We start from the raw sequence: 136,631 nt of genomic DNA on the forward strand, positions 1-136,631 counted from the left end.
CTGTATTATACCTTGGGTCCTGAGGTTCCTGGCCCATCAGCTTTTTCTTCATCTTCCAGCATAGCCTTGTATTTATTTCTGAGGCACAAGGAAGAAGTGCATCTACTCCATCTTGTTCCTCATACTTTGTTTTGAACAGTGAATTTTCTAGAAATGAAATCCTATAAAGAGGCTTAGTTTGTACTTAGTTTGCAAAATATACTTTTGGAGACATACCTTATATATATACTTTATAAATACTGTTTTTGAGTTCAAACCACAAAGGATGTGTTCTGCAGTCACTGGTTTGTGTCTCTCTCCAATTAAAATTCAAGTCCTATATCTAAGCTGTCTTAGGTTAGAATAATTTCATTTTTGAAACTGCTTGAAAACAACTGCTTTAAAAAAGTAAATTTCAATTTTAAACTGGGAAATATATCAGCTTTTCTTTTTGGTTTAGATGAGAAGTATTTACCTGCTGGCTATTGGAGATTCCTTATTAATATACCAGGTTTCTTGATAAGATCAGAGTTTTTCCATGTCAGACCCCCACTCCAAACTGTCTGCTGCTGGTATGCCTTTACCAAGCCTTTTAGCACACTTCCAGAGCAAGAATTGTGTTGAGTTGCTTCCCAGAAGGAAATGAGTCATGCCTAGAAGGAGACCGCTTGGAAAGGGCTAGCAAACTTTACAATAGTGAGAAGTATCTGGGAGGCAGATGTACAGATTGGGAGGATAATTATTCACCAGTAAGAAGAAAAGATGGTATTTTGGTGAAGATAGTACACATTCTACATTTTTTTAGGTTTTTATTTTTATTTATTCAATTAGTGTGGCATTAGGGATCAAACTCAGGGCCTAGCACATGCTAGACAAGGGCTCATTTTTATATGAGACCCCGTCTCTAAGTTGCCCAAACTGGCCTTAAATTTGTGATCCTCCTGTTTTAGCCTCCCAAATAGCCGGGATTACAGGCATCCACATCCCGCTAGTTAAGGGTCATTCTTAACTATCTGTTTAAAATGTAGTTTGTCTCATTTTCTTTTATTTTTAAAAGTATCCTTCCTGATTATGCTCTTGTTTCTTATTCTCATTTTAATCATTCATCTGAAATTGTGGGGGTGGGAGAAGACCTGTCCTACCTAATCCACCCCTAGCTTGATAAGGGGTTAGTGGGTAAAACTGTAATAAGTAGTTTATTATTAATTATATATTTAAAATGCTAATACTTGAGTTGTTAATTATTATTAGGAGTAACTCTCACTACTTTCTCAAGCATATTTTCTTTCTATTTTCTTTCTTAACCTTTATTTATTTATTTTTATGTGGTGCTGAGGACCAAACCCAGTGCCTTACATGAGCCAGGCAAGCACTCTACCACCTAGCCATAACCCCAGACTCTTATCTTCTTTTCTTGTGTGTGTGTGATGCTGGGGATCAAACCCAGGGCTTTGTACATGCTAGGCAAATGCTCTACCACTGAGCTATATCGTATCACAATATCCCTCCTTGATTTAAAAAAAATCACTTGGTTTATAAGAAAAGTCTGGGGATGAGGGAGATGTTTGGATATTGGGAAAACAGAAGATGTTTTGCCTGAGATGTCCTGTACTTGTTCACTAAAACACAAGGTCTATGATGAGAATTCCTGGAGGATCCTAAAGAGTCTTAGTGACCTAATTATTTGAGACTACCCCTAAACTAACACTGAAAAATTAACATTTTTTTAAAAGACTTTTTATGCAAAGCTTCAAAAATTCATAAAAGTGAGAAGAGTAAAATAAACTCCGTGTACCAAATTGGCCAGCTTCAAACTTAAAATTTTGCCTTCTAGATTCACTGATGTGTGGAATATTTTAAAGCAAATTCCAAGCACTGAAAAGGAATCTACAGTGAAAAAAAAATTAATATATGGTTCCCTCTGGAGGTGGAACAGAAGCAGGGAATTGACTGGGAAGAAGCCTGAGGGAATTATCTGGGGCAAGGGAAATGATCAGTATCTTAAGAGTATGGGTTACAAGGGTGCAAGCATTTGTAAAAACACAAGGAATTGTTTATACTCAAATTTGTGCATCTTGCTATATATAAATTTTACCTTTAAAAACATTTGAAATTTTGATCTACAGTTAGGAATTCTGAAACTCCCTTTTGTATATGTGACACTTGAATAGACTCTTACATATACCTGGGATAATGAGAGCCAGGTTTCTCACTGTTGGAAGAGTTGTGGGATGTGGGAAGGAGGAGGTCTCAAATTGTGTATGTGTGGACATATTAAGTATATTTGCTAACACAGGACAAGTAAATGTAGAAATTGAACGTTTCTTGGAGTTTCTTTTTGCTTATAGAATATATCCTACCAAGCATGTTGCGTCAATTGTTCCACTGTCACTTGAAATGCTTCCTCAATATATGTTTCATTTGTTTCAATTTTTTTTTTTTTACATTTTAGAGATTTTATTTCAGTCTTATGTAAACAACATGGTCCCAAAGTCAAGTAAACATAAAACATAGTACATCTTCAGGAAGGTTTAGTTCAACATCCCTATGATTCCCTGTTTGCTTCCCTAAAAGTGGCTTTTTGCTTTTATTCTCGTTTCTTTTTGAAAATAGAAACAAAAAAAAAAATCCCCTCTTTAAAAAAAGAGAGACAGTTTGCCTAATCATATTGCCCTTACTTAAAAATATGGATAGTCTCCAGATACATCCATTTACTAGCAAACTAAAAAGAACCAATTAAGGTGTGTGTGTGTGTGTGTGTGTGATCCCTAAGCCAAAAATCAAAAACTTTTGTTGGAGTGTGGACATGAAGTTCAAAAAGTTGCATTTTGTAGCATTTTGGATTTCCAGATTAGAGATGGTCAGAGGTTAAATTCTAAGCATATATTCCAAAATCTGAAACATTTCTGTCCCACACAACTTGGATAAGGGATCTATAACTTGAATGTCCTTAGCAGTATCAATGTATTTCTAACCCCTTTTCAGAAGTACAGATTCCCCTTAATTATATGGACATATCAAAGTTTATTTGACAACTTCTCCACCACTGGATATTATAGAGATGATGATGGCTTTTTCCCCCAGTTTTTTGCTATTACAAATAATACTGCATTGAACTATCATACATAAATGGCATTTTACATTTCTACCTGCATACCTCTAGGATGGAATCCTACATGTGAGATTGCTAGGTAGGTCAAATGGTAAGTGCACTTGAAGTATTTCTAGATACTGTCAAATTCCCCTCCATAGGAAATTTATCATTTTCTGTTACCACCAGCAATTTTAGGATATCTGTTTCACCAGTCTGCCAAGAAAACAGGTTGTCAAAATTTAGATATTGCTGCCAAGTTTCCAGAAGAAAATTGGTATCTCCCTTACACAAAATTGAGTATCTTCTTAATATGCTTGAGTCGCTTTCATTTTTCTGTAACTTTGTTCATGTCTTTTGCCCATTTTTCTTTTGGGTTACAGTTTTTCTCAGTTTCCCACAATTTATCATTTGTCTTTTTGCTTTTGTTATCATACTTGCAGATATTTTTTATTTAATCAAATGCATCAGTTTTCCTCATTCTAAACACTGAATCATGGTCTGGAGTGTTTTTCATTTCCAGATCACAAAAGAATTCATCCATACTTTTCTGCTAGGACTTATATAGTTTCATTTTTAAATTTATATCTTTAATTCATTTGAAATTCTTTTAGAATTTACATAAACAATGAATCCAATTTTGCCCTCTGGCATACAGCTTTTTTTTTTTTTTTTTTTTTCCCCCTTCATGGTACTGGGGACTGAACCCAGGGACACTTAACCACTCAGCTATATCCACAGCCCTTTTTATTTGAGACAGGGTCTCCCTGAGTTGCCCAGGCTGGCCTCAAACTTGTGATCCTCCTGCTTTAGTCTTCTTAAGTAGCTGGGATTATAGATATCCCTCACAGTGCCCAGCTAAGTATTTCATTATTTGTTTTAATTTTTGGTAAGATTAACCCTTTTCTTTGCAGGTATTTTGCCTTTGCTTAATAATATTTATAAAGTAAATTCATAATTAGTTTGTCTAGACTTGAAAAAAAACTCATTTTTATTGACACCACATTAAATTTAACTTGGGGAGAACTGACATATATTTAAGATGACAAATCTTACTGAGAACATGATATGTCTTTCCATTTGCCAGTTCTACTTTTGTGTTTTTCAAGAGTATGTTTTTGCATTTCTTATGCAAGTTTTTTGTTGTTGTTGTTGTTGAGACAATTTCTAACTATGCTACCCAGACTGCTTTCAAACTCCTGGGCTCAAAGAATCCTCCCACCTCCACCTCCAGAGTAACTAGGAACACAGGTTTGTACCCCTGCCACTCCAAGCAGTTTTGCAGATTGATTAGGATTAGATGAGGTCATTTACAGGACCCTTATAACTGAATACTTGTGGCTTTACAAGAGACCAGACACACTGCCCTTCACACATACTCATGAGAAATTATCCATTCTGATTATTTTATCATAATTTTTATCAAATACCTTTAGTATTTTAAAGAACTACCATAATTTTCCTTCTTAGCTCTATTACTATATGAAATATATTAATAGATCTACTAACATTGAACTACCCTTGCATTCCTGGAATAAACTGCTCTTAGTCCCTGTTAATACCCAGGCCAGACTAGATTAAGCAGTGGTAACAACAACCTTAGGAGTTTACAAGGGTTTATTTCTTGTTCGTGTTACATGTCATACAGCAGGTCAGCTGTTCCCGAACCCAAAGCCTTTGAGTAGCTGACATCTGAAACATTACCTATTTAAGGAAGAAGGAAAAGATAACATTATGAACCAAGGGCTGGGCCTTAAAACTTTTGCTTAGAAATCATGTCAGTTCTACTCACAAAACAAATTACATGTCACGCCTATAAGTTCAATAATGCAGGGATATATAATCCATAGGGATGAGCAATGCGAAGGAGAGGAACCAGAATATTCTGCGAAAAACAATACAGTATACCACAAATATGTCATGGGGCTTTAATATTTTATTTAGAATTCTTACATCAGTTTTCATAGGGGAGATCAGTCTATCTGTATAATTTCTCACTTCATAAAAATAACCTGGGTCCTAGGATTGTAGCTCAGTGGTAAGAGGGCTTGCCTAGCACATGTGAGGCATGGGTTTGATCCTCAGCACCACATAAAAATAAGAGAATAAAATAAAGGTGCCCATCTACAACTAAAAATATTTTTAAAAATAAAAATAATCTGGACATAAAAGAAAGACTGCAAGGTAATTGACACATGGTAGCTAATGTTAAAAGATAAGTATTTTATTTATATAGTGAAGGAGGCTAGTTTCTACCTTGATGCTTATTGTTTAATAATAAAAGGCTTTTGACATTATACTGCATGTGATCTGATATCTCAGTTAAAATATTTTCCTTTTAAAAAGAAAAAAGAAAAATTCTTTTGTAAAATTTCTCCTGGAAAGCGGGGGGAGGATGAAGGTAACTTAGGAATGAAAAGTACTTTTTCCTAAAAAAAAAAACTTCACTGACCTGCACCCAACCTATGTCTTAAAAGTGTGTTTTTAATATTTGTCACTTACCACTTTCCTACCCTGGGTGGTACAATGTCAGTTTTTCTGCACATTCCAGACAGTACTTTCTACTGAGCAACTGCGCTAAAGTTGGCCAAAGGACATGCCTGAACTGCGCGAGCAGCTTACTAAGGAGGCAAGAATCTTCCTGTGGGAGTAGCCTGGAGGTTCTCCTATCAGCCTCTGCCTCCCTGACATCCCCCACCTGCAACAAGTCTTTGAGCCTCCTGTGTAAACAGCATCTTTTGCCTGGGCATCCAACAAGCACAAACATTGCCTCACCTGTACGGCAGGCGATTTGTTAATGTTTGTTCATATTTCTCATACAGACAAACCAAACTGAAAATGGCCAATAGTCCAATGGCCTAAGGCCACTTCCAAAGCTGTTTGCTTCCTCAAGTCCTCTGAAGCATGCTGTTTGAGCATATTCCTTACCTTTTCCATGGCAAAGGACACCATGTGTCAAGTTCCATTTCCCATAATTTAGTTCAGCTTCATCTTTGGCACATAACTACCAAAACTGGGCATAATAAAATCCCGTCTTAAGGTTTTATCAAGTCCCTGGATTAGTGAATAGACAATGTTTGGAAGTGAGAGCCAGCTAATTCTAGAAAATGGAAACAAATGACAATGAAAGTTGTGATTTATCTGAGTCCTACAGGTCTTGTCAGTGCACATTCAGCAGTCTCTGAAATCTTCATTAACAGTTAATAGTGTACTTACTCCCAAATCTCTGATGGTCACAAACTACATTCAAATGTTAATACTCGCATTCACACTACGGCCAACCTACCTTTCCAGCCCTTTCTTTTACTTATCTACAGCTAACCGAAATACTGGCCAAACTGGAAGTCTTTCTTCTGAGACATAGCTCCTGCCTGCCTCCTTGGGCGTTTTGTTCAAGCTGTTTTCTCCAACTGCAAGGCACTCTCCATCATGTCTGCTTACCAAAACCTCTAAGAGCTCAAGGCCCACTGGGACACTGCTCCACAAATCTATAATTCTGACAGTTCTCGTAAAGCTCTTTCTCCAATCTGGGCTCTTTTTACAGGATGTGCTAGGGACATTTGTTCCAACTGGGCTAATGGCAAAAAGGTACCTTCTCCTCTAATGACAATATGCATTATCCAACACATCATCGAGGTAGTTAATGGGAGTCAATGACTGAGTCTCGGTGATGACAGGATATACAGGAAGTGTAACACACGTCATTGCTATCCTTAAGGAACAGGAAAAACAATGTGTACTGCAGTGACCAGGTTCCAGCTTGTTCAGAATTACCCACAAAGATGCTATATACATAGATGGAAGTGAAACTTGAAAAAATACCTGGTGGGGCGTGGTAGTGCACACAAGTAATCCCAGTTACTTCAGAGACTCAGGCAGGAGGATCAAGAGTTTGAGGCCAGCCTGGGCAACTCAGTGAGCCCCTGTCTCAAAATTCAAAATATCAAAAGGTCCGGGGTATAGCTCAAGAGACAGAGTATTTGCCTAGCATGTGCAAGTCCCTGAGTTCAATTCCCAGCACCAAAAAATTACCAAAAACAAAAACTGAAGATTCAAACAGAAATCAAGGAGTTTTTCACTATTCCCACCAGTTGGATTAGAAAACCTCTTCACTGATTCAAACTGTATACCAATGAAAGGCCCACCTGTTTTTACTATGCTTCAGCCATAGCAAAGAAACAAAGAACCCTAACAACATGGAAGGGAAATAAAAGCTGTCAAAGAAGTGTCAGATCTGAAGCAATACATAAATTGACATATACATAATAGTATGTAATGGTTAAAGAATAAAGTGGCACAAAATCTGTACAGTGAGCTATTATTTTAAAAGACTTTGGAGGGTGTAATATTTACCAGTAAACACACTTGCAAAATGCTCTCAGGGAAACAGAATGATTTTTCACTATATAATCAAAGAACATTAAGTATATTTTTAAGGCACAACCTCCAGAATCAAATGATTAAACGTCTCATACTCTTATAAGCATGTTTATTTTTTTCCTGACAAGTTTTTCTCCAAAAAATAATAAGAATGCAAGAAAGAACTCATAAATATCCCCCAGTGTAGACAATTATAATCGCATTATGTCTCATAATATTAAGAAGATAGAATTGGTCTTTTCAAAGCAAAGATACCATGACTTCTGTTTTTGTAGATTCTGGTTCTCAGAAGGAGAATCTCAAGCTTCACAATATTGTTTCTTTTACAACTAATAAAAGCTAAGGATACTAAGCTCTAATATGTGGTTAAGTGACTTGGAGAGCAGAAGGTTAAGGACCTATTAGCTTTAAACTACCTTTTCCACGTTAGTTTTATACATATTTATGTACAAATATAAGTTTTTAAACTTTTAGGATGTTTGGAATAAAAGCAATTTTGTGATCTTTAATCAGACACACAGTTGGTAACTAAAATAAAAATAAGAAAAATAAAAACAACAAAGCAAATAAAATTTCCCAAAATGATTTGAGAATGCCCACAAGCTACTTAACATGAAGTCAGGGTACAATGACCAAAATAAAAGTGCCTGGTCTTTCTCAGCTTTCTAATGTCAAAAATTTAAAAGCCTAATCTTCAATGCTAACAAGCCTCAACCTTTTTATTGATGGAACTAAAAATTATGGGGAAGGGGTGGGGAGAGGAAAAGAAAGAAAATGAGAACCAGCAGAGATCAACATTTTATTATTAATACTGATTTCTTTTATCTTGGCTTTGCTTTTATATACATACATCCACTTAAATAAATTACCTTATAAACTTATAATAAAAGTTTTTCTGATTCAGTTTAAAAACCACAATAGCATTTGTTTGTGGTCAAATTAGAATTATACCCAAATTACCATATGCCTACACATAGAGCCAAGAGAACTGGCTCACAGGAGTGTCTGCACGCAGATGGCTGTCATTTCTGGTGAGCACATGGTGGAGATGAGAGAGGCCAAACTTGAAGAATGCTGATTGTCTAATCTCTTTTACTCCTTTTTTACTATATCACCATTCTTCTCACTGACCATGAACAAGGGAATCTTCTGCCCATCCTTGAGCTCCAAGACAACTTCCTGAAGTTGCCACCTGAAAAACCAAAAGTATTGTCTCTCTAATCAGCAAACTAGAGGCAAAATACATGATCCAAAAGTAACAGAGAGGAGGGCAGTGTTAAGGATAACGTCTTACTTTTTAAAACATAATTTTACATCAGTGATGTATTAACATAATGTTTTAAAATTCTGTACTGGGCTTTCATTTACAAGGCAGGTTTATGGATGGCTGACTGATAGGTGAATGGAAGGGGCATAAGGAAGGAGAGGGAGCAGCTTACTTCCCATTTCCTAATTCACATCAACCTTCAATTCCTGGCCTGGAATCCAGCCAGCTCCTCTACTAATCCCAGGCTCAGAGGTCAATGAGCCCAGGGTGAGGTAGGTGGGGGCTGCCTCAGGGCTGCCTGTTCCTTTTGTCCTCAGGAATTAAAACACATCCTGGCTAAACAGCAAACATCTCTGAGAGAGGCTTCCCGTGGGGGAAGTGAGTGGATGTAGCTATTGGCAACCAGACAAGAAAAGCCAATTAACTGGGTGGAGGGCTTATGCTGAGAATGTGATGAATAATTTTGGATTAGGACTCCATGCCTTTATTCGTTTGTAATGACTGAGGCAGCAGAGTTAGAAGCTGGAACACAGCATCAAATTATTGTAGACTAGACCACTACAACTATCAAGTGTTTCAAATTCAGAAGCAGGAAGAGAGGACAATTCAGTATATTGTATTGGATAAATTGTCTGGACTGAGCTAAAAGCCAAGGCACTGGCTTGCTGCCCAGCCATGAAGCTTTCAGCTTCAAGCTTTGAAAACTAATTCTTATTACTGCAATCATTTAGCGACAAATGAAAATGAGAATCAGGGTTTTTTCCATCAGGAGGTTCTCCACTCCCCCACATCCTACCACTTTCCCATAATACCTCTGAAAGGGGGCAACGCTGGTTGATCTGGTGTAGACATGGCCCTCTGACTTGGATCCAGAAACAGGAATTTTCAACTGTGGGTGTAATATGACAGAAGAAATGTAATTGGAGACATTGTTGTCATCACAAAACTATCAAAACAGCTTTCTAGAGCCAGGTCTATAAAATCCAGTGAGTATCTGCAGAATCAAGTTTTTTTCCTAACAGCTCATCTGGAGATCCAACTGTTTTTCTAAATGTTCTGCCCTCTATATGTTTTGGTGAGATCAATGGCAGTCCTTTCATTTGGCAAGGAGAATTTATGTGCCAAACTCCCCAAGAGCCTTCTACATGTCTGCATGTCTGTATGTTTGCATTTCCTGTGTAAGTTAAAATCATTCCTCCAACCGGAGTATGAACTCAAAATGTATTTGTTAAACAGAAGAACAAATGTATTTTATCTTCAGGTGAGCTTTTACCAAGCTGAACTATACAAAAAAAAAAAAAAAAGTTTAAAGGTTAAAGAGCTGCTTACATCTGAATGAGGGCTACATTTTACATTTTAAATTCAAAGCCAATTTTGTGGCAAACCACTACTGATCGTTTTTTTTTCCTACTGATGGCAACATTAGCAAACCAACTACATTCCTGCTATATCACTTCTCCCAGAAAGGAAGCAAAATATATGAAAATAAATTAATGCATAATAATGCAAAAATATATTTTATATAAGTATAATGTTTAAAATCCATAATAAAAAATAAAAACTTTTTTTTAAGGTGCTAAGCCTAGTGACAGTCTTACTTAGTGAACTTTACCATGCCAGACCCTTTATGCCAACTTCTTTTATAAGCCTCTTTCCCGATGACAAGACCCCCTCCTCTCCCTCTTCCTAACCTGGCCTATAGTTCACAGGAAGAACATATTACCCAGGCAACGGTAATGTCCACAAAGTTGTGTTTGCTGGGGAGCTGGAGATAGTGAACATGGAGGGGAGTGCCCAGGGCTTCCAGTGCCTCCGGGTGACTATGCAGCTGTTCCAACGCCATTTGATAAAATGAAGTCCTGGCAAAACCTTCTAGATAGGAAAGACAGATGTTATTTTTTCTTTCTTGAACTTGGTCAGACAAATCTCTATAGAAAGTTAAATACAACGGATAGAATGGAAACAGAAACAGAAATGTGAAATTTAAAGATGGAAGAAGAATTAGGAACCATCTACTCCAAACTGTCTGTTTTACATACTCAAAAGGCAGTATTTACAGGGATGTGCAAGGTCATCCTGACCTTTCTGTGCCTTGACTACTTCTCTCCCTCACCTCACTCACTACCTCATTTCCCTTTAACTAAGGGGTTTGATCAGCTCTTCTTTAAGTTCTCTCAGTTCTCAAGTCCTATGATTCTGTAACTTGCTCAAAGTGACACAGTTCTGGAAAGCAGGGGCCAGCTGATTTCCAAACATTGCTGCTTCCACTAAAACGAGGTATATAAAATAGACCACAATATTAACAAGAAAACCTTTGGGCCAAAATATGACATGGAAATGCTCATTTGTCAATTTACAGGCTTGAGCCAACATTTCAAGCAGAACTGCTCTAACACTCAGGAACCCCAAGGCTACTTGAGAGCCCTGGGAAGCATCTCCCTAAAGGGATAAAGAACGACAACCCGCTCAAGGAGGAGAGCAATGGTAGGCTTCCTAAGTAGGATGTTTGGCAACCAGAAAGGACTTTCTTCCTACAAGTCCAAACACAGTAATGAAGGAGGCCTGAGCATGGAGAGGCCAAGGATATACCCCTGCTGTTTCTTCCCAGAAATGGAGCTTCAGGCATGACCAAGGTGCCAGCCATAATAGGAAAAGGAGCAGCAGAGGCTTCATCCAGACAGCAGGTCTTGACTGAGTGTGATTTCTGTGGTGACAAACTGTTCTCAACATTTTCACACGTTCATAATCCTCAAAATCTCTACTCACAAGTTGTGCAACTCAATTAGTTCTCACAACAATTTCATACATACTGATATTACTCTTCATTACACGGGAAGTTTCCCCTGTAAGACTGCACAGCTAATCAAAAACTGGATCTGGGATTCCACCAGTGCAGCTACCGAGCCCAGGTCTCACTACCCAGCTTGTCTCTGTTAGCCAACTCCAGCTTCCTAAGGGGGAAAGACTGTCAGACCAGAAGGCTGAAACCTGACAGAAAATGCACCCATTCCTGTTGAGTCCTGCCCCCATTCTTTAGGCAGACGGGAGAGGAGGCTGAGTTATGTTCTACTCTGAATCATTCTTGGGAATGCTCATCTTGGGCCACCTCCAGATTCAGGGACTTGACCAACTTTGCAGGAAGGTGAAAATGGGTGGAGAGGCCCCTGTGCTCTGTTTGCTTGTCTGCTGGTGACACACATCCTAGAAAGAAGTGAAAATGCTGCAGAGTCAGATTGAGAAGCCAAGCTGGGAGGGATAAAGCAGCATCAAAAACAGTCAGTCCAGGACAAAAATGTTGCTGCTTTGCCACCAGTAGCATTGAAATGACCTTAAATGTCTTGGCTGCTGACGATAATTGTGGCCTGTCTTTACAAATTCAAATTTGGGTGCAGTGAGGCTGGAAGCTGCATCTGTCAGGATTTTGCCTCTGTTGGGATTTTGCCATCCTGGACTCTGCTTTTATTTTCTGCTCCTGCCAGCATATCTTACTCAAGTTCCCCTCCTCCACTCAGTCAATAACAGAGGATGGCAGGGCAAGCAGCCTGGCCACACTTGAGAAGTAGCCACAGTTTTCCCCACCTGTGAACCATCTGGTCTTCCCCTTCTCTCTGTTCTTTCTTTATGTAATCTCAGAAATCTTGATGGACGCCCTGTGTGTGCACTGGAGTGAAAGCCTATCTTACTTTGCAAGGCTTCTTATGCAAATAGATCCTAGTCCTTTTATTTGTACTTGTGGCTCCTGGAAAAAAGGAGGATTATAGGATAAGAAGGAAGCTTTAGCCAATGTGATAGTGGACTGGCTTCTGAAATAGTCCTCTCCTCCTTTCTCTAATTTGCCGAAAGCATCTCAAGCATTTCCTTTGAGAGAGGAGCAGGACCACCAGAACTAGGAAGTCATGCCTCAGGCAGCTCCCTGGATACTTACTTTGTACAAGGTAATAAAAAAGAGGACAGGTCCCTGCCATCAACACACTGGTATAAAGGAACATTTTCCCCAGAGGCTCTGGCATCCTGCTTCCTGGAGACTTAAAAACCAAAGACACAAATTTATTATAAGATTCTGTTCTGCACCAAAAGCTTTTGCCTGGATTGGACCCCAGAGGAAAAGGAAATCTAAAGGGGGGAGCCAGAAAGGAGGCAAGGCCGCTCCCCTCTTTTGCTTCCTTTCTGAATGCTAAGGCCAGTTCTGGAGCCAAAGTTAAGTGCCCTCCCGAGGGTGGCCCTCATCCAGAACCCAGGCTATGGGGGCCCTGCCACCCTCACCCAGCCAAGTACAGAGTGGGCATTCAGCCTCACCATTCTGACAGACAGAACCTGGCCTGTGTGCCAAGCTCAGCACAGTCAGGAAGTACAACCACTGTGTCTCAGGCCCACTGGTAAACAGGAAACTTATCCTTTGGTGGCAATAGCTGGTCATAAAAGACTTCAAATGGGCCAGCGCTGTCACTGGCTTCTTTCTTTCAGATTCTTAAAAATGCCCCACCCCCTGGATGAGGAAACTTTGGTTTTGACTTTTGGGCTGAGTGAACAGATGGAGTGGTGCCAGCTCAGCAAATACAGATACCAGATCCGCCCTGGCATTAACTCCTATCCCTGGAAGGACTGGGTGGGCCTAGGAGCAGCACGTGGGCCCCGATGAAGCCAATTCTCTTCCTTCTGGTAGCGATTTAATCAGTGCTCACCCCAGCCTGAGCCTTTCTGGAAAGCTATAAGTGCCTGACATTAAAACAGAATGAGACACTGGCTATAGGGGACAGAACAGGACAATTTAAATGCCCATAGGGTCAGACAGATCACATTCATGAGATCAGATACTGCAAAAGTGAGGCACCACAACCCAGCCAAGAGGGCAGCTTTCACCTGGCTCTACCTAATTGTGGCTATATGGACCAAGTCTCGATGAATCTTTACATCTTCAAAAAGGTGCCAGGAATCAGATCTTTGATGTGAAACTGCCTGAATTCTAAATGTTGACAACCACCACCACCACCACCACCAACAACAACAACAACAACAAAGACTTAACAAAATACATTTGTGGGTCAAATCTTTCTATGGGCTTTTGGTTTCCTTTGGCTGCCAGGGCATCCTTATCCTAGGTGAGATTTAGGACTTTGTCTTTGATGACATTTCTTCAAAAAGGAAGGTGATTTTAGCTAGAGATGGAAATGCCAGCTTTAGATAAAGAAAAAAACTCCATAAGTATATGTGTCTCCATTTGAAGATTTAATCTTAATTGTTCTTCTTTAGAAAACAAAGTCTTTGATATGACCTAAAGGGGTTAGAGGGCATTGTGGCATAGGACTGGGTATAATGCTAGTTTCCCCCTGGGCTAGATCTGTGTCCCTGCCCTCCAACCCATCCTACTGGGGATTGAACCCAGGGGTACTCTAACATTGATCTATATCCTCAGACCTTTTTATTTTTTACTTTGAGAAAGAATCTTACTAAAATGCCCAGGGTGGCCTCAAACTTATGGCCCTTCTGGCTCAGCCTCCAGAGTTACTGGGGTTATAGGCATGGACCACTGCACCTGGCTCTGGCTAGATCTGTAAGGCAGACGAAACATTTTCACAATTTATTCTACCTTCCAGAACATGGAGAGAAACAACTGTCTACTTATCACTTCTTAAACCCTGAAGGTAAATGAATCCATAGAAATCCTATTGGAAAAAGTTCCTCATGTGGATATTCTGAAAACTGATAATTAAACATATCCTTGGATGGGGCTAGAATTGACTGGTTCTATAAAGAATCATAAATTTAACAAATTAGGATAAAATTTTAGATCATCTTTGTATTATTTACTTAGTACTGTTGTGTTCAACTAAGAAAAGGCTGTTTAAGCTCCAGATGAATGTACAGTAAATGCTGAGTTTTGGACAAGTGTTATATAGTAGGTAAGAATATTTACTGAAGTTGAGTGTAAAGTCAATTAGAGTAATGTCACCTGGGAAAGGCCATTTAGTTCTCATAATGAAAGCAGTCAGAACATCTCCAAAGAATGTATTAGTCAGACCTTGCTTAATCGGAAGAGAACTCAACAGGGCAGGGCAGCTGGACTGAGGTCCACCAAGCTTCCCACAGTGCCACAGCTTCCAAAAGCCAGCCAAGGCACCAGGGAAAAATACATCTAAAACAAGGCAGAAAACATCCACTCAACCCTCATGTGAAGTTACAGCCACAAGTGAACACTAAAGATGAGAAGAAATCCATAGCTACTCCATGACTTTCATTTACTGTCTAACTGACAATGCCCTTGGTGGGTTCTGATGGGAGTTTTGCCCCCTCCCAACACTCCATTACCTTTTGCCACTTTGTAGTACAACTCACTTGAAAATCATCAAAGGAAAATTGCCCTGCAATGAGAAAAGATTGTACATTAAAATCATGTTTTCAAACCAAATTCTCTCTGGGTTCTAGTTTCATACAGTGAAGATTTTTGGGCAAGGGTGTAGCTCAGTAGTGTTTGCCCAACATAAGCAAGGTCCTGAGTTCAATCCCTAGCACCACCATGGAGAAAGAGAAAGAGAGAGAGAGAGAGATTGATTTATTATCAGCCCAGACTTTAGAACATGAACAAGAAGTTAAATTTAAACTCTAAAACAAATCTTGTCTGTAAAGGGCCCTGGTTTGTCCCCTTACTCTTCTGCCAAATTAGGGGAAAAAAACAAAGTCTGCTGGTTTCCTGTCTGTGTACTATGCACCTTTTGTTACAACAACCAGAAAATCAGTGTGGGCGGTAGAGGGGTACACAGTGGCAGGTGCTTTGACCGCAGCATAAATGTGGGGCCAAGCAGCAGGTGGTTAGTGGGACTGAAGAAACTAGATGTTAGCATTCTCAGCTGCACTCATAGATTAAAACTATCTTTTTTAAAGAACTGGGGGTGGAGGGCGCTCAGTGGTAAAGCACTTGCCTAGCATGTGTGATGCCTTGGGTTTGCTCCCCAGCACTACCAAAAAAAAAAAAAAAATCAGCTTTTCAGGGTTAAGAAGAAAAATGGTATAGTAAGCCTACTCATGGACTTTAACAATATTGATAGTAATAAAAAACACATCTCATACTATGACATGCCTAAGCATTTTACATAAAATAATTTATTTAATTCACACAACCACCCCATAAAGTGTGAATCATTATCACCTCTATCTTACATGAGTAAACTGAGGCACAGAAGTTAAATAATAAATCTAAACACAAATAACTGAGACTCAAACTTAGGTGGTCTGACTCCAGGGTCTCTGCTCTGAAAAACAAGGTAAGATGTCTGATTGCAGAAATATTAAAATATGGGAGAACAAGTATCTATAACTTCTTTATGACAGATACATACATAGTATGTGCGCGCGCGCGCGCGTGTGTGTGTGTGTGTGTGTGTGTGTGTGTGAGAAATGGAGGGGAGAGAGAGGTGTAGGTAGATATTTGCTGGGAATCAAACCCAGGCCCTCATGCATGTTAAACAAGAACTCTACCACTGAGCTATACCCTAAATCCCTCGAAATATTTATAGGGAATATGCTTATTATTGCTCATTTCAATTCAAAAATACTCCTTTCTCAGGGCTGGTCAATTTTGCTATCTCTTATGAGCCATTTTAACAGTAGCACTGAAACTTCTGAATAGTGATACAGGAATTTCCAACAATGAAACAATGCTTCAGAACTTGCCAGCAAAACACAGAAAGCATGTCCAGCAATAAAGGGTAGGAACTCAGATAAAAATGGGCAGGAAACTATATAACCTACCCTTACTGAATATGTAAGGATGCAAGGATGGCCTGTGGATAGGGACTCAGAGATATAACTGCTTTGTCTGGAGAATGTGTCCTTTGGGAATGGGACACATGGTACCTAACTGCCCCAAAGTCAACTGGGGTTTTTCTTTCATATTTTTTATTAGTGCATTATAGTTGTACATAATGGTGGGATTTGTTGTTACATACTCAAACGTGCAAACAATATTATTTGGCTAATATCATTTCCCAAAGTCAGCTGTTTTGCAACTTCTTGCCAATATAATGATATCCAGAGGTACCAAGGAGCAGACAGGCAACCAGACAAGTTAAACATTTAGCACTGCTGCCAGGCATGGTGGTACACACCTGTAATGCCAGTAGCTGGGGAGGCTGAGACAAGAGGATTACAAGTTCAAATCCAGCCTCAGCAACTTAGGAAGGCCTTAAGCAATTTAGTGAGACGCTGTTTCAAAACTTAAAGAAAAATTTTAAATGGGATTGGGAAGTGGCTCAGTGGCTAAGTGCCCCTGGATTCAATCCCTGGGACCAAGTAAATAAATAAATATTTAGCTCTGACTTTGAGCAGATGTAACACCAGCTCTTCATCCTCCATTAAAGACAGGCCTGTATCCCAAGGTTTCCCACTTGGCCTTCTATGATTTGTTGGTCTCACATCTTCTATTTTGCTGTTGTTCCTTCTCTTCATTCCCTGCTTTTTCTTAATATCACTAATCTTGTTTTCCACTCTGATTCTTCAGAACATCTGTATTTATTTGGATTCGGAGTGTACTTCAATAAAATCCACCATCATCGTCATCATTCCCATCCAGAAAGGCTTCTTCTTCATCTTTGGTGTTTGTCTTTTTCTGGCTTTTCTTCTAACTTCCCTCTTATTTCAATATTTTGCCTTCATTTTCTTCCTATAGTCTTGTCAAATCTGTCCTCTTCCCGAAGCCTTTCTTTTGCTTCAACTAAGCTGATATCACCAGTGTCATCTTCTACATCTTTCTGCATCTGTGGCCACTGCTGAACCAACTCACCTTCATCAGTAAACATCATATTCTTATTCATATTAAAATTTCTCTTCATTACTTTTTTCTGCGTCTATGACTTTAATTACATTTTTCTTTTAAAAAAATTTTTAGTTGTAGATGGACACAATATTTTTGTTTTGTTTATTTGTTATTATGTGGTGCTGAGGATCGAACCCAGTGCCTCACAAGTGCTAGACAAGTGCTCTACCACTGAGCTACAGTCCAATTACTTTTTTCTTGATACTGGATTTAGAAGATTCTCTTTTGTTTTCAGAGTTTGCAGTCCAAGTTCACTTTGGTGAAGCAAAACATCGTGGCAGGGAGGGTATGGAAGAGTAAAGCTGCTCAATTCTTGGTGGTTAGGAAGTAGAGTTCAAGATATATTCTTATCCCCCTCCCCCAGAACTGGGTGGGGGCATTGAACCCAACCCTGGTGCTCTACCATGGAGCTCCTTTCTCAGTCTTTTTTACTTTGAGACAGGGTCTCCTTAAATTGCCCAGCCTGGCCTTGAACTTGCAGTCCTCCTGTCTTGGGCTACTAAATTGCTGGGATTACAAGCATGCGCCACCATGCCCAACCTCAAAATATATTCTTAGTGGTCAGTGTAAAAGGCCCTGGCAGGCATGCCTTTCCTATTATTTTTCCAGACAAGAGTGTAGTGTAGGTACAGAGTTAGGGATATGGCTCAGTTGGTAGAGTGCCTGCCTCACAAGCACAAGGCCCTGGGTTCAATCCCCAGCACCGCAAAAGAAAAAAAAAAAACAAGAGAGTAGGTACATGTCTGTACTCTTATTCCTCTTTTACTTAGCAAATGGTTACTGAAGGCCTGGTCTGATCAGGCAGTAAGAATATAAACTAATATACAGAAATAAACATTCTCCTTGATCCTAAAGGGCATAGAGTCAAATACTTACAATACTGATAGGGTCATCAGATATAGCTAACAGGGTGCCATCCACACTGTAAACACCATAGATTTATCTTTACTAAGATGGTGGGTGCCTTTTTCTAATTCATATAAAGGAGCTAACAGCAGTCAGGTTCATATGCAAGCAGACATGTGCACCACAAGAGGAAGTAACACCCAGGAAGCGGTTGATTTACTGGAGAGGATCAGCAAAGTTTTCACAGAAGTTTGTCCTGAGCAGAGAAAGGCAAAGGGAGGGACAGAAGGGTTTCAAATCAGTGGAAATGACAAAGGCAGAGCAGGAAGAAACAAGGGCCAAAGAAGTATGAAGGAACAGGAGGGGAGCCACAGGATGGATCTGGAAATGGTAGGTAACAGGAATGGTTACTACTAAGAAAAACACTCTACTCTGAGCTGCTGCACTTGACTCTGCAAGTGAGAAGCTATAGAAAACTCTCTCTGGGTCAGAAACATGCACAGACTGGGGAATGAGGCAAGGCAGCAGGACCAGCCAGGAGGCCTCTGTGACAGACAAATCCAAGAGCTAGGACCAGAATCAAAACCATGGATCAAAAGGATGGTTTCTTAAAATATTTAGGATAATTCTTATTTAATAACTTGTACAGTAGGTTGTTCCAAAAAGGATGATAGGACTAACGAAGATGTATACTTTAGAAAAGAAGGAAATATGTACATGAGGAAATGAAAATAAATAGAAAATAATTTTAAGAAAAGCTAGGGCAAATTTAATGCACAAACCTATATACTATCAGGCATGAGATATTTCCTGAAGAGAGCGACATATGTGACACTGAGTGTCTTACCTGCTAAGCAGAATGGGGAGCCTAAGTAATTACAAAGAGTGTCACAGGGTAAGACAAACTGATGACTGAGGAGAAAGAGAACAGTTCCTAACAATATATGAAGACTCATAAAAACCTCTCCCTCAAATATTCAGAAAAAGCAATTCTCTAAAGCAGCTGGTATTGCAAGCTATATCCTGAGAATTAAAAACAAAAAAGTTCCCAACTTTCAAAGGACTATATTTTTTTTAACAACATCCAAAAGTGAAAGACACAATCATAGTCCCAGAAAAAAACAAACCAATTTTTGCAAGTGGCCCAAAGAGCAAGGAGCCAGTGTGACGTTCTCAGGACGACCTCTGGATGGAGAGCTCCAGCAGCAACAATTGACTGGGCCCACAAGGAGTGTTGGTGGGGTGTGCAAGTAGGGGCAGGAAGGGAGGCTCAGCCCTTGCTCCTTTTTAACCAGCTTCTGTTTATCAGCCCCATTAGCTGGCTCCTGAAGAGTAAACAGTCCCCTACTCACACATATGCATATATACACATAAAAATTAAGGCACTGTGAAGAAACAAGAGAGTGACTTTAGGAAACCTCTGCCAATGTTCCATCTTAGAACTAAGTTTCTGATTAAGAAATGAAACCTAAAAAACTTGATATGAAATTTTCTGCAATAAACTCATTCAACTAGTTTATTAACTATTCAAGTAATGAAGGATTTATCTGTTTCATAGTTAAACAAGAGGAAAAGGCTCCATCCATGTTGAAAAACAAGGAACTTCCTACCCTCAGGAAGGCAGAACAAAGTACAGACCAAGATCTCCCAAAAAGTAGTCCCAGCAGGGCTGGGTGGCCCACAGCTGTAATCCCAGTTACTCAGGAGGCAACGGTCTCAAAATAAAAAAATTTTTAAAGGCTGGGAATGTAGTTCAGAGGTAGAATGTCCCTGAGTTCAATCCCCAGTTGAACCCCCAAACTTCAAAAAGAGAAAAAGGGCAACCCCAGCTCTTTCCTGATATATCTTAGCCTACAGAGACAGTGGTTATAATCATTTTCCAAGAATTTTGCACCTTTTCCAAAGTCCAAGGACAGTGTGTTAAACATGCCAACAGCTACTCAAGCTGGCACAAGGCTGGGGGCTCTTCCTGCCAGCCTCCTCTTGAGCCCTGACTAGACAGAGCAGGTTTACAGGAAGCATCACTAGGGGGATGAACAGGCAGAATCCAACAAAAAAAGGTGGAACCGACAGGTGATGCAACTTCAGCCTGGCATCAGAATTCCCTAAAGAAAGATTCGATTCATCACCACCACTACCATTAAAACAAACAAAAAAGCAAACCAGAAGTCCAGACTAATCCAAAACCAATTACTGTAGAATTCACAGGGCTAAAATCAGGACATTAGTTTTTTTTTTTTTTTTTTTTTTTTTAAACTCCTCAAGTGATCTTAAACTGTAGCCAACCTTGGAAACCAGTGGTGTAACAGAAACAAAGCACATACACAAAGTTTAGAAAGCTGGTCAGGTAATGCCAAAGGGGCTCCTGGAAAGTTAGAGAACAGAAGTGGCTTATTCCCCTATCCATGCCACACACATACATACCATCCCCAACATATTTTGAGGGATATGGAGCCTATGGCAATAAATGGAACAGATTCCTCTTTCTGAGGATTCTTTTTTTTTTTTTTTTTTTTTTTTGGTGGGGGGTGGACCAGGGTAACCAAGGATTGAACTCAGGGGCACTCGATCACTCAGTCACATTCCCAGCCCTATTTTGTATTTTTTATTTAGGGACAGGGTCTCACTGAGCTGCTTAGCACCTCACCATTGCTGAAGCTGGCTTTGAATTCTCAATCCTCCTGCTTCAGTCTCCCGAGCCACTGGGATTACAGGCATGTGCCACCACTCCTGGCCCATAGATTCTTGCATTGGATAAGAAACAGGCTATTCTAAGGAGCCTGATGACAGGAGATTTACCAGCCTCCAAGATAAAATTCCTGAATTTAATAAGAGGAAAGCTTAAGAGACCCTCCCAACAAGGCTATGATCCCAAACACCTGCTGAAAATGAAGATGCACCAAACTATGGATAGAAATCCTTGAATCTTTAAATGATGAATAAAATTGTATACATTTGTGGCATACAATGTGATGGTTTGATATATTATACATTGTGGGATGATTAAATCAAGTAATTAGCATACTTCTCACTTCACATACTTACAACTTTTTGTGGTGGAAACATCTGAAATTTACTTTCAGCAATTCTGAAATATACGTCATTATTAACTACAGTCAAAATGCTGTACAATGGATCCCAGAAACCTATTCTTCCTGTGTCACTGAAACTGAAACTTTGTACCCTCATCCTTACCCCTGCAAATCATTACTTAGCAGGCATTTTCTTAATTTTTTTTTTTTTTTTTTTTTTTTTGTGTGTGTGTGGTGCTGGGGATTGAACCCAGGGCCTTGTGCTTACAAGGCAAGCACTCTACCAACTGAGCTATACCCCAGCCTGGCATTTTCTTACATTGCAATATTTCTGAATTTACCTTTATTAACTAAACAAAAACCAACTAAATTAATTAAACCAACTAAATTAATTAAACCTAAATAATTACTGCTTATAAAATAAATAAAAATATCTAGAACTTGAGTGAGGCAAAGGGTACTGCAGAATGAACCCAGTGGTGCTCTACCATGGAGTTTCATCCCCAGCTCTATTTATTTTTATTTTAAGACAAGGTCTCCCTAAGTTGCCCAGGCTGACCTCAAGCTTACAATGCTCCTGCCTCAGCCTTCCAAAATGCTGGGATTACAGGTGTGTACCACCACACTCAGCTCTAGTAAACTAACAAAGAAAAAAAAAAAAAAAGAAGATATACAATAAATTTACAATAGTCTAAAATTCATGATATTAGCACAATGTAAAATGTAAGTAAAAAAAGGAAATAAAATCATGTTGAAGATACCATTTATTATAATTGAGGTAAAGATACCATTGTTTCCATTTTTTTGTCTTAATGTCAGTACAGAAATTCACAGAATTAAAAGCCTGATGCAAAGTCACTAAAGGAAATAAATGCAAACAAGTCTAAGTCACAGAACAGTATCATATCAACTGAAAAAATAAATGCAAAGGTTTAAACACTCATATCATGCTAGGCAAGCTCCGAAGGGCACCAGTGAGCCACACTTCCTGGTATTATACACTCACAATGAATCTGGGCTGTCCATGACTCACTTCAACCAACAACATGAGGCAGAACTAACCTTGTGACAATTCCATGCCTCAGTCTAAAGGATGGCTGCCTTTCTACTTTAGCAATCATGGGAACCCTAAGCTGCCATGTAAGAAGCATGGTTGGTTATTCTGCTAAAGAGACTGCATTAATAGACCATGCAAGAGGCATGGTGAGCAATGGCCTTCCAGTTGAGCCCAGCCACCCCTACCAAGGCACTACCTATGTGAATGAGTCATCATGGACATTCTAGTTTAGGTGAGCTACCAGAGGCCTGCAATGCCAGCAAAATATCCATGGAGCAGAAGAACCATCCAGATGAGCCAAGGCAACCTATAGAATCTTTTTTTTTTTTTTTTTCCTGTACTAGAGATTGAACCCAGGGTTGCCTTACCACTGAACTATATCCCCAGTCCTTTCTAATTTTTAGTTTGAGACAGGATCTCACTAAGTTCCTTAGGGCCTCACTGAACTGCTGAGGTTGGCCTCAAACTTGCAATCCTCCTGCCTCAGTCTCCCAAATCAGTAAGATTATAGGCATGTACCATGTAATCACTCTAAAGAAATCTATCATATCTAGAATCTTGAGATATGATAAAATGATTCTGATTTTAGGCCACTAAATTTTGAGATGATTGCTATGCAGCAACAGAAAACAAAAACACCTTTTAAAAGATCTTTGAGTTAGGCATGGTGGCAAAAGTCTGTAATTCTAGCTACTTGGGAGGGCTAAGGATATAGCTCAGTGATAGAGCACATACCTAGCATGCTTAAGGCCCTGGTTTCAGTCTCCAGTACCATTTAAAAAATTTTTTTTATTTTAAAAGAGCTTCTGAAAGAATAATGTTTTAAAGCCTATTTCAAATTATGTAGGGATTTTTTCGTTTTGTTTTTTTGAGACAAGATCTTGCTAAATTGCCCAAGCTAGTCTCAAACTTTTAATCCTCCTATCTCAGCCTCCTGAGTCACTGGGATTATAGGTGCACTCCGCTGCACTCAGCAACCTGATATTATTTTTCACTATCTTATGATAGAATAACTTTCTGGTTACATATTAATTTGAATATTCATCCATTCATTTTTTTTCCAAACACTATTTGTTACTTGGGAAAAGAAATAAAGATGCATTTAACAAATAAATTACTTGTTACCACATGACAATCATAAAGACTACAGAACCCATGGCAGTTAGCTTTGCCTGAAGCAATCTGAAAAGATTTCACTAATGACATCTAAATTGGGTCTTGAAGTATGAGTAGGATTATATGTTACTTTTAAGAGGATTAATTAAAATACAAAGAAAGGCTAAAAAATAGAAGCCTTGGCATAGTCAAACAAATACCAAGTAGAGTGAAAATATTCAAAGGGTAGAACTGAAGGTAAAAGCATTTAACTGGGACAAAGAAAAGTATATCACAGTTATGAACAATAATAGCATTACACAAAAGTAGATACATAGTCAAAAACCATTAAAGATTAAAAAAAAAAAAATGGAGCTGGGGTGTAGCTCAGTGGTAGAGTGCATGCTTAGCGTGAGCAAAGCCCTGGGTTCAATCCCTGCACTAAAAAAAGAGAAAGAAAGAACAACTATAAAGGGAAACTAACACATCACTTCCTTCTTTAACAAATCCGGTTAATAAAGTAACTGAGAAAAGAACATGAATAATTTTTTTACCTTAAAAAGTCTGTGTGTGTTATATATATATATGTATGGACATATTTGTAGGTACTGAGAACTTCCAGTGTCTACCAGGCTGTTTTCATCCCTAAACCCTCGTGAGATTGACATGAACTTTCTCCTTTACCACTGCCCTTTCCTGTGACTATTTTCTCTAAAATAAATCTGTGCTACTCCTTGAGAGAGCAGACCAAGTATAGAACAGCAATTATATATCATAAACCAACTTCATCTAAACCACAATGGAAATTCCTCTTACACTATTGCAAGTGGCCGTTCTCCTTAATTTTGAGAATTAATATGGCAAAAAAAACTGAAATTGAGCTTATAAATTAGATGGAAGAACTCAAATCAGTTTAACATCATTTTTAATAAGAATAAAGCAAACTAAAAATGTTAAGTCAGTGATCCAATCAAACAATATTTGTCACAATATCCAAAAAGATAGGTACCATGCTAGACCCTAAAAATACAGCAGTGAACAAAATAGGTTGTTTATACACTATAATGTGAGGTGACAAGTAATAAACTAATAAAGTCATTTTAGTTAGTGATAAATACTGTGGGAAAAATAGGATGTTAAGAGAATGATACAACAACCCCAAAACAACTGGAAAAAAATATTTGCAAAAGACCTATTTGATAAAGGACTATTATCCAAAACTACAAAGAACTCAAAAAACTTAATAGTAAGAGCTGGGTACGGTAGAACAACACCTGTAATCCCAGTAACTCGGGAGGCTTAGATAGGAGGATCCCAAGTTCAAGGCCAGCCACAGCAACTTGGTGAGGCTCTAACCAACTTTAGCAAGCCTTCTTAAAAAAGATTTTTTTATAAATAAATTTTTTAAAGGGGGAGGGAAACAGACATTCAGTGGTTAAGTGTCCTGGTTCAAACCCCAGTACCTCCCCACTAAATAAAACCTAACAAGAAGAAAATTAAAAACTTGATTTAAAATGAACAAAATAACTGAATAAGCATCTCACCAAGGAAGATATACATATGGCAAATATGTATATGAAAAGATACTCAATGTCATATTACATTAGAAAATTGCAAATTTTAAAAAGATGCCTTTTCAAACAACTACACACCTTTCAGAACAGCTAAAATAAAGCCTTCACAACATAGACACTTATTTACTGCTAGTGGAAATACAAAATGGTACACTCGCTTTAGAAAAGAGTCTCAAGGATTCTTATAAAATGTCTTATCATATGATCTATTAGTTGCACTACTTGGTATTTACCAAAATGAATTGAAAATTTATAATCACATGAAAATATGCACAAGGATGTTTACAGCAGCTTTATTCATAATTAGCAAAACTTGGAAGCAACTAAAATGTCTTTGATAGGGGAACAGATAAGTTGTGGTACATCTAGACAATAGAAAATTATTCAGTTTTAAAAGAAATGAGTATCATTTCTTATGGTGGATGCCTATAATCCCAGCAACTCTGGAGGTTGAGGAAGGAGGACTGTAAATTCAAGGCCAATATCAGCAATTTAGCAAGGCCCTCAGCAACTTAGCAAGACTCTACCTCAAAATGGAAAAAAAAAAAAAAGACTGGGGATATATCTTGGATTTAAAGCACCTCTGGGTTCAATCCCTAGTACCAAAGGAAGAAGAAAAAGAAAAAAGAAAAGAAACGAGCTATCAAGCCAGCAAAAAAGACGTGGAGGAACACTAAATGCACATTACCATATGAAAGAAGCCAACCTGAAAAGGCTACATAATGTGCAATTCCAACTATATTACATTTTGGAAAAGGTAAAGCTATAGACGGTAAAAAGATCAGCTACATGTTTGGGGAGGATGGATAAACAGGAAAACAGGATTTTAGCACATTGAAACTATTCTTTTACGACACAACAGGTAGAAACATGTATTTACACTTTTGTCAAAACCCATAGAAGTACAACTCAGACAGTGAACCTTAATGTGAATTAATTAATGATATGTCAATGTAGGTTCAATGCCTATAACAAACGTACCATTGTGGAACCTGATGTTGACAGTGGGGTAGTCTGGGTTAACTGGGGGAGACAATGTATGTGAATTCTCTCTGTAAACTTAAAACTGCTTTAAAAAATAAAGTGTGTTATATTTACATTTTTTAAAAGGGTGTTACCACTGAAAAAAGAACTCGAAGACAAATTGTCATCTTAAAATAAATCAAGCCTTAAAATTAATGATAGGGCCTCTGTGCAGAGGCCACTGCGGCTGCCGGGAGGGGGAAGGCAGGGTGCAGATGCCCCTGAGGCCCCTACCGCAGACGCCAGAAGGTCTTTTCCCTGTGATGGGCACTGCTGCCATTGCCAAGAGGTTTTCTCTTGGGACACAGCTGCCCCTGACGCCACTACCATAAGTACCTAGAGGTCTTTTTTTTTTTTTTTTTTTTTTTTTTAAGTTGTACACGGATACAATATCTCTATTTTATTCATTTATTTTTATGTGGCACTGAGGATTGAACTCACACATGCCAGGCAAGCACTCTACCACTGAGCCACGACCCCAGCCCCACCTAGAGGTCTTTTCTCTGGGCACTGCTGCTGCTGTTGATGGGTCGCAGTCGCTGTTGCCCGGAGGTCTCCTGCCCTTGACACTGCCTTAGATGCCTGGCTGCCATCTATACTGCTGCTACCACTGCTGCTGCTCCCTGGAGGCCACCTAGGGGTCTCCTCTCTGGGTGCTGCTGCAGCTGGAGCCACAGCCACTGCTGCCATCACTGCCACCAAGTTCCCCCCCGCTGCCAATGCGACTGACATCTGCAGCTGCTACTGATCCCTGCCTGCTGCCACCGACTCCTGCTACTACCATTTCCAACACTGCAGCCAGGGAGACTCCAGATTTGGTTGCACACAGCCACATCCATTTTGAGATGCCTGCCAGAGTCTGGTGTTTGTTTGGGGTGCCAGTGGATTTGCTGCCACTGCCATCTGGGGCATAGTCGCCCGTCTGGGGACACCAGCCAGGACCTGGAGGTTCAGTGTTGGGGTGCCTACCGGTTTGGCTGCAACTGGGGTCTTCCTTCTGGGAGTGTAGGTTGCCACCATCTAGTTACTGTCTCTCAGGATTGTTCATCTCTGGTGGTCTCTTTCCAAATTCTAGTGGCACTGAGATCTTGGGATGGCAACATGACCAAACCCAGGACATCTGAGAGCCAGTATGGTGAGATAGTGACTGAGTCTGCCACAGCCTGTCTGGGCCAGGCAGTCTTGTGGGAAGTCAGACAGGGCTGAGAAGCTTTCAGACACTGGCAGAGACAGTTGTTCAAGTTTCCCCCAAGATTTATTTTTACTTTTTTCTTCTCTGGCATCTCTTTCCACCACATTTGGAACAGGGTGTTTTTGTGTATCAGTTTGATGACGACAGAGATATATGCATGGTGTTTTGTAATTCTGCTGTATATTCTGTATATTCTTATATTTTTAACTTTTTTCCTTCTCTCTATATATCTCTTGCTTGTCTGTCTTCCTAGATTCCCCTTCTACCTTTTCTCTACCTAACAACCAATCTCAGTTGGTTCCTCTTCCACTCTTCCTACAGAGTTTTGCTTCTGGCTTCTCTCTTTCTCCCTCATGAACACCATGTCCTGCACTGTTTCTGTTCTTTCTTTGTCCACTATTTGAGATTATAAATCCGTTTGGCAAATTTTCTGTTTTTATTGGGGACAGTGATTGAAATGGACAGTGAGTTCTCATCATTGCTATTTATAGTGAGAGGGCAGTGGACACCTTGCTGGGAGCTCTTAGATTTGAGGCTGTATATTGTGCACACTGGGAGGTGTTGATATTGGTCTCACTCTTAAAGGTGGGATACTGGAAAACTTTAGTGACAACATAGGTCTACAGGGTAGAATCTGTATTGCCTCAGATCCATACAACTAGATGGGAAAACACAATCAACATGAAAAAACAAGGGAACAAAATGCCACAAACAAACCAAGATGCCCCAATAAGAGAAGTCACTAACAACACAATAGAAGAAATGTCTAAGAAAGTTTAGAATGTACATAGTTAATCTGATCTGTGAAGTAAAGGACGGTATAAAGAGTGAAATCAAAGAGAAAATACAGGAAGCAAAAGATCAATACAGAGAGATTGTGGAGAAAAGAAAACAAATAGAAATTTCAAAATGAAGGAATCAATCAAATTATAAATTCAATGGAAAGCATCACCAATAGACTAAACCATCTGGAAAACAACCTCACAAAATGAAGACAAAATATTTAATATTGAAAATAAAGTTGGCCATCCACAGAAGATGGTAAGAATCTATGAGCAGAAGTTCCAAGAATTATGGGATAACATGAAAAGACCAGGGCTGGGGAGATAGCTCAGTTAGTAGAGTGTTTGCCTCGCAAGCACAAGGCCATGGGTTCAATCTCAAAAAAGAAAAAAACAACCAAATTTAAGAGTTATCAGGATAGAAGGAGGGGCAGAGATACAAACCAAAGGAATGCACAATCTTGTCAATGACATAATATCAGAAAATTTCCCAACCTAAAGAATGAAATGGAAAATCAAATACGGAAGCTTACAGGACCCCAAATATACAAGACTACAACAGACCTACACCAAGACACATTATAATGAAAATGACTAAAATACAGAAAAAAAGCAAATTATGTATAAGGGAAAACCAATTTGCATCTCAACTAATTCCTCAACCCAGACCCTAAAAGCTAGAAGGTCAGGGAACAACATATTTCAAACTCTGAAAGAAAATGGATGCCAACCAAGAATTTTGTATCCGGTAAAACTAAATTGCAGATTTGAAGATGCAATAAAAACCTTCCATGATAAACAAAAGTTAAAAGAATTCACAATTAGGAAGACTATACTACAGAACATTCTCAATAAAATATTCCATGAGGATGAAGTGAAAAGAAAAAAAAAGTGAAAACCAGCAAAGGGTGGAACTACACTAAAGGAACAGTCAAAAGAGAAATTAAATCAAATTAAAAGTCAGAAATAAACAAAATGACAAGTCATTGAATACAAGTCATATCTCAGTAATAACCTTGAATATTAATGGATTAAACTCATCAAAAGACACAGATTTGCAGATTGGATTAAAAAACAAGACCCAACAATATGTCTCCAAGAGACTCACCTCATAGGCAGATATCCACAGACTGAAGGTGAAAGGATGGGAAAAACACATCACTCATATGGATTGTGTAAACAAGCAGGGGCTTCCATCCTCATATCAGATAAAGTGGACTTCAAGTCAAAGTTAATCAGAAGGGACAAAGAATGTAATTTCATACTACTGAAGAGAATTATACAGCAGCAAGACATAAGGATTATAAATATTTATGCACCAAACAATGGAGCATCTATGTACATCAAATAAAACCTGCTCAATTTCAAGATTCAAACAGACCACAACACAATAATACACCTCTCTCAATACTGGACAGATCTTCTAAACAAAAACTAAATAAAGAAACTATAGAACTAAATAATACAACCAATCATTTAAACTTAATAGACATATCTAGAATATTGCACCCATCAACACGAGAATACACTTTTTTCTCAGCAGCATGGAGCCTTCTCTAAAACAGACCATATTTAATGCCACAAAGCAACTCTTAGTAACACAAAACAAATTGAGATAATACCCTACATTCTATCAGATCATAATGGACTAAAATTAAAAATCAACAATAAAATTAAAAATAGAAACTACTCTAACACATGGAGACTAAATAATATACTACTGAATAATGAATGGATAGAAGATATGAAGGATGAAATGAAAAAATGCTTAAAGGTAAATGAGAATACCAATACAACATACCAAAATATCTGGGACACTATGAAGGCAGTACTAAGAGGAAAGTTCATTGCATTAAGCTCATTTATTAAAATAATAAAAAGTTAACAAATACATGACATAACATTACATCTCAAAGCCCTAGAAAAAGAACAAATCAACACCCAAAACAGTAGAAGACAGAAAATAATTAAAATCAGAGCTGAAATCAATGAAATTGAAACAAAAGAAACAATTCAAAAATTAACAAAAAGTTGTTTCTTTGAAAAAAACTCAATAAAATTGATAAACCCTAGTCTTACTAACAAAGAGAAAAAGAAAACCCAAATTACTAAAATACATGATGAGAAAGGAAATATCACAATGGACACAACTGAAATACAGAAGACAATTAGAAACTATTTTGAAAATTTATACTCCAATAAAATAGAAAATATTGAAGACACTGACAAATTTCTAGAGACATATGACTTACCTAAACTGAATCAGGAGGACATACACAATTTAAACAGAACAATTTCAAGTAATGAAATAGAAAACACCATTAAAAGTCTACCAATTAAGAAAAGCCCAGGACCAGATGGATTCTCAGCTGAGTTCTACAAGACCTTCAAAAGAATTAACACCAGTACTCCTCAAATTATTCCATTAAATAGAAAATGAGGAAACCCTTCCAAACTCATTCTATGAGGCTAATATCACCCTGATACCAAAACCAGACAAAGATGCATCAAGGAAAGAAACCTTTGGACCAATATCCCTGATGAACATAGATATAAAAATTCTCAATAAAATTCTGGCAACTCGCATACAAAAACATATTAAAAAGATAGTATACCACAATCAAGTGGGGTTCATCTCAGGCATGCAGAGTTGGTTCAACATACGGAAATCAATAAATGTAATTCATCATATCAATAGACTTAAAAACAAAAATCACATGATCATCTCATAGATGCAGAAAAAACATTTGAAAAAATACAGCACCCCTTCATGTTCAAAACACTAGAAAAACTAGGAATCATGAAATTCATTTGGAAAAATAAGAGACCCAGAATAGCCAAAGTATTCCTTAGCAAGAAAAGTGAAGCAGAAGCATCACAATACCAGAACTCAACATCATAAAAGCCATGTATGCTAAACCCAAGGCCAACATAATTATAAATGGAGAAAAAATTGAAAGCATTCCCTCCAAAAACTGGAATAAGACAAGGATTGCCCTCTTTCACCACTTTATTCAACATTGTCCTTGAAACTCTAGCTAGAGCAATTAAGATAGAAGAAATAAATCAAAGGTACACAAATAGGAAAAGAAATCAAACTATCACTATTTGCCAATGATATGTTTCTATATTTGGAAAATCCAAAAAATTTCACCAAAAAACTTCTAGAACCAATAAATGAATTCAGCAAAGTATCAGGATATAAAATCAATACCCATAAATCAAATGCATTCCTATACATTAGTAATGAATTCACTGAAAGAGAAATAACACTACCCATTCACAATCTCCTCAAAATAAATAAAATACTTGGGAATCAATCTAACAAAAGAGGTGAAAGACCTATACAATGAGAACTACAGAACATTAAAAAAAGAAGTTGAAGAAGATCTTAGAAGATGGAAAGCTCTCCCATATTCCTGGATAGGCAGAATTAATATTGCCAAAATGGCCATACTACCAAAAGTGTTATACAAATTTAATGCAATTCCTATTAAAATCCCAATGATGTTCTTCATAGAACTAGAAAAGGCAATCATGAAATTCATTTGGAAAAATAAGAGACCCAGCATAGCCAAAGTATTCCTTAGAAAGAAAAGTGAAGCAGGAAGCATCACAATACCAGACCTCAAACTATACTACAGAGCTATAGTAATAAAAACAGCATGGTACTAGCACCAAAACAGACATGTAGACCAATGGTACAGAATAGAAGACACGGAGACAAACCCACGTAAATACAGGTATCACATACTAGACAAAGGTTCCAAAGACATTCACTGGAGAAAAAAATAGCATATACAATAAATAATGCTGGGAAAAACAGAAAGCCACATGTAACAAAATGAAGTTAAACCCGTATCTCTCACCCTGCATGAAACTCAACTCACTGTGGATCAAAGACTAGAACATAAGAACAGAGAACACTAGAACAGAGACCCTGAGATTACTAGAAGAAAAAGCAGGCACAAATCTTCACCATGTCGGCATAGGACCTGACTTCCTTAACAAGACACCTAAAGCACAAGAAGTTAGATCAAGAATCAATAAAAAGCTTCTTTTCAGCAAAAGAAACAATAATGTGAAGAGAAGAGCCTGCAGATTGGGAGAAAATCTTTACCACATGCACCTCAAATAAAGCATTAATCTCTAGGATATATAAAGAACTCAAAAAACTTAACACCAAATAAATAACCCAATCAATAAATGGGCTAAGGAACTAAAACACTTCGAAGAAGATATACAATCAACAAATATATGAAAAAATGTTCAACATCTCTAGCAATTAGAGAAATGCAAATCAAAACTAAGATTTCACCTCCCTCCAATCAGAATGGAAATTATCAAGAATCCAAACAACAATAAATGTTGGCGAAGATGTGGGAAAAAAGGCACAGTCATGCATTGCTGGTGGGAACGTAAATTGGTGCAACCGTTATGGAAAGGCAGTCTGGAGATTCCTCAGAAAACTTGGAACGGAACCACCATTTGACCCAGTTATCCCATTCCTCGGTTTACATTCAAAGAACTGAAAATCAACACACTACAGTGACACAGCCAAATCAATGTTTATAGCAGCTCAATTCACATTAGCTAAACTATGAAAACAACCTAGATGCCCTTCAACAAATGAATGGATAAAGAAAATTGTGTGTGTGTGTGTGTGTGTGTGTGTATGTATATAGATATACATACACACATACACACATATACACGAGAGAATATTACTCAGCTTTAAAGAAGAATGAAATTCTGGCATTTGCTGGTAAATGGGATGAACTCAAACTAAAAAGTTTCTTTTCAGCAAAAGAAACAATCATTGGAAAATATGCTAAGTGAAATAGGCCAAGCCCAAAAAACCAAAGGCAGAATGTTTTCTCTGATAAGTGCATGACAATATATAATGAGGGGGGTGATAGAGGGGAAGAGAAGAATGAAGAAAGAATGAATGAGGAAAATGGGGTGGGAGGGGAGGGGGAAAGAAAGATAGTAGACTGACACAGACAGTATTACCCTATGTATATGTATGATTGTATGAATGGTGTGAATCTACATTGTGTACAACCATAGAAATGAAAAGTTATACCCCATTTGTGTACAATGAATCAAAATGCAGGCTGTAAAAATAAAAAATATTTTAATTAAAAAAAATAAGGCAGCACTGGGGTTTAAATCAGTGGAAGAATGCTGGCCTAACATGCACAAGGCCCTGGGTTTGATCCCCAGCACCAAAAAACTAAAAAAACAAAAACAAAAAAACCACCTTGACACCTTGAGCACTCAAAACTACTACACAGGTCAGATTTTAAGTAATAATAAAGAATCTTGGCAGAAAGTTTTAAATAGTGTATTATAATTTCCAAATCCGACTAGTCATGATGTTTCCTCTGTTTGAACAAAACACATTTCAAGTTCATTCTCTTGAAGCTTTTAAACTACAGCAAAGAGCTATTCAGTACTTTCAGGCATCAAAAACTTCATATAATAGACTCTGATTCACAATCATTTTGCAAGTGAATATGAATAAGGTAAACCCTATTAAACATTTAGTTCTGGATTTTTATTTAAAGCTTCCACTATAGAAAAATAATTATTAAAACAAAAAAAATTGGCATCAGAGTTTGGAAATGGAATTTGGGAATTTTGTGGTTGATCCCATCATTTCTTAACCCTACCTTTTATTTTCACTAACTCACATCTGTCTTTTACCTCTCTGGACAGACCTCTTCAGTCACTTATTGCAATCTCTCTTCCTCTTTTCCATATTCTCCCTCACTCTGTGTTTATGTTATGAGCTGAATTGTAGCCTTCCCAAATTCATACATGTTTTAATTTCTAACCTCAGTTCCTTAGAATGCAACAATATTTGGAGAAAAGGTCTTTAAAAAGATAAGTTAAAATGAGACTTTTTTTAAGGGTGGACCCTAATTCAATATGACTGATGTCCTTACAAGAAGAAAGGTGAATGCATGCACAGGCAAAAGATCATTTTTAGATAAAGGGAGACAGTATCATCTACAAGCCAAGTAGCCTGGCCTCAGAAGAAACCAAACATCCAGAACTGTGAGAAAATAAACTTACGTTGTTAAATCTACCCAGGTTATGGTATCTATCAAATTGAAAAACTCTACATACCCCTTTTTACTTTCTTACCCCAGTCTCCACTCCAATATGATCCTATTCAAAGGCCTGAATGAGTCTATTGGGATGATTCCCAAATCTCTATTTCCATACTAGGGGTCCCTTCGGCATTTAAACTAAATTTCTATTAAACATTTCTAAAGTCCCCAGGTAGGCTCCTTCTCCCTCACTCCTCCGACCTCCACCAGCTTACCCATTTCTGCATTCCCCACTGCAATAAATGAAACCAACCCAGGTGCCTAAGTCAGACACCTGGGAGTCATTATCGTAAAAAATAAAATTAGCTACCATATATTTACTAAACACATAAGAGCTTTGCATACATCTCATCAAATCTTAAAAAGTCCCCAAAAGCAGGAATTAATAGCCCTATTTTAAAGCTGAAGAAGTCAAAATGTAGATTAAGTAATTGCCTGGAATCATTCCTTTAAGAAGTTAAAGAGCCAGAATTTGAGTCTCAGTCAGTCAGACTCCAGAGCTTACAGTTCCTAACCTCAGTTATCCTTCAACTTAATCAACCCCTCTCAAACCCATTCAATCTACTTCCTAAATATCTTCTGACTTCTTCCTCCTCATCATCCCCCAAATGCCATTAATTTGGCTTCTCAGTGAGTTGGGAGTTTTGGCGGGAGGGGAGTTTGTTTGTTTTGTTTTGTTTTGGTACTGGGAACTAAACCCAGGGACACTTTTACCACTAAGTTACACCACCAGCCCTTTCACTTTTTATTTTGAAACAAGGTCTCAATAAGTTAAGGCCTCACTAAGTTGCTGAGGCTGACCTGGAACTTGTGATCATCCTACCTCAGACTCCTGAGGAGTACTTCAACAACTCTTAAAGGTGGTCCTTGTACCTCTGGAGGTTCCTGAGACCCTTTCAGGGAGTATGCAAAGTCAAACCTATTTTCACCAAAATAACCACTGTATTATTTGTATTTTATTGCCTGAATTACATGGTGTCTGCACTGCATTGACATTTGCACTGAAGTGCAAAAGCAATGGTGCCTTTGTACTAACAAGTAGTACCACCAAGTTGTACTATTAGTAAATGTATTGTGCACCAACAAAGTAAAGAAAGTGCCAGTTACACTTCTGAATGTGCTTGAAGAAGCAGCAAATATTATTGATTTTATCAAATCTCAACTCTGAGTACATATCTTTTGAATAAACAGTGTAATGAAATGGGAAGTATGCATAAAGTTCTTGCATCTGAAGTGCAGTGGGTGGCTAAGGAAAAGAACTTGTAGCACTATTTGAGTTGTAAGTTTATCAATCCACTTTTTTCACAGATCACCACTTTTTTCTTGAAAAAATGACCAACGGATACTAGGGTTATTCATATTTAGGTATTGGAAGATATTATCGAAAACATGACAAACTTGTTGCTTCAAGGAAAACAACTAACAGTACTTGCTGTCAATGTTAAAAAGTAAGTTTGGGGCTGGGGTTGTGACTCAGTGGTAGAGCGCTCACCTAGCATGTGTGAGGCCCTGGGTTCAATCCTCAGCACCACATAAAAATAAAATAAAGGTATTGTGTCCAACTACAACCAAAAAATATATATATTAAAAAAATAAAATGTAAGGGGTTTTTTTTGGTACCAGAGATTGAACTCAGGGGCACTCCACTACTGAGCCACATCCCCAGTCCTATTTTGTATTTTATTTAGAGACAGGGTCTCAGTGAGTTGCATAGCACCTCACTTTTGCTGAGGCTGGTTTTGAACTCTCGATCTTCCTGCCTCAGCCTCCCAAGTCAGAGATTATAGGTGTGTGCCACCGCGCCCAGCTAAAATTTAAGTTTTCAAATCAAGTAAAAACTTGCATCTACCACTCAATAAATAAGACCTTCTTAATGAGATTAACAGTGACAGTAACAAATACAAACTTTTGACATTATATAACAAAAATGTTTTAATATTTGTTGAACATCTATCTTCATAAGTCGATAAAAATCAGTATTTTTCAAATGATCATGGCATGGTATTTCAAAATCATGAATATTATGGTAGATAAATGGCAAAAGAATGCACAAAGTTCACTGATCAAGCTTCAGACTCCACACTATAACCTTTAAGAAATTATCACTTGTGAGTTTTGGTTTGGTATCAAAGAACATCTACAATCATCTGAAAAGGTCTATTAACATGTCTCCCTTTTCCATCTACGTATCTATTTTAGGAAAGATTTTCTTCATATATATCAACCAAAACTACCTAATGCAACAAAATAAATGCAGCAATGAATGTCTAGTTGTCTGCTATCAACTCAGATATTAAAGAATGCTCCCAATGATGTAAAATAATATTCTCACTAAATCTTCAAATTTTTCATAAAAATATTTTATGTTAATATTAAAAGGGTTTATTTTCCTAGATGAACTAAGATTTTTTAAAAATTCTCAGGTTTCATTTCTAACATAGTAATATCAATAGATATAACTCTATAAATAACAGAATACAACAGGATCCAGGGAACAAAAAGTTTTGAGAATTACCTTTTTCTTTCTTTTCTGATGGAGGAATAAACCCAGGGACACATTACCACTGGGTTACATTTCCAGAACTACTTTTTAAATTCTATTTTGAGATAGGCTCTCACTAAATTGCCCAGGATGACTTTGAATTTGCAATCCTCCTGCTTCAGCTCCTGAGTGACTGGGATTATGGGTGTGTGCCACCACTCCCAGCCTGAGAATTGCCTCTTTAAAGAACTAAAAGGCCCAAATTCTCAAAAGTCAGACATATCTTAAGACTGCTCTGCTATCTTTGTCGTAAAGCGTGGTCATAGGGTATTGATCTGTTCCTAGAGTCTATTCTGTACCACTGACCTCTTTATCCTTGAAATACTACTACTCTGACATAATTACTTATATCTTTGGTAATTCCTTTTTTTTTTCCCCTGTGAATTGAACCCTGGGCCTCACACATGCTAAGCACATGCTCTACCACTGAACTACATCCCTAGTCCTTTTTTAAACTTTTATTTTGAGACAAGTCTCCCTAAATTACCCAGGCTGCCCTTAAACTTGCAATCCTCCTACCTCAGCCTCAAGAGTAGCATCAGTACAAGTATGCACCACCACCCAGCAGGATGTCTAGTAATTCTTGATATCTGTGATAATTCTTTATATTTCATTAGAGATTTCCTATGCCCAAAATTAAGAAAAAACAGGGCTGGGGATGTAGTTCAATAGTAGAGAGCTTACCTAGCATGCACAAGACCCTGGGTTTGATATTTAGTACCAGCAAAATCAAGAAGAAAAAGGGGATTCCAGAACATCAGCCATGGCCCCCTTTTCTCTCCCAGGAGAAGACTGCGTTATTACTAATTTTAAATAAAACCTGCTTAATATGAAAAAAAAAAGTAGAAGAAGAAACAAAAAAAACACTGGGATTTTTGTTAGGATTACATTGAATCTTGAATCTAGAGATCAATTTGTTATACAAGTGCTAGGATGGGTGTGTGTGTATATTTCTATAATGTCTGTGTGTATGTGTGTACTCAAGCATACAAACATACCATGAACATGGTATATGCCTTATTAAATGGCCTTTAATTTTTCATAGTGTTTTGTGATTGTCTTGTTCTTGGGCCTTGCAGAACTATTGTTAGATTTATTCCTAATTTATACATTCATTGTAAAATGATAGTTTTTATATTTCACTTTTGTTTATAAGTTGGTATGTAAAAGAGAATTGATTTTTATATGGACCTTCTATTCAGCTGCCTTGCTAAATCTACATGTTAATTCTAAGAGTTTATCTACAGAGTTCTTTGTAATTTTCTCTATACACAATCATGCCATCTGCAAATGAGTTTTATTTCTTCCTTTCCCATCCTGGTATATTTTTAATTCTTTGTCTTATTATCACACTGGCAAGGATCACAAATACAATGTTGATAAGAAGTGATAACAGAAAACATCCTTGTCTCAATTGTGATCTCAAAGGGAAAGCTTTCACTAGTTCACCGTTAAGTATGATGCTTGCTATATGTTTTCTATGGCTACTCTTTATCAGATGAAGGAAGTTTTCTCCTATTTCTAATTGGCTAAAAGTTTTTTTTTTTTTAAATATTGTTTTTTAGTTGTTGATGGGCCTTTATTTTACGTATTTATTTATATGTGGTGCTGAGAATTGAACCCAGTGCCTCACACATGCTAGGCAAGTGCTCTACTGCTGAGCCACAATCCCAGCCCTGGCTAAAAGTTTTTACAAGGTAGGTATTCAAATAATTTTACTGAATGCTTTTCTTGCAATTAATCAAGATCATCATATGATTTTTTTCTCCTTTATCCTTTTAATGTAAAAGAATTATACTGAGAAGGTACTGGAGAATGAGAATGACCAAATTATATTATGTGCACATGTAAATAGGGCATAATGAATCCCACTATTATATATAATTATAATAAACCGATAAAAATGTACCCACCCCAAAAAGTATACTGAGTAATTTTTAAAATGCTAAGCCTGTAAAAAAAATGCAGCTCAGTTTGGGTACCAAGGCAGCTCAGACCCTTGAATCCAGGGGAGCAAGCACTCTGGGGTGCCCGGTCTGAGTCACAGTCCTGCGACAACACCCAGAAAGCCACTCCGGACACCGGAACTCACACCAGAGGTTTTATTAGGTGGATGACCAGAGTGTCTACTTGGGGCTGGGAAAGAAAGAAAGAGAAAATGGCACAGGAACTTCTCCTAAGCATTGGAATTTTGCGGGCTAACAACTGACCAATGACTAAGAAGGAGACTCGCAGGCTGACTAGTGGACCAATAACTAGCTAGGATGTTCACAGACTGACTATCTAGGTTGAAAGATGGGAGGGGGAGAAATGGCAGCGGCATAAAGGGCAGGGGAGCAGCTTTATATTATAAAGCCAAACTTACATTCCTAGAATAAAGCCAATGTGATCATAGTGTGTTATCTTGTTAAAACATTATGGACTGTTTGCTAAAGCTTTGTAATTTTGCATCTGGTCTGATGAGAAAGATTAACCCATGTATTTCCCTTTCTACATTGAACTTGCCATATTTTGGGACAAAGGTGAGTTTTACCCTCATGAACCAAGTTCTCTTTTTTATTTTTTGAAAAAGTTTGTTGTCTTTTCCAATAAATGATACCAGACCAACAGAAGGCCCATAAAGGAAAAAAATGAATCTTGACTCTTTTATCATTCATAAAAAAGTATTTTAGGTGAACTATAAAGTGTGAAAAGTAACATTTTGGAAGATAACCTATTTTCATGATATTAACATTTTCATGAACTTGGGGATATTTAAAGTTTTTTTTTTTTTTTCCTTCAGTATGGGAGACACTGAACCCCAGGCTTTGTGCATGCCAGACAAGCACTCTACCACTGAGTTACCACCCCCAAATCCTTTTTGAGATATCTAGGGAGCAGTGGTTTAGATCAGGGTCTCTGATTGCCTCATGGTTGTAATATACTTACACTGGGAACTTCCTGAGCAAATGTACAGGTCAAGATTGCCCAGTTGCTGTGGTGATGCCCTGCCCCAAGAGGCTTTGTGAAAAAGCAGTTGTATCAGTCTTGGCCTTGAGCTCAGGCACCAGCTCCCAGGGATAGATTCTGAGTATGACAAGATAAACATAATGTTTCACCAGTGCTGTGACCTCTAAGCCTGCCAGCTTAGTAGAAACTTTGGACAATGGGCTTCCTAGGTGCTACAGGAAGTTCCAAGCATTGCAACACTGAAATAGCCACAAGAGTGTTCCCAGTCCTTTAACTTTTTGGTGCACCAAGAACAATGCCTCTATCATCTTTTACTTCCTATGTAATGCTACATAATAAATGTGCTGTGCAGACTCTGGGTCACTGCTTCTCCATCAGAGATCAGTGTCCCACCTGATCCCACCTTTCTCTCTAAATGTGTGTGTGTGTGTGTGTGTGTGTGTGTGTGTGTGTGTCTTTCTTAATCCCCCATCACTCCTCACTGGTTTCACTCATGCAGGTCATGGCAATTATAGCTCCAAAGTATTTTTGAGACAGGGTCTCACTAAATTTCCCAAGCTGGCCTCAAACTTGAGATCCTCCTGACTCAGTCTCTGAAGTAGCTGGGATTATAGACGTACACCACCAAGCTCAAACTTTTTTATTTAAGTTGTATATGAACACAATACCTTTATTTTATTTATTCGTATATATGTGGTGCTGAGAAATCAAATCTAGTGCCTCACACATGGTAGGCAAGCACTCTACCACTGAGCCACATCCCCAGCCCCCTCACCCAAACATTTCTTAAACAAGATACAAAAAATAATAACCATAAAGCAAAGAAATCAATAAATTGGAATACATTAAAAAAATAAGAACTTCTATTCAAGTAACAAGAGTAACAGTAACAAGAGTGAAAAAGCAAGCTTCAAACTTGGAAAAGGTATTTATAATTAATATAATACGTATAGAATTATATCCAGACTATATAAAGAAATCCTACAAATCAGTAAGAAAAAGATGAACAGTGGCATAGAAAAACAGGTAAAGATTCAGATAGGCAATTCCCAAAGAAGATACTTAATTTGTCAATAATCAAAAAAGGTGCCTAAACTCATTGGTTATTAGGGAAGCACAAAATAAGACATAAGATCCCCATATATATGTCTCAGAATGGGAAGACTGACAATTCCAAGTGTTTGCACAGATGCAAAGCAACTAGAACTTGCACATGGTGCTAGTAGAGTGTAAATTACAAAAGGCACTTTGGGAATTTTTCATTGTTGTTGTTCTTTTTAGTTATACATGACAATAGAATGAATTTTGGTATATTATACATATATGGAGTAAACCTTACTCTAAATAGGATACCACTCTTGTGGTTGTACATATTGCCTAGTTATTTTGGTCATGTATTCAAATACAAGGCTAGGAAAGTTATGTCCAATTAATTCTACTATCCTTCTATTCCCCTTCCCCTCCCTTCCTTTCATTTCCCTTTGTCTAATCCAGTGGATTTCTATTATTCCCCTCCGCACCCTCCCTTGTTTGGGTTAGCATCCACATATCAGAGAGAACATTCAATCTGGTGTTTTGGAATTGGCTTATTTAACTGACAGTGATATTCTCCAGTTCTATCCATTTACTGGCAAATGCCATTATACTATTCTTTATGGTTGAGTAACATTCCGTTGTGTATATATACCCTTTTCTTTATCCATTCATCTGTTGAAGAGCATCTAGTTTAGTTCCACAAGCTATTATGAATTGAGCTTCTATAAACATTGATGTGGCTGTGTCACAGTATGCTGATTTTAAGTCCTTTGGGTATAGACCAAGAAATGGGATAACTGGATCAATTGGTGGTTCCAATTCAAGCCTTCTAAGGAATTCCCATACTGCTTTCCATAGTGGTTGCACCAATTTGCAGTCCTACCAGCAATATAAGAGTGTACCTTTCTCCTCACATCCTCGCCAACATTTATTTTTACTTGTATTTTGATAATTGCCATTCTGACTGGAGTGAGATGGAATCTGTGTGGTTTTAATTTGTATTTCTCTAATTGCTAAAGATGTTAAGAACATTTTTTTCATATATATTTTGACCATTCATATTTCTTCTTCTGTGAAGTGTCTGTTCCATTCCTTGCCCATTTATTGATTCTTAACAAAAACTGGTAGTATCATTTAAAGTATGCATATACATACTCGATCCAGCAATTCCATTTGATATATGTCTAAGAGAAAAGCATACATATAGCTGGGTGTTGTGGTACACACCTGTAATCCCAGCTACTCAGGAGGCTGAGCAGGAGGGTTGCAAGTTTGAGACCATCCTGGGAAACTTACTGAAACTCTTGCCACCACCCCCACCAGCCCCATGGTTCAATCCCCAGTACAACAAAAATAAGTATATAAATAAATAAATAAGAAGTAAAGTTGCAAAGGAAGAAGGAAGGAAAAAGCATGCATATATACCTCAAAAGGTACATACATGAAGGTTCATGGCCATGTTATTTAAAATAGTCCCCAAATCAAAATACCTATTAATAACAAAAAAAAAACTTGTGTATTTATACAATAAAACACAACAATGAAAATAATTAGCGAGCATAAATCTTTGAAACACAATATTAGGTCAAGAGAAGTCTGCACACTGAAGAGTTCTCTATACATCAACATTTTTCCTATCCAAAGGTTTTTTTTTTTTTAATTGTGGCAAAAAAAAAAAAAACCCATTTACATAAAATTTGTTAACCATTCTAAGTGTACAGATAGTGTATTCACATTGTTATACAACATATCTTCAGAACATTTTCAACTTGCAACACTAAAACTTTAGGACCATTAAACAATTCTCCACTTCCTCTTCAATCCCATTCCTGGCAACCAATATTTTGCATTCTGTTTCTATTAATTTGACTTCTTTAGATACCTCAAGAGTAGAATTACTTATTTTACTTAGCCATCATAAAAAGAAAATTGTTTCACATAGTGTGGTGTCCAACCTCAAGGTTCATTCACATTTTAGCATGTGACTGAATCTCCTTTCTTTTAAAGACTAACTAAAATTCTGTGCATAAATTTTTAAATAGGTAAAATTTATGTTTTTTTAAGACAGGATAGTAGTTACCTTTAGGGAATAACTACTATGAAGATAGTGCCTGGGCACAATATGAAGGAAACTTCTGGATTAGTAATGTCTTATTTCCTAAGTCATATGGTGATTACAGAAACACGTTCACTTTGTAGTAACTTATCAAACAGTACAAAGATAATCTGTGTACTTTTAAATATAATTCAACAAATTTCAAGACAAGTTATATATTAAAATGTATGTCAATATAAAACTTGAATACAGTATTCCATATTTTCATTTTTAAATGATTGCTTGATGCTTCCATATTCCCAGAAATACTCATATTTCTATACCTTGGATCTGAATACAGTAGTGTTTAATGATTTTTTTTAAGATTAATTCAGTCTTTGTTGATTTAGGGGGGAAAGGAGATACAAGGGATAAAACCCAGGGCCTCATGCATGCTAAGCACCACCAATGAGCTATACCCCAGCCCTCATTCAGTCTTAGATTTAAGATTTTTATTTTATATTCCAGCAAAAGAGAAAGGTAACTGGCTAAAAATGATTCTTCTGTTATAAAGAATTTAGTTCCCAGGAGTAATCAAGTCCACAGGAAATGTCTGATAATTTGAGTCAGTGAAGAAAGACTCCTATAGTCACTGACATTATGAGTATTTGCAGGGTGCTAATATGTGGTACCCACTAAGGATCTAGCATTCAGATACCCATTCTTTAAACCTAGATGGTCTAGCTTTAGAAGATAAATTTTCATACTTGGGAATATGAATGTTTAACAACCACCTCAGGATCCACCTACACCTTTAACTGGTTCTTAACCACCACATGCAAATCTATCAGGCTGAAGCAGTTTCTACTTGAATTAAAGTGGACAGGCTTGCAAAGTAGGTAAAACTATCAAGAGGTTCAAAGAAGGAAAGTAATAAAGCATAACCTTTTGATGATACCTGCATCCCTGCCTCCACATCAATGTCACAGATGGGTTCAAGAGTCAATGCTCCTAAGAATAAGAACAGCAGAGAGCATGCCTCTCTCACACACCATCACACCCGATTCCAGGTCTACAGGGCTTCTTAAATCTAACAAGGGCACATTTCTAACTTTCCTGTTGCACTTTCTTAACTATAGTAGTTTCTCCCTCTTAAAACTAATCTAAGAGCTGGGGAGATAGCTCAGTTGGTAGAGAGCTCGACTTGCAAGCACAAGGCCCTGGGTTCAATCCCCAGCATCCAAAAAAAAAAAAAAAAAAAAAAAAAAAAAACTAATCTAAGATGAGAATAATAATTGTGAGAATCTCAAATGAGAGTTAAAGATAATTAAATTATACTGTCCAATAAAGAAACTCATGTGCATGGCCCTGCAAATGTTCTTAAAACAGCTTAGGAGAATATCTGGAGGGTAAGATATTTAACAACCAAAGAACAACAATTATCAGTATATTTAATTAAAGTTTGCTACTATTAGAGGTCCAAAGATTATTAAGCCAATAAATCAGTAATCTGTATTTAAATCAGTAAAGCATATTTTTCTTAAAAGTATATAATGTGAGAAAAAGTCCCACTTTTTTTCTCTAAGTAATCTTGTGGAGAATTACTGAGTTTTCTTCATTGTGGATTTGCTACTTTGTAGAGCCTGATGTTTCAACAAAAGAAAAATAATATCTTCTATTTGTGTTTCTGGTCTTAATTATAGTCAACTAAGGACTAGTACATAGTCTTTAAAAATACACAGATGGGTAAAGTTAGGGGCAAATTTTTCTTCTGAGCTCTGTTTCTTTTAAAAGGATATATCACAAGAAACAAATAGGTCCTAAAACGGATGAATTCATTGTTAAGGCAAGAATATGTATAAAATGTTAGATTTAGGTTCATGACTTATGATAGTTTTAAACCCCTCCTCTCTGTTCTACCCTTAATAAAACCAGACTTGACACTAAATATTGTTCTAAATTTATGAACAGTTTCAAAATGCCTACTTCCACAACTGGTCATCAGCTGGGACCAGTTCTCCCTACAAGAATATACCACAAAGTGTAATAGAGTTCCTGATAGTTTAAATAAACTGACATTTATCATTCTGCTAGCATTTTCTTCATGTTCTCAATTTTTTATTTCTTTTACTTTCAAAAATCTCAATATTCATAAGTTCTCATGTGGCTTTTCCTTTTATGGAAGCATGTTAGAAATTTGTATAGTCAAATATGAGAACTGCTATTTCAAAACATACTTCTATGGGGTGACTGTGAAATTTTTGCATTTGGATACAAAATTACTCCATAACCCATTTATTAAGCACTCCTACCCACTGGACCTGCAGTAGGTGTTTACATATTAATTACTTAAATCATGTCTATTTACTATATTACCATCATTATCATTGTGAACTACGCCATCAATGGAACAAGGGAAAAACAGATATTTCCCCAAATAGATTTGAGCTCTTTATCTACATCAGATGTCTTATGAGATCAAAACATATAGTAATTGATACCCTACTTTTATTGTGTGGGGAAAGGACTTATATCCTAGTAGGGGTGAAGGTGGATCTCAGCATCATTTGTTTTCTTGGATTCCCATACTTACCTGTAACTGCCAGGTCTTTGGCATTCAGCATGATAAATTACTAAAGGCAAAAGCAAAAACAAATAGAAGTGCCAATGAATTATAATGCCTGATCCATACTATGAATTCAATAAATATCTGTCCAAATAAGAAAATGTAAATATCTTGTTTCTTCATTACCACCAAACCACTAAATGACTGTTTAGCCATTTTATCCAGAAACAGTGATCCAACAATACAGGATTTATTCTGAAGATTCCACACAGTTCTTTGTACTATATTACATAGCTTGTTTCATAAGTTAACTAATTCTTTCACAATTAGTCAGTATTTGAAAAAGATAATGCAGAAACATAGAAATGGGCTGAGTAGCCCCAGCTAGAAGGTCTAAATGGTACTATTTTAAAGAATAATGAAGATTAAAAAAAAAAAAAAAAAAGCAATTTACACTTTGTAAAAGCCAAGAAAGTTTTGAGTTGTTCTTATGAGCTTATGCTTTGATTATCTTGGTATAATCAAGTCATTAATCTTTGAAAACACCAGTGGCTATGAGAGTTTTTTAAATAAGAGGGGGTTCAATAATGGCTTCCTAAACAGAATTTTTAAATGTCTTCCTCTTTCCCCACCCAACAACATTTCTACCACTTCAGTGTTATATAAATTGTAAATTTCCAACAGTTATCAGTGACTAAGATGGTCTCCAATAAAACTCAAAACAGTTCTTAAAATTTACTTGGGTACTTCTGTTCTGTTTCATGTGTTAATTTGCCTTAGATTCAATATAATACCATGTTAGGCAAATGGTAAGCATTTAATATACAAGGATTATTTCTTTCTTGCTCCGAAGTGAAAAGGGTTTTAAAAACAAGAATTTTGAGGAAGAGTTGGAAAAATCACCTGAGACATATAAAACTCCTGGTAATATTATTATGGGCAATGTGCTACTAAACCACTCCTTGTGCATTAAAAGAATTAACATAGCAATTTGCTTTGTCTATAATTTCAGCCTGATGTAATTGTAAAGTTGGAGGGTGTGATTTATGACAAATGGGTCTGAGTCAAGGACAAGATTGCCTTGATGAATAGGCTTCATTTAGTTAGTTGCCAAGGAAGTAAATATGGAGAACTCACTATCAGGGCTTATCTTTGGGACTTCTAAGGGCAGACTTCCCAAGAACACCCTCCTTCCAACTAAGTCTGTGCTCTACCCAGCTGAACTATGGCATGGGAATTAGGTATTTTCAAATCATCTAATAAAACTGACAGAATTGCTTGCGTGAAGGTAATTTTAAGGGTTAAAGGTCATTATCCAAGTTTATTCACAACAGATATGCTTTGTTTTTCTTAGAAACCCTCAACATAGGAATGGCCTTTCTGCCCCCCCTCCTTCACATGACGAGTGACATTACAATCACAAATATGCTGCAGATTATAGAATAAATGCATTCACTTTAGCAACATCTTTCACTCCTGCTCAATGAAACAAGTTGAAACTATTACAATGTAAATCCATCTTAATTTGTATTTTGAAAGTAAATTAATTACAAACTTTAATTCACTTTTGGATAACTGCTACACTTCAGAACCACTCACTCACTATTCTGAATTATAGGGGGATAATGGCACAGAGATAGATCATACTTCAAAGGAAAAGTGCTTTTGGCACACAGTTCAAGAGAATTTACATGAAAAATCTTATCAAGGAATCCTATTTTGAAGTCCAGCAAAGCCAGATGTTAATCACTGGCTCATCTGTAATATTTGAATAAAATTAATGATTCTCACATCCTTGATAGAAAACTCTTTGTTTCTCCAACTAGTCACCTAACCTAAGATTTCTAACCTAAGATGAAATTTAGACTACTGAATTATTTGGTTATGTATTTTTTAAAATGCTGATGAGCTATAGTTTATTCTCATAAAAAATTGCAACCAAACAGTACATAAAAGTCAAGAATTCGGACTAGAAGCTATTTCCTGGGCTGGGGATATAGCTCAGGGGTTAAGCACCCCTAGGTTCAATCCCCGGTACAAAAAAAGAAAAACTGGCTTGTAATTGAAGCTATTTTCTCTGCATGTCTTATATGATTTAAGGCACTACCTATGCTCTCATCAAGTTCACTTAAACCATTAATGAAATTTCTTACTACAATAACAGTGAACTAGGTTTTAGAGATTGACTCTACTATAACTTAATCTGTATACAGTATTTAAAAAGGCTTTTCAATAGTGTTAAAAAAATGATAAAATAGTAAGAAACTACCAAGTCAAAAAATTAAAGGAGGAATTCAACAAATGGTGCAGCAACCTATCAACATACAAAAGAATGAAGTTGGGCCCTTACCTTACAACATACACAAAAATTATGTGTTAGATCAAAAACCTAAACGTAAGAGCTAAAACTATAAAAATATTTTTAAAAACATAGAAGGAAAGCTCCATGACATTGGATTTGGCAATAATTAATTGGAAATAAAATCAAAAGAATAGGCGACAAATGAAAATAGATCAATTTGACTGCCTCAAAATTAAAAACTTATATATGAAAGAACATTACTGACATAGTAAAAAAGCAACCCATGCAAGGCTGGAGATATAATTCAGTGATAGAGCATTTGCTACCAGGAATAAGGCCCTGGGTTTGATTCCCAGCATGACCAAAAATAAATAAATAAAAGCAATCCACAGAACTGGAGAAAATATTTGCAAATCACATATCCGATAATGGATTAATTTATGGACTATATCAAGAACTCCTAGAATTCAACAAAAAAATGGGGGAAGGGGGTGCCTAAATAGACATTTTTCCAGAAAAAAAAAGTTACTATCACTGTATAACAAATTACATCAAAATGTAGTGGCTTGAAAAAAGTTTTATTGTAGTCATGAATTCTGTGGGTCAGGATTATTAAAGAGAACAAAAAAGTAATAGATAATGTCTCAGACTGCAACTACGAAGACTCTTAGGGATAACTTAAGGGTATCTAGGAATGACTTAATGGTTGCATTGCCTTCTCTCACCTAGTCTCAGTTCTCAAGTAGTACTTTCATCACATTCTATTGGTCATAAGCTAGTCATGAGCCTGTGTAAATTCAACAGATAGAAATCCCTTCTCTCAGTGGAGGAGTATTAAGGTTACAGACTCTAAGAAGTAGGGAGCTGGAAGTATGGTTATCTTTGGAAAATACCAAGTGCCACCATCTTATAGTGTACATTCATAGTACATGCTTTTAACTACCATACTTAAAGATGTAGCAGTGCTTTTAAAAAGTAGGACTTTTTTTTGGTACGAGGAATTGAACCTAGGGCACTTAACCACTGAGCAACATCTCCAGCCCTTTTAAGACAAAGTCTCACTAAATTGGTAGGGTCTCACTAATTTGCTGCGGCTGGACTTGAATTTGAAATCCTCTGCCTCCCAAATCGCAGGGATTACAGGTGTGGTGCACCACCACACCCAGCTAAAAGAGGCACTTTTTAAAGTGTATAACAACCATGCTCTTGACCAGATTTGAAAGTTCTGAGGTAGTTTGAAATACTGTTCAGAATCTGGAAAGGGCAAAGGAACAAAACTTCTTTAGGCAATATTTCCTTTATTTACATTCATCTCCTTCTGGAACCCATCAGGGAAGACAGTGATTCCATTAAAAAAAAAAAAAAAAAAAAAAAGGTGTGTCTCAGCTTCTCCATGGTTGCTGCCAGTGGTAGCAAATTCCCATCATAAAGATCACTATGGATGGCTCTGGAGAAAGGGGGAAGAATGCCCACAGGGTATCCTATTCTCAAGAACTTTCAATAGTCTTCACGACCTTCTGTTGCCCAATATTATAGACCCAACCCAAATCAGACCTTGATTTTCTGAGGTCTTATTAAAATGTACACAACTCATGATTTACATAATTTACAAGTAAACCTACACATTTTTCATATTCAGATAGGAAGCTGCAAGTCTAAGTACAAGTTTACAAAATTTGGGAGGAATATAGCTGGGATGATGAATGTTGACAGTGCCATTCGGAACAAATATTAATTCTCTGTGTCATATGTTCTTAATCAAAACTCACTGCTAATTCTTCTGCCAATTTCAAATGATTTAGAGAAACTAGAGTGGAACTAAGCTGAAAAAAATCAGACTATGAAAAGCCTTTCTAATGTTAAACCTTTCAGAATCAGAGTCCTGAGGAAAACAGAGGCAAGTGTGAAATACAGTCTCACTGTTCTAAACACCTCTACCTTTATGAGATGCCAAAAGAGGATGATGTTTTATAGTGGTGCAGTTATTACTGGGGCTTTGAACAAACACCTTCTCAAGAGAACACTGTTCTAAAAATGGGAATTTCCATTAAATCTGGTTATGATTTGTTAAAAAATAAAATAAAGTAAAAACTGTATTTTTAACAAATACTTCATTGATACAAAAGGAAAAATCAAGAATACTTTGATTTATGCACTAGTGAATATATAAAACATAGCTATGATGCATTTGCAATTTACAGAGAAATATTTTAGTAAAAATCAGCATAATTGGTTCAATATTATTTGGAAATATTAGTTTAGTACTAATTTTAAAAAAATAAAAACTGCTTTACCAGTTCAACTTTATTTCAATAATTCAAGTCAGATTTCCATTTTGAATAAAATTTCAATTAACACAAACAACTTGGACTGGATAACTGAAACAACCAAACAAACATTTAATGAATAAACTTTCCTGCTAACACTTTGCCTAAGTAAATTTTTCCAAAGGTACTGTGATCTTGACTAGTGAGCCAGGCTTTGTATCTTTCAATAAATTAGAGAAGGGGAGAAAGTGGGGAGGGGAAGGTGACAATCGCACTAAATCCACCCCAGGCTGCCATATGTCACTTTTTGTCCTTTGCTGGTTCATTGGTTATTCATGAATTAACTACCTGAAAAGTGCTACATTTATCTTTACAGTCACAAAGCTATCAATACATTTCCAAGTATTCTGAGCCTTTGTTTTCAATGAAACAGTTTTGAAACAAAGACTCTGTTGTAGATGTCACTGCCCTAATACTATAACGCAAGTATAAAAAACTACATAAAATATGGTGAGTTTCCATGTTGACACTAGCCTGTGCCTTACTACTATTTTTTAAAGACTGTTATATCAAAGGAAAAGTAAAGCAGTCTCAGCTTTTAGACCCTTTGGCTTCTCGGGATTTCCACAGGCCCCAAAAATCCTATTCCCTCCTGTTTTTTGTTATCAATGGTCTTACTGTTTTCATTTCTTTTCTTTTTTTATATGTGCTTGTTTCTGGCAGTATCCTCTACTATTAACTTACCTCCTCAAAGCTACCAAGCTCTGACCATGGCTTTCCCAGGATGCATTACATCAGCTTTTGCTGGGAATCTATCCTAGAGTTCCTTTCCACCCACAGTCATCACTACAAAAGACTGCATGGGTCATTCAAACTCCAATTTGTTTGCCAGTATCTACGGAAGACATATTTTTTAAAAGGTATAAAACAGTTTCATCATATCAACAAAGAGAAATAAGCTTGTCTAAACCATTTTAGAGTGATTCCTGGATGGCTTCAAGCTTAAAACTACAACCACAAATCCATCAAATTTGTCCTGAAAGAAAAAGATTGGTGGGGAAAGATAAATTAAAAACATACCTGCATCTTAAACATTCTTTGAATAGTTTGAAGAATAAAAGCACAGTAAAATCTACACTCCAAAATTACTAGCATTTCAAAGTTTTTAAAAAAGAAAAAAAGTAAATTGAAGTTAATTTTCCCTAGATGTACTCAACAATAATTTTGTCAAAGTTCAAACACATGATAAAAGTCCTTTAGTGACTGAGGCTAAAGATCTACTCCAAAGAGAAAATAGCACTTCATAAATAGTCCCAACATATCATGTAAATCTGTTTTACTTCACTTTATCTTTTGAGGATGCTAAAATCTAAATTTCCTTATAATTCAAGAATGTGGCTGAGACCTGTACCTCCATCAGCAAACAGGAAAATGAGGCAGACAGAGACTTGATATTTCAGAACTCCACTATGATGTAAGATTAAGTCATCAAATTCCTAAAGTAATTACTACATGAGTTCAATGTTCAAATCTAAGAACACAAAAGGTAAAAATTCAAATACAGCTTGAACATTTTTATAATTTAAAATAACTTCTAATTGAAGAGGGTTTTCCATGTCAGTACACAGATGTTTTATAAATTATTTACTTCCCTAAGTCCCTAACCTGTTTCTTCTTTTTCAAGTACATCACCACTCGCTCAGTATTCTAGTATAAAAACCTCTTCTACCACACTGCTTTCATTCATTAGGATTAGGTTCACTAAAAATTGATTGTGTTCTCACAAAAAAGAAGCCCAGATATAGGCCAGTATATAATAGCTCATAGTGTCAGGGTTTTTCTTCATTTTGATGACCTGGCATCTCAACATGTGCCTTCCATTTTAAGATGGCTGCTTGAGTTCTTGCCATCACATGCATATAACATCTAGAAGGAATGAGTTCAGTAAAACAGGGTTCAAACCTTTTTTTTTTTCAACTTTTTTTTATTTGTTTTAATTAGTTATACATGACAGTAGACTGCACTTTGATACATCATATATAATGGAGTATAATCTCTCATTATTCTGCTTATACGATATAGAATACCATCTGTCATATAGTTATATATGTACATGAGTAATAATGTCTGATTCATTCTACTATCCTTCCTGCCCCCATCCTCCCTCCCCTGCCTTCACTCCCCTTTACCTAATCTAAAGAAGCTCTATTCTTCCCTAGCAGCCCACCCCATTATGAATTAGCATCTGGATATCAGAGAAAATATTAGGCTTTTGGTTTTTAGGGACTGGCTTATTTTGCTTAGCATGATATTCTCCAGCTCATCCATTTACCAGTAAATGCCATAATTTCATTCTTTAGGGCTAAGTAATATTCCATTTGTGTGTGTGTGTGTGTGTGTGTGTGTGTGTGTGCGCGTAAATATATATATATCCCACATTTTTTTAATTCATTCATCTGTTGAAGAGCACCTAGGTTAGTTCCATAATTTAGCTATTAATTGAGCTGCTATAAACATTAATATGGTTGCATCACTGTAATATACTGATTTTTAAGTCCTTTGGATATAAACAAAGATATGGGATAGTTGTGTCAAATTTTGGCTCCATTTCAAGTTTTCTGAGGCATCTCCACACCACTTTCCATACTGGTTGCACCAGTTTGCAACCCCACCAGCAATGTATGAGTGTGCCTTTTTCCCCACATCCTCACCAACATTTGTTGTTGTTTGTATTCTTGATAATTGCCATTCTAACCAAGGTGAGATGAAATCTTAAGAGTAGTTTTAATTTGCATTTCTCTAATTACTAAAGATGTTGAACATTGTTCATACATTTGTTGATTGATTGTATTTCTTCTGTGAAGTTCAGTTCCTTAGCCCACTTATTGATTGGGTTTTTGTTTGTGTTTGTTTGTGTGTGTGTGTGTGTATTAAAGTTTTTGAGTTCTTTATGTATCCCGGAGATTAATCCTCTGGGGTACATGTGGTAAAGATTTTCTTCCATTTTGTAGGCTCTGTCTTCATGTTTCCTTTGCTGAGAAGCTTTTCATTTTGAATCCATCCCATTTATTGATTCTTGATTTTACTTCTTGTGCTTTACACCTACTAGAATTTAAACAATGCTTCCACTTTCATTTTACTGGTTTGAATATAGATATGGCTGCTCTAGTACAAAAAGAACCTGAAAATGCAATTTCTTTTTCACTGAACAACAATGTGCCTGGCTAAAAAATAGGGTTCCATTATACCAAAAAAAAGCAAATGGATGATAAGATTGGCATGGTCACAGTCTCCAAGTTATTTCCCTCTTACACCATATGCTTTAAGTCCTCTCAATTCTTTATCACTATTTAGTCAAGTCAGCCCATTCAGAAGGATTATAATCATGTCATCATCACCTGTATGTGAACTGTAGCATCCTAACTCATCACTTTGACCCAGATGGTAATTAATGGTTTCAGTCAGGCACAGAAACTCAATAATGCGAGTTTACCCAAGTGTGGAAAGCAGCATCTCAGTAGGAGGCACCATACCATCTCATTCAAGCTCTTAAATGGCCCCTAAAGGTTCGAGTATTAAAGGCTTGATCCACAATGCAGCAGTGTCCAGATGTGGAGCCTTTGGGAGACGATTTGATAATGGAGGTTCTGACCTCAGGAATGGATTAATTAAGCTATGGTTCATAGCTTAATGGGTTGGGGAGAGGAGTTTCGTTATAAAAGCAAGCTCTCTCTTTGCTTCTCAGATGCCATGAAGTAAGCAGCTTTGCTCCACTATGTGCTCCCCACCATGTGTTCTGCCTTGTCAGAGACCTAAAAGCAATAAAATCAGCCCACCATAGAATGAAACCTCTGAAAACATGAGCCAAAATAAACCTTTCCTCCTTTTAAGTTGTTTTACTCAGGTATTTTGTCATGACAGAAGGGTTACTAACAGTAATTTCTGAGGAGCAATATAAATGTTTGTGACTAGTTTTATATAGCTGCTTAACAATTGTCACAAATTTAGTGGCTTGAAACAACATGAATTTGTTGTCTTAAAGAGTTGTTATTTAGAAGTCCAACACAGATCTTACTTTGAGATCGAAATGTCAATAGGGAACGTTTTTTTCTGGGGGCTCTATGGAAAACTACAGGTTTTGCCTTTTCTAGTTGAAGAGGCAGTCCATGTTCCTTAACTCAGTCTACTTTTCTTAACGTCCTCCATCTTGAATGCTATCAACAACAAACCTAGTACTCAGTCAGCAATCTTGCTGGCTGTCTCTCCCACTTCCCTCCTCTGCTTTTAGTAATCCTTGATTACACTGGGACCACAGACTCAATCCTAGATTATTTTAACAGTTTAGCTGATCAACAACCGTAAGTCCCTTTTGCCAAGTAACCTAATATATTCAGAGGTTCCAGAGATTAGGATACAAACATGTTTAGGGGGTTTATTCTGCCAATCACAGGGCTCCCACTATAGACATTTCTTCACTGGTTTGCATGGATAAAGCAGAGTTGGTTAGGAGAAAAAGCACAAACTGAGGAAAATAAGGATAACCACTGTGGTTCCAAGACTATGTTTTGTAGATTTTCAAGAAGAGGTGTAAACAAGGCTGCCATAGTGGCATCAACAGTAATATGGACCGGATTGGTTCAGAATAAAGTGGTTGGGCATCATTAGTACCAAACTATAAAAAATACAAAGAGGCAAAAAAATGGGGATGTGGACTGAGTTAGATACCAGAGTCTAAGGTTTAGTACCAGCTCAACATACCAGATCTCAGGTGATTCTCTGTCTTTTCTCATCTGTAAAACAAAAAGGTTAATCTAAATTATCCTCAAGGCTAGCTTGTGACAGGGAGCGGGGAGAAGGCCGGCCTGCATAAAAAGTGCCTCTCTGTCCCTGTGCTCCTGGGGACAACACCTCACAACACAACACCTCAGCCCTGCAGTTAGCTCCTTCCCCCAGGATCTCTCTGGCTGGATTTTGCCACCAATATGAGGGAAGCAAATCCACAGCCAATCAACTTTAAAACATGAAGAAATAAAAACCAGGAAATAATCACAAAGCATTCCTCGGAGAGAGTTTCCAAACATGAATGAAAAATCAAAACTAACTAGCCGTGTTCACTGAGCTCAGATGTTTCACAAAGCTGACAAATTCTTATCCAACACCACGGATAGTGAAATGGATGACAAGGGCACATCAGATACCCAGTGGGGATGGTTTTACCTGGCAGAATGTGGGAAGTAGCATATGTTTCAGTCAAATACCAACTTTCAAGTGAAATAGTAGTGAAGATATCGAAAAGAGCTTCAAAACAAATCCTTATGGCTCCATTTCTTTTACTACTTCCAAATTAGCTACAAGATAGACTTTGCAGAAATGAAGTAAATGAATCTCACCACTGGAAAACGGGACTTAATAAAAAAGGTTCCTTTTCTATCAATGCTTTCAGTTATATCTATGAAAATGAGGCAATCCCTATGCCACCACACTGGGAGAACGTGAATACTAAAGTACCATGTCAGCTTATTTCTCTTCACAATCAAACACATGAATATAACGAGGTTTCCAGTCTCTTTGGGAAAACAATGGATTGTAACTGAATTAAACGAATTTAGAGAATCCAAAATTTAGACCTATGGCAATTGTTTTGCAGGGTTTAAAGCTGTTCCTTTATTTTGGTACCAGGGATTGGACCCAGAGGCACTTCACTGAGCCACATCCCTAGCCCTTTTTTATATTTTATTTAGAGAGAGGGTTTCGTTGAGTTGCTTAGGGTCTCACTAAGTTGCTGAGGCTGGCTTTGAACTCTTGATCCTCCTGCCTCAACCTCCAGGAGTCGCTGGGATTACAAGCATGCGCCACTGCACCCAGCAAAGCTGTACATCTTGATGTAAACAGACATTACTAGTTTCAGGAACTGTTCAACTTTAATTTATGTTGAATTAGAAATCTCTGGAAACATTTTCACCTTTTTTATAAAAAAATAATTGCACTATCTTGCCTATAGTCATTTGCTTGTATTGATTTAAAGAACACTTTAAAACATACCTTCAAATTTCCTACTTAGCTTAGAGTTTATGCAGGTTTAAGATCTCAATTCAATACTGGATTTAGTTTAGAAATGACCTATTAGGTTGCTCAATGTGCATTTAACCTAAAAATAAAGCCCATTACAGAAAACAAAAAACAAATAAATTATCCTCTAAAGTTCCTTCCTTCCAAATCAAAATGCTATGAAGTAATGTAACGGGAGAAAAGAGTAGGGGGAAGGAAGACCAGAAGTTTAGTCTTCTTAAATCTGAAACCAGGGTTTAGTATTTCACCTTCCCAAAGGAATGAAGAATAGAAGAATAGATGTTTCTATTTTGAAGTCAGATAAATGATAACATGAAAACAGTAAGTAGTGGAAAAATCTGACTCTATAGCATCTCCATAACTCAAATTCAACTTAATCCATTTAAGTAAAAATAGTCAATAGGTGACATATTTTGATAATTCTAACAATATATAAAATAATAACATACCATTAGGAAAAGAAAGAAGATTGCCCAGTCCTTGTTTTGGGGGAGAAAGGATTGGGAAAGATGAAGGAACCCGTTCCTAAGAAATAGAAAGTATCACTCAAGATAATTTATTAATTATTTCTATCAAACAACAATATTGTCCATGAGATATGAATACTTATGAAGTACTGATTAAAACATTATATCACCAACTTGTATACTTTATATACAATTTTATTTTTTAAAAAAGAAAGAGGAGCTGGGGTTGTGGCTCAGTGGTAGAGCACTTACCTAGCAAGTATGAGGTACTGGGTTAAGTTCTCAGCACCACATAAAAATAACTAAATAAAATAAAGTTATTATGTCCATCTACAACTAAAAAAAATTTAAAAGAAAAAAAGAATCAATGTTGATTGCAGCAGTTTTCAATATATATTATATATTATATATTATATAGTCAATATAACCATACCCCTAGAAACAGTAACTAGGCTTTTTTCCCAGGAAAAAAATTATCAACATCTTATATAACTTTATCAGAGGAATATATTTGATACTAAAAAGCATAAAGAATTCCAGTCTACCTAAAGTTAAAGGGAAACTCCCTCCAAAATTATAATTAAGATGTTTCCTTTTGGTGCTAATTAACATTTATATAAAAATATGTAAAACTGTTTGAGAATTGAGAAATAGATTTATCTGGGCAGTTTACTGAGTAAGAAGAAAGCTGCTACAGTGGTTAGATAGACAGATATAGATAGATGAACATATAGATATCAATATATAGAGAACGAAATTCCCATTCTGAATAGTGAATATGTAAAATACAGTTATGTGGAATTGATACTTTAAGGACATAATATCTGGATTAAGAGTTAGACTATTAAGACCACGGAATCAAAGTATGGTGGTTTTGGTGACAATGAATTAAAAATTTGGAGACCTGAACACTATCCCCACAACCTCTAAAGACTAGGTTTGCTAATCTGTACAATGATAATATTCCAATATTTGAGAGGATGATAGTTATTTTAATATTTTTCACTGATAGCAACTATTAGAAAATAAGCATATACTGTCCAAGGAAAGACTTGCAATAAGGAAATTATGTTATGTTAAAAAGTATTAAATATTGAAACATGTCATCAAGAAAGCCGGCAAATTATTTTTCTATTCCTGTAATAGACTTTGTTAGAGCGGCAATATGTTCACAGCAAAACTAAAAAGAAAGTGTGCTTTCTTTTTCCCATGCTACTTTACATTATCTTTATTTTTCAACAGATTCTAAAAATATACCTAAAATAAATAGACCAGTATTGCCTGCTCCTAATAGTAATAAGTTCATTATAATATCCTATAGCTTGTGTTTCCCAGCTAAAGGAAAAATGAAAATTTTCCCAGAAAAATGAAAAATGAAGTTCATTGTGTTTTTTGTTTGAGTTTTTTTACAACAGTGGTCAAATACTAAATTGATAGTTGCCAAGGACAAAAGCAGAAGCTGGCAATGCACATTTATTCAATATATTTTAAATTTAAGAAAAATCATGGTGATCATTCACTAAGCTCTTCCATAAGTCAAACCTGGCTGGTGGCTATTTTCTAATCCCTAACTCTAGACTTCACATCAGCATCTTCAGTGTTTGGAACCAGGAAATGGGATGCGTACAAGTCCTCCCAGGTAATTTTATTATGTAGTTGAGAACCACTGCCAGCTAAAACCTGGCTCTCTCCTGCTGACCTCTTTTGCTGTGGCTATCTTCCCTTTTACACCTTTCTTTCCAATAGGCCTAGAGACAGGGTAGGTGTTCTCTCTTTCAATTATCTCCCCTGCCTCTCTAAAATTTCAGATGTGAGTTTCACATTATCAGTCTGCACCATCAATCCTCTTTGTTGCAATGATCAACATGACATCCCCAATGTTAACCCTTAAAAGATTTCAGCTCCTGGCAGTGACACTCTCTCCAACACTGCTCTTAACAAAATACATGTTTTATTTTTACTATCTATATAGATGATCTTTGACAACATCCTCTTCTATATTAAAATACCAGGTCTACCATCCACTGATCCTACTACCTTTTCACTATCCTTTAAACTAGTTTAGAATCCATGATCCACCATTCGAATCCTCCTACTTGGAATACACCCTCAATTATTTTGCCTCTTCTTCCTCCATCATCACCAGGCAAACCTCAATCCTAGATAAACCATACTCTCTACCTAATCTACCCAGGTGAATTTGGCTAGAGAATAAAACAAACATAACTCTTCTGGCTGATCTCACTGTACACTTAGGATCCACTGACTCCAACTGGGCCCTTGGTGTGACCTTGTAACCACATACCAGTTCACTAGTCTCCTGGTCACAACTTTTCCTCTCTTCCCACTTCCATGAATCCTCTCACTCCTCACACTCAGCAGCTGATCTTAATTCACTGAGAAAATAAAGGCAATCAGAACCTATCAGTTTACCTGCATTTGTGCCAAAGTACTCTGACCTGTGGCACTGTGGATGAAGTATCTGTGCTCCTTCTACAATCAAACCCTTCACTGTGCACAAACCCATTAACTTTCTACTCAGCTTTCCTCCACAAATCTCCCCTCTGTGTGTCATTAATTTCCTCTTCTCTGTTACATCATTTATATTAGCATCAATCACACCATAATAGCTCTCCTCATTTAAAAAACTCTTAATCCCACATCTTTCTCCTCCAAAGTTCGCCTTTGGAAAAAGACTCCTCAAAAATGATGTTTATTTTTGCTGCCTCCAATTCTTGTTTTCCACTCCTTCTTGAGGGCACATGGATCTAGCCTTAGCTCTTCACTACTCCACCACAACCAGCTCCTGTGAAAGGCTATAATAACACCCATGTTGTTAAAACCAATGGTCAAGTCTCAATATTCATCTCACTACATTTATCAGAACATTTGACATTGTTGACTAGTCCTTTTTTGAAACAGTCTGTACACACTAGCTTTCTGGATAACACTCACTCTTGGTTCTTCCCTTTACTGAGGAATCTTTTTCAGTCTCTAATGTTGGTAAGCCCCATACTCCAAAGCCTCATACTCCCAACACTGGAGTAGCCCAGAGTTCACCTTGAACTTGTACTTCTACACTAACTCTTTCATCAATCTCATAAGTGGCTTTAAGCCACTCCTGTACGCTGACATTAATACCTCTAGTTCAGACCTCTTTGTATTCCAGGCTCCTGTCATCACCTGCCTCAACCTCAATGCTGAGTAGGCATCTGGAACTTGCTTATTCAGAAACAAACCGGCTTTCTCCCTCCACCCCAAGTCTGCCACAGATCATTTTAAATGAATGGCAACTCCAATTACCCATCTGCCAGACCAAAAACCTTCTACTTTTCTCTTTACATTCCCACAGCTAACATATCAACATATTTTGTTGGCTCTACTTTCAAAATAAATCCAGATGCTGACCATTTTTCACCACCTTCACTTTTTACAACCTAAGACTAAGTTACCATCAGCTCTTGACTGGATTATAACAGCCTTCTAACTGTAACTAGTCTCCCTGCTTCCTCCCTTAGACTCCCTTATAATCTCCCCTCAACATAGCAACTACTATGATCTTTGTAAAACCCAAATAAGATCATGCCATGTACCTCTTCGAAACTCTCCATTTTCAGATGATGGTAATATTCAAATTATATGGCATAGTCTTTACAATGGCTTATAAGGCTCTCTATCAATTCTCTCATGTCTCACCCCCTTACTCTATTTCAATCACACTGGACTCCTTGCAGTTCTATGACCATCTCACACATAAGGGTCTAGTCATTTGCTATTCCCTCCACCTAGAATGTTCCTCCTCCAGTAAGCTATGTGGCACTTGCTCCCTTCCCTCTCTATCCACAGCACTTATTACCACATAAAGTACTATTCATTTTCTTGGTTATTCATTTTTCATTTCCCTTCACTAGAATGTAAACACATGGACGTCTGCTTGTCACTTAGCAGTCCTCAGCTGATCTGCTGAATAAATGAATGAATGATGCTTATACTCATTAATTAGAAAAATGTAAATGGGACAATATGAGGAGTCATTATAGTATCCTCACTTCTCCATTGAGGTATGTGTTCCAAGATCCCTAGTAGAAGCCCTAAAGTACAGATAATACTAAACCCTATATGTACTGTTTTTTTTTCCCCCTATATGTACATACCTATGTTAAAGTTTAATTTATAAATTAGGCAAATAAGAAATTAACATCAATAACTAATAGTTAAACAGAACAATTACAACAATATGCTATAATGAGAGTTACTTAAAACTTATGAGTAGTGTATTTCTATAATTTTCCACCTAATATTTTTAGAACAAAGGTGATCATGAGTAACTGAAACTGAGGAAAGTGAAACCACAGATAAAGGGGGTATACAGTACATATTAATCATGTGTCAAGAATTTAAGTCTGCTAAAATTGAGAGGGACCAGAATATGAAACAGGAAGTTTTATATGCCACCACTGGGAGTATAAATTAATACAAATAATTTAGAGAACAACTTGGTAATGACTTGGAAAGCTGAAGATGCATATATCATTCACCCTGGCAATTGCATTTCTATGGATATATCCTAGGCTCTGGGGCCTATAGGAACTCTCTCACAAGTACAGAAGGAGATCCCTGTAAGAATATTCACTACCAGGGGCTGGGGTTGTAGCTCAGTGGTAGAGTGTCCGCTTAGCATGTGTGAGGCACTGGGTTCAATTCTTAGCACCATATAAAAATAAAAATAAAATAAAGGCATTGTGTCCATCTATAACTGGAAAACAATTTTTTGTGTGTGGTGCTGAGGATTGAACCCAAGGCCTTGTGCATGCAAGGCAAGCACTCTACCAACTGAGCTATCTCCCCAGTCCTAAAACTGAAAATTTTTAAAAAAAGGAATATTCACTACCACACTGTTCATAAACCTTAGATATCTAACATCAGGAAATATATAAACTGTGATAGAAATGCACAATAGAATACTACACACAGCTAAAACGAATGACCAATCTACAAATATCAACATGACTCTAGTCCAAAACCACAATGATGAACTAATTTTTGAAAAGTTACAGAATGATATGTACACTATATTTCATATTTATATATAATGTGCACATACATACATATGTATAAATAATTGGAAACATGGAAGACAAAGCTATCTTGTATGTGGCTGCATTCATACATAATGGTATATATCAGAAGAGTGGTTACCCCTGAGCAGGAAAAAAGGGAGAAAAAGGTTCACAAAGATTACACAGTTGCTTCAACTATATCCACTTTCTTTCAAAAAAAAAAAAAAACTGAGAAAATATCAGTTTCAATAGAAGTGAATGATAGGTACATGGGTAATTATATATACTATTCTCTAAATTCTTCCATATATTTAAAATATTCGTTCTTTTTATCAAGTATAAGTATATTCTATGGAAGCTTATTTGATTAAAATTTCACATTTTCCAAACTTCATACCTAACAATAGCCAGGCTTTTCTAATTTAAATGAATGGCGAAGCTGCCAGGGCTTTTCTGAAAATTCTGGAATTCCACAGAAGGTTGGCTGCCCAAACACTCACTTTTATTTCTACCTTAGCTTCCTTTCCTTAAAAAGGCCTCCAAGAGGGTCGTTTCTATTTAAATATTAATCATCTGTAAACATCATATAAATGCACTGCCCTAGGCAAGGGCTATGAAATAGAAGTGCAACTCAAAGCAGACACAGCAATAGGCAGAACTCATGTGAGCTTCTATAATCACAGTTGGTACTGATGACTAATGTAAAGGCATCATTTAGAGACTTGGGTTTCTAAATAATAGCAGGAGAAGGATATCTCTGTGTTCTCAGACATTTTACCAAACCCAGAAAGTGCCTATGTGAGTTCAAATCAGGAGACAAATACTCAAGACTGTTTATAAATTAGATAAGACCAACTGAAAATCCTGGCTCACTAAATCATAATCTATAGCAAAACTGACTTTGCAAGGTCAAAGCAAAAGTTATGGAATTGTATACAATATGAAGGGCAAATGTTTAGCCAATAAACAGATTAATCAGAAAATTTAGCTTAATTTCAGCAATTTCAGTACAGCCAACTTGACCTCATAGACAAGATCATTTTTTTAAAATCTCAAACATGAGAACTGATAACTAATTTATACACCCAGAAGCATATACTAAGCTCACCGGTATAAAGAACAAACTTCTTGATGCCATGGTTTCCTTGTTATAACACACTATACTTGCCAGGCATCTACTAATATTTACATAGTATCTTTAAGAATCCAAGGATAATGACCAGACACCATGGTGATCACCTATAATCCCAGTTACTGGGGTGGCTAAGTAGAGGGATCGCAAGTTCAAGGCATGCCTGAGCAATTTAGTGAGACTCTGTCTCAAAATAGGGCTGGAGGTTGGGGATATAGCTCAGTTGGTAGAGTGCTCACCTCACAAGTAAAAGGCCCCGGGTTCAAATCCCCAGCACCGCAAAATAAATAAGTAATAAATAAGTAAATATAGGGCTGGGGATGTACGTCAGTGGTAGAATAACCCTGGCTTCGATCTCCAGTACTGAAAAAATAAAATAAAATCACAGTACAAAAGGCAATATAAAACCTGCTGAACATAATCATAGTGAAGATTTCAAAAGTTGTTGCACTAAGCAGCCATGAGCCAAGAAAAAAAAAAAAACAATGCCTGCCAACTAGCTCCAACAACTCTATTATGCTTGCCATTTGTATAAACTATGTTAGTGGCTGTGAGATGTGAATCATAAACAGCTTGTAACATTTGCATGATTTTGGATCCTTGGTTTCCAAGGGCACTAATCTATACTAGAATGTGCTTTAAAGGGCCATTATCAGTTAGTACTGATTAAATAACTAATTTTCACAATTAGACATTGTTTGGAGGACACACCAACCACACACTTTTCTACCACAAATGATCCCTCTGCATAAGGGTTGCTATATTCATTCTGAAAAGCATCTGCACAACTGAAAGTCACAAGCTCTCACCATTACCACCTTATATTAGCATAAACATTCTTGCAATTGTACACAAGAAAGTTCAAATTCCCTAAGGCTTTATTTTAGCACTGAAGCAACATCTAGGCCTTGGGAAAACTCTGAACTGGGTGGGTTAGGAAAGCTACAATTATATCTTGACTGCCTTCATCAAATTACAGGAGTGGGAGGTAAAGACACTAATTGAGACACTCATAAAAGTGCACTATTAAGGGTGACTCCTACTTTGATACATTAGGATCGAATACAGAAAAAGTCACATGTAACCCTTAAACTTGGTGAATTTTACAGAGAAGAACAAGGAATGCATAGTTCATATCACCTTGAGAGCAGAGGTCTACGCATCTTTCTGCTGTAACCAAGGCAATTATTCTGATTTAATAAAAGTTCTTATTCACTTTATTAATTAGAGTTAATTATGACTGTTTAAAGTGGACCGTGGGATTTGCAGAGCCAACCTGTTATTTGTTTTTTTTAAAAAAGTGAAGACATTTTTCCCTAAGTACTAATTAGCACGGGTGTGTTTTATATTTATTCCTAATACAATTTCCAGTCTTGAAAGATTACACAGATTTCCACAGACACCACCACTGTTGCATGGTCACAAAATGCAAATGTTAATTGTGTTGGAAAATGTTTTGATTCAATGTGTCCTACAATAGAAACTTATTTTGAATGTTGTTAACATCCCAATGCCTAATTAGCATATTACAAATACTATCATTTCAGAATTATAGCTATTGTAGAAGTTATAGCCACAGGCATTTGAGAAAGAGAAGAGAAATTAGGGAGGAAGTGAAAAATTCTTGGGCATGAATAGTTGGTCTTTTCATATACACAAATCCAGGGCTTGGGACTATGTTAGGTTATTTTGGGTTTGTCCTTTTGATTTTCTATCTACTATATCTATGTTAAGTATATATTTATATGATTAAGTTTAATATAATTTTGTAAGTACTTTAATGACAAGCAAAAGGACAATTTCTACCTCTTTAGTGTTTCCCACTAAAAAGTTAAGACATGAAGTCCAAGGACACTTATGGTAGTAAAACAAAAATCGTAACTGTGCCAGCAAATCTGGAATGCTCCATGGCTTTGATGGATCTTATCCAAATTATGCTCTAAATATTTAGCACCATCTAGTGGCAAATTTATTTAAGCTAGAAAAAAAAATATGGAATACAATAAGTAATGTAAAACCTCAAATCAGTAATAACATTATAATATAAGTGCAAATTAACACTTTTGACATTTACTGCATGAGTAACAGATAACAAGAGTATCCACTATGCTATGCTCTCCAAATTTATGTATGAAATTTTCTACAATAAAAGAACAAAAAAAAAATCTCTGAAAAGCAGTCTGATACATCTTACAGAAAGATCTTCTACACCCATATCCTGACTCATTGTGGCCTGAGGTTTCCAAAATAACTTTTGATAAACATCATGAAGAGAATCTGGCTCAGTAGCTCTGATCAGTTTTATAAAAATGTAAAAAGATATCTATACATCTGAGGGGGAAAGACTTAAATTTACAGTTTAATGCTCAATGCTCACAGAACTTGCAGCATTTTATTACAACAGTTCCATTTAAAAAAAAAAAAAAAAAAAAAAAAAGGTAGGGGGCTGTGAGACCCACCACTGACTTCTATAATGAAAACTACAGAACACTAAAGAAATAAACTGAAGAAGACCTCAGAAAATGGAAAGATCTACCATGTTCCTGGATAGGCAAAATTAATATTACCAAAATGACCATACTATTGAAAGTGCTATACAGATTTAATGTAATTCCTATTAAGATCCCAATGACATTCTTCATAGAAATAGAAAAAGAAATCATGAAATTCATTTGGAAAAATAAGAGGCCCAGAATAGCCAAAGCAATCCTTATGAAAAAAGTGATGCAGGAGGCATCACAACACCAGACCTTAAATTATAGTACAGAACTATAGTAACAAAAACAGCAGGGTATTGGCACCAAAACAGACATGAAGACCAATGAAACAGAATAGAAGATACAGAGACACCTACATAAATACAGTTATCTCATCCTAGACAAAGGCACCAAAAACATACTTTGGAGAAAAGAGCCTCTTCAAATAATGATGCTGGGAAAACTGGAAATCCATATATATCAGAACACTCTCGCCTGCACAAAACTCAACTCTAAGTGGATCAAGGACCTACCCATTAGATTAGGAACCCTGCACTTACTAGAAGAAAAAGTAGGCCCTACTCTCCATCATGTCAGCTTAGGAACCAACTTCCTCAATAAGATTCCTAAAGTGCAAGAAGTAAAATCAACAATCAATAAGTGGGATTGTATCAAACTGAAAAGCTTCACAGCAAAGGAAACAATCAAGAACATGAACAGAGATCCTACAGAATGGGAAAAATCTTTACCACCTGTACCTCAGATAGAGCATTAATCTCCAGGATACAAAGAACTCAAAAAACTTAACATCAGAAAAATAAATAACCCAATCAATAATGGGCAAAGGAACTGAACTAACACTTCACAGAAGAAATATGAATGGTCAAAAATATATGAAAAAGTGTTCTCAGCATGTCTAGAAATTAGAGAAATGCAAATTAAAACTACATTGAGATTCTATCTCACTCCTGTCAGAATGATAGTTATCAAGAATTCTAGTACAATAAATGTTGGAGAGCATGTGGGGAGAAAGGTCCTCTCTCACATTTTTAGTGGGACTGCAAATTGGTATAACCACTCTGGAAAGCAGTATGGAGATTCCTTACAAAACCTGGACTGGAACCACCATTTGATTCAGTTATCTCACTTCTCAGTCTATACCCAAAGGACTTAAAATCAGCATACTACAGTGACATAGCCACATCAATGTTTATAGCAGCTCAACTCACAATAGCCCAGCTTTGAGAGTCCTTCAAATGGATGTCCTTCAATGGATGACTGGATAAAGAATATGTGGTATATATATAAATGTAATATTACTCAGTCATAAAGAAATGAAATAATGGCATTTGCTGGTAAATGGATGGAACTGGAGAATATCACGTCAATTAAATAAGCCAGTCCCAAAGGTTGAATGTTCTTTCTGATATGTGGATGCTAACCCAAACAAGGGAGGGTGGGGAAAGGAAGAATAGAAATCCATTGAATTAGACAAGGGAAATAGGGAAGGGAGAGGGGAGGAGAATAGCAAGGACAGTAGAATTAATTGGACAAGACTTCCCTAGCCTTGTATACATAACCAGGGTAACTCTGCATTGTGTATAACTACAAGAGTGGGATCCTAAACAGTAAATTATACTCTGTACGTATAATTTGCCAAAATATATTCTGTCACATATAACTCTCTCCCCCTCTCGCGCTATTTCTCCCTCCCTCCCTCCCTCCTTCCTGATGATGCTAGCTGCTTCCCTCTGCCACACTCTTCCACCATGATATTCAGACTCACCTTGAGCCCTGAGGAATGGAGCTTCTATGGCTAAGACCTCTAAAACCGTGAGCCCTCAAATAAACATTTTCTCCTTGTGCTGGTCAGATCATTTGGTCACAGCAGTGAAAAAAGCTGACTAAGACACTCAAATTAGATGAAAAGAAAAATCTTGTATGGAATATTTACTGGGTAAAAACAGGGTGGTTCTTTTTTTTTCCATTGAAGTGTTACGCAAAGAAAAATGAACAAAAATGTTCAACTCAATAAATTGAAGCTGGGCACAATGGCATGTGCCTTGTAGTTGAAGCCTTTGGGAGGCTCAAGCAGGAGGATCACTGGAGCCCAGGAATACAAGACTAGCCTGGGCAACACAGCAAGACCTCATCTCAAATAATAAATTTGTCAAATTATATGAATTGATGAGCTGATGCTCTGTAAGGTATAACACTTAATAGCATGTAAGAGTTCTGATGGAAAAAAATAGCAATTATAATAAAATAAAACAAAGCAAGCATCCATGCAACCAGCAGAGAGGTCTAGAAGTAAAGCATAGCCATTACCCTAGCAGATCATTCCCACTCCCCCCAACTCCTCTTTCTCCTTATCAAGTGTAAATATCATCTTGATTTTCAATATTTGAGTTTAGTAACATGTGAATTTGAAGTTTGTTTAAGTGAGATTACATAGTATTTTTTTTTAGGGGGGGTGGTATTTTGCTCAAGACTATGTTTCTGAAATTCTTCCAGATTGTGTGTGAGCTGAGTTTGTTCATTTTCACTATAATATAGTAGTCCAAGGTAGAAACAGCATAATTTACTTACTCACTAGACTTTTGATGGAAATTCATCCATCCTCCCTGACTTGGAACTAGTATAAATAATGCTACTATAAACACTCCTACACACACGACTTTGTTGCGCACAGGCATGCCATTTCTGTGGGGAGCAGGAGACAAGGTCACAGTAGGTATACATTCAGTTTCTATACTGCCAACCAATTTACCAAAGAGGTTCTACTCATATATACCACGTATATATACCACGTATACCCATACCAAACATGTATGAGAATTTCCTTGCTCCATATTCTAGCAAACCCTCTGCACTATGTTAATCCTTCCAATTTTAGTATTCTGATAGGCATGCAGTGGTTGTGTGCTATTATAGTTTTGCTTTGCATTTCTCTAATGACTTACAGTCTTGAGTCCCTGAAGTATCTGTTAAGATTCTTAACCATTTTTCTCCTGCTTTGTCATTTTCCCTGTGTTTACAGCCCTTCCTATGACTCTATATATGAGCCCTTCGTTGCAGTGTTGCAAATGCCACTCTTTAGCTTGCCTTTCATTCTCTTTAAGGTGATTTTTGATGAATAGAAGGTTTCAATTTTAATAAACTCAAGCGAATTTTTTTTCATGTTTAATATTTTTTGTGTTCAAAGAAAACTTTTCTTACTGCAAATTTATATAGATATTCCTCTGTGTGGTCTCCCAAAATCTTTATTGTTTTGCCTTTCACAGATAGGTCCACAATTCCCCAGAAATTGAATTTGGGTGTGGAACAAGATAGAAGTTCTCATTTACTCATATGAATATACATGATGTTCTAGCACCATTTACTGAAATACTAAATCTCTACTGTCTGCATGCTGCCTATATCATAAATCAAGTATCTATAAAAGTATATCACTGTTTCTGTACTCCTCATTCTGTTCTACTGATCTACTGAATCAAGAATGCTGTGCAGGGGCTGGGGAGATAGCTCAGTCGGTAGAGTGCTTGCTTGCCTTGTAAGCACAAGGTCCTGGGTTCAATCCCCAGCACCCCCCCCCCAAAAAAAAAAAAAAAGAATGCTGTGCATCTTTGCATCAATACAACTCTATCTCTATTAATCTTGATATTTCATAAAACTGTTCTACATTGTCCTTAAAGAATGTCTTGGTTCTTCTTAGCATTTTGAACTTTCATATAAATTAATCGTATAATGATGGTAACAACTATAACTAAATTATCTAACCCACTTTAAAAACATTAACATAAGCCTAGCAAAAGTATATCACTTGCCTGAGGTCATAAGACCAGGGCTTAGATCTGAAGAGAGCCACTGTACAAGATATATTTTTTTACTACATATCCTGCCTGCTTAACTCATATCTGTGAAAGGTTAGGCCTAAAGACAAAAATAGATAAAGTAAAAACAAAAATAAAATATTATTTTAATACCTATTCAACTTACTATGGATAATTCTTAAGAAAATTTATATTACTGATTGTCTTAGTCTACCTTGTGCTGGCTATAACAAAATACTTGAAACTGGGTAATTTACAAAAAAGTCAGTGGTTTCTTTCTTAACAGTTCTAAAAGCCAGGAAGTCCAAGATTGAGGGGCCCACATCAAGCAAAGCATCTTCCCACTTCTGAAGGTAAGAGGGTAACAAAACATGAAAGAGAGTCAAGAGAGGGTCAAACTTGCTCCTATAACAAACTCACTCTCACCATAACAAATTCATTCTCCTGATAAGAGCAGAACCCTCTCAACCTAAATGCCTCTTAAATGTCCCAATTCTCAATACTATTGCATTAAGTTTCCAATATATGATCTTTGGGAGACACATTCAAATAATAGCACCAGTGATGGCAAATTTATCATGAATTAGTACTAAGTACCAGTAAAAGTGAAAATTACTACAATCCTTTTAGAGTTCTAGAAATTAACAGTAACTACTACTAGTAAAGGTGCAAGAAAACTTAAGTGTCCTAAAGGATTTAGTTACTGCCTGCTTAAAAATCCAATTGTTATAAAATGTGGGTCATGTCTCATTCTATATTGGAGCTATTAAGGTAATGAAATGAATAGACTTTGAAAGGTAAAGAAAAAGGATTAATTGATAATTCCTAGATATCTGGCTTGAGCAAAAGATGCTCATAAAAAGGAACTTTACTAGGCAGTGTTGTAAGTGCTTAACAAATTTTATCTAATTTTATCCTCCCAATTTTAGCAGGTATTGCTGACCCACGTTATGAATTTAAAAAGTAGGGTTGGGAAAAATTAAGTCTCTTACTCAGTCAGAAAGTACTAGATATATCAGATCTTAACTGGAACTTTAAGTACTAGCCCTTTCCACTACAGCAAACTGCTAATATCCACAATATTTGTTGGACAACCGAGCTGAAAGACTAGATTTTCTACCACAAAACAGACAAGTGACACTAAAACATCCAGGCAGCTGCCAGGGTTTCCTTGCAATTAAACGTAGTAAGACACATAGGAGCCTTTTGATATTACTGCCTGGAGCAGTTACCTTTTAAATAACACTGTATTTGTTGCTTTTTATTTTTTGGCGATTTTTTGTTTGTTTTTTTGTTTGTACCAGGGATTAAACCCAGGCTCGCTTAACCACTGAGCCACATCCCTAGATCTTTTCTATTTTTTATTTTGAGATGAGGTCTCACTAAGTTACCTAGGGTCTCGCTAAGTTGCTGAGGTTGGCTTTGAACTTATGATCCTCCTGCCTCAGCCTTCTAAACCTCTGTGATTACAGGCAAGCACCATTGTACCCAGCTTGTCAGGCTATTTTTTTTTTTTTTAAGATACCATATTTTTAATGCATATTAGAAAACAGGTAATATCCACCCTGAACTTTTTACAAACCTTACTGCAGTGACACCAGAAATCTTGTGTTTTGGTTTTTAACATATGCTAAGAGAAATTAACACAGGTAGTGTAGACTCATGAAAAGATAAGGTATCACTATGATACACCTTGGTGTAACTGAGCAGAAAAGAATAATTTCTTTATTGACAGAGCATGGTTTATTAGATGTAGAAATGTTCCCACCTTATTGTGCACTCAAACCACATCAGTAATGCTAGGTAACACAGGTAATAAAAACAAAAGATAGAGAAATGATTCTATCCAAGAGTAAGATTCATAATGTGAATTCCTGGGTACTATTTATTAAGTTTGATTCATTGGATCTGAAGGTGTGGCTTAGAAAACTTTTTTTAAAGTTTGCATTTTTACATGCATCAAGTCTTAAGAACATATAAAATGCATATATGACTATGAAGAGAAACTAATACTCCCCTGAATCCACTCCTGTTGAAACACAGATCTTTAGCAGGACCTTAGAAGCCCCCTGATTCCATCCCCTTCACTCCTCTGATGCAACTATTTTCCTGATTTGTGTTAACCATTTCCTTGCTTTTCTCATTAGTTTTACCTCTAGTGCATAACAATATATGCATTTCTAAATACATTTTTAGTTTTGAAAAGGTGATTATAAGTTATAAACCTAGATTCACTAGGACAATGGCACAATTCCAAATGAAGAAAAAAAAAAACCAGTATCTGTGTCACTCGTTTGATTCCCAGAGAACTGACACGTTTCCTCTCTGCAAAAGTTAACAAAGACAGGAACCCTGGGAAACATACTGGTCAACCAGAGTCAGGACTTCTATAGCAAGAGAGTATAGAATGGTATTATTGAACTTGCAGCAGGATTATAGGAAGGCAAGCAGCCTACTGATTTTTTGTTTCTAAATTCACCATGGCTACCCCCCCAACAAGAGTAGATGGAAGCAGGATATGTGACAAGTGAAGCAAGTATCCTCAGCAGAGCAGGCAGCAGAGCAAAAGGCAAGAGCAAAAACTGCTCAAGTACATACTGAAGAAAAGCTAAGAACAAGTTGAAACCCAGGTCAAGCTCACCAGGGAATTCTATCCTCAGCTTAAAAAGACAGGAGTGACAGTAAGCACTGTGGTGAGTGTTTTAGTCAGCTTTTTCGATGCTGTGACCAAAAGACCTGACAAGAACAATTTAAAGGGGGAAAAGTTTATTTGGGGGCTCATGATTTCAGAGCTCTCAGTCCCATATAAGGCTCACTTCATTCGTTGGGGATCAAGGTGAGGCAAAACATCATGGAGGAAGAGTGTGCCACCAAGCAGAGAAAGAGCTTCACTCAATAAAGACAAAATACATAGCACAAAAACAAGCCCCCAAAGACCTACCTCCTACAGCCACACCCTACCTGCCTTCAGTTACCACTCAGTTAATCCCCTGATGGGACTGGATTAGGTTAAAGTTCTTATAATCCAATCATTTACCTCAAAACCTTCTTGCATTGTCTCACAGATGAACTTTTGGGGGACACCTAAATCATAAGAAAGTATAGGCCTCCAATATAGAGTGGCTGCCATCTACACTGGATACACAGCAGCACCGTGGCATCTCTTCACCACTGCTCTAGGGATTCTCCTCATCTCCCTCCTGTGTTGGAGCTCCTGTTTCCTAAATCCCATGTCTTCCTCTTTTTTAGGTTGGTGTTTCTCACCTTCCAATAGCTTTTAATAAAGGGAGTAGAGGAAGTAAATGTTCTGAGACCTTGCATGTCTGAGAATCTTTATTCTAACTGGCCATAATTTAGTTACTTAATGAACACAAAATTATTTTCCTTCAAGATTTTGAAGGTATTGCTGTACCATTTTCTCACCTCCAGGTTGTTGCAGAGAAATCCAGAGTAATTTGGATTAATGATACTTTAGACATGGCTTGTTTTTGTTTTTGTTTTCCCCCACACTAGAATCATCTCTGTCCCTCCCAGTGTCCTGAAATTTCCTAAGGGTGGCCTACTGTAAGTATATTTATTACGCAAGGCACCCAGTGGACATATTCAATCTGATAACCCAACCTTCAATTACGGGCATTTTCCTGAATTATTTATTATTTTCTCCTTTTCATTCCCCCTAATCCTCTCTATCTTTTGGAACACAGTTGTACAATTACTGAACCTCAGGAATAGTCAGCTAAATGTCATCTCTCTTCTATTTTCTACCTTTTTATTCTACTTTCTGGGAGATTTCCTGAGCATTATCTTACACCTTCCTAAGCTTCTCATTCCTACTACTAAGTTTTTTCCTGACCAGTCTTTTACATAGCATGTTATTTTTATTTCATCCTCATCTCTTATCTCTCTGAATATATTAAAAATTTTACACTTTCAATATTGGATGTTTTCCAAAAATAACTGATAATCCTTTGGTATTTGCTTATGATTAAGAATGGGGACCTAGAAAGCTTATAACTGAACTTAGGGATGCAGCTAGGTGACTTGGAGTTTCAAGAAATTCCACCTTAGTTCTTTTATTTTAATCTACCCAGAAATCCAACAATAATATTTCAATCTACAAGCATTCTGTGAGCCTAGAGAAACTGTGGGGGAGGTAAGCACATTTGAAGAGGTGACTTCCATCTGTGATTCAATATGTACACAATCACTTCCTCCTCTATTTTCAGTTTGATAATGACTATGCTCTTTTTAAATTCTGAATAGATATTAATCTTAAGAATTTGAAAAAAAAATAGATTCCCCCCAAATCACAAGCTATTCTGTATTATTCATAAGACTTCATTTAGGTTTTTTAAAATAATGAGTGATAAAAACAATAAACAGCAAATCACTTTCCTGTGATAGTGTTACACTAAAAGTTCCAAAGATTGTTAAAAAATAAAGATGTAATAATAAATCCAAGGTTTATTATTTTTGTAAACCAATATACTGTGATAAGTTCATTGAGAAAACAAGAAAAATCATAATACATTAAAAATTAGTACAAAATAAATGCCAAATAAAAACCATAATAAGAATTGAAACAGTATATTTAAGCATCCTTAAAATGAAATTTTAAAACACACCAAGTATTGCTTGCCTTTTCTAATAAGCTTGATATTCCATTCATAAAATATTGCAAAAAAATATTTTTGTGGGGAAAAAAAATCATTCATTTTATGTTGACACTGATCAAAGAGTGCCTCAAAAAGCATCTTCAAGTTGATTGTTAAGAGTACTTGTTGCTTCCTATAAGCTTATTTTCTTAATAAACTAGTTTTTGTGCTTATTCTGATTTTGGTTTTGCCTTTGAAATCAACATTGCTTTTATTAATTCAGATTTTAGATCAAATTCTCATTTCAAGTTGGCATACTTCACAAAAACAATCGTATTTTTTCTCTTGCACTTCCTCTCTTATTTATAAAGAACTACAGTCTACAATGAATATTCTAAACTCAGAAACACTAGAAACATTGTTGGGTAGTATTCACACATATATTTGGATCTTATAACCAAGGTTAACAGTACTATACAGAATAAGATGTTGTATTGCCAACTTTAGGGTTTATTTTGCTTCAAAACTTATTCCTTGGAACACCACTCACAGAATTTACATGAAGTATAATATGCATGTGAATTTCTCAATATTTATTTCTAAGAATAATTCACTAATAATTAGCAGCAGATAGAGCATGAGAACACATTTATAAAGTAGTAACAAGCAAGACTGACTGATTAGATCATGATATTAAAGATGTGATGGATCCTCCGTGTGGTAGAAAAGACTAGAAATATACAACATCTGAAGTCTCACTGATCATATTCTATGACTCACAGATTTATCCATAACCCTGAAGTTATTTCTGCCACAAAGGTTAATTTAAGGAAAGAGTTAATTCTGCAAATATTTAAAACTCTTGGAAAACAAATATATTAAAGAATACTTTTATCCATAGAATGCTTTACTAATAACATTACAAGGATAAAACATTTTGGAGTAGATCCAAAAAAAAATCCCAGAGTTAAATGTCAGTTCTTAACTGTCTTATTTTTCTGACATAAAAACAGATCAATTATTTTCCAGCTGACAGAAAGCCACACAATCTAGTGTTCTGAGATAACACAATACTGCCACCTGTTGGAAGACATCACTAGCAAAATGTCTTTATTCCTCATAAAATGTATGTTTCTAAAAGAAAATAAAAAGGGACTATGTTCGTTTTATCCTTTATACAACCATCACACTTAGATAAACCACTAGTAAAGAGAAATATAGGAGTGGATCTTCTTTGTTTCCCACAATAAAAAGCACAAAATGATATTCACTTTTTGGTTTTCGTTATCTGGATGAGGGGAAGGTATGAACATGAAGAGAAAGCACCAGGGAGTAACTATTTTGTATCCTAATTAACAGTGGTAGTTATGCAGGTCTATACCTGAGTTATAATTCACAACTTATACCAAAGGAGTTTTACTATATGACAATTTCTTAAAAGACAGACACAGATAAGAAAATTAAAATGCTTAGTGCCAGCCAGAAGTATTGGCATTTGCCTGTAATCCCAGCCACTCAGGGGGCCAAGGCAGAAAGATTACAAGTTCCAGTCAATCTGGGCAAATTAATATGTTGTCTCAAAATAAAATACAAAACAGGCACACAGCACTTGCCCAGCATGTGCAAGGCCCCAGTACCACAACCAAAAAAAAAAAAAAAAAAAAAAAAAAAGCCATATATATTTATAGAAAGGAGGGAATTTTTTTTAAAATTAGAACATAAAAAGTATTCACATAAAATTCAACAGTTTTGCCACTTATATCTCAAAGATCTAAGGCATAAACACAATTAGAAAGGTCCTAATGTGATACAGAATGTTGAATTGTGTAAATATGAACTCAAACACTTTGTTATAACATAGGAAGGTCTGATGACAAAACAATCCATAACCAAAAGCTAGAAATCAATATCTACCTTTTTAACCTGATAACCTCAAAGTCTTATATAGCCCTTTTTTACTTGTGTTTTTTCTCCCTTAAAAAGCTGGGGCAAGCTTTCTGAGGAATCTCCATACTGCTTTCCAGAGTGGCTGCACTAATTTGCAGCCCCACCAGCAATGTATGAGTGTACCTTTCTCCCCACATCCTCGCCAACACCTATTGCTGCTTGTATTCTTGATAATCGCCATTTTAATTGGGGTGAGATGGAATCTTAGGGTAGTTTTGATTTGCATTTCTCTTATTACTAGAGATGTTGAACATTTTTTCATATATCTGTTGATTGCTTGTAGATCTTCTGTGAAGTGTCTGTTATTTCCTTAGTCCATTTGTTGATTGGATTATTTGTATTCTTGGTGTAGCGTTTTTTGAGTTCTTTATATATTCTGGAAATTAGAGCTCTATCTGAAGTATGAGTGGCAAAGATATTCTCCCACTCTGTAGGCTCTCTCTTCACATTACTGATAGTTTCCTTTGCTGAGAGAAAGATTTTTAGTTTGAATCTATCCCGGTTGTTGATTCTTGCTTTTATTTTTTGTGCTACGGGAGTCCTGTTAAGGAAGTCTGATTCTAAGCAGACATGTTGAAGATTTAGACCTACTTTTTCTTCTATAAGATGAAGGGTCTCTGGTCTGATTCCGAGGTCCTTGATCCATTTTGAGTTGGTTTTTGTGCAGGGTGAGAGATAGGGGTTTAATTTCATTCTGTTGCATATGGATTTCCAGTTTTCCCAGCACCATCTGTTGAAGAGGCTATCTTTTCTCTATTGCATATTTTTGGCCCCTTTGTCTAGTATGAGAAAATTGTATTTATTTGGGTTTGTGTCCATGTCCTCTATTCTGTACCACTGATCTACCTGTCTATTTTGGTACCAATACTATGCCATTTTGTTACTATTGCTTTGTGGTAGAGTTGAAGATCTGGTATTGTGATACCCCCTGCTTTGCTCTTTCTGCTAAGGATTGCTTTAGCTATTCTGGGTTTCTTATTCTTCCAGATGAATTTCATAATTGCTTGCTCTAGTTCTGTAAGGTACGTCACTGGGATTTTAATTGGAATTGCATTGAATCTGTATAGCACTTTTGGTATCTCACCCCAATTAGAATGGTGATTATCAAGAACACAAGCAACAATCGGTGTTGGCGAGGATGTGGAGAAAAAGGTACACTCATACACTGCTGGTGGGGTTGCAAATTAGTGTAGCCACTCTGGAAAGCAGTATGGAGATTCCTCAGAAAGCTTGGAATGGAACCACCATTTGACCCAGCTATCCTACTCCTCAGCCTATACCCAAAGGACTTAAAATCAGCATACTACAGAGATGCAGCCACATCAATGTTCATAGCTGCTCAGTTCACAATAGCCAGATTGTGGAACCAACCTAGAAGTCCTTCAACTGATGAATGGATAAAGAAACTGTGGTATATATATACAATGGAATATTACTCAGCCATAAATTATGGCATTTGCAGGCAAATAGATGAAATTGGAGAATATCATGCTAAGTGAGATAAGCCAATCTCAAAAAACCAAAGGACAAATGATCTCGCTGATAAGCAGATGATGACACATATTGGGGGGTGGGAGGGGTTAGTGTTAGTGTTAGGGAGGGGGGCAAGAATGGAGGAAGGAAGGACTGTATAGAGGGACAAAAGGGGTGGGAGGGGTGGGGGGAAGGAAAAAAATAACAGAATGAATCAAACAACGTTACCCTATGTAAATTTATGATTACACAAATGGTATGCCTTTACTCCATGTACAGAGAAACACGTATCCCATTTTTTTACCATAAAAAATAAATAAAATAAATAAATTAAAAAAAAAAAAAAGCTGGGGCATAAACAGGCAAAACTGGAGGCTTAGCATCTATGTAATCTTAGTTATTTGGGGATGTGGAGGAAATCATGTAAAAATCTATGTGATACCAAAGTCCCAAGAGATCCAGAGCATCTAACTCCATCTGGGAATCTTTTCATTGCATCTTATAGATGCCAAATGACATAGGTGCCAAGAGCCTACAAGATCACAAGAAAACAGGTAAGAGTTCAATTAACAAAAAGATTCAAACTGAATGCAAGAGTCACATTAACACATTTATTCCTCCCATCGCTCTGATAATACACTTGCTATTTATAATGTGATATGGGTTATAACAATGAGAGAATATTAAACTGGAAGCTTATGAAAGATGTGTCAGTGGAGGGCTGGAAATGTAGCTCAGTGGTAGAGCCCGGGGATTGATCCCCAGCAACACAAGAAAAACAAATGAACTAGTTGAAGCAGATTACAGCATATTTTTCAAGCTATAAAGACAGGAAGAAACAAGTGTCTCAAAAAATGAACACTAATAGGTTAAATATGAGTAGTAACTCAAATGTCACACTAATCTGAGAACTGCTATAGTAGTTTCCAAAACACCTCTAATTTAGAAACAATATCCCAAACTAACCAGAAGCCCTTTAAAGGAAAAACTAACATTCCTGACGAACTAACATTCCTGACCACATAAAAACATAAAACGTCAGTACAATAAAAGATACAAAACAAAGACAATAGGCAAATATGCTGAAAATATCTGCCACATTATACATTATATAACAATTGGTTAATATCCCTACACAAAGAATTCCTACAAATCAATGAGGAAAAGACAATGAAGAATGGACAAATAATATAAACAGTGGATTCCCTCACAGATTTTTCATTTTTTTCCTGGGCTGGCCTTCCACATAGAAGTTCTTGGTAAACAGTTCACTCTGAACTATCCTCACACACCTCTAATGAGGTTTCTATGAGTGTAAAAATTAACTCCATGTGCTTTTCATTTAAAGGAACCAAAGCATAATCTAAAAGACTGTCATATATCTGATAAGCAAAATGCATCTAGAATATACAGAACTCCTACAACTCAATAACAAAACAACTTAAAATTGGTAACAAATCTGTATGCACATTTTTCCCAAATAAGATATACAAATGGGCAATATGCACATGAAAAAAAACTCGACATCCTTAATTCCTTTGATAAAGCAAATCAAAGACACATACTTCACACACTAGGATATGGAGAATTAAAAAGATAGATAATGACAAGTGTTGGCTAGGAGAAATCAGAACCCTAATACATTACTTGTGGGAATGTAAAATGATGCAACTGCTTTGGAAAAAATCACCATATGACCCAGCAATTTCGCAAGTATATAACCAAGAGAAATGAAAGCATTATGTCCACACAAAATATTGTACACCAATGTTCACAGTAGATTCCTAATAGTCAAAAGGTGGAAACTATCCAAATGTCCATCAACTGACCAATGGATAAATTGTGGTATATCACTACTATGAAATATTATCTGTCAAGAAAATGAAATGAGGTTTGGATACATGTTACAACATAGATGAATATGAATGTTAAGTGAAAATAGTCAATGAAAAAAGACAACATATTGTCTGATTTCCTTTACATGAATTTTCCAGGATAGGCAAATATATAACAGTAGATTGGTAGTTGCTTAGGGTTTTAGCATGGGGAGCTAGGCTGGGAAAATCAGGACAGACTGCTAAATGGGTAGAGTTTCTTGGGGATGATAAAAATTTTATAAAATTGATTGTGGTGATGGCTGTACAACTTGTGAACACATTAAATATCATTATACATTCTGAATGGGAGAAGTCTAAAGGTATGTGAACTATGTCAATAAAGCTGTTACTGTTTTTAAGGGACTGTGAACTGAATTCCACCCCCTTCCCATTTTATCCCCATCTTTTCAAACAGCACCTCTTAAAACAGTACCTGGCAATATTAAGAATTAAACAGATTCTGGATGAAAGGCAGAATAAAAAAAAAACTCGGGTAAGCCACAAACAACTTTGTCATATCCAAAGTGATCAAATTTACTGCGGGTTGGTATGCTGAAAGCTTTATCTGTGCGAGTTTTTTTCATAAAAGGAATTGAGAATGAAAACTTCAGCCCAAGACATCTGCATTACAGTGAACACAACGATAAGGCCAGACAGATTCTGTGCACAAAAATATCAATAAGACCTGTGTTAAAAGTGCAAAGTGTAAGCAGAGTTGCTACTTCTAGCCAAAAGGTCTTAGAAGTACAGTGATATCTCAGGTGAGAACGGCGAGGAGTTAAAACAGGTGGAGATGACAATTAGCAAATAATCAGAATCTCTAAATTTATTAAAAATTACACCTAGCATTCTGCCCCACACACACCCTCCCGGCCGCCCCGCGCGCGCACACACACACACACACACACACACACACTGTTAACATACATTTCTGCAGTCTGTTCCTGTTGGGTGTCCTATTTCTCAAGCGTGATGGGAACAATTATGACCACCAGACCATAAAATTCTTTCCCACGATCTGGGCAGATGTAGAAAAATCTCCAGTGTAATTTAGGACTACAAACAAAATCTCAAGGTGTTGTGATTTAGGACCACCAACGAAAGCGCCCAGTTCCATTTCTTCAAGAGGACTTCAACTCTCCACGCATGTGCTGTTGTGGATGCTCAGCAAAAACTGCAGAACAAGGCCATGGCTGGCTTCACCCAGTCAAGTAACTCGAAAGGAGACATCCCGAGGCGCATCCCGAGGCGCCACCCACGCAGCGCACGGAGGTCGCGCCCTAGCACGGGCGCAAGTCGCCCGAGGTGACCTGAAGGCACTTCCCTTCGCACCAGCCACCCTGCACGCAAAAGCAGCCGCCGGGACTGCGGGTACAAACGCAGCTGGGCGCCAGAAAGACCGCAAACCCGACCGCCCGGGAAATCTAACCTGTCAACAACAGAAGTATCGAATTATGCAAAGCTCGAAAAGTCCTTCCGCGTGTGGGCAGCCGGCAGAAAACAATCCGCGCGCCTCACGAGGAGCAGTCGAGACTTCCGGTATCTCCTCGCGAAGCTAGAGCGTCGGGACTCGGTGGCCGCTGTCCCGCGCGTACCAGCGCTTTGGATCTAGACTCTAACGCTCGTGCTCCCGGGGAAGGGTTTATCCACCTCCCATTTGTTATGCATACCATAAGATTTTACCAAGACAGAGCTTTAAAAAGGTGAGTAGAAATATTAACAACTTGTATTCCTCCCACACAACACTTCGGTTGCCATTCATACATTCCCTCATTTTGGAGTCCACTAGCCAAGTGAACACACTATCAAAGAGGCCTGCCATTAAATTGAGTCCCCACAAATGTTTCTTTTCTGAAAAAAATTAGGAACTATCAGATGTTGAGGTGCTTGAACTATTTGGTTCTTAGATCGCAGGAAATAAAATAGGCATCCAAAACAAACTAAATAATCAAAATAAACAAGAAATAGACATTCACTGAACAGTGTTCATTAACCCAACATTGATAATTGACTAAACTTTCAGAGGTTAAGATTACAGTACCTTGGGGTTGTAGCTCAGTGGTGGAGCACTTGTCTAGCATGTGCGAGACACTGGGTTCGAGACTCAGCACCACATAAAAATAAAGTACTCTGACCATCTATAACTAAAAAGTTAAAAAAAAAAAAATTACAATACCTTATACCAAGCTTTTTGACCTACCTTTCTTTTTCTTTTTTCCTTTCTTTTGTAGATAATACTAACTGAATAGAGTTGAAAGTCACAAAAGACCAGTCAGTATATGATAGCATATATTTGCATATGTATATATATATATATATATACCTTTATATAAACACAAATACAAAAACTGTCACCCCTTTACATTTTAATAACCTTATTTTTCTTTTACACATTTAGGCAGTGTATTTCCTTCATAAAAAATTAAAAACATTCTGGTCAGTATTTCTACATCATATTTGATGACATCTTACAGATGACTGATCAAGACAATGACTAGTGTATTAAATGTCTGATAATTTTCTTAGTATATTCTGAGTGTGGTAGATCTATGTTACTATGCAAAATCTGGCAAATGAAGATTTTCTCCTTTTTAATAAAACTAACGTAATTTTCCTTATGACTTTAAAAGTCATAACTATCATGTCAGCTAAATGCCCAAACTGCATATTTTCTGCCCTTCCCCAAACCTCCCTATGTCTGAAATAGCCTTTAAAATATTATCACATGAATGTATTTCATTCAGATCTATGTTTTGAGATATTCAAATTCCAAAATTACTTCCTTATTCAAAATGGCCATGAAGACAGCAATTTTACATATAGTATGAAAATAGCAATCTATATGCATATGTTACAGAATTTTTTTCTGTATAGCTTCTTTTACAAACAAATGGAAACTCACAAAAAGAAAAAAGTCAAAAATTTAGTTGATCTGAAAAAGTACTCCAGCTCCTTAATTCCACTTTTGAAGAAGGCAGAGGCAAATTTATGCTATCCAGAAAACTGAACAAATGGCTTTATTGGATATATTCAAGAAGCCTCCACGTCAACAGGAGATGTAAGTGTTGTGGGAAGAACTTGAACTATCATGTAATTCTATTTTCACGTGAAAATCTGTAAGATGAGCTTCTGCTCTGACTTTTTGGTGTAAACCAGTGCTTCTACCTCCAGCCCCACCTCCAGGGCTTCCTGGAGAACCACTCTTTTTACTCAAGTATTGAAAAAAATTTTGACAGGATGCCTTCATTTGTAACCCCAGCTTTCGAGTTTGGAACTTTTTTTTTTAAATTGACCCAGCATATAGTGGCATGTAACATTTGATGATCTGTTTGGTGTTTTAGGGGAGCTTTCTTGGTCTTTTGATGAGTCATCCACAGGCCTTCCAGCTGCAGATTATGTCTGCTTTGCTAAAAGGAACTATAACTTCACAAGAACACTTGCTAGGTGTGGTGGTACATACTTGTAATCCCAGCTACTCAGGAGGCTAGAGCTAGAAGATCACAAGTTCAAGGTCAGCCTGGGCAACTTAGACCCTGTCTCAAAATTAAAAATATAAAAGGGGCTGGGAATGTAGCTCAGTGACAGTACTTGCCTAGCATGCACAAAGCCCTGGTTCAGTCCCTAATACTGAAAAGAAAAGGCAAAGAAAGCAGCCTTGGTCATCTTCTGCCATAACAGCCTTCTCATGCATAAACTTTCTCTGACAGATGGTATCAAAATTATCTTCTGTTTTTAGTGTTTGAAATTTTTCATATAATTCTTGCTCATTTCTGTAAAGATTCCAAAGCAGTTCAAGACTAACACGTGTAACTAGTGTCCTTCAGAGAAATGACATCCAGTGAAAATATGAGGCTTTTGTGATGCAGGTCTCCATCTAAGATCCACATATTGCATCTTGTTTGATCATCTTTGTCTTCATTGTGCACATTTTAAGTATAAATATTTCAATACTCCTCCTTTCTTACACATCCCTATTCCCTGAACTTTTCTTATTGAGCTTGGTTTTCCATCTCCATCTTTACTCAGCAACAGCACATTCATCTTTCCCTGCTGGGAACTTGACATGTGAGTGGGGAGAGACCTTGCTAAAGATGCAAGATCAAAGGTTCTGCTGGTCCTTGTCATCTACTACTGTAGCCCCAACATTGTCCAATGCTAGTTTGCTAGATTATTGGCAAGAGGTCTCCCAGTGTAAATTGAGACTAATTCTGACAAGAGAAACTGAAGGAATCAATTTGCTCCAGGGCTGCTATTTTGGTCAGGTATCACACTATTCTAAACTTGATATTTCATAGAATAAATCAATTAATAAAAAGCTTATGAAGTTTTATATGTATATTTCATACAATTCATAAAAATCAGCTCCAGATCAACTAACTCCTGTTCTATACCAGGAAAAAAAAAAAAAAACATTGAACTGGGCACACCTGTAATCCCAGCTACTGGGGAAACTAAGGAAGGAGGATTGCAAGTTTGAGGCCAACTTGGGCAATATAGTGAGATACCAGGTCCCCCACCAGAAAAAAAAAGAGGGGGAGAGAACCATGTTTTCTTTGTAGCAAAGATGTTTTTGGACCCCTGGCTTAAAAATTCAGAATTTGCATTTCTAGCACTAGATTTTAATCTGTTTAAGTTTTAATCTAAATGTTAAGTAAAGCAAAACAAAACTCTATAGTGAATAATGTTATTATATATCTACCCAATATTATCACCTAAAACTTTTATTTTTTTCAGGTAGCCACTCTATTCCCAGCATCAGAAAATGATACAGCTTAAGTCTAAACCAATCATCAGACAGACTTCCCTTAGGAATAGTTATTGATCAAGGAATGAGCAAGTGATCAAATTGGCTCCATCTAACTAAAGGAAAGGACTTCTACTTTCTGCTTAGGAGAAAGTTTCTAGCACAGTGCCCTCTTGTCATGGAAACATCTAGCCCACACTGTTACTGGCAGTCATATTACCCATGATGAGAGAATATAGTCCATGCTGAGGACAACTGAACAAAGTGATATAAAGATGTCCTTGGTGACATCATTCCAAACCTGGAGCTCACCTCTTTGAACTGCTTATAGGGATGACTAATAGGTTTGCCTATATTCTTATAGAGAAATCATGAAGATTAAAAAGCTAAAATAAAACTGGGTGCAGTAGGGCACGTCTGTAATCCCAGTGACTCGGGAGGCTGAGGCAGGAGGGTAGCAAGTTTAAAGCCAGCCTCAGCAACTTAGGCTCTAAGTAACTCAGCAAGACCCTGTCTCTAAATAAAATACAAAAAAGGGTTGGGGATGTGGCTCAGTGGTTAAGCATGCCTGGGTTCAATCCCTGGTACAAAAAAAAAATTGCTAAAATAGTACTGGTCATATTGTAAGGGCTCAATATTATTTATTGTTGCTAAATCAGCTTTAGTCAAGGATTCTGTTTCTTGTAGCCAAAAGTTCACTATCTGACAAATACTCTACCCTCTTTTTTTTTTTAATATTTGAAGAAAGAATATCTTTTGCTACCACTCAACTTCTAAGAAGCTAGGACAGGTGTAGGTGTTGGAGAGAGGAGGGCCTGGCCTTAATGCTGTCTATGAGGAGCACCATTAAGTGGGGAAATTGACTACTTTGAGAAATACACTTGGTAGCAATAGAATCCAATCCAGTATATTCAACCTGTCATTAAGCAGCAGTGCAGTACCACTGGAGTTGAATGGAGTTATTACACATGGTAGTTGTTTATATATATAAAAATCATTTACTGCATATTAGTTTTACTCTGTCATCTTACTAAGTCGTCATATTCTTTTAGAATTTCTAGGAATACAATCACATCATTGAAATAGAGCATTAGCTATTGCTTTCCAAGTTTTATGACTCCACTTTCTCATGTCTAGTGCATAGGTTATTATTTCTAGTAAAATATCTAAGAATGGTGTTGTCAGTGGGCTTCCTTGTTTTTTTTTTTTTTTCTACCATTAAAGAGATATCTCTAAAATTTTTTCAACTAAAAATGATGCAGGTTTTGTGGGCTGAGGTGAACATCTTTTATCACATTGAAGAAGTATCTAGCTATTGAAAGAATGGATAAAATTTGACTCCGGTCTGAAGAAAACAAAACATTTAGCATGCCATTGGATCTTGTCATAAAAATCTGTATAAGCTAAACAATATTTATCTCAAGGATACCAAGAAAATTAATACTAGCTAGGTTGGGATAAATATCCTTTCTTATTTATATACTACCATTATAAAATTGAGTCTTGACTAGTTTGTTTTTAAGAAACTTCCTGGACTGGGGATATGGCTCAGTTGGTAGAGTGCCTGCCTTGCAAACAGAAGGCCCTGGGTTCAATTCCCAGCACTGCAAAAAAAAAAAAAAAAAAAAAGAAAGAAAGAAAAATTTCCCTGTCACATCCTGATTTTTAACTGCAAAAGCTTTTTGTTATCTCTTATAAAACATCATCTTAATCTGAATCTTACACTTGCTCTATATGTTTGTTAATGGAAGTCCCATGAACCTACTATTATAAGAAATTATATCTGTTAAAATATGCTGATTTTAAAATATATGGGACATTTTACAGTAATAAAGAGGCTGCATCATGAAGCAGATATAATAGTCCTAAATTGTATGGAATAGCAGAGCTTTAGTGTCTATGAAGCAAAAACCAAAACAAAGTAGAAAAATCAAAAGTTATAGTGGATAATTTTAACATTCATCTCTCAGCAATTAATGGAAAAACTAGACCAAAAAAGTGCATAGAAGACTGGAATATCAGCCAACTTAACCTACTTGATATTTATAGAGCATTACCAAAGCACACCTTTTAAAAGTATACAGTATATAGTATATCACTTTTATACTGACTTATGAAATAAACCTTGATTTAAAAAAAGATTTAACATACAGTATGTTATAATTATATTGGAACTCAGTAACAAAGATATCTGAGGAAATCCCAAATATTTTAAAATCAGTGCACTTTCAAATAACTTATGAGTTGAAGTAATTGCAAAAGAAATTGAAATCTATTTTGAACTCAGAATTAAAAGCATATATCAAAAAGTATGAAATGGCACATGTTCATAATCACAGCAGCTTGGGAGGCTGAGGCAGGAGGTTTTGAGTTCAAAGCCAGCCTCAGCAACTTAGTGAGGCCCAAGCAACTTATTTAGAGACAGGGTCTCAAAATAAATAAAAGGGACTGAGGATGTGGCTCAGTGGTTAGCACACCTGGGTTCAGTACCAAAAAAAAAAAAAAAAAAGGAATGGAATGCAGTTAAAGTAGTGCTCAGCAGGAAAAATTATACACTTACTGGCTTCTACAACCAAAGAAAAGTCTCAGCTAAATTATGTAAGTTCCCACTTTAAGAAATGAGGGGGGAAAGAAAATTAAAATAGGAAATAGATAATTTTGGAAATAAATTGAATAAAAAAGCTGGCTCTTTTAAATGATCAATAAAATCGATCTAGCTAAACTGATCAATCAAAAAGACAAAGAACACCAATTTCCAATACCAGGAATGAAAGAAGAGAATTAAGTAGAGATTCTGCATACAATAGAAGAAAAATAAGACATTCTGCCTTTGTTAACAGTGGAGTACTTCCTATTGCCCCAGCCCTCCATGAGTTAAGAACTGCAAACTGGGCTACACACAAAAAATAACTACCTGAAAGTAGTCATTTCGGTAGTTACTAGGAAAAAAAAAAATTTAGAGGCAAATATTGGAGGGAAGTTGATGATTGAAAGAAAGGGACTCAGTGAGTTTTCTGTTTTATGCAGTTTTTGGTTCTTCAGAGTTTTTATTGTTGTGTTTTGTTTTGGGGTTTTGTTGTTTTTTGTTTTGTTGGGTTTTTTTGGTTTTTTTGCTTGAGAGCAGGTTTTAGTTGTTAACCTTAATCCTACTGGCTTAAAAATCAGAAGACAGAGTTGGGACAACGGCAGCATCTAGAGAGTAGGGGGAAATTTGTGAAAGGAAAGCCCTAAATCCCTAAAAAGATAGAATCAGAAAGAAGGAAATTCTGTGTATAAGCTACCCACATTTCTGGCTGACAGCTGACACACATGTCAAGCAGACTTTTAAACTGCTAAGGCTGTAAAACTGAGGAGAGATATCAGCAAGTGAGAGTAACACAAAGAGAAATAAACAATAAATAAAATAAAGGCGTGCACCACTGCACCTGGCTCAAACTCTAGAAGATTGAAATCCTGCAGGGTACTTTCTCTAACAGTAATGGTATTAAATTAAAAATATAAAATATTTGGAAAACCTAGATAGGAGTTAATTAAAATTTCATATGCTTGTATTGCAAAAGAAGAAAGGTGTAAATCATGACCCATATTTCCACCTAAGGAAGTTAAGAAAGGGAGAACAAGAAAAACCAAAGAAAGTACAAGGAAGAAAATAATAAAGACGAAAGCAAAAATCAATGAAATGGGAAGAAGCAAATTTATAAAGCCTATGGTTGGATCTTTGAAACAAAATCCATGAACTCCTACCAAGACTGATCAAGAATTAGAGAAAACATGCATTAACAATATTAGGAATGAAAGGAGTTAGTCATTACAGACCCCACAAACATTTAAAGATGGAATGACCTAAGATGTCCTGAGATGAGACAATAGGGGGGACTTTTATCCCCCCATGTTAATTAGTCATTGGATGTTGGCCATTTGAGGAAAGGGGCATTTCTATAGATGAAGTGACACATTTCAAATGAAGCAATTCCTGAAGGGAGCTCCTGAACCAGTAATGAGTTCTTCATTCCAGGCGTGAGCCACACAAACAACCATCCACGCAGGAGAGGAAGAGACACACGTTCAGTAATTATTGGTTAAAGACTGAAGTTATATCAAGTTGCTCACTAAAAAAACAAGGAAATAATGAATTAGGTAAAGCTGCCTGGAGAATGAATTTAGAAGACAGGTAGGATTTAGATATTGGAAGGCAATAGTATTTTCAGCAGAGGAAATGCTATGAGACAAAGCACAGAGTTATGAAGATAAGTAATTAATTTCTGAAATTATACAAACTTTATGTGGATTTGCAAATATGTAGTATTTTTAAAACTTTGTTTTATTTTGAAATAATTATAAATTGACAGGAAGTTTGAAAAAAATTAAAAGTTGTCCTGTGAGTCCTTTAACCGGTATTCTCCAATGGTAACATCTTTTAATAACTAAACTAAAATAAGGAATTGACATTGGAACAATCCAAGAACTTATTCAGATTTTACCATTTATAGCCACAGTCCAATTCCTGTCTTTCTATTCCCAATCAACTTTGTAGCCCCTGCAAATCATTGACCTGTTCTCCACCTCTATAATTTTGTGGCAGTTTTCTTCAGTTAAAATATAACTTGCATCACAGTCCATATTACCTTAAGAGGAAATTATCATCACTTTAGACTTTCAAAGTATTTCATAAATCTTTTCATATATTATTAATATTCTTTAAAACACTACATACCTACTGTCTTTAAATTTCTATTCTCCACTTCCTCCCTATAACTCTACATAATTGTGTCAAATGCTTTACAAACCAGCTGTGACCACAGGAGGTATGAGTCGTTTTTATTTACTTTAATTGGTTTTTAATTTTTTTGGTATTTTTTTCATCCTCCCTCCCTCCGTTCACTCCCTTTTGTCTGATCCACTGAACTTCTATTCTTCCCTCCCCCCACCCAGAGAACATTCAGCCTTTTTTTTGTATTGGCTTATTTCACTTAACATGATAGTCTCCAGATCCATTCACCAGCGAAAGTCAAAATCATTCTTTTTGATGACTGAGACCAAATCAACTGCACATTGTGTGTGTGTGTGTGTGTATATATATATACACACACACACATTTTCTTAATTCATTTATCTATTGAAGGGCACCTAGGTTGGGTTCCATAGCTTAGCTTACTTTTTAGTCTTTGCTTTAAAAGCTTACTGTCAGCATATCGTCACTGATCCTTTCCTTCAGCCCTAAGGTCCAGATATTCTTATTCTCTTGTTTTTGTAGACACTTTTCAAGTTTTCCTTCCTCTGAGAGTGTTATCCTCTCCCTCAACAATTTATTTTGTGAGTGTGTGAGCTTGTAACCCTTCTAAAATGAATATTGATTGAGAATCCATGTCAAAGTTCCAAGCCACAAAGGAGTCTTAGCCTAGCAAGGGAGACATATCTCATAGTAAGAGCTTGAATTCTACCATGACACACCAGTGCCAGTTCTCTAAGACACTGTGTATCCCACCTGGAAACAAGGACCTTAGCTCTCTCTGAGACTCACCAGACATCCCCATGACCCAGCAACAGTCGCACAGATATTGTTACTGCCTGCAGCAACAATTGCGCAGGTATTTATCGGAGGTGGAGTGGAGGCGAACTATTTCTACTATCTTTCTTTAGTGGACTGCTTTCTTGCTTGTTTGTTCCCTAGCTTATAGAGGAAGAGAGGCTTTGAGAGAAGAGAGAGAAAGGCTTTGCATAAGAGAGAAAGTCTTTGAGAGGAGAGAAGAGAGGCTTTGCCCAAGAGAGTCTTTGCTTAAGAGATACTACACTTTCAGAGATGCTACTTCTTAGTTCTGCTGCTTCTTCTTAAGGGTGCATCCTGCATCCTTCACTCTGCTATCTAGAGATGTGGCTTAGTCCTGCCTTCTGCCATCTGCAACCTGCGTTCTGCCATCATTCAGAGGTGCTGCTTATCCCCCGCCCAGCGATCTAGAGGTGTGGCTTATCCTCTCTACTAGCTGCTTATCCGGTTATCTCTGGTGCTTCCTATAGGTATGTCTTACATACCTAAGGCAGCCAATCAGCTTAGTATTAACACAATTGAGGCACGCCCCTTGGTACCAATCAAGAAAGAATGAAGAATATCTGTTGACCTTAGCACAAAGGAGACATTAACTAATCAGGCAAAGGTAGATCACGTGTTAACATTAATATGCGTCACCTCTTGGCTCAACGCCAGCCACCATCTTAGGGTTACCCAAACATGTCTTCTGCAAGCAACCAAAGGCCTGGCACTACAGACAGCTTCTGTTATGACATTTTGAATATCACTTCCTCCTCTACCATAAAGTACAACAAAACGTGACAAAATGTTATCTTGGTGACTTTTAAAAATGTTACAGAAATTCAGAGAGTGGAGTACTCATTGACAACATCAGATGGAATGAAGCTCAGAGAGATTGAGAGCATCTGGGAAAATGCTGAGTATATTAGTGCTTCCCAAACTTTCGATAAATAATAGTCATAATAAATACCATTTTTCCAGTCCTTGCTATGTCATAGAGTCTATGACGAATGCCTTTTAGGGACAGACATTTCTATATTTATTTCTCCCAAACTGCGAGACATATAATTACAATTCCATTTTACAGATAAGCAGTGTTGGTCTTCAACCAATGCACACTGATATGGCTAAACCAGTTATTCAAAACCTTTTATTTGGTTTGGTCACAATGTTTGTTCTGATCCATTCGCACCTGGGCTGTACCCGTTATTAAATTGTTTGAGTACCTCCCCTATAGGTAAGAAAACTGAGACCAAATCAGCTGCACAAAATCACAGAATAAACACTAGAACTTGAATTTCAACCCAAGACTGAATAACATTAAAGCTTATATATACTCTGAATTACTCTTTTAGCTACCTTTCCAGTATGAAAAGAACTTTAAGAGAAAGTTTTATGCTTTTATTCCTCTTTATGTCTTCTGGGAAGATGACAGTAACATGTTTTTTTAATTCCCTGAAGCAACCCCCCCCCAACAAAAAGAGAAAAGAGGGAACAAAGTCAAAACAAACAAAAACCCACAGATAACATCAATAATCTAGGTGGAAATTTATTCTCATAAACTCCCAAAGATAGGAAGCAACCTCCAACAGCAACAAAACTAACATTTCTACAAGGAGGAGTGGCGAAAGATGGAGGATTAGCCCTCCATCTCTGGTAGCCCTGAGAGCTGCAGAACCCTCCAGTTACCACAGATCCTCTCAGAAATGCTCAGAAGGGCAGTGTGAGAACAGTCGCCAAATCTAGAAACAGTTTTTGCAGACGCCAAGTTCTAATTAAGTAGAAGAACTGGAGCAATCTGAGCCCTATGCACCCAATTTTTGTGACCAAAATTTTCGTAGAAGATAAAGCTTCACATTAAGGAGAAAGTGCTAAAAGTAGAATCCTAAATGAGCAAGCCAGGAACAGAAAGAACAAAAGGAAACCAGGTGCAATCCGAAGGGAAGGGGGAACGTTTCATGAAAACGGCAGAAGAGGGAGCCCTAGAGCTGTGAAGTTAGTGCCCTACCTCCTTCACTGGCACAAAAATATTTATCTCAGGGGCTGGCATGTGCAGGACTAAAAGCAAGAGAATGCATATTTGGAACTGATTCGCAGTTTCTATCACAAATTCTATTCTGTTTGATAGCCAACTATGAATCACTGGATGAATATCTACTCCAAACAGTAGAAGAAATGAACAAACTTCAATTTTTCCATGCAAGTGGGACAAATTGCCCAGGTGTCTTAAATAAAAACTAAGATTTAAGTTTGGAAAGACAAAGATCAAGGATAAGAGTCAAATGTATGAAGTCATGAAAGGTATGAAGAAGTTAACACTTTGCCACAACTTGATGTGCTAGAACTAAGGAGGCCGTAGCCTGAATTGGGGCAATGGGTGGGAAAGATGGTCTGATAATGGCCCTAGTGACTACTAAGCATATTGCTAGGCAGTTGGAAAAGCAGAACTGGGTCAGAGGACATTTGCCACTTCCCAGTTTGTCAGATTGGTTGGGTTCATAGCTGAATATTTGAAAGCAGAGAGAGGAGCAGAGTTGGGGGAATGCCAGGAACATCTGCACTGATGAAGTCAGCATTCTCACCGGAGCCAAAAGGGAAGCATGCAAGACACTGAAGGGAGACAACTAACCCTGATTTTTTTACTAGGCCTTACCCTTAGAGCCAGTGTATGAATGTTCAGTGTTTTTAGTTGTCCCAAATCCTTGTCCCCTGCTCTTGATACTGTACCAGGTTCTCTCAAGAGAACTCCTTCCTGCTATTCAGTCTACCTGCCTCAAGTGGTGCATTGGACCTATTCCTTCCATAGCAAATCATTGCTTTCCTTTGGGACAGTGATCAACCCAATGATAGTTATGTAGCTTAATTGGAGTCAAGGGGGTGCAAAAAATTATTTTATGGGGCTCTGAGAATAAGGCAGGTACTTCTTGCCACTGGTCCTTAAGAGGATATAAAACTATTTGCTTTTCACATTTTCCCAGAGATATTCTGTCCAAGGATTGTGATAACAAGCAGTAGCTGATAGACACAAACAGAAAAAAATCAGGCTCTGGGACATTGCTTGCAAAATTGAGTTCAGCTGTGCCTGGAGCAAATGCTACCCTTAGAATTTTGTTACTGCCACAAGTCAACACATTTTCTTCTTGCACAAGTCTTCATAGATTAAGTTTTCTCTCACTTTCAACAGAAAAGAATATAATACTAGTAGACCTTTTAAATACATCATGTCATTTAATTTCACAACACTTGTGTGATATAGGTATTATTACTATTAATACACATGAAGTAACTCAAAATTAAAATTTAGTATCTTTTTAAGTTAATGAACAAATGATTTGCATAGACATCTCTCAAAAATGGACATAAGACTAGATGCAGCCCGTAACCCCAGCAGCTTGGGAGACTGAGGCATGAGAATCACGAATTCAAAGCAAACCTCAGCAAAAGGGAGGCACTAAGCAACTAGATGAGACCCTGTCTCTAAATAAAATACAAAATAGGGCTGGGGATGTGGTTCAGTGGTTGAGTTTAATTCCTGGTACCCCCTCAAAAAATGGACATATGAATGGCAAACAGGTATATGAAAAAAAAAATGTTCAATATCACTAATCTTCTAGGAAATACAAATCAAAACCACAATGAGATAAGAATGGCTTATCTTAGTTAGAATGGCTATCATCAAAAAGACAAAAAAATAACAAATATTGGAGAAGATGTGGAGAAAGGGGAATTCTTATGCCCTGAAAGGAATGTACACTAATACAACCATTATAAAAAACAGTATGATTATTTCTCAGAAAACTAAAAATAGAATCACCATACAACCCAGCAATCCCACTAGTGGGTATACATACAAAGAAAATTAAAGCAGCATCCTGATGAGACATTTGTACTTACAAATTTATTGTAATACTATTCACAATAGTCAAGATGTAGAATCAACATAGGTGTTCATCAATGGATGAATTTGAGAATGTATATCATCTTCCTTGCAGGAACCACACCAAGGATCATCAAAGATTTGTAGTTTTTATTTCTTTAAGAACTTTAAGATATTTTACTTTCTGAAAATTTGAATGCAAAACACTACATTTTTTTCTTCCAGCAGGTTACAATTGCTTGCCCACATCCAGTCCAAAAGATAATTTTTTCAGTGACCCACTTCTATCAAGTCTTTCCAAAACATTTGACTTAATTTTTCTTAGAAACAACTTATTGTTGCATTAATTCATAGGTTTATACATTTACTTAAATTACATAATTACATTAAAAGGTATAACTAACATTGGCATACTTAAGACTATATTAGCTTTGTAGGACTGCCATAGCAAATTGTCAGAAACTAGTAACTTAGAATGACATAAATTCATTGTCTCATAGTTTTGGAATCTAAAAGTCTGAAACCAACAGGCTGGGGTTGTGGCTCAGTGGTAGAGCACTTGCTAGCATGTATGAGGCAAGGGGTTCAATTCTCAACACCACAAATAAATAAATAAATAAAATGAAGATTCATCAACAACTAAAAAAAAAAATTTTTTTTTTTTTTTTAAATATGAAATCAAGGTGTCAGTGGGGTCATGCTATCTATTAAACCTGTAAGGGATGTCTCATTCCATGCCTCCTCTTAACTTCAGGTAGTTTGCCTGACAATCTTTGGCATTCCTTGTCTGGTAGATGTACCACTCCAGTTCTCTATCTTCACCTGACCATCTTCTATGTTTGTGTGCAAATTTCCCCTTTCCATTAAGAACACCAGTCATACTGGATTAGAGCCCACTCTAATAAACTCATTTTAACTTGATTACCTCTGTAAAGATTTTATCTCCAAAGAAGGTCACATTCTAAAGAACTAAAGGTTAGGATTGCAACATCTCTCTCTCAGGGACAGAATTCAACCACTACACTGACTCTTTATTGCCCAGATGGTGGGGAAAAGCAGGGGTGCCATATAAAAGTGGTGAATATTTATCATTGGTCAGTATGTTTTGCCAAGGAAAAATAATATATGGATCAATAAAAGGAGGCAATAATATCCTGTTTCACAAAGGGGGAAAAGAGCAAAGAGAATGACAGAAAAATGGATCTGGAGCCCTAGTATATTTCCTGTTTGAGTATTTTCTGCTATTGTGGACTAAGACAGCCTGTCACTATTCCTCTGTCCTACTGGGTTGGAGAGGGTTATACTAGGTACAATGGGAAGTTTCTATTCAAAAAAGGAATTGAGACTGAACATAAAATGTGTTAATACATTCAACACAACATTACAAGAAATTTGGGGTTTGGGAGGTCACATCCTTAACTCTGCCTTCAAGGATGTGTAGATTCTCTCTCACACGCTTTCAGAAAGCTCCTTTGGGTCAGTCTGACTCAGCAAGTGATCACCTTTTTTTTTGTTTTTCGTTTCGTTTCGTTTTTTGCCTGACCAGTATTCCTTCTAGTAACAGAATTCAGTATTTCATTTTGTGCAATCACTCCTTCCCCTTGTGGTTTATTTAAAAATGATGGTACATTCAGATCCCCAAATTTGGCTTATGGCCTAGGTCTTGCCAGTGAAATGATGACATGTCTCTGGTGTCAGCTATTTTTCTGAGAAAGGACATATCATGGCCCAAGAAGCCAGAGCATGGGAGGGTAGATAGAACAGACAGATCATAATCAGTAAGCTAAATAAATAACGGTGTGTTAGAAGACGACAAGTGCTATAAAGAAATAATGCAAACTGAGGAAGTTGGGAGCAGGACAAGTGACAATTTTGAAAGGGGTGATTAGGGTAGTTGTCAGTGAGGTACAGCATTTGGGCAAAGATGAAGAGTGGGAATTAAGTATGCATTCTAGAGAAGGATGAGCCAATGTAAAGGCCATTCAGCAGAAGCCTGCTGTCTTGTTTAAGGAATAGCAAGGAGGCCAAAGTGACTGGAGCAAAGTGAGTCAAGGGAAAGGTAGCAGTAGGTAAGGTTGCAAGGGTAATGGAGGGTTTCAGCTTTTACTCTAAGTGGGAAACTACCAGGAAGGTTTTGAGCAGAGAATAGATTTGATCTGATTTGATGTTTTTTAAGGTCACTCTGGCTGCTGCATGTAGATGAGACAGTAGGGAAACCATGGAGGACACTGCTGTAATGACCCAGGTGGGAGATGATGGAAGCACAAGTAAGAAGTGGTCAGACTATGGGTATGTGAGGAAAGTCAAGTGAAGACAATTTCCTGGCCCTGGAGGGCAACCATAAGTCAAGGATAACTGAAAGGTTTGGGACTTAACCACTGGAAGGACAGAATTTTATTGAGATGGTGAAGAAAAGGAGAAAAGTAAGATTAGGGGGACAGATTTGGACATGGTAAGATTGAGACATATTCTCAAGGACGCAGGTGAGCAAAGGAGTAGAGAGGGGTTCAGGAGACAGGTCCAATCTGGGGATAAAAGCCAAGATACAAGACGCAACCAACAAAGCCTCACCTGGGGTTTAACAGAATAAAGGAGAGCTTTTTGTTGGGGGAAATGCCAGTCAACTTTACCAGTCAGACTCCCACCTTTGAGATCAGAGACCTCATTCCTTCATCCTAATCTCCCTCTCCTTGGTTTTCCCCTGGTCTCCCCGAGTCCTTGTGATACCTGAGGTTTCTTCGAATGTTGAAGTGTAACACCAGAGAAGCATGCCCAGGCAAATGTAGAGTAGAAAGTAAGAAGCTTTATTTAAAGAATAGTAAAACAGGCTTCTCCCGGGAGGGAAAAGGCTGAAGAAGTGGGATGAGGAAGTCCCATACCTTTTATACATCTAAAGTTTCCTTTATTCCCCTGCGTTTCCCCCTTATCTTGTTTATTTTCTCCCATCCTGCATATGTGACTGGGAGATGCCGGTGGGATGGTCAAAAGGTGAGAAACAGGTGGGCTGGAGGAGCCAAGGTGGAGTGATCCTGGCAAGAAGGGGGCTCAGGGTGCATTAATTAACATCTCCCTGTCTGCTCAGGAGTTGCTTCATTAACAACCTTTTGAGAGGGGCAGTATAGACAGGGCTCTGGGGGCAATAACACTTCAGTCTTCCAGGGGCGGTCTCCAACTTCCCAAATCAACTTCTGTTTTCTTGATCCGACTGGATTAACTATCTACACTAAGTGCCTGTCTTTGATTCTGGTTCTACTAGTAAGCTAGACCCCACAACTGCCCATTTGCTCCCTGCTTCTGCCCCTCCAAGACCCTGTTCTTGGGCCATTCCCTAGGAAAGTGTCCATTTCCTAGCCACCCGCAGGCAGGGAATCGCTACCCTCCACGAATCTACACTTCTCACTTTTACATAAAGGACAAAAATAAGCCTGTTCAGTTGAGCCTGGGTCACTAACCCAAAAATGTCCCGGCCGGCTCCACGTGGTGGAAGTGGAATTGACAAGAAGGCTGCGAAGCCCTCCACGCTAGGGTAAGACACGCTGTTAGCGGTCAGGCGACCCTGATCTCCCGTCGCCCAACCGACAGCCAAAGTTGGTGTAGTGAGCAGGTCAGGGCACCTCAACAGCTAGCTGGGCCGCTGAGCCCGCACAGCCAGACGAATGCGCGGGCGGGGCAGAGTCCCCTCCCTTTCCCCCCTCCCAGGCGCGCCAGCCCCACGGCCGGGCAGCCAATCGGAGCAGGGCAACCCCCGGGTCCGCAGACCCGGCTGCAGCGGCGGTGCCTGGAGGCTGCGCGGAGAGCTCCTGCTCGACCTCGGTACCCACTGGCCTAAGGTAAGGTGCGCACGGGAGGACCGCAGGCGGGCACGGGTCGAGGAGCCAGGGTGCGTGTCGGGGAACCGGGAACACGGAACGACGCGACTTGCATAAAGCGTTAGGGCAGAAGCTTTAAAGGCCAGAAGGAGGCCCAGCGCCAATCCCCGACCTGGGCCCGCGGCTGCCGGAGCCCAGGACGCAGTGGCGCCGCCTACCTAGTCCGGCCCTGCCCTGCCCAGGGCCCGATCCCGGCTGGAGGACACGAGTCTCCACGGGCCTTAGAGGGGCTTTCTCAGATAAACAAGACGCTTTAAAAATAAAAAAAAAAAATCTGTATTTCATTTTTAAATGTTATGGTTTCGATTTTTAGGTAGACCGTACGGGGTCCGGTGCAGTGTATGTGTTCCGCGTGGTCTAGACGGCTGGGTTGAGCGAGAGGTTCTACTGGGGACATCCAGCGTGGGGACTTGGAACTCTGCCCCTGACCTTGAAATGCCCGGGGGGTGGCCGTTCCCGGAAAGCGTCTTAGCCTCTCCTAGCCACACTTTCCTCTTTGAAAAGTGTGAAGTGTTTTTCGTAGGCATTGTTGTGAGGGATAAATGAATTAATGTTCTGTAGAATACCTTCTAGACATGAAGTGCTCTGGAATACTGCTGAAGAGTTCATATCCTACTTTAAAAAAATTTTGAGGCATCCTTTATATACTGTTTTGGATCCTGATATTTTTTTCACTTTACATTATGTCATATATGTCATGAGTTTTTCATCATATACTACTCTGAGATCTTGGGTATATGAAGCTAACATCTCGGTGCCTCAGTTTCCTTTTCAGGAATAGTATGTATACTCATACTGCTTGGTCGGATGGTTATGCAAAGTAAATGACTTAGTAAACCAAAGTAGCTTACAGCAGGGTTTTCATCATGGTAAAGATTCAACAAATGTTAGCTCATCATTATCTACCAAGCAAGCAATACTGTGCTGAAGGTACCCCCTCCCCATAATTACTGTAATTTCTTAGTATTATTTCCAAGAATTTTTTGAAATTACTAAGATACAGGATATTGATATATTACTCATTTTTGCATTGGTAAATATATACGTCCTTTCCTTACATTATTCATTACAGAAAAAACACTGAAGTCAAATGGTAGACAAAGTACTATAAGTGATAATTTTATTGCATGAAAGGTTCTCCAACTGCACTTGAACTTTTAGGAGTAATTATTAATATCTTTCTTGTTTTTCATACATATTCTTTCTTTCTTTTCTTTCTAATACTCTTTTTACTCCCTTGCAGTTAGCATTTGATTAAAAGTCAAAGATTTGACACACTGGGCCACCTCTTTCCCTCCTCCCACCCCTCTCTTTCTCTTTCTCTCTGAGACAAGGTCTCACTAAGTTGCCCAGGCTGGCCTTGAACTTTCTCCATCCTCCTACTTCAGTCTCCCAAATAGCTAGGATTACAGGTGTGTGCCACCTTGACCAGCTGGGTCATGTGTATTAACCACTTTGTTGTAATTGTATTTAGTTTTTATCTATACTTCTTATCATTCCTAATTTTTTTAAATAAGGGTAAAATCTGATAAAATACTCTAATCGCAATGGTCTTCTGTCTAGAGGCAGCACTGTACCAGAACTGGGGGCTGAATAGGGTACTTGTGCAGGAACTATGGCAGCACTTCCATTCTTGATTCTCATTGGCATATCCAGGAGTCTGTTTACATGATCATATAGATCACTAGTAATAAGTTGAACCATTTGTGTGTACCATAGTAGTACATTTAGGATTCTAAAAAAAGCTCATTTTTAGACACATATTCTGGAATTTGAAAAAGACATTTTCCTGCAAATAAAATGTCTTATTGTTCCTTCAAACAGTATCTGTTTGAAAAACTTTTCATTAATGCACAATGCATACTTTTTCATTTATGAGAAAAATGGAAACAAAACCACACACACACGCACAAAAAAAAAGTCCTGAAAGTTGCTTCTGTGACAACTGAAAATGTCTTCAAATTTAGTTACTTACTGGCTCTGCCTTATGGTAAAAAACTGAGGGTGAGCTCCCAGCAATGGAGTTACATATACACAGATATTTGAAAAGTATTAATACTCTGAATTATTCCACAAATGAATTAAGGCAGTTTACAACAAAGTCATATATAATATTAACAGATAAATATAAATATAAACAGATATTGGAAGCAGAGAAAAAAATGTAAACACAGGAAATGAGTATAAGGGGAAAAAAGAGCAGTGTGCCAGTGCTATCCAATAGCACTTTCCATGATGACAGAAATGTACATTTAATTAATTTACATTTAAATAGACACCTATGTCTGTGTAGTGGCTACCATACTGAACAGTGCAGGTCTAAATTGTTTTTTGTAGTTGCATCTCAAATTTGTCTCTGGAAAGGTAAACTTAGTATGTTATATGGTTCTTGTCATTTAGAAGTAGAATATGCTTAGCAATTTCATCCATCCATTCATTCATTCATTCATTCCCCAAATATGAATGACCTTGAAAGGAAGCAGAGCATATCCTGACACTTAGCTGTAAAGATAATTTTCTGTGGACTTTATTGTCAGGGTACTTTGACATATTGTCTTGCAAAACTCTCTTCAATGAAGGAATTGGGGCCAAGAAAGATGAAGTCAGCCCCTGTGATGTCCAGCACTGGGCTCTGACCACTCTTTGAGGACAAGGTGCCCCCCCAGGACCTTTGACACCTGGGGGTCTGAGGGGTCCTGGTAGGGGGTAGATTGGGGAAAAAAAAAAAAAGAAAGATAAAGTCAGTGAGTATGGCATCCTTTCTCTTTTCAGAATTTTGAGTAATTATACTAAACTTTATAGAAAATTTTAAAGTATATAGGTAAGCATTAAGAAACTAAATCATAAAAATTTTACTACTCAAAGACATAATTACTACTAATATTTTCATGTATGCATTTCCAGTTTATATTTTCCTTGATAGGTCTTGAAATACCCAGTTGCCTCCATGAAAGAGACATTCATTTGGAAGGTGAGGGTCACTCACCTTGAACTCTCAGGCAAGCACGTGGCATTACCTGGAAGGTCGCCCTTTCCCTGGTACTTCATCATATGTCAGTGGCCTGGCTTTGGGACAATGACCATAAGTGCTTGAGAGGGTCTTTCCAGAGGAAAGAAGAGGACTGTTAAAACTAGTCAGTTTTGCATGATGAGTCACCCAGCCTTGACATTATTGACCTTTGGAGCTGGATACTCTTTGTTGCGGGGAGGGGGGGGGTGTATTTGGGGAGGGGAGTGCCCTGTGCATTCTAGAATGTTTAGTGGCATCCTTGACTTCTAACCACTAGATGCCACTAGCACATTACACCCCCCACCCCTAGCATGACAATCAGAAATGTCAGTGAGAACCACTGAGTCAATGGAAAGCACTAAATTATTGTTGACATGCTCCAGAGAGTTTCAAATTCCCATTTGTGTGTGGGAGACAGTCTGAAATTGAAAGACAATCATAAATTAAGAAAGCTAATTTGTCCTAGATATACTGTTAATTTGCTGTGAGAGTTTGGTGGGCAAGTGTAACAATTAGGATCCTAACAGGAAAAAGCACAAAATGAAAGGAATTTTTGAGAGAACTCTTTTATAAAAGAATGGGCAGGATTATGGGAACCAACACATGGTAGTGAGGTACCCAGGGAAGAGGGTAGACCACCCTCAGTGGGCCGTGTTCCTTACTCTTGTCTGAAGAGACAGGAATGTGGTACCAGAGCTGGGGTGGGGTGGAGGCAGCTGGGGCACTGGAGGAGGAGCTGCCTTTTCCAGGTCTTCAGTGGCCATGACAGAATGCAGCCACTGCCAGAGCAGCCCCCTGTGGGACCAGGCAGGTGGGGTGCAAGTACCCTAGTTTTTCTCTTTCTGTTGCCCACCCTCTGATTCTCCATTGGTTAAACCCAAGTGGAAACTGAAGAGTGAAGGATGGGAGAACACGGGACAGGACAGGGGCTGGCAGAACCATCATCTAGCCTAAATACCTCGGGAACTTTGTGCCTCTTCAGAATGAAGGTTCTCAGATTCCACTTCTCTCTCTCTTTTTAAATTGGTGTATTATAATTATACATAATGGTGGGATTCCTTATGCCAAGTCTGTACATGAATACAACATGATTTGATCAGTGTCATTCCCCCTCCTCTATTTCCCTCCATTTCTCCCTCCCCTTAATCACTTGGTCTTCTTTACTGATTTCTCTTTTATTATTATTGTTGTTATTATTATTATTTCAATGACTGCATTATAATTATATGTATGTAGGCAGGATTCTTTGTGCTGTGGACATAGCATGGACATACATGTCTTACATGGACATAGCATAATCTGGTAGATTTCATTCCCCAGTACTTCCTCCTTTCTCCCCTTCCCTCCCTTTTGATCCTCTGAGTCTTCTCTGGCTCCACTTCTTAAGCAAGTACACATATAGTCTAGTGCTGCTTATGGCCTCTGGCTCTGTTTCATGAAGGAATGCGAGGTCATTCTGGTTTGTTTGGTAATTTTTTTGGCGGGGGGCAGAGGTTGGTACTGTAGGATATAAGTTGTTTGTTTTGGTTTGGTTTTTGTTTATTGTTTTTAATCATTACTATTTCAACTTGTGCTGTTTGGGGCATTAAAGTAAATATTTGCTGGAACCTGAGTAAATAGTTGGCTATTTCATTTACCTCGTACTTACTTGTACATAAATGTTTTTTTTTCATATAGCTTAATTCTTTCCCTTTTTCTGTCTCAAAAACTGTTTAAGAAAACCTCAGAGTTCAAAAGGACCTTAAAGTTTCTCACCTGAAACCTGAGAATTTGCCACCCCTTAACCAAACTGCCTAGGAAACAAAACAGTGAAAGAATACCAAATAAAATGATTTTTATAATTAATATCAAAGACACAAATAATATATTGTGAAATCTTGCTTGTTGATTTGCTAAAGAGAGAAAACATTATTTTCTCTAGGGATCTTTAAAGCCATAATTATTAGACTTTTAAAATGTTAGAAACAGAAGTTAGAAGTGTGGAAAATTTTCATTCCTTTAACCCCACTTGTGAATTGTGCTGGGTGTGCTCAGTTAATGCTTTCCTATGTACTGGGCCAGAAAGAAGTAGCCTTGGGACCCTGGAATATCCTGATCTCAGCCTAATTTTGAAACTGAGTTGTACCTTGTTCTACATCACTGGAGTTAATATGCAACTCTTTTAAAATGTGGACATACCTTCCAAGTTTAAGTACACTAGACATTTATTCCTTAGTAAGAGCAATTTGCCATGTTATATCATTTCCCTCCAATTATATCAGGATCACCTTTGCTAAAAGGTAAAAGCTATTGAAATGGTGATGAGGAAGAATAGGAGATCCTGGAGCAGAAGGGAGGGTCTGTTAAGGAGGGCTGGGGAAGAGGTGGCTTTTGTTTGGGTGATGGCGGGTAAAGCCAAGGACAAGGTCCAGGCACTTTTCCACTTGGAGCCTGGACGGCAGCAATTTCATAGCTCTGATATTCTGAGCTTAACCTAGTATACTTGTGTCTGTCTGTCTCTTGGAACCAGAGAGAGACAGAAACTGTTCACTTAACCAAGCTAAACACCCAAGAAAATTAAGCCAAAAGAAAACAACAACAAAATAGTATGTCAGCACTGAAAGAGAGTGTAGAGTCATGTAAGTTCATCTAAGTTCCTCTGTCCCCTCCTTTTTCTAGGTACAGGTCTCCAGTAGGAGACCACATGCCCAAGCCTTGATTGCACAGTTGGTGGGTGCCTAAACCAGGCCTAGAATTCTGGTCTCATGAGTCACATACAGGCTCTTCATCCCCCAGAAAGAGAGCTTGACTTTCTCTATCTGCGTGTATTGTGTTTTGAGGTCAGAACAAATGAAGGCTCAAACTCCAAGGCTGTTTAGCAGAAATGATGAGGAAGGTGGCAGGATGTGGGGCAGGGGGAAAATCTTGCTTTAAATTGCTTTTCTTTTAACTTTCAAGTGAACTACTGTAGCCTCAACTGTCATGTGTCATTATATAATTCAGGAACTAACTCAAGATGATTCTTCCCCTTCTCTTCCTTCCCCCACTTTGCCCCTAACTCCCCTCTTCCCCTTCTCCCCCGACTCCTGTCCTTCCCCTTTCTCTTTCTCCTTTTCCTCTTCCTCTCCCTTCCTTCCTCCTCCTCCTTTTCTATTAATTTTCTTAATTAATAAATACCATGTTTCTGGATGGGAAGGCTTATTTCACCCTATTTTAATTTATAATTTTGGTGCATTTATACTTATAGTCCCAGTGGAATTTTTTTTAACTTGTCAGAGATGTTGTAAAATTAATCCAGAGATCTAAGCAAGCAAAAATAGATAAGAATACTGAGTAAGATTAATGAGAGAACTTGAATGACCAGGTGCCAACACATTGTAAAGCCATAGTCATGGGAATAGTATATGAATCATAGGCCTGGGAATATAGGTTATAGCACAGCAGATCAGTGAAAGAAAGAATAACTACTAATAAAAATTTAAGTATAGAGTCACTAGAAGAAAGAATGAAATATTCAGTTAACAATGTGGAAGAGACACTGTATTTGGGTAAGAGTAGAGTCTCATGCCAAATGCCAAAATACAATTTAGATTGATTTAAAAAATTAAAATGTGGGCTGGGGATGTAGCTAGTAGTAGAACACTCATCTAGCTTATATAAGGCCCTGGGTTCAACCTGCAGCAACACACACACACACACACACACAAATTGAACTGGCCTGTAATCCCAATTACTAGGGAGGTTGAGGCAGGAGTATCTTAAGTTTGAGGCCAGCCTGGGCAACTGTGAGACCTTGTCTCAAAATAACGATGATGATGATGAAGACATTTTTTAAAAATTTAAAGCTAGGTTCCTCTCATTTCTGAAAGGACCCCCCTCTCTCCCTTGAGTGTGTCCCCCTTTTCTCCCTTTCTGTCCCTTCTAATAAATGCATACCTGTTACTCTGAAAAATCAAAGTTAAAAATATAAGGGAAAATAAAGAAGTTATTCATATGTCTTTTAGGAAAATGGTTCTAAAAATCATACTAAAAGCCAGACAACTTAAAGTGTTTTCATGTTTGACCATTTAAATATTAAACCATTGAAATTAAAAATATACCTAAACAAGCCTAAATCTTCTTGTTATAGGATTAGGTCTTAAATGATTTAGGATCTATTAAAATATATAATAAAATTTTTCCTGGATTCTGTTCAAACTTGAATGGGTCTCAGCAGGACACTGGGGAAGAAAGGAAAGAGATACGTGTTGGGCAGGTCTAGAGTATTATGCTCAAGTCAGTTTTGCCACTGTACAAAATACCTGAGATAAACAACTTATAAAAAAGAAAAGTTCAGGGGCTGGGGAGATAACTCAGTCAGTAGAGTGCTTGCCTCGTAAGCACAAGGCCCTGGGTTTGATCCCCAGCACCCAAAAAAAAAAAAAAAAGAAAGAAAAGAAAAGAAAAGTTCATTTTGGCTCTCTGTTTAAGAGGTTTCAGTCCATGGTTGATTGGTCTGTTGCTTTTGGGCCTGTGGCAAAGCAGTATATTTTGGTGGGAGCACATGGCAGAGGAAACTACTCACCTCCTGGTAGCTGGGAAGCAAAGGGAGAGTAGAAGGGAGAGGGTCCCAGTATCCCCTTCTAGGGCACGTTTCCACTGACCGAACTTCTACCCACTGGGCCCCACCTCCTCAAGGTCCCATCACCTCCCAGTAGCAACACAGGCTGGGACCACACTTTTAACACGTGGGCCTTTGGGGACATTTCAGATCCCAGTACAGTCAATGTTGAAAGGTGGAGACAGATCTCACCTGGTCTGGGGTTGCTGCTCCTGACAGTGTCATCTTATTATAGCGGGAGCTGAAGACTGGAGAGGAAAGGACGTAGGGAAGATCTGACTGGCTTCTGTAATTATGTGACCCTGGCAGATCTCACCAGTCACTCAGAACTCTCTGAGCACCAGTCAGGATGCCCTAGTAGTGCAGTTCATCACGGGTGGTATACCCCAATGCCTTAATGTGGTAGAATTTCTAGGAAGGATTCTTTCTCATGCATACACATCTCTTTAAACCTCTATCTTTTTTCCTTTTGTTTTTTCCAGATTCTGTGGGAGAACAGTAAAGTTCATAAGTAAGGAGAAGCTGTACTTATAAGTTCTCATTAGAAACAAATAGTATTAATGTTTCCAGGAGGACAGAAGATGCAGGGTAATTTAGTCATTTCCTCTGAGTATGGTTTGGGGGATGGAGATAGAAATGGGAAGCTGTGGAATTGATAGGTCAGATGATGAGTGCTTTTGGCATTTTGATAGCTGCCTTCATATTTAACTGCCTTCATAGAACTGGCACCCACCTGCCATCCACTAGAACAGCACAGAATGTATTCTTCACTGCACTTTGACCAATACATTCTGACAGATGATTTGATCCATCAGTCTGAAAGAATATCTTGGTGATATCATAATTTATATTCTGTGATCATGACTGAGGCCGAGTATTCGTCTACCTATTTCAAAAGTTACCTACATTTCCTTTTTTTGGAACCAGAGAGCACTGTAGAGCTGGGATAGAGCTGGAATCAAGTTCAACTGTTCAGCCTGCAGATGCAGGGCCTGTTTGACCATGGTTGCTTGGGTAGTTCCTGCTGACCCCAGGATCAAACACTAGATCCCCTCTGTAAGATTAAAGCTCTCTAGGTGAGTGTAAGACTGGTCCTGAAAAAGTCTGAGGACAATTTGGGATTTGCCTGTAGAACCAGAAAGTCTCGAAATGACAGGGCGGCACCACAAGGCCTTGGTAGTGAGACCATGGTTGTGAGACACTGAATACTATGGGTGTGGAATACCCTGTTTTGTTTTTCTTTTAAAATAATGAATTAAAGTCCTCTGGAAACTCAGCTAGGGCTGCTTTTACTTTCTATGAACTTCAGGTACCTCTCTTTTGTAAAATGGAATTAATTTTTCTTTTTTTTTTGCCAAGGTTATGAGGATTAGGTACAAAGCTGTTGACATGAATAGGCACACAACTGTTATCACCCGCTTCATATTTTGTGTATTTTCTTATCTGACACCTCGCTCACATGTAAGCTTCAAGGGAACTTAGAGTTCTTGTTTTTTTTTCTTTTTTTGTTTTTCTTTTGGTTTTTTGGTTCTGATTGGTACTGGGGATTGAACTATTGAACTCAAGAGCTCTTTATCACTGAGCCACATTTTCAGCCCTTTTTATTTTTTTTATTCTGAGATACTAACTTGCTAAGTCCTTAGGGCTTCACGAAGTTGCTAAGGCTGGCCTTGAACTTTCCATCCTCCTGCCTCAGCCTTCCAGGACTCTGGGATTACAGGCATGCATCACCAGGCCCAGTGGAACTTTAAGTTATTAAAGTAAAGCATTGAGTGTTGGGAGGGCGAACAGCATGCCCTCCAGGGGCCTTTATGGTCCAGACTATTGACCCTTCACTTAGTGCTGGCTCCTCCCATGCCCCCCAGCTCTCGGTGTATTAGTCATCATTCTGAGATTTTTTTTTTAATTTATTTTTATTGTAAACAAATGGGATACATGTTGTTTCTGTTTATACATGGAGTAACAGCATACCATTTGCATAATCATACATTTACATAGGGTAATGATGTTTGATTCATTCTGTTATTTTTTCCTTCCCCCCATCCCTCCCACTCCTCTTTTCCCTCTATACAGTCCCTCCTTCCTCCATTCTTGCCCCCCTCCCACCCACAGATGTGTCATCATCGGCTTATCAGCGAGATCATTTGTCCTTTGGTTTTTTGAGATTGGCTTATCTCACTTCACATGATATTCTCCAATTTCATCCATTTGCCTGCAAATGCCATAATTTTATTATTCTTTATAGCTGAGTAATATTCCATTGTATGTATATATACCACAGTTTCTTTATCCATTCATCAATTGAAGGACATCTAGGTTGGTTCCACAATCTGGCTATGAGCAACTATGAACATTGATGTGGCTGTATCTCTGTAGTATGCTGATTTTAAGTCCTTTGGGTATAGGTCGAGGAGTGGGATAGCTGGGTCAAATGGTGGGTCCATTCCAAGTTTTCTAAGGAATCTCCACACTGCTTTCCAGAATGGCTGCACTAATTTGCAGCCCCACCAGCAATGTATGAGTGTACCTTTTTTCCCCACATCCTCTCCAACACCTATTGTTGCTTGTGTTCTTGATAATCACCATTCTAATTGGGGTGAGATGGAATCTTAGGGTAGTTTTGATTTGCATTTCTCTTATTACTAAAGATGGTGAACATTTTTTCATATGTTTGTTGATTGCTTGTAGATCTTCTTCTGTGAAGCGTCTGTTCATATCTTTAGCCCATTTGTTGATTGGGTTATTTGTATTCTTGGTGTAGAGTTTTTTGAGTTCTTTATATATTCTGGAAATTAGTGCTTTATCTGAAGTATGAGTGGCAAAGATATTCTCCCACTCTGTAGGCTCTCTCTTCACATTGCTGATAGTTTCCTTTGCTGAGAGAAAGCTTTTTAGTTTGAATCTATCCCAGTTGTTGATTCTTGCTTTTATTTCTTGTGCTATGGGGTCCTGTTAAGGAAGTCTGATCCTAAGCCAACAAGTTGAAGATTTGGACCTACTTTTTCTTCTATAAGATGAAGGGTCTCTGGTCTGATTTCTGGTCTGATCCATTGTGAGTTGATTTTTGTGCAGGGTGAGAGATAGGGGTTTAATTTCATTCTGTTGCATATGGATTTCCAGTTTTCCCAGCACCATCTGTTGAAGAGGCTATCTTTTCTCTATTGCATATTTTTGGCCCCTTTGTCTAGTATGAGAAAATTGTATTTATTTGGGTTTGTGTCCATGTCCTCTATTCTGTACCACTGATCTACCTGTCTATTTTGGTGCCAATACCATGGCATTTTTGTTACTATTGCTTTGTAGTATAGTTGAAGGTCTGGTATTGCGATACCCGCTGCTTCGCTTTTCCTGCTAAGGATTGCTTTAACTATTCTGGGTTTCTTATTCTTCCAGATGAATTTCATGATTGCTTGCTCTATTTCTGTAAGGTACATCATTGGGATTTTAATTGGAATTGCATTGAATCTGTATAGCACTTTTGGTAGTATGGCCATTTTGACAATATTAATTCTGCCTATCCAAGAACATGGGAGATCTTTCCATCTTCTAAGGTCTTCCTCAATTTCTTTCTTCAATGTTTTGAAGTTTTTATTGTAGAGATCTTTTACCTCTTTGGTTAGATTGATTCCCAAGTATTTTATTTTTTTTGAGGCTATTGCAAATGGAGTTGTTTTCCTCATTTCCCTTTCAGCTGTTTCGTCGCTTGTGTATAAAAAAACTTTAGATTTATGCGTGTTGATTTCATAGCCTGCTATTTTGCTGAATTCATTGATGAGGTCTAGAAGTTTTCCGGAGGAGGTTTTTGGATCCACTAAATGTAGAATCATGTCATCAGCAAATAGTGACAGCTTAAGTTCCTCTTTTCCTATTCATATCCCTTTAATTTCTTTAGTTTGCCTAATTGCTGTGGCTAGAGTTTCGAGGACAATGTTGAATAGAAGTGGTGAAAGAGGACATCCCTGTCTTGTTCCCGTTTTTAAAGGGAAGAGATATTTTATGTATAAGAAGACATCACATTTACTCTGACTTCCTAGGATCTAAGAAGAAAATCAACTGGTTTTGTTACATTCTGCTTTTTAAGGTTTTCTTCTGCAAGATACCTTTTCAAATATTTGTTAGGAGATAGGAAAAGGTTCCACACTGCAAAAGACAAGACAGCATGTGTGCTGACCATGTCATGAGACTACTTGCAAAGCTGGAAGGAGAAGAGGGAAGACAGAAGGGAGGGGGAGACTGGATGGAAAAATGTTCTTAACACAAAGCCCATCTGATCACCACATTGTCTTCCCCAGGTGGTCTTCCCCAGGTGGTCTTAGGGTTGGTTGTGCGAATCAAGGTTGTTTTGTTCTGTTTTTCTTTTCTTGCAGTGCTAGGGATCAAACCCAGAGCCCAGGACTAGGTAGGCAAGTGCTTCACCACTGAGTTGCATCCCTAGCTCTATCAAGGTATTGGTGGTGGTTTTATGGGTGTTATCATTTCACTGTTATTTATGATTATTATCATCCCTGTGCTTCACCAAACCAAAACAAAACAAAATCACATGCAACGCCAGGTCAAGGATGGAGCGACCTCAGCCTCCCTTTCACAGGCAACAGAAGCCTCTTTTCTCCCCATTGGCCTACTGGAAGGGCCAGAGAGGTATTTTTAGTTCTTCCTCCATCACCTCTAGTTATCCACTTGCCCTGCCCTTTCCTGCTGAGTCTTAGTTAAAATGAAGTAGCAATCCTAGCAGCTCCAAAAAAATGAATGAAAAGTTAATTTTATCTGTCTCTGTTATACTTAAAATTCTACTATTTTTTCAAGGGTGACTCCTGACTTTCTCTGTATGGTCTCCTGGATGCCTGATGAAAATGCAGATTGTTAGCCTCCCTCCACTCCAGGCCTTCTGGGCCAGACCTGGGGTGGAGCCCAGAAATATACATTTGCAATAAACAGTCCCAGGAATACACTGAAATTTGCTACTACCACTGTTATGCCATGTCATATTTTTTAGGTGTTGATGGATATTAATTAATTAATTAATTAATTTATATGTGATGCTGAGAATCTAACCTAGTGCCTCACACATGCTAGGCAAGTGCTCCTCCTCTGAGCTACAACCGCAGCCTTCCCTTGTTCCTTCTTAATGCTAAGGGTCCAGAGTAGTCTGCCAAACTGTTCTTTTTAGCATAATATATTTAAGTCCTATGGAAACTCACTAGGACAGGAAAAAAGAAATACTTTATTACCTTGTTTGTATCTATAAAAGAAAGCCAAATAAAAAGCTGTCTTCTCCAAGCACCAACTTTGGGAAATGCATCACTTTTATGGAAGCACTTTTTTTTCCAGCTGTTCTTCCAGTATAGGAGATGGACCGTGGTGTTTGGAAATGCCCTTCTGTAAGAAACATTGCTGGTGGGACATCCCAGGGAAGTTGGCCGCCACTAGCTCCAAATAGAAGACATTGACCTGAATACCCTGTGGGTGGGCACAAGGTGGGGAAGATGGGACTGATGGGACAGGAAGTAGTGGAGGAGGAAGTGGGGTAACATAGGGGAGTGCTTGTGTGGAGTTTGGAGTAGTACCACTAGGGTCCTGAACCTCTGCTTTTGTTTTCACAGCCACTGAAGGAAGAGACCAAGATGAATGCAGAGGTGAGTCCTTTACCAAGACCATGATTTTTATTGCACTGTTCCTTATTTTTCCTCTGCAGGGTATCCTTTCTCCCCACAGAGCTTACAGAAACTTCAACACAAACTTGAAAACATTTCTCCGCCAGCCTACTGACGTGCTCATGGTTCTGGGTGATGTAGGAAGAATTAGGCCCCTCTGGAGTTCTTAGCCATGTCCGTCCACCTACAGCTAGAGTTGAATTTTCCACTACATCTAATTCTGGAATAGTACTCAGGAGCTGGGATGGCAGTGGGGTGGGAGGTGCTGCACTCACAGTCCTGCTTTGTGTTAGTCTAGGGACTCTTGACTTTGTTTACTAGGACCTGTATTTGCATTGTTTTCTTGGTGCTCTCATTTCCTGTTCTTTGATCCAAAGAGGTGTCTGGCATCTTTACCCCTCTGTTTTCTCTGTTTGACTCATCTGTCCCTTCCTGCTTTCACTCCCTCCCTAGTCTAGCCTGGTGTTCGTTCCCACTATTTTGCTGATGCCCCCAACTCTTCCCCCCGCCCCGTCCTGTTCATTTACCTTGGCAAGCCCAGAGACTGTCTCTGAGGAGTGGCAGTCTTGGGAGACTGGCATAGCCATTTGCTATTTGCAGCTGGCAAATGTCTCAGAATTCTTGTCTAGGAACTCGGAATTGTTACATCATCCCAGGCAGCTCTCTTTCCCATTACTCTAGACAATGTGGTCTGGTGTTCATCTTGCCCACTAAGCCTCTGTACTCCTCACAGTTCCCTCCCATTCTTAACATGTAGATCACTTTTTTGCAGACAAAAATGTAAACGTTCCATGTGACATCTTCTCTCTTGGTTCTTGCCTCTTCAAGTGTCTTGTTCTTTAGTCACAGTGGAAAAGATTTTTACCAGTGGGAGAGGCTGTAAATACTGGACACTCCAACCCAATGTAGCTTTTTTCCTAGAAGTTCAGATGAAGGGCAGGCTATAGGGACCATTGATCCTGTGGCTTAGTATCAAGGATACAGGATTTTTTCATCTCCCTGCTTTCCCTCCAAGTGTTGTCTTTATCCTAGGGGAATTTCCCCTTGTGGTTATGGGATGGCTGCCAGCTGCAATTGGGTCACACACTTTCACATTTCCTTTCAGCAGAAGAAAGAAGTGGCTTCCAGCAGGTCTTTCAGAAAAACGAAAACCACTTTTTCTTTAGCCCCACCAAATGCCTCCTTAGGTCTTGTTGGGCAGCATCAGTCCACATGTCCATTCTGGAAACAATCACTGTATCTGAGGCCCAGAGATTTTGCTGATTGGCTTAGACTGGACAGGCCCATCCTGGAGCCCCCTCACCTTCTACCTCTAGGCCAAGAGTTATAAGAAGAAGGGCGAGTGAATGTTGAGTAGGATCCATTAGCATCTAAGACATTTCTGACAAAGGCATACTCTTCTCCATACTCAAATTGCAAACCCTACACTGCCTCCTTAATTATTTCCTTTATCTGCTACATCGTTCACCTCTCCTCTATCTGCTGTTTCTCATCAGTATTTTAAAATGCTTTGATTTCTGCTGTCTTCAGAGCAAAATAGCTGTCACTTTGCTTTTCTCCCCTTTGAGGCAGGCTTCTTAAAAGAGATCACTGTAGGTAATGTCTGCATTTTCTCATCCTTCAGTCAATCTCATTTTGTTGTAGTTTGGCTTCTTTTCCTACCATTATACTGAATTAGGCTTGTCAGGGTTACTGATGATCTCTTTAGGTTGTATAAACATTTACTTTTACAATAATTTAAATACCTGCATCTAGTACAGAACTCAAAAGCTATAATATGTAAATAGTCAAAAGTAAGTCTACTACTACCTTATCCCAACTAGCCCTTCCCTGACTGGGGCTGACTTGCCAGCATCAGGCCTCATACCGTTCTTGTGCCTCTGACCTTATCTAAAGGCCCCTATGGTTCACCATGGGACTATAATTATCAGAGTCTTTTAAGTTCTGAAGAAACAGTAAAAACTCTGAGTTACACACCTTGCTCATATACTCTGGTCTAGTAATGGTTCTATTAATCATCTCTTCTGTCCTATAATTTCAACCTTTTCTTTAATGGCTTTTTAAACCTCTTAAAACTTTAGAAAACACTCCTAGATTTGGGTCCTTCTCTAACTAAAGAGGAGCTTCTTGCTTCCCTTTTATATCCAATTCTTCCATGGTCTGACTTTGTTCTCAGAGCTCCATCTCTGTGGGTAAGGTTGCCAATGGGGTCTATATCATCAAATTTGGTGGAAATTTTTCTGGAGCATTTGACACTAGTGCTATATTTTGGATCTTAGATGTCCTCCAAAGGTCCGTGTGTTGAAAGCTCAGTCCCCCAGCAAAGCCCTGTTGGTAGGTGGTAGATCTTTACAAGGTGGGGTTTAGTAGGAGGTCTTCAGGTCACTGGGGGGATGCCCTTGGAGAAGATAGTGAGATGTGAGTCTCTTTCTTTCTCTGTTTTGCTTTCTGACCATAAGGTGAGTGGTTTTGTCCCACTACTTACTCTTGCTGTGATGTGCTGCCTTGCCACAGGCCCAGAGCAATCAGGCCAATTGGCCATAGACTGGAACCCCCAAAACCATGAGCCAAATACATATTTTCTCTTTAGAAGATGGTTATCTTAAGTATTTGTTATAGTGCCCAAAAGCTAACTTGTACAACTATTGACCATATTCTTCCTTCAGATGTCCCCTTGACACTCCAGAGTTTCTGCCTATTTCTCTGGTTACTTCTTCTTAGACTCTTTCATAGGTTCCTCTTCTTCCTACTCTTTAAGAGTCTATGTTTCCCAGGGTACTTCTCACCCTACCCAGCCCCGAGGGTTGGGGGTGCTAAACAGTTCCCATAGCTTTCCTTTTCAGGAAATGTTTAGAAAAGTCCCAGTGGATCTGTTCAAGCAGGTCTTTTGCCTCTACTACAGATCCATACAGCCAGCAACCAGTTACTCATCATTTATAAGTTCCACAGGGACCCCAAACTCATTTTAGCCCAAGCTGGGCTTGCTGCTTTTCTTCTGTCCCAAATCTGCTTCTCCTTGTGGGGTCCCTTTGGAGACTGCACTCCAACAGTCAGTTTCCAAATGCTGTAAATCCTTTCCTTAATTAAGTCAGTCCCCAAATTTATGTCACACCACACTGCCAGACTCCAGTTTGACTTGATGGCTATAATGCTTAAAAAAAAAAAAAAAAAATCACAGCTATGATCCTTGGAATCATGGGACTTATTGAAAATATCTTTCAAAACTCTTTCTTGTCTTACTTTCTGCCTCTTCTTCACTTCCTCACTTACTTACCCTCCTGTGGGTTTCTCTCTCTTCTCCAGGTACAAAGGACAGTCCTCCTCCCCAGTGCACAATACATGGTCTTTATTAATCAGTCTGAGGGCCTCATTGCATTTTTTCCTTTTTTCCCATCCCCATTCTCACCCTGCCAAAGACAGCTTTGTGTTTGTGTATATTCATGAAAATATGTTTTCATTTTTGTTTAAATATTTCTTAAATTTACATTTGGTAAAATTGATCTTCTTGCGGGAGTTGCCCTGGTCCATCAGTTAAAATCCATGCATAAATTTGTGTGACCTTACCACAGGGTGCAGAAGCTCACTCCAGAGTTTCCCTTTGTAGTCCAACTCCCCCTTGTTTCTAACCTGTGGTAACCATTGTGTGATATACCTTTAATTTATCACTGTATTTTGTGACAGTTTACATCTCATCCTCTGTTATTTTCGCACTCTTCAGTGTATTCCAAGATACAATATTACACATTCATTTAATCCTAACAAAAAGCCTTTTATAGTATTTTTTGTTTTTGTTTTTGTTTTGTTTTGTTTTAGTTGTAGACACAATACCTTTATTTTATTTTTATGTGGTGCTGAGGATCAAACCCAGGACCTCACGCATACTAGGCAAACGCTCTACCACTGAGCCACTACCCCAGCCCACAAAAAGCCTTTGAGCAAGATATATTATTACCTGTGTTTTGTGGTTGAGAAGAATGAGCATCATGTAAATTGGTCTAAGAAACAGGAACAGGGTATTAAGAGGCAGGATGGAGATTAAGTCCTGATGTGACTCTATGAATAACTTTATTCATGTCTAGATTCAGCTAATCCTGTCCATCCAGTTGTCATTTCTGCTGCTTGAAAAGTTTTCTTGGAGCCCACTCTCTAGGAGGGATACCTCTCATGAATTACCATCACTCTTTATCTTTTCTTTTGTTTCTTTCTATTCTCTGATTTCAGATATACCTGTCTGCATGCCTGATTCATCTTAGTTTTATCATTATATTCACTGAATGTCAGTCAACTAAACAACAAGATGATTCAGAGGCTGTTGAGTAACCTTGTGATGCAATACAGAGGTTGGGTGGTCAGTGAAAACATAGAGGAAGGAAATCATATGGCAGAATTTTCAGGGAAGACTTGCTATGATGATTCAGAGGCTGGCTGGAAAGGAAAGGTGCAGACAGATCCTTAGCCACAATCCACTCTTTGAACTCAGAGATGTTTGTCTATGGCAGGAATCACAAACATTTCAGGCTGGGTGCCTGATAGGATCGTGGGGTCTCTGTTCTTTGTTCAGAGGACAGGCAGTCAGAGGGGCTGAATGGTGGGAGTTCTTCAGGGCATGGAGAGGCCATATCAGGATGAGACAGCCAGGAAGAGATGTCCATTTCTTCTTGGAACTGGAGCTGGTAGAGGAGGTTGGCCCATAGCTCAAGGTGCTGGAGTGTTTCATCATAGAGATGGTCGGGGAAGCTTTAAAAATGAGGGACCCCTTACTCTGGGAATATGGAGGAAAAAAAAGGAAAGAGAGATAAGGTTTGAACTTTGGAAGATATGAGCACCTAGGGGGTAGGATGAAGAAGGAAAGTGGTAAAGAAAACTTCAGTTCTGTGAAGCAGAAGATGAAGGAGTAAGTTTAAAGAAGGTCCAGTGTGTGTGAGGTCCAGGAAAGTGTGGGAGTGAAACTCAGATTACAGTGGGGCCAGGAGGGATGAGAGGAGGCAACAACAGTAGTCCACTGGTGTGAGGAGGGTGATCTGGGGGCCTTGGTCAGGGGCAAAGTACCCCAGAGCTGGGACAGCAGAGGACATTGAGCACTGTTGAGGGAGCTTCAGGAAGAAAGATGAGAGTGAGCCAAAGGTGCCACCAGCTGCAGAGCTCCCATCTTCTCAGAGCATCCCTCTGGTATTTGAATTTATTTTAAGTGGTTGTTTTTATTTCCAGTAAATAATATAATCACATATTTCAAAATTTTAGAGGATAAAAAAGACTATGAGAAACCCTCTTCTCTCCTACCCATTGCCCAGGTGCCCTGTGTCTTATGCTCCCAGTGAGAATTTGTCACCACTTTCAGTGTTTCTGGTTTCTTGACTATCCTTTAAGAGAGATTTTAAACATATATAATACATATTTTTTTTCTTTAGCTCCTCCGCCTTTTAAAAAATAACTTTAGCACAAAACTCACACTGGTCTATACTTTGCTTTTACACCTGACAATAAATCTTGGTGGGCCATCCTTGTTATTTTTTCTCAAAAACACTCTTGGGTATTAAGTTCAAAATAGAGGATCTCTGTTTAGCATTACACATGGTAGAAAATCTAAATGTGATTTTAACAGCTCCGTGAACAGATGCTCTGAAGGGCTAAAAATTCCTTAATAGTCCTTTCCTCCCTGTTGCTTCCTGGAGCATTAACAGGTGTAGTAGGTCTTAGGTGAGCTGAAAGGCATGAGTGACCATTGGCTGAAGTGATCCCATGATTAGTGAGCCCAACTAGATGTTAATCTCCCAAATAAACATTGTAAGAATATAAGAGGGGAAGAACCTGAGTCTCTGAGGACTAAAGTCCACACAGATAGTTAATGATGGAACTGGAATTTAAAATCAGGTCTTGATAACTTCTGCTACAGCATATCAAGCAAGCTCTTTATTCTTTGGTACATTAGGCAGCTGAGAGCAATCCTTTTCCATACTTAAAGAACTTTCATTTCTTTTTGTAGCTGTGTGATATTTCATTTTACAGGTATACCATAACTTATGCAACCAGCCTCCTGTAATGACAGATACATTGTTTTGATCATTTGCTTGTTACAATCAAGGCTGCAGTAAGCCTGTAGGCTACATTTTTATAGATGGACTTACCAGAGTATGTTTGCATTTTAAGCTGGGATGAATTTTCCCAAGTTGCTCTCCATAAATTAGGTTGCTTCTTTCTCTCTCTCTCTGTTAGCTTTTTGTTGCTATGACTAAATACCTGGAAAAAAAATCAAACTAATAAAGGAAAAGGTTTATTTTGGCTCATGGTTTCAGAAGTTTTAGTCCATGTTTGCTTGGTCCTGTTATTTGGGCCTGTGGCCTCATAGTAATTGCAGGAACATGTGGCAGGGCAGCCAGGAAGCAGAGAGACCCAAAGAGGCAGAGGTCCCAGTAATCCCTTCAAGGGTGTTCTCCCAGGGACCTCGCTTCCTTCATCTAGGCACCACCTCTTAAAAGTTCCACCACTTTCTAATAGCACCATAGGCTGGGACCATACCTTCAGCACATGGCATTTGGATGATATTTCAGCAAAGCATAGCACTCTCCCTCCTGCCACCTGAGAATATCCCTTGCCAACCAGTGTGTTGTAAACCTTTTCATCCTTGCAAACGATGGATGAACTACTAACTTTTTTTTCTTCTGTTTTGAATTGTCTTTCCTCTTCTCAGAGTAGTGGTCTGGTACCTCCCTTCATGTCTCACACCTTGAAATTTCTTCTACATTGATTTTATATTTTCTTCTAAACTTTTCATCTCAAAAAAAATTTCTCTAAGTTGGCAGAATACTTTCTCTTAATCCTAACTTTCTGTGAATTCTATTTTCAGGTCTGGAGTGCCAAACACCAGTCTCTTTATCCAAGGATAAGGGAGCAGGTTCACTCTGTGACTATGATTTGATCCTGAATTCATTTTTTTAGTCACTTTGCTGACCTTTAGATGTGTTCCTTTTCTGTCTCTTGTTCCCATATTTCTTAAAATACCACCTCCATAGTGGTGTTTTAGGGGATGATTAAGATATTGGAAGACAACTGAAAATGGAATTTCAGACATTCTGGTTTCTGGAAGTCCATTGCCCTCTCCTCCATTGGGCATTTTTACTGGTTCCTTTCTCTGCACACTTCAGCCTCCTCACAACCTGTGTGCACTTTCCCCTCCTGCCACTTTTCTCTCCTCCCAGTTCCTCTGCCTATGGTTCCTACCCCCAAAGTTTTGGTGACTGCTACAGAGCTATACCCCGAGTCCTCACCATCTCTTTGATTTGCAATTTCCTTTGCTCTGAACAGGCCTTATATAATATGAAGAGGCTCCAGCAGTGATTGTCCTTAAAAATAAAGTTCTTTCCTTAAGAGGAACTCAACTGTTATGAAATAAGTATTTTCATAGACATCAACAACAAAAAGAAATCAGTATTTTCACCCATATCTTGTCTCTGGGAACAATATCTAAATCAAACCCTAAAGCAGTTCATAGTGCAATCTGACACACTTTAAACAACCAGGTTTTGTGCACAAGTTGGTTAATAAAATGAAGAAAGCAGTTTGGCTTATAGATAATGGAACTGTTTCTACTGTTTCTTAACCTTGTAGTTTTTTTTTTTGTTGTTGTTGTTGTTTGTTTGTTTTGGAAGCTAGCAGAATCTCATTATCCTGGTTATTATGTAGAATATAGTCATTCAGTAGTTAATCTTAGGAATGCCATGAATATTTAACCTATGAAGGGAATTGCTTGTCTCCTTTTATTTGTTAAAAGAAAAGTAAATGTTTGATCAGGGAAATGTGTTTTGGCTGTACAGGTTTCTCTGAGGCTGTCTTGCTGCTTTTTTTGGTAATGAAACTGTCAAAACAAACAAACAAAAAAACAACTAGACTGAACTCAGAAGGGATTCACTGGGTTAAATTGCCTATTGTCAGTTGGGCATTATGGCAGAAGACAAGCCTGGACCTGTATTTCCCAGAGTCCCTTTTTATATGTGAAGTTTGCCAGGTATAAGCCTTCCCTGGAGACTTGGAAGGCTGAAGACAAAGACACTGTTACTCATAAACAAGATCAGTGCCAGTCAGTGTGTGAGACAAGGTACGCTTGTGTCTTAGTGTCCACTGACCTTCAGTGTCAGGAATCACTCACTCCCTCCAAAGCTGCAGGCCCAGAGAGGCTTCTGGGCAGACATCATGGCTTCTGGGCAGGCTCTGAAGAACCACTTGGTTCCTAATGGCAGGAAGAAAGTGTTGGCTTCTCTAGCTTTAATATCCCAGGAGATGAAACGGTTATGTAAACCTTTAATCTTTATGCTTGGAATACATTCATGTACTGCATAACGGCATTCACTTGCACCATGGGCTGCATATATGATGGTGCCTATGCTGTAGAGCCTAAGTTTGCAGTAGGCTATACCATCTAGGTGTGTGTAGATGCACTCTGGTATTTGCATCATGACAGAATCACCCAACAGTGCATTACTCAGCAGGGCCTTATTATTAGTGACACATGACTGCATATAGAATCTTTTTCTCTCTTCCAGCAAAACCCTGACTGGTATCTTGTGGGGTTGTAACAAATGTAAAGGTAATTATGTAATAACAATACAAGGTTCACGAAAGAGGAAATACAAGTGTGCTATTGCGAGGTTCTTACATACACTGTGATGTAATATTACTTTAAGGGGGGCAGTGATAAGTAAAGTACATATAATAAAAGAGCCTTTTAGTAGCCTCTAAAAAAATAATCACAGCTCTTTTTCCATAAGTAGCCAAAAAATGAGATATAATAGAATCTTAAGAAATATTCTGTTAATCTAAAAAAGGGCAGAAGAAGAGGGAGGAGGGAACAAATTGGCAATTTGACAAATTAGCAAGAGTTGGATTTGATTTAGATTAAAACTCATCCATATCAATAATCCCAATTTAATTGTCAAAACACTGCAGCTAAAAGGCAGAGATTGTTATAGTGAATTAAAAAGCAAGACCTGAATATATGCTACCTATCATAAACCCACTTTAGATATAAAAACACATTTTAAGAGTAAAAGACTGGGGAAACATACTATGTTAACACTAATCAATGAAAATTGGGAATGAATTGTTAATATCAGATGAAACAAATTACCGGGATATTTCCAAGAATAAAAATAGTCATTTTAGAATGATGGAGTCAGTTAATCAAGGAGATGTAGCAACCATTCTAAACAAATATATTTAATAATAGAACTTCAAAATATATGGGTCAAAAACTGATAGAACTGAAAAAGGAAATACACAGACCTCCAATATAATTATATTCATAAATTTTACTGCCCCTCAATAATTGCTAGAACAAGTAAGAGATTCAGTGGATATAGAAGACCCAAACAATGCTATTAGCCAAATTGATCCAACAGACTTACAGAACACTCCTCCAAAGATTAGCAGAAAAAGAATGTTCTTTCCAAGTGTGCCCTAAACATTACCAAGTATGTTAGTTCAGCTTTCCATTACTGTAACATACCCAGGATAAATCAACTCATAAAGAGTATATTAGTTACTTTCCATTACTGTAATAAAGTACCTGATATCAACAAATTAAAGAAGAAAGATATATTTTGGCTCATGGTTTCAGAGATTTCAATCCATGTTGACTTGGCTCCATTGTTTCTGAACTTGTGGCGAGGCAGAACGTCATGGTGGGTAGGATGTGGCAGAGGAAGGATCTTTACCTCATGGCGACCAGGAATCAGAGAGGAAAAGAGAAAGCAAGGAGCCAGGGACAAGATAAACCCTTCAAAGTTATACCCTCAGTGACCTGCTTTCTCCAGCTAGGCCCCACTTCTAAAATTTTCACCACTACCCAACAGTGCCACTAGCTGGAGACCAACATATAAGCCTTTGGAGGACATTCCAGATTCAAACTATACCAAGAGGAAAGGGTTATTTGGGCTTATGGTATTGGAGGTTTCCGTCCATGGTCAGCTGGCTTTGGGCCTGTGGCAAGGCAGCACATCATGGTAAGGAGCACATGGCAGAGCAGAGCGTTTCACTTCACAGCCAGGATGTGAAAAAGAAAGGAAGAGATGAGTCCCTTTAAGGGACCACCCACAGTGAAGAGCTCCCTCTAGCCCCTCTCTTAAAAGTTTCCACCACCTCCCAGTAGTGAAGACCAAACTGGGAGCTAAATGTTTAAACACGTGGGCCTTTGAGAGACATTCTAGAGCCAAACTACAGCACCAAGATAGACCATATCCTGGATCCTAAAAATATATCTCAAATTTAAAAGGATTCAAATTATTTAAAGGATGTTCTCTGATTACAGTGGAATTAAACAAAAAATAATAGGACAACATCTACAAAAACTCCAAACATTTGGAAGAAATCTTGAATCAAGATGTAAGCAATAGGCACAGGAAGAGGGGCAGAATGGTGGGGGGTGATGACATATGGATCTCAAAGGGGCCAGTCTGAGGTACATTTCATGTCTCTGTTTTCAGACATCCAAGAAGAACTGTGTTTAAGGAATGTGTATTTTTACTAAAGATCATTTTTAATCAGTTGAGATTATATTGATTTGCTCTATAATTTTAAAAAGTGGACTTGACTCTTCAATAATAAATTCACATACCACCTCCAGCAGTATATTTAAGTGATTTTAAAGTATCAAAGTAGAGTTGGTTGAAACTCAGGTGATGATGAGTTAAACCCTGTGGGATCTGAATCTGAGTAAGGTGACAGGTCGTGTCTTGCCCTTTTACGCCAGTGTCCCAGTGCCAGTGTCCCCCCAGCATCTTACTAAGCATCTGTAGCCTCTGAATGACTCCCAGATAATTAGGTTCTCATATCAGGGAGCACAGAGACTTAGGGTGTAAAGTGGGAAACTGCCTCCTCATTGGAGAGGTGGCAGTGGAAGGCAGAGCCAAAGGAAGCCTTTTTGTTGGGTGTTCACAAAGTTTTCAACACAAAGACATAGTTGAAGCCACCTAGGAAAATGTTTTGGGTGGAGCTGACTTATCACTGAGCCCACATTTCCAGGAGTGTCTTATCCCACCCTAAGCATTGTGGGGTTCTTAGGTCTTCAGGGTTGGCAGCTTACTTGCTTGTTGGGACCCTGACTGGTCCTTTATTTTGCTGTTCTCTGCTAGATGCCTGGAATGTTTTCAAATCCTGCCTTGATCCCTTGTGTTTCAGCCCGAGAAGAAGTTTGGTGTGGTGGTGGTTGGTGTTGGCAGAGCCGGCTCTGTCAGGATGAGGGACTTGCGGAATCCACATGCTTCCTCATCGTTTCTGAACTTGATCGGTTTCGTGTCCAGGTGATTCATGCTTGCTTTGTGTCTCATAATTTTTAGAAAGCACAGTGAGAGATGAGGCACAGCATGTGCAGATTTCCCGGACTCAGGAAGGGAGAGCCAACCTCCACCCCCAACCAAGAGAACCATGTCAGCCCCACAGGGTCTCGAGTTTGGGTGGGTGGGGAACTGAAGAGAGCTGGGCTTGCAGTTGGGATGTGCAGTGAATAGTGTGCCTTGTGGGGACTACAAAGACAGAGGCAGAGAGGATGAGCACAGGGTCTCCATTACTGAAGGGGCACAGTGAACACATGGTAGGTTTGTTCTCAAAAACAGCTTCAGGTATGTGCCAACTGAACACTACCTCAGTCATCAGAAGAGCCACCCTTGTGGTGGCCCTGGGCTTCCCTTATATTATTTCATTCTAAGTACCATTCAAACTCAGTTTACAGATAAGGAAGCTGAACCCCCAGAAAGTCTGAATAATTTGCCTTTCACACAACTAGAAAATCTAAGAGTTAGATTTGAATGCAAGTCTGTTTGATTCCAAAGCCCATCTTCTAAACACTGTGTGTTCTTTTCCCATTGAAAATTTTGAGGCCCACTTTTCTTTAAGGATTCATTTATTTCCTATAACACATTGGAAAGCAAACTTAATACCTTATCACCTTTTGAGTGTGGGTCAGGGAAGTTTCTTCTTAAATCTTCACCCCACCCCTACACACACACACACACACTCTCCACATATCTCTCACTAAGATAATCCGTGCAACATCATTTATCAATATTAATTTTAAATTAAATCCAGACCCTGGGCTTAGCATGGAGGCATGGCAGTCAGCAATTTAGGCAAATCTCTGTTTCTAGTGCTTTAGAAACATTGGATAAGTATTTTCACAAAGCATAATTATTTTGATGGTCCATGCACAAATTTTCTCATATTTTAATTCATGAGACCACTTTATTCCAGTCTGCCAGTCTTAAAACTATTGTGAAGATTTAAAATGGGTTTTAAGACACAGGGAAGCCTTAGAAGTGCTGGAATCTGCTCTTAGAGAAGCTTCTTCTCTCAGATTTCAAGGGAGCTGCACACAATGGGGAGATAAAAGTTATAGCACACTCCCCTGCACCCCTACCTGAAGCTGGAATTGAGCATGATACTTGGACTCAAGACTGAAATGGAAATTCTCCTTTCCCATTAATTCCTTATCCTTGCCACTTGACTGCTATGAGGGAAACAGTGGGAACTCCTCAACTATCCAGGTCATGTAGGAAGATGGCCGGCTCGCACTTGTGCTCTACTGCACACCTGTTATTACCCACACTGCTCCCCATCACCTACTTGCTAAGCTCTGCTGCCTCTACAAAAAACCTGTTCTGAAACCCTAAGCTAACAGCGTTCCTTGCCTTCCCTGAGTTTCCCACTCCCTGCTCCCAGCTCATTTCTCATGTTAGTTTTGCGTCATTGTTGTTGATGGTGGTGGTGGTGTGTGTGTGTGTTTGTGTGTGTGTATGTCTTCCTCCCTCTACCAGAATTTTGAGCTAATTGGAAGATGAGAATTTTGCTTTATTCTCCATGGTCTCTCCTACAGTGCCTAGTACACAGTAGGCAAACAATAAATATTGGTCAGATGGAGCAGTGTAGGTGGATGACCCTGTGGAAGAAACCGAGCAGGCTATCCCTTGGGAGTGGACTTTGCCTGCATTCCCTCTGCCTGCTGCAGAGGGAGGTTGGAGCTTCCTGCTGGCTTCCCCCTATTGCTCTGTGACAGCAACCTTTCAAGGACCTCTCTTCTTCAAACTTCAGAGAAGTAATTCAGACTCTCCCAGGTCCTACACTCTGTTACTGGTCGTGTTGGCACAGTGTGCCAAGTCCCTTGACTTCAACCCTGAGGCTGTTTTTCTCACTCCACAATGGAAATGGGAGGGAGGAGATTAGCTTCTTCATTTCCAAAAGCCAATCACTGGGACTTTGTTGGGAGGAGGGAAGAAGGACGGCACTCATTTATTCTAAGCTGACATCCTGCCTACTTTTGAGTTCTATTTCTCTGTTGTTCTGATATAGACGGGACCTTGGGAGCATTGATGAAGTGCAGCAGATGTCTTTGGAAGATGCTCTTTCCAGCCAAGAAGTGGAGGTTGCCTACATCTGCAGTGAAAGTGCCAGTCATGAGGACTACATCAGGTAGGAGTTTGTTGTTGTTATTATTGTTGGTTGTTTGTTTGATTGTTTTGCATTGCTGGGGCTGGAACCCAGAGCCTCAAGTGCTCTACCACTGAGCCACACCCCAGCCTCAGGTAGGTTTTTTAATGCAGGTAGTCTTTGCTTTACGTGTAAAAACATCTGTGAAAGCTAAAACCCTACAGATGAGTCTTAATAGGGGGTGGGAGAAATTACAATTGTTCTGTTACCTTTAAGAATTACTGTGAACAGTTAAAAAAATTCTTATTTTCAGTTATGAATGTATAAGAAATGAAAGAATGGTAAAACTAATATTTATTTAGTACATTGTAATCTGAAACATTAGACACATTAAGAATTCAAGTGTTTATTTCTTTGTAGAAACTCCACTGAGAAGAGTTTGAACAGAGCTTGCCTCCTTATTATACAGCTTAGGACACAGAGCCAGCATCCTTTGCAAATTGTCATACTCCTTTCTAAGTTCAACTTAGAAATCAGCTTTCAACTTTTTTTTGGTACTGGGAATTGAACCCAGATTAATTTACCACTGAGGTACAGCCCCGGGGCTTTTTTTTTTTTTTAATATTCTTTTTAGTTGTAATGGACACAATACCTTCATTTTTTGTTCGTTTACTTTTATGTGGTGCTGAGGATCAAACCCAGTGCTTCACATGTGCTAGGCAAGAACTCTACCACTGAGCTACAACCCCAACTCCGCAGTCTTTTTATTATATTTTGAGACACAGTCTCACTAAGTTGCTGAGGCTGACTTTGAAACTTGAAATCCTCCTGCCTCAGCCTCCCAAGTCTCTGGGAGTATAGGCATGTGCCACCACTCCCAACCAACTTTCAACATTTTATTCTTTGCATTTTCAATGTTGTGAAATATCTCGAGAGTTCCTTTAACATGAAATGTTTCTGCTGTGAGATAAGTGAGTAAGGAAATTGTAGTGTCATTGAACAGGTGAAGTGACATTGTAGGGGAGGAGAGAAGTGAAGTGTATGAATGCGTAGCCTAGAGCCTTTTAAGCAATTGGTGGGACCCAGCACAGAAGAAGAAACCCCAGGAAGAACTTGGCAGCCAACAGGAAAGTCCAGCTGAATTCTTGAGTCAAAGCTGCCCTTGTAGATTCTTACATAGATCTCCAGCTGCTACTACTGTTCCATGGGTGCTGTTCCATGGGTGCCCTTGAACTTCTCTGGCACCAGAGTTTATTTTCTTTAAAAAGTGATCATATAACTTTGTGCTTATAAATATTTATACCCTGGTTTCAAGGTAATAATGTCCAGCCAGATGTGGTGGTGCACACCTATAATTCCAGCTACTCAGTAGACTGAGGCAGGAGGATTCAAGTTACAGGCCAGCCTGGACAACTTTGCAATTTAGCAAAACTCTGTCTCAAAATAAAATTTTAAAAAAGGGCTAGGGATAAACTTCAGTGGTAGAGTGCTTCCCTAGCATGTGCAAGAACCTGGGTTGAATCTTCACTACTGAAAAAAAAAAATAATAATAATGTCATAATTCTTGCTCTGTATCCTCTGGCACTCTTGCCCCCATTCATGACATATTCACATAGACTCTTTTGCATTTACAGCATTCTGTTCTCTGTCATGCAGAGCATTTCAGTGAAACTTACTTGAAGTGTTCTTTCTGTGTTTCACCTTTCCCAAAGGAAGTTCCTGAATGCTGGCAAGCATGTCCTTGTGGAATATCCCATGACACTGTCTTTAGCAGCAGCTCAGGAATTGTGGGAGCTGGCTGAGCAGAAAGGTGATGTATGCTCTATCTTGAACACAGACCCACTTAGTAAGACCTTCTGCCTCTAGGATACCTGTGGTACCTGTGTTAGTCAGTATTCCATTGCTGTGACAAAATGCCTTAGAAAATGAACTCAAGGAAGGAAAGGTTTATTTGGGCTCACACTTCAGAGATTTCAACCCACCGTCACTAGGCTACATTATTTCTGGGACTGTGGTAAAACAACATCATGGTAGGGAGCATGGTGGAGCCAAACTGTCACCTCCTGGGAGCTGGGAAGCAAAAAGAGCAAGTAAGGTGGGACTGGGGACAAGATACGCCCTTCAGGGCATACCTCCAATGATCTACTTCCTCCAGCTAGGTCCTGCCTCCTACAGTTTCTGCCACGTCCCAATAGTTCAATCATTTATTAACCCATCAATGGAGTAATACATTGATGAGGTCACATCCCTCATGATCCAGTCACTTATCAAAAGCCCCATTTCTGAACCTTGCTGCATTGAGTTGAGTGTTCAAGCCTTCAACACATGAGCCTTTGAGGGACATTCAAGATCCAAGCCATAACAGTTCCATCTTTATTCCTTTCAAACTTAATCAATCTCATATATATATGAGATTTTATATATATATTTGGATACTGAGAATTGAACCTAGGGGTGCTTTTTCTTTTGGGAGGGTACTGCGGATTGAACTCAGGGGCACTCAACCACTAAGCCACATCCCCAGCCCTATTTTGTATTTTATTTTATTTATTTATTTATTCATTCATTCATTCATTTATTCATTTATATATTTATTTTGCGGTGCTGGGGATTGAACCCAGGGCATTGTGCTTGCAAGGCAGGCACTCTACCAACTGAGCCATATCCCCAGCCCTGTATTTTATTTTGAGATAGGATCTCACTGAGTTGCTTTGAGCCTTGCTAAGTTCCTGAGGCTGGCCTTGGACTTGTGATCCTCCTGCCTCAGCCTTCCAAGTTGCTGGGATTACAGGTGTGCACCACCATACCCAGCTCAGATATATTTTCCAAGCCATATTGGTACTATGGGCTCTCAAGATCCTTCCTATTCCCACGCCGTAGGCACCCAGAGGGAGGTACATGAAAGCCAGAGGGATGGGTATTTGCAAACTTTTGCTCTCATGAAGAAAGATAAATTGACTCCACCTGTGCTAGTGTCATAACATTATTCTGGTCTTATGTATGTGATACTTACATTTTTAATGGAAAAAATCAGAATAAATACCTTATTTGCATACTTTATAGTCTTTGTTGTTTCACAAAAGGAGTAACTATAATGTTACATGCCAGGAGCTTAGAAATTGTTTGAAGCATTTCATATGCTTAATTCTCAGAAACTATTGGAGATAAGTGTTTTAATCTATTTTCTGTTGCTATAATAGAACACTTGAGACTAGATAATTTATAAAGAAGTTTATTTTTACTTCATAGTTCTGGAGATTGGAAGTCCAAGATCAGGTGTTTGCCCCTGTTTGGCTTCTGGTGAGGTCCTCCTGCAGCTCTGTGCATGGGGGAAAAGTAGAAAGGCATACTGGCATGTGCAAAGAAAGGGGGCCAAACTTCTCCAATAGCCAATTCAGTTCCAAAAAGAGCAAGAACACACATGAGAAAAGCATTCAGCCATTCACAGAGGTACAGATGCCTTGCAGTAGGTCCCACCTCCCAACACTGCTGTATTGAGTCCCGATCCTCAACATGAGTTTCGTTAGGAAAAACCATATTCAAACCTGTGTAGTGCCAAGTATTTGCTTACAACCAATGTAGACAGAGCACACTTTATTGAAACTTTTGATTGTCTTTTTCCAACACTGGGATGTACTCCTAGAGACCAGAGTCCATCTTCTACCTCTGTAGCCCCAGCAGCTAAACATTGCTTGGAACTCAGTAGACCTTCAGTAGATGTCAGTGGAATGAACAAACAGATGAATGCATACAGAAGTGAATGAAGGTAGGGGGAGCTTTATGGTTATCACATCTTGAGTGATTCTCATGACACAGATGTCTGTAGGGAAAGGACAAGGTGCTGCAATACATCTCACAGGTTTCTTGCTAATTTCAAAGGGAAGAAAATGTACTATTATTATGAGGAGCTCTGCTGTCAATATTGTAACCAAAATGATAGCCAGTATGAATCAATCTGACATTACCAGCCATCTGGCATTTTTGCAGAATGTTTACCTGGATATAATGACTTTCAAATCAAACTTTTAGTTAACAGAAAATATAGGGATAGAGGAACAAGTTAAACATTAAAAAAATGAGCAAAGTAGAATGTGGAACAATAGTATGTTAGCATGAAGAAAATGCCTGAGGTAATCAACTTATAAGACAGAAAGGTTTATTTTAGCTCACAGTTCCAGAGGGTTTAGTCCTTGGTCTCTTGGCTCTGTTGCTTTGGGTCTGTGTGGTACATCATGGCAGGAGTGCATGGCAGAGGAGGACTGTTCACCTCATGGCAGGCAGGAAGCAGAGAGATGGAAAGTGGAGAAGGACTGTCTCTATATCCCCTTCACACAGTGAAGTAACTTCCTTCCACTACCCACCTCCATGATCCCATCACCTCTTAATAGCACTATGGGCTGGCAACCAGGCCTGTAACACATAGACCTTCGGCAGACATTCCAGAGCCAAAGTATAGCCAACACTAGACAGTGTAAGAAGTTAAATTTCTTCAGAGAGATAATGCCTTGTATATAGTAGTGTTCTTCCAAAGAGTACAATGTAGAAGGAAGGGGATAGGAGTATCTTTACACTGAAGAAACCAGACAAACACTACCTCAATCAGATGACCAAGGTCTGTGTCAACAGTCAGGTGAATAGTGTGTATGCTTGATATGAAAGATGAAAATGACCTTTAACCTCTGTAGTCTTCCTCCCTAAAACACGTAACCCCAGTCTAATCATGAGAAAAATATTAGACAGCTCTCGGTTGAGGGACATTTTACAAAATATCTGACTAATACTCTTCAGAACCATCAAAGTCATTAGGAAACGGGAAGTCTGAGAAGCTTTGCAGTGCAACAAGAGCACAAGGAGACATGACAGCTAAATGTATTGTGGGCTCTTGAAACAGAAGAGGCATGTTAGAAAAAAAATCAGGATAAAGTTTTGACTTTATTTAATTTGAGGAAGGGGTTTTATTTTATTTTTAATTGACAGTTTTCAAAGTTATGGGTACAGGGTTGTTTTGATAAACGTATACATTGTACAGTGATCAAACAAGGGTAATTAGCGTACCCATCACCTCAGACATGTTTGTTGTGTTAAAATATTTAAAAATCCTCTCTTCTAGCTACCTTGAAACATAGAATAATTTTTATTAACTATAGTTGCCATGGAACTCTAGAACTTATTCCTCATATCTTACTGTAACTTTTTACTTATTGACCAACCTCTCTCCTTCTCTGCTCCCCCTACCTTCTCCACCTTCTGGTAACCACCATTCTACTCTCTACTTCTTTCATGCGTAGTAATAGCAATGTGTTCTTCACACTGCATCCTATCAGGTGGCACCCAATTTCAATTTGTTCAATTACTGATGATGCTGCTTGGGTAAGGTTGTTACGTTTCCATTATTCTTTGAGTATTTATCTGCTTTCTGCACAAAATTGTTTAGGCTGTTCTTGTACTCTCTGCCTCAGCCCTGTAATTAGCCATTTCTCCAAAGCTAATGATATGTAGATGCTAAAATTTTAGATGCTAAGTATGCTTATTGCTTTCAGGTATCTCTGCTTTTAGGCCCTTTCAGTTTTAAAATGCAGGAGTATATGCATATGAGAGAGAGTGTGTGTGTGTGTGTGTGTGTGTGCACATACACTCTATGGTTATATCGTGTTTTATCACAATATAGCATGGAGTGAATGAAAAAAAAAAAAGATGCAGTTAGAAGACGTAAAGCTTCTTTAATAGCCACAGATATGGAAACCCAGAGACTCTTACATAGAGCTAGAGCAAACAGCATGCTCCCAAATATGGTCCAATTTCCCTGCTGCCAAAGGACTCTCAGAGGTGTAGACAGAACTACCCACAAGAAGAGAAGTTCTGTTTATTGCAGACAGGGTTGTGCACCATTTTGTGCTAGAAAGCCTCTACTTATCTGAAAATACTCCTGTTGCCATGCAGATGTGCTAGGAGGCCAGTGAGAGGGATTCATACCTGCTAACTCCTGGGGTGCAGAAAAGCCGAGAACATTGGCAGTGTTTCCTGTAATGCTGGGATGGGCAAAGGCAGGTGTCCCAGGAGCAACTTCCCATGGCCCAGATTCTGCTTCAGTGAAATTGTTGATCAGAACTATACTTTGCACTTAATCACAAAATAGTTTTAGTATTTTACAAAGCCTTTACAAAAAGGCCACCAGGGCAAAAAATTTTTAACAGCTTTCTTTTAATTCAAGTAAGACTTTCTCCTTCCTTGGAGGGAATAATAAAATAATTAAAATAATCTGGTTCTTCCAATTCTTTGGATAGTCACGTTATTTCCCTTTAATCTTCAAGAATTCATTTTCTTCTGCCTTAGCTATTTGTGCTGCACTGCCCCCTACTGTGTAGAACATGAGCTAACACCCTGCTGGCTCATCTTGCCTTTGAGGACAGGTGGACACCATCCCACTCCCTTAATTTTCATTTCTGCTGTAAGCTTTAGGCTTAGAACCTACTTCATCTGGTGGGTGTAAGGGTGTGGTACATGGTGTAGCCATCTGTGTACTCAGGGAGTTATTTTAAGTGCTGTGGGTCCTGTGATGAAGAAAGATGTAATCCCAGGATTATACAAAACTGTTAAGTGACTTCTTTTTGTATTCTGTTTGTCAAAACAGGAAGAGTCTTGCATGAGGAGCACATTGAACTCTTGATGGAGGAATTTGCGTTCCTGAAAAAAGAAGTAGTGGGAAAAGAACTGCTGAAAGGGTCGCTCCTCTTCACAGGTCAGTTTTAGGAAGGATCACAAGTCACATGAGGTCAGAAGGCCAGCTGGGTTCCTTACTGTCTCTCTAGGATGTGAGCCGGGATTCATTTCTGCTAAAGACTTTCTGACTCTAGGCCAATGTAATATAATTTCCCTGTGCTTCCATGAGCAATAATATACCTATTTTTATTCTTTCCTCAAAGATTTCATTGCTTCATGGGCCTCAAATAAAAAGTATATTAAAAATCTTATGCAAATTTATACTTACATCCCAATCTATTTAGCATAATTTTCCCTTCTGAAAGCTTTAGTTGGAAATTATGTTTCTACAGGAGGTTACACATGAAAACTCTAAAAAAGACTGGTAGGTGGGTGCTTGGAATGGAGAACATTTGTTTACTTCTTTCAGAGAAAAGAGAATATGCATGGCCCCTTTCCTCCTCCAGCAAGTTATAGGGACACTGGACTGCAACCACAGCTTCTAGTGGCTGCTCAGGACTCCGTTTAAAGGACCTGAGCAGATGGTGTCCTGTACAGAGGACGTTTGTTTCCTTTCTAAAACTGATGCTTAGGTTCTAGTCCTAGTGATTTCACTAATGTTGGTTTGCTTTTATTTTTAACTTATTTTTTTGAACATACTCATTATGTTAAGTGAATTTCAAAGTCATAAGGCATGTTTGGTTTACAATATATAATGAAATAGATATGGAGCCTTTTAAATTTAGGTTATGTTTTAATATTTGGGCTGAGGGCAGAGTGAAGCAATATTGTAACCCAACAGATTTTACACACAGATACTAGATGTGCTTTTTTTTTTTTTAACCCAAGATTATAAAGACCAAGAAAATATTTAGACTAGATCAACTTTATTGATGTTGAATTAGTGTAAAGTTATTACTGTTCTCTCCACCTTTCAAGCTATCATGACCTATGCCCTATTGCCATTTACATACATGGTATTGACATGAACCTGGGTTTCAGGAATAAAATACCCCATTCTTCCACTTTTACCAGATGACTTGTAATCACTAATAGAAGAGGAAATGTACATATGGATATGCATACTATCTATGTATATGTACATAAATGCACTGAATATATTGGAAGCCCAAAACTTTTTTATTGTTCTTTTTGACTGGATTGACTATTGTTGCCAGTAGAATTTCTTACTTTACTAACAAAACTGAATTTCACAAAAAAAAGAAAACAGGGAGATGCTTTTGTGAAAGAGTTTGCATTTACCCACCTTTTAATCTCTGTGCACACCCACCCCATAAAGCACAGTCCTGGTCTCTTGTCCTGATCACCTGGCCCTGTTTTTTCACTGCCCCGGGTGTTCTAGGTCTTGTTTTTCATCTGGCAGCCCTTTCTTCCATGGTGTCTGTGATTCCCTACAGCTGGCCCTTTGGAAGAAGAACGATTTGGCTTCCTTGCATTTAGTGGCATCTCTCGCCTGACCTGGCTGGTCTCTCTCTTTGGGGAGCTTTCTCTTGTGTCTGCCACTTTGGAAGAGCGAAAAGAAGATCAGTATATGAAAATGACTGTGTACTTGGAGACTGAAAACAAATGGTAAGTCCTGAGAAACTGAGGAGAAGCAAACTTCAAGACCTCCTCAGGTATCCAAAAAGGTGACTTGAGAGGGAGCCCTGAGGGCTCTCACTGTCTTTCAACTCCAGATCTGTCTGTCCGCTTCTGCAGGTAAAGAACTGATTTCATTTATGTTGCTTCATTTCATCCTCAGCAGTATTGTGAGGCAAAGACCAACAAAAGCCCATTTGCTAGTAAGTAAATAGCAGCTTACAAAATTCAAGCAGATAGTCTTAAGACATGCAAGTAATTAATATTAGCTTTATTATTTATTTGTTAATTTACTTTAGAGATTGAGTCTGACTATGTTGCCCTGAACTCCTGGGCTCAAGTGATCCTCCTCCTTCCGCCTCCCAAGTACCTGGGACAACAGGTCTGTGCTACTGCACTCAGCTAATATTAATTCATTTTTCCTGATAAGGGAATAGAAGAATAGGAATATCTTGACATCTTGCGTTGCTCAAATCCCCAGACTCCATGTTATTTGGAAACACATGAGAGATCTTCTTAGATAGATAAAACTATTTGGAATACCTCAGATTTATTTTTAACCAGTGTCAAAATAAAGGAGTGAATAAGTTACATTAAAGTTAATCTTTGTCATCACATTCTGGAACATTTGCAAGGCTGTACTGTGAACTTTCAAAACTAGCCATGGGAATTAATTTTAGGTGAAGTGAGATCAACTTTTTGGTGGCATTTGTAATAGTCATTAATTCTTTAAAATTAATTTTTGGTCAGAAAAAAAAATTTTAATGGATAGCTTGATTACTGTAGTTTTATATACTTTGCTTGCTGGAATCTTTGTCAGACCTGAATAGGAATTTTTGATTTGTGGGCTAGCACTAAGCACACGTGGATCATTTTAATCACTTTCAGCACAGAAAACTAGCTGAACTCAGTTCTTCGAAGCAGGTTGAACCCTGCTGGGTTTATGTTCCCCTGATACAGCATGTTGTGTGTGGTGGGAATGAAACCATCTTATCCTGCAAATATTTGCAAATGAAGGTTATCAGAGAGAGAAGATTTCAAAAAGGCAATGCCTGTGAATTTAGGCCTGTGTTTTTGTTGGAATGTCTGGAATCAGCTGCTGTCCCAGCCCTGCGTGAGTGGAGGCCCTCTCATTAGCTCCACTCCACTGGGTGGAACATGCCCACAGCCAGTGTTCTCACTTAAACCTATAAGAGTAAAACTGCAGGCTTTTAGAAGACAGCCACAATATGAGGAAGTTACTCAATAATCTCTCCTGGTATCTTCCTGCATGTGTGGCTACACTATGGCTCCCAGTTTGTGCACTTCAGCTCTGTTCATCTTAAACATGGTCCTGAACAACTCCACTGTTGGTCATGGTAAGAAAGTTAACCTAGGGGAGGGCTAACCTTCACCCAGTATATCAGTCAGGGTTCTTCAGAGACATAGCCAATATGATATGTGTATAAATAGATGAGAGGGAATTTATTATAGAATTGGCTCATGTGATTATGGTGCCCAAGAAGTCCCATGATAGACTATCTACAGATTGGAGACCCCAGGATGCTGGGAATCATGGCTTAGTACAAGTCCAAAGGCCTCAGAATCAGGGAACCCCAGAGTGTAACTCTTGGTTCAAGGCTAAAAGCCTGAGAAACTAGGAAGGGGACCATTGGTGTTATGTTCAAGAATTCAAGGACCAGAGAACCTGGACTTAGAAAGTACAGGGCAGGAGAGAAGCATGCCCTAGGTCTCAGGGGAAGAATCCAATTAGCCTCCTGTGTTCACTCCAGGGCCCTGGCTGATTGAATGTTGCCCACTTACATTGAGAGCAGATCTTTCCCATCAAGTCCACCCAAACTCACATGCTAACCTCCTCTAGAAACTCCTCCACAGACACACTCAAAAAATGCTTTTTCAGGTTTCTAGCTATTCTTTAATCAGTCAAGTTGACACAGAGTGAATTTTCACACTCAGGCTGGAGGCAGCCCTGTGCTTCCTGCAACACCCCAATCTTCAGTGTCCTCCTTGCAATCCCCCTGCTAAACCTTAAGCCTTTTATTGCACACCACTCTGGAAGCAAATAATAAAAAGTGATTTCCCTGTATTTTTTACCATGGCTCATCTACCTGTTCACCCGAGGCTTGACCTGTTGCAGCCAAACAGGAGTGAAGAGTGGAAATCCCAGGCCCTAGTGTGATGTGTGTTTAGGATGTAACACTGTCCTATTCACACTGACAGCTCTACCACTGAACTCAGCAGTCCAACAAAATGACATTGTCCTTGACCCTGGCTCATCCCAGTAGTGAAAGAAAGGAAAAAGCAAAGAGCATTAGCCAGGGCCAACACCAGGTCATTTCTCCCTTGGGATTTCGTTCTAAGAAGAAGGGAAAAATATATATGGGTGTATATATGTGAAGATGTTGAATGCAGGTAATATATTTTAAAGTTGGAAAGGGTACAAATATTTAGCAATGTAGAATATTAAATTATCTAATCAATCATATGTAGAAAAAAATAATAGCAGAATGTATATGATCATTAAATTATTTTAAAATAAGCAAAAGAAATGGTCAAAAATTGTTACCATGTACAGTGACCCAGGCCTGTCATCTTAGCTACTTGGGAAGCTGAGACTGATTGTGAATTTGAACCAGTTTGAGGTAACTTAATAAGACCCTATCTCAAAATAAAATATTAAAAGGTCTGGGTGTGTAGTTCTGTTTTAGAGTGCTTCCCTAGCATGCCCAAGGCCCTGGGTTTAATCCCAATACCAGGGAAGGGGGAATCTTATCATTTTAGGGTTTATGTGCCATGTATATACCTTGTGTATATTGACAAATATTAGAAAATATTGTACTAAACTTAAGATGTGTTTACTTAGGTACAAGAATTTATAAATTTTTTTCCATTAGAAAAATCCCTTAAATTGATGTTCTGTAGTTTTTTATAGTATATTTGAAAAAGCAGGGCTGAGGGTGTAGGTCAGTGGTACATGCAAGGCCCTGAGTTCAATCCCCAGCACTGTAAAAGCAAAAAAAAAAAAATTACAAGAGTAGATTTCTGTCATAACATTCAATGAAGCTATTTACTTTTAAGCCAAAATCTGCTTAGGAGATCTGTCAGTTTTCTATAAGCAGGTATCATAACTCTTATCTTCTCTACAGAGAGAAACAACTTAGGGAAAGGAGAGAGATTGGGCAAGTTTATCCTACTTGATTATAGCTTTTTATGAGTGTTGATGTGAACCCCAACTGGAAATATGAAATGGGGAGGTTCTTAGTTAACTGGTAGTGGGGACTATTTGGTATGTGTTTGAGTTCAGAGACTTCTTTGAGTTTGTGATAAAAGTAGTCTAAAAATGTGTCCTTATCAAGAATACGTCTACCACAGAAACAAGTTTGCACACAATCCAGGTGGCTCGTGGATTGAATACCTGCCATCTGGCCCATATCAGAATCCCCTAAAAGGATCCATAAGAAAAAATTGGCATTTACACAAAATTCTTTCAAAAAATCCCCCTGCCTAATGGCAAACATGCATAAATGACTACTTGGCAGTAAAGTTGGAAACAACCATCCATGGCCTTTGGGAGGTGGTAGAGATCAGGGTGCCAGTGAGCCACCTCATTTAACCAGAGCTGTAGGGAAGAGGGGCACCAAATGCGGACCCATACAGGGAGGTCAGGTGCCAGCAAACATCTATTTCCACTCCCATGTAACCTTTAACAATAAGATCCTCTTGTCTTTGCAGTCCGCTGTCATGGATTGAAGAGAAAGGACCTGGGCTAAAACGAAACAGATATTTAAGCTTCCATTTCAAATCTGGGTCCCTGGAGAATGTACCAAATGTAGGTGTCAACAAGAACATTTTCCTAAAAGATCAAAATATATTTGTCCAGAAACTCTTAGGCCAGTTATCTGAGAAGGAACTGGCGGCTGAGAAGAAGCGCATCCTGCACTGCCTGTCTCTTGCAGAAGAAATCCAGAAGTACTGCCGTCCAAAGAAGTGAAGAGGAAGTGACCCAGTGCCTCTCCAATAGGACCAGAGTTTGATGTTTTATCAAGAATTGACCTTTATTCTTACAATTAAACATCGGGTAAAAAAGGATTAGTTTACTGTAGGAGTTTCTTTGGGGTGATATTTGGGATTGGGGCCATGCAATGTGGATGATGAAAAAACTTACCTTGGTTGAGCTGAGCCAAATGTTCTGTATGCTGTTTTCATTTCCTCCTCCCACAGCCTTATGAGAAGGGCGTGGGCATACCTGCTCTCATGAATGAACCAGAAAACCTTGTTTGAAGTCAACCAGATAGTAAATAGCAGAACTGAACTTTTAAGCCTACCTGTGATCTGAACCATTACCAAATACTGCCTTAAACTCTTTCCTGCTTTAAAGGATTTTTATTGTCTCCCACAAACATTCACTGGGTGAGTCTAGTGGGTGCCGGAAATTCTAAAATTAATAAAATGTAGCCATTGCACTCATCAGTTCAGTGTCAAAAGGGAACCAGCCACATAAACGGGTCCTTATGACATAGTAGTGCCAGTAAAAGATACACACAGTGAACCTGGATAAGCATTTGGATTTCCAAAAATGTCTTTGCTGACAAATGGGTCAGCTGGGGGAAGGTCAGGAGAGGGCATTCTTGGCAGAGGGTTGGGATAAGCAAAGGAATGGGAATGAGAAGCAGCCTGGAGATGGCCCCAGGAATAGTGTTGCTGGAACATCAAGGTCTTCAAGAGGGAAATCCAATTGGGGGAACTTATAAAACAAATGTAAGACCTGGGGTTTCATTTGTTGGCAGCACAAAT

The 136,631-nt window shown here is 38.2% G+C and overlaps 2 protein-coding genes, 2 non-coding genes and 1 pseudogene across 4 annotated transcripts; 4 read left to right on the plus strand and 1 right to left on the minus strand.

Moving 5' to 3' along the window:
- Positions 1-7,542: 7,542 nt before the first annotated feature.
- LOC124990713 (cytochrome c oxidase assembly factor 1 homolog) lies at positions 7,543-54,715 on the minus strand. Its single transcript, XM_047560975.1, has 6 exons — positions 54,701-54,715; positions 15,051-15,076; positions 12,643-12,742; positions 10,441-10,589; positions 9,530-9,606; positions 7,543-8,642 (listed from the first exon to the last, which is right to left on the minus strand). Exons 3-6 carry the CDS (start codon positions 12,725-12,727, stop codon positions 8,543-8,545), a joined length of 411 nt encoding a protein of 136 aa, XP_047416931.1. The 5' UTR covers positions 12,728-12,742; positions 15,051-15,076; positions 54,701-54,715; the 3' UTR covers positions 7,543-8,542.
- Positions 54,716-55,066: 351 nt separating this feature from the next.
- Positions 55,067-55,596, plus strand: LOC124991370 (protein mono-ADP-ribosyltransferase PARP11-like; annotated as a pseudogene).
- Positions 55,597-67,316: 11,720 nt separating this feature from the next.
- On the plus strand, positions 67,317-67,391 carry LOC124991998 (small nucleolar RNA SNORD28). The gene has a single exon (XR_007110011.1). It is a non-coding gene; the product is annotated as a small nucleolar RNA SNORD28 (small nucleolar RNA).
- Positions 67,392-96,661: 29,270 nt separating this feature from the next.
- Blvra (biliverdin reductase A) lies at positions 96,662-136,300 on the plus strand. Its single transcript, XM_047560973.1, has 8 exons — positions 96,662-96,850; positions 110,079-110,111; positions 121,299-121,420; positions 123,462-123,581; positions 125,252-125,349; positions 130,171-130,278; positions 131,657-131,828; positions 135,570-136,300. Exons 1-8 carry the CDS (start codon positions 96,677-96,679, stop codon positions 135,826-135,828), a joined length of 1,086 nt encoding a protein of 361 aa, XP_047416929.1. The 5' UTR covers positions 96,662-96,676; the 3' UTR covers positions 135,829-136,300.
- LOC124992036 (small nucleolar RNA SNORD88) lies at positions 99,494-99,586 on the plus strand. Its single transcript, XR_007110041.1, has one exon. It is a non-coding gene; the product is annotated as a small nucleolar RNA SNORD88 (small nucleolar RNA).
- Positions 136,301-136,631: the final 331 nt, after the last annotated feature.

This window comes from Sciurus carolinensis, chromosome 8, assembly GCF_902686445.1.
Source record: "Sciurus carolinensis chromosome 8, mSciCar1.2, whole genome shotgun sequence".
In the NCBI taxonomy this organism is placed as follows: domain Eukaryota; kingdom Metazoa; phylum Chordata; class Mammalia; order Rodentia; family Sciuridae; genus Sciurus; species Sciurus carolinensis.

What these genes read in the sequence shown, in the direction of transcription:
- LOC124990713 (XM_047560975.1), bottom strand. Translation starts at nt 12,727, where the DNA reads ATGCCAGAGCCTCTGGGGAAAATGTTCCTTTATACCAGTGTGTTGATG. An exon ending in TTTTTATTACCTTGTACAAA is followed by an intron (nt 10,590 to 12,642) that starts GTAAGTATCCAG and finishes TTTCCTATCTAG; the next exon opens with AAGGTTTTGCCAGGACTTCA. An exon ending in AGCGTTGCCCCCTTTCAGAG is followed by an intron (nt 8,643 to 9,529) that starts GTATTATGGGAA and finishes TTGGTTTTTCAG; the next exon opens with GTGGCAACTTCAGGAAGTTG.
- Blvra (XM_047560973.1), top strand. Translation starts at nt 96,677, where the DNA reads ATGCGCGGGCGGGGCAGAGTCCCCTCCCTTTCCCCCCTCCCAGGCGCG. An exon ending in AGACCAAGATGAATGCAGAG is followed by an intron (nt 110,112 to 121,298) that starts GTGAGTCCTTTA and finishes CTTGTGTTTCAG; the next exon opens with CCCGAGAAGAAGTTTGGTGT. An exon ending in TTGGAGACTGAAAACAAATG is followed by an intron (nt 131,829 to 135,569) that starts GTAAGTCCTGAG and finishes TTGTCTTTGCAG; the next exon opens with TCCGCTGTCATGGATTGAAG.